This window comes from Hylobates moloch, unplaced genomic scaffold, assembly GCF_009828535.3.
Source record: "Hylobates moloch isolate HMO894 unplaced genomic scaffold, HMol_V3 SCAFFOLD_20, whole genome shotgun sequence".
Lineage (NCBI taxonomy): Eukaryota > Metazoa > Chordata > Mammalia > Primates > Hylobatidae > Hylobates > Hylobates moloch.
This window is the reverse complement of record NW_026652295.1, coordinates 18766646-18893200: the sequence shown is the minus strand read 5'-3', so window position 1 is coordinate 18893200 and position 126555 is coordinate 18766646. Positions and strand designations below refer to the sequence as shown.

The 126555-nt window shown below is 38.7% G+C and overlaps 1 long non-coding RNA gene and 1 pseudogene across 1 annotated transcript; one reads left to right on the top strand and one right to left on the bottom strand.

The window, feature by feature from the left end:
* Positions 1–8255: 8255 nt before the first annotated feature.
* LOC116460022 (keratin, type I cytoskeletal 18-like) lies at positions 8256–9535 on the bottom strand (annotated as a pseudogene).
* A 25498-nt stretch (positions 9536–35033) lies between these two features.
* LOC116460025 (uncharacterized) lies at positions 35034–89067 on the top strand. Its single transcript, XR_004245705.2, has 4 exons — positions 35034–35119; positions 83367–83551; positions 83865–83971; positions 87242–89067. It is a non-coding gene; the product is annotated as an uncharacterized LOC116460025 (long non-coding RNA).
* Positions 89068–126555: the final 37488 nt, after the last annotated feature.

Here is a 126555-nt window from a genome sequence, read left to right as displayed (position 1 = left end):
GGTGACCTGAAGTGTAAGTTGGCCATATTTTAAAACTCTATTCTATATTAGTGACAAATGTTACACACTGATTTATAATTTTTTTAAAATTCTAAATATATGGCCTTTATTTAAAGATAATATAAGGGAGTAAGGACTGGCAGGTATGACCTGAGCATTGATTGAATAATCTTTGAAAGGTTATGTATTCTATATGTAGAAAATATTTGTTCTTACATCCACAGAGCTACAGATAGGTATTGATAACGTCATCATTATCCTCTATTTATTGGCCACCTCTAGGGTTCTCAGTTGGATAGGAAAGTTTTTGGTTCTCCATCGACTGTCTTATAATGTGTTTTCCTTGGGGACTAATTGATGTGACATGCATTTTAAGTTGATTTTCCAATGAAATATTGGCTTGGAGAGACTCCTCCAAACATTTTTGTCTTGTTTGTGGCAAATGGCTGGCCAATGTTTAAGCAAGCAGAATATTATAATGAAGAGCTTTTCTTTCCTTGTAAGGATAATTGCTTACTAATGAATCAAGTCCCTATCTTCTTTTTTTATTTGTACCAATTTATGGAGTAAATGTGATTTTATAATGTGTATATAATGCATAGTAATCAAGTCAGGGTATTGAAGGTGTTCATCACCCATGTACAATATATATATATTTTTTTTTTTTTTGGAGACGGAGTCTTGCTCCCAGGCTGGAGTGCAGTGGCGCGATCTCGGCTCACTGCAAGCTCCGCCTCCTGGGTTCAGGCCATTCTCCTGCCTCAGCCTCCCGAGTAGCTGGGACTACAGGTGCTCACCACCACGCCCTGCTAATTTTTTTTGTATTTTTAGTAGAGATGGGGTTTCACCATGTTAGCCAGGATGGTCTCCATCTCCTGACCTTGTGATCCACCCGCCTCGGCCTCCCAAAGTGTTGTGATTACAAGCATGAGCCACTGCACCTGCCCATACAGTACTTTTTTTTAAGTATAGTCATCCTACTCTGCTATTTAACATTGAATATATTCCTTTTATCTTACGGTATGGTTGTACCCTGTAACACATTTTTCTTCATCCTGCCTCCTATCTGCTCTCCCATTCATGATTCCCAGTCTCTGTTTTCTGCCTTTTCACTCTCTACCTGCATGTGATCAAACTTCTTAGCTTCCACATACAAATGAAAGTGTATGATATTTTTCTTTTGTGCCTGGCTTACTTCATTTAAGACAACCTCCAGTTTCTTCTATGTTGCTACAAATGACATTATTTCATTCTTTTTTAATAGCTAAATGGTATTCCATTATTTCTTTATCCATTCTTCCATTGACAGACACTTAGGTTGATTTTATATCTTTGCTATATTCTGAATAGTACTTCAATAAACATAAAAGCACAGATATTCATTTGATATATTAGTTCTTTTCCCTTGGGTAGATACCCAGTAGTGGGATTGCTGGATTGAATGGTAATTCTATTTTTATATTTTTGAGAAAACTCCATGCTATTTTTCATGCTAGCTGTACTAGTTTACATTCCCACCAACAGTGTATAAGAATTCTCTTTTCTGTGCATCTTCGCCAACATCTGTTATTTTTTGTCTTTTTAATAATAGCCATTCTGAGTGGGTTAAGATTATACCTCATTGTGGTTTTGATTTGTAATTCTCTGATGATTAGTGACAGTGAACATTTTTTCATATACCTGTTGGCCATTTGTATGTCTTCTTTTAAGAAATGTCTATTTCCTCTGTCTACTTTTTAATGACATTATTTGTTTCCTGTTGAGTTGAATTCCTTGTATATTCTTAATATTAGTGTTCTGTTGGATGAATAGTTTGCAAATATTTTGCCCATTCAATAAGAAAGTTGTCTTTTCACTCTGTTGATTATTTCTTCTGTTGTGCAGAAGCTTTTTAGTTTAGTTAAGTACCATTTGTCAATTTTTGTTTTTGTTGCCTGTGCTTTTGAGGGCTCAGCCATAAATTCTTTGTTTAGATCAATGTTCAGGGTAGCTTTTTTCTAGATTTTCTTCTAGTATTTTTATATTTTGGGTCTTTCATTTAAGTCTTTAATTCATTTTGATTAGAATTTTGTATATGGTGCAAGATAGGGGCCCAGTTCCATTCTCTGCATGTGGCTATCCAATTTTCCCAGCAGCGTTTGTTGAAGAGGGTGTCCTTTCCCCAAAGATCTTGGCTTTGTTAAATGTCAGTTGGCTATACATATGTGGCTTTATTTCCGGGTTTTCTATTTTTTTTCCCATTGGTCTACATATGTATATATTTATATACCAGTACCATGCTATTTTGGTTACTGTAGCCTTGTAATATATTTTGAAGTCAGGTAATGTCATACCTCCAGCTTTGTTCTTTTTGCTCTGGATTGCTTTGGCTATTCAGGCTTTTTGTTCCATATACATTTTAGGACTGTTTTCTCTAATTCTGTACAGAATAATGCTGGTAATTTAATAGAGACTGAACTGAATCTGTAGATTGCTTTGGGCAATATGATCATTTTAATGATACTGATTCTTTCAATCCATGAACATGGGGTGTTTTTCCATTTGTTTGTGTCATCTTCAATTTCTGTCATTAGTGTTTTATAATTTTCCTAGTAAAGATCTTTCACCTACTTGGTTAAATTTATTCCTAAGTACTTTTTGGAGCTATTGTAAATCGGATTGTCTTTTTGATTTCTTTCTTGGCTAGATTATTATTGGTTTATAGAAACACTATTGAGATTTGTATGTTGATTTTGTATTTTGCATCTTAATTCATTGATCAAATCTAAGAGCTTTTGGTGAAGTCTTTTTTTTTTTTTCTTTACATACAAGATTATATTATCAGCAAAAAGGAACAATTTGACTTCCTCTCTTCTAGTTTGGATTCTTTTTATTTCTTTCACCTGCCTGATTGCTCTGGCTAGGACTTTCAGTACTATGCTGAGTGGGAGTAGTGAAAGTGGGCATTCTTGTATTGTTCTAGTCCTTAGAGGAAAGGCTTTCAAGTTTTTCCCATTCAGTATGATGTTAGCTGTGGGTTTGTTGAATATGGTCTTTATTATTTTGAAGTGTGTTCCTTCTGTGTCAAATTTATTGAGAGTTTTTGTCATGAAAAAATATTGGATTATTATCAGATGCTTTTTCTACATCATTGAGATGATCATATGGTTTTTGTCCTAAATTATGTTTATGTGATATATCACATTTGTTGACTTGTGTATGCAGAACCCTTCTTGCATCTTTGTTATAAATCCACTTAATTGAGGTATATTATTATTATTTTTTGATGTACTGTTGTATTTGGTTTGCTAGTATTTTATTGAGGGCTTTTGTGTCTACGTTAATCAGAAACATCGGCCTGCTGGGCAGGGTGGCTCACACCTGTAATCCCAGCACTTTGGAGGCCAAGACGGGTGGATCACAATGTCAGGAGTTCGAGACCAGCCTGACCAATATGGTGAAACCCCATCTCTACTAAAAGCACAAAAATTAGCTGAGTGTGGTAGAGCATGCCTGTAGTCCCAGCTACTCAGGAGGCTGAGGCAGGAGAATCACCTGAACCCGGGAGGCATAGGTTGCAGTGAGCCAAGATCACGTCACTGCATCCAGCCTAGGCAACAGAGCAAGACTCCATCTAAAAAAAAAAAAAAAAAAGAAAGAAAGAAGGAAAGAAAACAAAAAGAAACATTGGCCTGTAATTTTTTTTTTTCTTGTTGTGTCCTTCTCTGGTTTTGGCATCAGGGTGATGCAGGCCTCATAGAATTAGTTAGAGAAAATTCCTTCCTCTTTGATTTTTTGGAAGAGTTTCAGGAGGATTAGTGTTAGTTCTTCTTTGCATGATTGGTAGAATTTGATTATTAATACATTCAGTTCTGGGCTTTTCTTTGTCAGAAGACTTTTTATTACTGATTCAATCTTGCTACTCATTACTCGTCTGTTCAGGTTTTCTATTTCTTCCTGATTCAGTCTTGGGAGTGGGATGTTTCTAGGAATCTATCCGTTTTCTCTAGGTTTTCCGTGTTGTCAGCATATAGTTGCTCTTAATAGTCTCTGTATTGTTTTATATTTCTGTGGTATCAGTTTCCATGTCTCCTTTTTCTGACTTTGTTTATTTGGGTCTTCTCTCTTCTTGGTTAGTGTAGCTAGTGGCTTGAAGGAATCAACTTTTTTTTTTTTAATTGATCCTTTGTATTTTTAAGTCTCTATTTCATTTAATTCTACTCTGATTTTTCATTATTTCTTTTCTTTTGCTAATTTTGGGTTTATTTTGTTTTGGCTTTTCTATTTTCTTGAGGTGTGTCATTAGATTTTAATTTGTAGCACTTCTACATTTTGATCTAGGGGTTTATTGTTGCAAATTCCCCTTAGCACTGCTTTTGCTGTATTCCACAGGTTTTGGTATGCTGTTTTTCCATTTTCATTTATTTTAAGAAACTCTTTGATTTTCATTTTAGTTTCTTCATTGACCTCATGGTCATTCATGAGCAAGTTGTTTAATTTCTATGTATTTGTATCTTTCCAAAGTTCCTCTAGGTATTTATTTCCAGTTTTATTCCATTGTAGTCTGAAACGATACTTGATACGGTTTTGATTTTTAAAAATTTGTCGAGACTGTTTTGTGGCTGAACATGGTCTGTCCTAGAAAATGCTTCATATGTTCAGTTGTTGAGCAGAATGTTTTGTAAATGTCTGTCAGTTTCATTTAGTCTAAAATACAGTTTAAATCCAATTTTTCTTTGTTGCTTTTTTTATTTAGATGATTTGTCTAGTGCTGAGAGTGGGGTATTGAAGTACCCTACTAGTTTTGTGAAGTACCTCACTAGCAATATTCACTTTATGAATCTGGGTGCTCTAGTGTTGGGTGCATATATATTCAAATTTTTATATATGCTTTTGCTGGATTAATCCCTTTATCATTATATAGTAACCTTCTTTGTCCTTTTTAAAAAAACTATTCTTGACTTAAAGTCTGTTTTATCTGATATAAGTATAGTGACTCCTCCTCACTTTTAGTTTCCATTTGTGTGAGATTTTTTTTTTAATTCCTTTACGTTTAGGCTATATGTGTCTTTAATGGTAAAGTGAGCTTCTTGTAAACAGCATATAGTTAGGTTGTATTTTTAAAATTCATTCGGGATTTCTATATAAGTGGAGAATTTAATTAATTTATGTTCAAGATTATTATTGATATTGCAGCTTCATTCCTGTCATATTGTTAATTGTTTTCCTGTTGTTTTATATATTGTTTTCCAGTTGTTTTTTATATTCTTTGTTTCTTTTTCTCTTACTGTTTGTCATTGTGGTCTGTTTGATTTCTGTAGTGATACCATTTGAGTCCTTTCTCTTCCTTTTTTGTGTGATCATTTTACCAGTGGGTTTTATATTTTGTGTGTTTTCACGATAGTAAATGTTGTTATTTTGCTTTCAGGTATAGGACTACCATGAATGTTTCTTGTAGGTCTGGTCTAGTGGTAATGAATCTCCTCAGTATTTGCTTTTCTGGGAAAGACAATTATGAATAATAATTTTGCTAAATATTGTATTCTTGGCTGACAGGTTTTTTCTTTATTCCTTTTCACTATATTGTTACATTCCTTCCTGGCCTATAAGAATTCTTCTGAGAAATCTGCTGTTTGTCTGATGGGGCTTCCTTTACAAGTGACTAGGGGCTTTCTCTTGATGTTTTTAGAATTCACTCTGTATCTCTGATGTTAGACAGTCTGACTATAATGTGCTGTGGAGAAAACCTTTTTTTCATTGTATCTGCCTGGGGTTCACTGAGCCTCTTCTATCTGAATGACTAAATCTTTTGCTTAACTTAGGAAGTTTTCATCTGTTATTTCTTTAAATAAGTTTTCTTATTTTTCCTCTGCTTTTTTTTTTTGTTCTTTGGGATACTGATAATCTGTATATTTGGTTATTTTATGTTGTCTCAAATGTCATGAAGCATCTGCTCATTCTGTTTTATTATTTTTTCTTTATTTTTGTCTGAATGGGTTATTTCTTTTATTTTTTCAACATTTATTTTAAGTTCCAGGCTACATGTGCAGGATGTATGGGTTTGTTACACAGGTAAACATGTGTCATGCTGGTTTGCTGCACAGACCAATCTGAATGGGTTATTCCAAAAGACCTGTCTTTAAGTTCTGAGATTCTTTCTTCTGCCTAATCTATTCTATTGTTGAAGCTTTCAAATATATTATGTATTTCCTTCAGTGAATTTTTCATTTCTAAAATTTCTATTTGGTTCTTTTAAAAAATATCTATCTCTTTGGTAAATTTCGCATTTGTTTCCTTAATTAAATTTTTTTTAAAATGTTGTTTTTCAGAGGTCTCTTGTATCTCACTGAGCTTCTTTAAATCAATATTTTGAATTATTTATCTGGCATTTTGAAGATTTCTGTTGATTGAGATCTATTGCTGGAGAATCATTGTGTTTTTTTTTTTTTTGGAGGTGTTGTATTTCCTTGCTTTTTCATGTTTTCTGTGTCCTTATGTGGATATCTACCCATCTTGTGTAATAGTCACTTCTTCCTATTTTTGAATTTATTTTTGTAGGATAGAACTTTTCCTAAAGATATATCTATGGTGTTGGTTGAGTACAGCACTTTAGCTTTGATTCTGGGTGCAACCAGTAGTGTAATCTCTGTGTGATTTCTTTTGCTATAAACAGTGTTAGTGCTTTCTGTTATTTTCTTATGGGGGATAGGGTGCAGTCATTTATGGAGGTTGTGGTGAAGCTGTGGGGGACTGGGAAGCCAGGTGGGCCAATATTCAGGCCCTAGTGGTGGCAGTGGTGGGCTATGCATGCCTGACTTTGAGCCCCAGAGCAGTGCACGCTGGCACCTGCATTGGCAGTTAATGGTGGGTCGATTCTTGGGACTCCAGGTGGTTTGCTCACCTGGTACTGGTAGTGGCAGTGGTGGGCTGGGGGTGATTGAGCAGGTTCTTGGGCATCTGGGTAGCTAGTGTGCTGTGTGCAATGGCAGTAGCAGTGGTGAGATGATCCTTTGGGTCCTGAGTGGTGGTGGCTGTGGTTCATTTACCACCAATAGCCTCAGACACTCTGCTCTCAGGCTCACCTGATTTCTGTAGCAGCAGTACTGTAGTGCCATGTTGCAGGGGGTGAGGGACCTGCCTCACTCATGAGCCAAGGCAAGAAGGCTACTCTGCCAATGGTGTCACAGTTGCCACTTACCACCCAGACAGGTAGTCCTCTGACTCATCTGCCCCAGCGTTTGACAGCAGCAGAAGTGGGTGTGTGGAGGAAGGGTAGAGGTCCTGTTTCCTACTTGAGTGCCCAAGCACAGAGTCCACCCCACCTGTGGGAGTGGATTTTACCCTTTGCTTACAAAGGCAAGCACTGAGTTTGTGCTGCTTCTTGGGGGTGGGGTCACCTGTCACAGTTTTAGACGTGTAGCTCTTGGGCTCTGGAAAGCACATGCTTTGTTTTGCTTTGTTTCAAGGGCTGCCTTTTGGTACACTTGTACCATCTCTTCTCCAGTGAGTAGCACTCCCTGTGGGCTAGAGAACTGAGGACCCTGTAGCACCTCTGGGACCAGCCAGCTCTGTGCTGCTGTAGCCCTCCTAGTAGACACTGGGAAATATCAGTGAGAGCTCCCAGGGTATGGAGATATGGGGGCTGTTGTTCTCAGGGTAAGATGGAGTCCCATGATGGCAGCACTCCCCAAATGGCACCCTCTCACAGCTGTTCAAGTATCGGGGTGGGGAGTAATTGGCCCAGTGTGAGTTTCCTGTCTGGTGCAATGACCTTGCAGGGTCTCCAAACTGCCACTCATGCTTGTATCACTGTACATATGGGTAGAGGAGCTCTCCTGCAGTTCAGATGGCAGGAGTCCATAGCAGGGATGTGGGGCAACAAAGCTCTCTTGCTAACTCTTACCCTGCAATACTGAGGCCCCTGGGACTCCTGGCCAACCTTGGTTGAGTGGTCGCTTGCTTCCTTCCCCTTCAGTGCCTCAGAAGTTTCCTGTGAATTCTTTGTTGAATTCTGGTGTTCTTTACTAGATATTCTATTTGAGGTACAATTGTCTATTCATAATTTTGGTTCTTCTTTCTAGAAAGGGTGGATGTCTGACGTCTCTATTAGCCATCTTGAATTAGAATCTAAGTCCCCATCTTCAATTTCATTTTACTGTACCACCTCTGTATCTATATATATATACATATATATTATATATATATTTATGTATTTATTTACCTCTGAACTTTTTATTGGCCCCCTGGTCCCCAAAGGGTACTCTGCTTCTGCTGGCTTAATGTCTCAAAACTTTGGTGTCGTTGGTCTCAGACACCACTTTGCCATCCACTATCTGGCTGGTGGTGGTCTTTTGGATGGTTTGCATGGGGTTGCTGCTGTCCTGGGTATCACCAAGATTGAAGTCCTTGCCATCTTCCAGCAGGAGGCAGTAGGTGGCGATCTCAGCCTCCAGCTTGCTCTTGATGTTCAGCAGGGCTTTGTACTTCTGGGCTTGGCGAGCTGTCCCTCTGCCCGGGTCTGTCAGCTCTGATTCCAGGTGCAGCAGGATCCCGTTGAGCTGCTCCATCTGCAGGGCATAGCAGGCCTCCACCTCTCTCAGGCTGTTCTCCAAGCTGGCCTTCTGATTTCTCATCAAGTCCAGGTCAGTCTCCAAGGACTGGACTGTACGTCTCAGCTCCATAAGCGGCATCTCAGCAGCTCTAACCTCGGCGGACTTCATGGTGACCACTGTGGTGCTCTCCTCAATCTGCTGAGACCAGTACTTGTCCAGCTCTTCTCGGTTCTTCCGAGCCAGCTCGTCATATCGGGTCAAGATGTCTGCTATGATCTTGGCGAGATCCTGAGATTTGGGGACATCTACCTCCATGGTCAACCCAGAGCTGGCAATCTGGGCTTGTAGGTGTTTTACTTCCTCTCCGTGGTTCTTCTTCATGAAGAACACCTCCTCCTTGAGAGCCTCGATCTCTGTTTCCAGCTGCAGCCATTGATGACGCTGGTGTCATCAGTGACCTTGTGGAGCCCATGGATGTCGCTCTCCACAGACTGGCGCATGGCCAGCTCTGTCTCATACTTGACTCTAAAGTCATCAGCAGCAACACGGGCATTGTCGATCTGCAGAACAACGCGGACATTTTCCACAGTATTTGCGAAGATCTGAGCCCTCAGGTCCTCAATGGTCTTGAAGTAATGGCTCCAGTCTGTGAACTGGGGTACCTTCTTCTCCAAGTGCTCCCGGATTTTACTTTCAAGCTTCCAGTTCTAGGTCTCCAGACTCCTCACTCTGTCCAAATAGGAGGTCAGGCGGTCGTTCAGGCTTTGCATGGTCTCCTTCTTGTTCTGGATGCCTCTTATTCCTGCCAGACCCCTGGCCATCCCCGCACCAGGCCCCCGGACCTTATGCCATCCCGGAGGCTGGTGGAGCGGGACACGGACGTCCGGGAACCAGAGCCCCCGGCACCTGCATAGATGCTGGCTGCGCTGCTAATCGGTGGAGCCTGTAGCTGGGCCAAGGGACCAGTAGTTGGTGGGGAAGGTGGAGCGAGTGGTGAAGCTCATGCAATCCGGGGTTGGGGGAGGGGTGGGTAGAGAGTGAGAGGACAGGACTCAGGCTTTGCCGACGACCGAGTGTGTATATTTATTTATGTATGTTATGTATATCCATTCATCTATCTAATTTGTAGTTATCTATTGACTTTATCCATGTAATATAAGCAACAATTTATGAAACTAAACTATAAATACAGTAGGACAATAAAGATAAACATTAAAAAGAAAAAAATAGATATATCAAAGATCATTTAGAGAAACAGCAGAAATTTGACAGGAACTCATGATTGGTTGGTTGCTATTGCTAAGATTATATTGGGCTCCATGTTTCACAAAGGACAAAGCACAGTATAGTCTTGGCACAAAAACAATATAGGAAATCCAGGGGTTAGGTGCTATTTATTGAATAGTAATTATGGAGGCTACAAGTTATTTTGCGAAGACAATTGCAATAAATTCTGGAAGGGATCTGTCATTTGGATCTTTATGGAATGGACACTGGGTAACATGATAAATGATGTACTAAGTTATTTTGTAAAAGATACACAGTTCTTCCACAAATGGAGGGCAGTGTGTATTGACTATAAAAGTTGAAGTTGTAACATGAAATTGTAACTCATAGAAAGCATTTTTCTAAAATCTGGGATACTAGAGTTCATGATCAACTCTAGTTGATCACATGTTTCTGATAATCAAACTTAATTCAGTGAGTTTCCTCCTGCTGCTTTGGTTCAAAGATGAGAGTTCCTATCACCTTCATTATCAAAGTTAGTTCATGATTAAATTATGTGATCAGACTAAAGGGAGAATATTTTTCATTTTTTGTTAAAAAGAAATTTGTGAGTTTTAGATACCAGACATTCAAATGTTGTAAATTACTTGGATGTCAATTTTAACCTTACCTATGGAGGTAGCCTGTGAGAATAGTTATAAACAAAGCCATTACTATTTTTAAAATGGAGTTTAATCTTTTTATGTGCTTGAGCAAATACTCAGAGAAGATTCTAGCATTCTGGACACATAATATGAAAGGAAGCTTTTTTTTTTAACTCCCCCCCCCAAAAAAAATGCAAACACTGGTATTACCAATTAGACCCTTAGACCATCAAAGAGCCCTATAGGGCAACTGACTTTAGAAGAATGCTGCACCTTTCTTTTGGTTTCATGGACATGAATTGGCTCATGAGAAACAATGTTGTTTAGCCATCAGCCCCATATGTGATTAAGTCAGATAAACCTAAATTCAAATCCCAGCTCCATCATTTATTATCTGTGGGATCTTAGGCAAATTACTCTTTTAATTATAAATTTTCTTATTTATAAAGCATACACAAGGGTGCTACGTAGTTCAGGATGCTATTGTGAGACTGATATGAGGCAATATACTTAGCAAATGCTAAGTATGTGGTAGGTACTTAATACTCTTATTTATAATTATTAAGTGAAAAGTATTCTTCCAGGTATATGGATGAATTGACCTATTTTAAAAAATATTCTCCAACTTGGAAATTTTCATACAATACAATAATTTTATTTTATCATGGATAATGCCAAACTGTTATTTCTGCTAACAATTAGCCTCCAGGTACAGTTATTTCTTAATATTACCCTTAGCTGCTATTTACAAGTCCATTTCATCAGCATAAGAGGGGATCTGATAATTTTATTGTTCTAAGGATTGGCCTGCTTTCAACCAATTTATGTAAGATTTTTTAAATCAAATTACTTAAAATACAAAAAAAGAGGAATAACAGTATAGCCTTTATTCTACTGAATTTAGAAACGCTTTGGATGCCCCAAGGCAGATGATAGAGAGGTGGGAGCTCTGAGGGATCCTGGTAGATGCTGGATGGGACTTGTGGAGCAGTGTGAGGGTCCTGGGTGCATGCGTGCAGAAGGGAGACCAGGGACCATCAAGGGAAAGCTTTGATTGGTGAGAATTTTGCCAGGCACAACATGTCCTGTGGTCACAATGTTGAAGGACAGACGGAGATAGGTTGTAGGCCTGTGCTGCATCCACACAGATGACAGGTAAGCTGTGTTCTTGTCTCCAGCCTGTCACCTCAGTACTACAGAATTCCTTGTCCAGATGTATGTATTTGGTCCTAAGAGAGTGACCAAAACAAGGTAAAGGAGGGAAGGGAGGTGAAGGGCATATCAATGAGAGAGGTCTGCAATGTTGGCAGTGTGGACATTTTTACCTGGGTTCCTGCTAATGACTCTTATTTTAAGTCCTGATATTTCTCCCAGAGCTGCAAACAGCTGTCTGCACTGAAGTGCTCTGACACATTATTGTACTGTACACTGGGTTGCTCATTTAATCAGCCGTGGTGCTGCTCTTCACATAGAACATGTCACATTTGACAGATTTATCAAAAGACTGTGGGCTCTATTTTCCACAGCCCTGTGGAACCCTTTCCCATTAGTGATAGCAGAAGTGATGTTTATGCATGAAGAGAGACTGTTCGATTGGGCAATTGTAGCCCTCCACGGCAGGCAAAAGCACAGCTCCCACTTATCAAGTGGGGCTAATAGGGGATATTCATATGCACTGGAGAATCAATTCTCTGTACATGGACCTCTACTACAAAAATAATTGCTACTCACTGGTGGTAAAGACCTCAGCAATGTCAGAGCCTTAATGGTGAGATTAATGCTCTACCACTCACTGGCTGGGCCATTTCTCTATAACCAGAAAAAAAAATACATATTCCTGGCCTGAGAGCTTGGTGAGATGTTTTTTAGGTGAAATCCAGAGCTGTGCTGATTTGCTATGTTATTGAGTAAACCTTTTCTCTGTAGATAATTTTCTCTTTGTAGACTTTAATTAGGTTGTAGCAACCAATGAACAGCTTGGAGTCCAGTCCCAGATTCTGCTACGTAAATATATACGCTCTTTATGAGCTCAATATTTTCAGCTTTGAAATAATGCAGCTGCATTAGGTGGTTTCTAAGTACTTTGCTCATGTATCTGCTACACAGGTATCATGATATGTTGAAAATAAGTTTGATCTTTGGTTTGTTTCTTCTTCCCTACCAGATTGTGATTGTATTTCTTAATTTATCTCAAGAGACTAGCCCAGTATATATTTATCTCAAGAGCCTAGACTTGGTATACATTATACACACACACTTACATACACACACACACACACACACCCCTCAATATACATAATGTTTTATATATTATATATCACGTATAACTATATGTAATTATTTATATTTATTGAGAGGCTCAATAAATATTTTTACTGAAAAGAAAATTTTATGCTTCAATAACTATAAATCATTTGGACGATGATGCAATTCCTTAGAGCAATATATTTATTGACTCTTCCTTATATCAGCAAAATTTTCAAAAAAATTAATGGAATTGAATTTATTACACTAGTATCACTGATATTATGTTACTCTATTATATTATAAAGTATTCAATAAAGAAAGGCTTGTTGGCAAAAACAGATGGAATTTGATACTTTTCTCCTTAACCAGGAAGGTTGGCTATATACTATCGGCAAGAGTAGTCAGAGAAGAATTCATAGATGAACGTGATTTGATAGATTAGGTAGGACTTAATTTGATCTGTGAAGGATAGTTATGCTTGGTGAATAGGCAGAGAAAAATGGAGAAGTCATTGTGGACTAAAAGAAAATAAAAGCTACACAGCATGAATAGTATAGAGTCTGTAGAAGCTGCAGCTGGGGAATTGAAGGAAATAAGGTTAAGTGTGGTGGCCAGATGATGAGGGTCTCACTTGAGACCCAGGAATAATTTAGACTTATTGCAGCAACCACAAGATAGCCATAGGAATCAATAGTGCTTTCTGAAAAGCAATGTCATAGTGAAAGATGGCTTGGAAACAAGGTACTTTAAAACATTCACCTGATTCAGAAAAACAGACGAAATCTGATACCTTTTTCTTTAACCAGGGAGGTTGACTTCCAACCACTGTAGAATAACTACATTCAAACTGATGCTCTAACTTCTGTTAATGAGTAGTATGTTTAGAAAAATTACATACGTTATGACACCACTTAATCATCCGATTGCATCATCTTTTACTTTTTTCCTGAGTTTTCTGTTTTTTCAAGTGTTTGAGTTTCAGGATGGTTAATTTTATGTGCCAGACTGGCCAGGCTATGGTGCCCAAATGTTTGACCAAACACCAATCTAGATGTTGCAATGAAGGTATTTTAAAAATGTGATTAACTTTTAAATTGGTAGAGTTCAAGTGAAGCAGAGCACTATCCACAATGTGGGTGGGCTTCATCTAACCAGTTGAAGGTCTTAATGGAAATGAGGCTCCCCGAGGAGGAAGAAGTTCTGCCTGGAGACTGCCTTTGGACTCAAGCTGCAACATCAGCTCTTCCCTGGTTCTCCAGCCTGCAGGACTACTCTGCAGATTTTAGATATATCAGTCTCATAATCATATGAGCTAAGTCCTAAAAATCAATCTCTCTCTCTCCATCCCCCTTGTACACACACACACACATACACACACACATACACACACACACACCTTATTCAGTTTCTTGATGCAATATATATATATTTTTGAGACAGAGTCTCGCTCTGTCGCCCAGGCTGGGGTGCAATGGTGCCACCTCGGCTCACTGCAACCTCCACCTCCTGGGTTCAAGCAGCTCTCCTGCCTCAGCCTCCCGAGTAGCCGGGTTTTGATGCAATATTTTAAAAAGGCAGTTGATGAACTTGGAAGTCGCTGTGTCATGTCATGTTTTTTCTGCCTTGGTCCCATTCCCTATGTCTCAACCTTAAACTGCTTGATGAAAGACAGTGTGTATTTCTTCTACATCATTTCTGTTTTTCACTCCTGGCGTCTTGGAGAAAGAAATGTATATTTTGGGGGTCTCTAGTATGACATAGGTTAGAAATACCACTCTCATGAAAGTGACATCCTTTCTCTTTCTTCTTCTTTTAGTTATTATTTTTTGAAAACAGGGTCTTGACTATTCCTACTCTCTCTTGTTGCCTTCTCCCTCTCACCTCCCTCTAGAACTCACTTCATCCAGACACATGAAAGTAAAATGGATACTGTTTTGAAATATTGTTTTATTTGTTCTTTTATTCTGGAGAAACATAGAAAGTTTAATTTCACTGAAATGAGAGTAAAGACACATTCCTAGAATCCACCAGAGAGTAATCTCCTACCTTTTGGAAATAGTGAAAATAGATAGTAAGTGTGCTAAAATAAGAGCTGTTAGGCGGTTTATGCCAGCATTTGTAAACACTAGGCAGCTAGTTCTTCTCTACTTAGGAGAACTATTTTTGCTTCAATCTTCCTGCTCTGCTTTTGACCATATAAACTCATGCCTTGGATTTTGCTTGGAGACATGTGTCTTATTACAGATCAAGAGGAACTGCTGGAAAGTAGGATATACTTTGGGTTTTGGCTTGTCATCTAATTATGCTCTTTTTTTCCTGTGTATATTTTGCAATTTTGAAGTTAATGCATATTCACTGCAAAAAAAGACTCGAAAAATTAAACAGTGCCAGCCATAATTTAACAGCATATAAATAACAATTTTTAAGTTATAGTGTGTTTTCTCTGTGTGCGTGTATGAGAGAGAGAAATTGTGAGAGAGGGAGAAAATAGGTCTAAATTGCTCTTTAGATAAATGTAATCTTGGCCAAGTGCGGTGACTCATGCCTGTAATCCAGGACTTTGGGAGACTGAGGCAGGTGGATCACTTGAGGTCAGGAGTTCAAGAACAGCCTGGCCAACACGGTGAGACCCCGTCTCTACTAAAAATACAAAAATTAGCCAGTCATGGTAGCTCATGCCTGTAATCCCAGCTACTAGGGAGACTGAGGCATGAGAATTGCTTGAACCTGGGAGGCAGAGTTTGCAGTGAGCTGAGATTGCACCACTGCACCCCAGTCTGGGCAACAGAGCGAAACTCTGTCTCAAAAAAAAAAAAAAAGAAAAAAATGTAATGTAATCTAATCCCTCCCTTCCTCCTTCTTTCCTTTCTTTTCCTTTCCTTTCCTTTCCTTTCCTTTCCTTTCCTTTCCTTTCCTTTCCTTTCCTTTCCTTTCCTTTCCTTTCCTTTCCTTTCCTTTCCTTTCCTTTCTCTCTCTCTCTTTCTTCCTCCCTCCCTCCCTCTCTCTCTCTCTTTCTTTCTTTCTCTCTTTCTTTCTTTCTTCTTTCTTTCCTTTCTTCCTTCCTCCCTCCCTCCCTCCCTCCTTCCCTCTCTCTTTCTCTCCTCCCTTCCCTCCTTCCCTCCCTTCCTTCCTTCCTTCCTTCCTTCCTTCCTTCCTTCCTTCCTTCCTTCCTTCTCTTTCCCTCTCTGTTTTCTCGCTCTCTTTTTCTTTTTGACAGAATCTTGCTCTATCACCCAGGCTGGAATGCAGGGGCATACCATGGCTCACTGCAGCCTCAATCTCCCGAGCTCAAGGGATCCTCCCACCTCAGCCTCCCGAGTAGCTGGGACCTCAGGTGAAAGCCACCATACCATACCTGGCTAATTTTTTAATTTTTTGTAGAGACAGGGTCTCATTATGTTGCCTGGGCTGGTCTCAAACTTCTGGGCTCAAGTGATCCTCCTGTTTTGGCCTCTCAAAGTGCTAGGATTACAGGTGCGAGCCACTGCGTCTGGACTTTCACATTTCTTAACATTGGGTACAATCAAATTTCATCTGACTGCGTTCTTGTTTATTATGTTGCAGTTTACTCTTAGTTATTTTTAGTGCCTTCCTCCTCCTTTTTTAGGCTAGAACAGATTGACAGCATTTCTACAATCCAAGAAGTTAGGGTTGGCCTCTGTTCTTTAGTTTATCTAGTGAACTAGAGACTGGTCCTCCCAGTTCCCTTGCCCCATTCCACATGGGGACCTGTTGTGGTTCCCAAATCAACTGAGCTTAGCATTCTGCCGTCAGAGGCCCTCCCATGCACCCCCGTGTGGAGGTCCTGACACCTCCAGCTTGCCTTTCAAGCACTTCTATGGTTTGGTTTGCCCCACCAAGACTCATGTTGAAATTCAATCCCCAGTGTGGTGGTGTTGGGAGGTGGGGACTAAATTCGATCCCCAGTGTGGGGGTGTTGGGAGGTGGGGACTAGTGGCAGGTGTTTGGATCACAGGGGATGGGATGGATTCCTCATGAATGGCTTAGCGTTGTTCTCTTGACAATGAGTTCTTACTCTGTGAAACTAGATTAGTTCTCCTGGGAATAGAGTAGCTCCTGAGACAGTGCATTGTTATAAAGCCAGGATGCCCTTTGGGTATACCTCTTTGAACGTGTTTGCTTCTCTTTGACTGTCTCTGCCATGTTGTGACTCAGCAGGAGAACCCTCACCAGAAGCCAAGATCATGCCCTTGAACTTCCCAGTCTATAGAACCATAAGCTAAATAACCCCTTTTCTTTATAAATTTCCCAGATTTAGGTATTCTTTTCTGGTAACACAAAACAGACTAAGACAAGAACACTTAAACTTGTCATCTAGGCTCTCTCATTGAAGGTATTGGCAATCTTCTTATTCTTTCCTCACATTCCTCAGGAATTCCTCTACTCTTCTAATTGCTGATTTGTTCATCCCAAATCAGGCCACATTCTCCTTCAGCCCTGAGAAATACTCAGCCTTTATTTCCAATTCATTTGAATCATAGTATTTAAAAACTTACCTAAACACCTTTCTCTTTGAAATGGCCAGATTCTAGGCCCTTAGACCCAGCACAGACCATTTAACTTACCAGGAGCTAAGGTGGTTCCAGTCTTGACATATAATACCTGAAAACTCATCCTTCAAGTATGTACAAGAAGCTTCGTCTAAAAGCAGCAGAAGATAACAAATTTGAGTTTTCATATACTATTGCAACAAATGCCCAACACCTGCCAAAAGACAAAATTACAAGTTTAACTTAAAGATCAAATTGGCTTTTATTTGACATCCTAGATCTGAACAGCATTTCATATAAAATAGAATATGTGTTCTGCAGGATATGACAGAAGAGTTGGGTTTTGTAAGATGGGAACAAGGAAACAAAACACTAGAAAAAAGTGGATTGGTTAACATCTCATTACTTCAGTTTACCTATCTTATAAGGGTTAAAGCAGAAGGGACTTCCCTATGACATTGACTCAGATTGACTGGGCCCATTCCAATTGGTGGTTGTGAGCATCCTGTTTTCAGGAAAAAAACTGGTCTCTTTGGTGATCTACCTGCTTTCTTAAAGTTTCAATTTGATTATGTGGCAGGTAGCACAAGTGACTCCATTTTGATTTGGTCTAGTCTGTAGGGGTCTAATGTAGGAGCTCAGCCCAAAACAATGGCTTCCCATAAAATTTGTTTAACATGCTTCAACTTATTACACAGAAGTAAAACATAATTGGGATGATATTATAAATACAAGTTTGTAACTCTGTTTTTTCATTTTTAGCTAAAATTATGACTATTTTCCCAGGAAACTTTTTTCCCTAATTAGCATTGGTTAAAATAAGTGGGCAGGGTGTTAGCTGGTATATGTCCAACTGGCTTGTGTTCTTCACTTAGGCTATCTCAAATGATTTATAAAGAGAGAACATAAATCCCTTCTGTGGAGTACCCAAGTTTTACTAGACAACCAGGAAAAGGCCAGGTTTTCTGTCTCTGAGCTGTGCAGGAATCAATTTAGAATCTTCACGTTGAGCTTTGCTTAACCATTGTTGTAGTGTTGGATTATTCTACTTATTCACAAACAAAAGAAGTTGTCCCAAAGTAGTCTGCATTTGTTTTTCCTTTTCCCCATTCTGTGGTAGATTGAAGATGATTGCATATTCTTGATCACTCCCCTTTGAGAATGAAACTTATTTTCTCAACCCTTGAATCTCACTGGTGATGTGACAGCTTAACCAATAAAATACGGCTAAGCTATACTGTGGCAGTTCTGAGTCTAGCTTTTATGAAGATTAGCAACTTCCATTTCTTCTCCCTTAGAATGCTTGCTCTTGGTCCATCCTCTTGGAACACAGCTCCATGGCTGTGAGATGCTCATGTCTTCCAGGGAGAAGCGTCCTGCAAGACTTCTAGCAGGCTGCCAATCTAAGCTCTCAGCCAACAGCCAGCATCAATTGCCAGCAATGGGAGGGAGTCATCTTTGTGGTTCCAGATCAACTGAGTGCTTGAATAACTGCAAATCAGCCAATATCAGAACTGCCTAGTCAATGTGCAGAATCTCAAATGATAATAAAACTTTGTTTTGTTAACCCAATAGCTTTTGGAGTAGTTTGTTAGAAATTAATTCATTTGATAAGGGAAGTATGTGCTTTTGGTTTCTATTACTATAGGGCGATGGATGTAGTTAATTATCTTTAACCTCACAGCAGTTCCATTATTGGTTTCAATATAGTGGGGCTATCTTCTTAACAAAGACTAGTTCAGCTCTAAATGTATGTATTTTGGGAACTTACTGTGTACCAGGCATAGTGTTAAGTTTTGGGGAGAAGCAAGACAAAGTCCAAGCCAGCAAGAGGCAGGGAGTTGAACCGGGAAAATGTATGTAAGTGAATAATTATGACCAGATCTATTACAGAGAAGATTTTTATTTCACAAATATTTGAGCATCTATTACATGCCTGGTATCATGCAAGGCACTGGGAACAGAGAAAAATAAAATTCTTGTTCTGGAGTAATTTATCAACTAGTTGAGGAGACAGATTAAAAATAGATATTGCTAATATAATGTGGCTTGTGTTAGAACTGAAGCATAAAGTTGTTGGTAATTCAATGATATTATGTGTAAATTACCTAGCATAGATTGTCATATAAAAGATAGTAAAAGCATTTCACATTCAATCCTCTTCCCTTGATGGTTGGCCAAGCTGTATATTCCAAAAATGGCTTCAACAATAACTTCCAACCCATGTACTCTTTGACAATGTGACTTTGCAACTCTATTATCAAGAGGAAGAGTCTCATTGCACCCCCTTTGAAACTGGGCTGCCTTTCAGAATAAGCTTGTAATTAGTGAAATTTGGTGAAAGTGATACTGTATACCTTCTGAGGATGGGCAGGAAAAAAACTAAGTAGTGTCAGCCTTGGTCTTCTAGAAGACTCATTTTCCAGATGCTCCATCTCAGAAGGCTTTTTCCGGAGCTCAGCTACCATGCTGTGAGAAACTCAAGCCACGTGGACAGACTATGTGCAGGCATGCTGACTGACAGTCCAAGTTGGGCTCAGCCTTTGAGTTATCCCAGCTCAGGCACTTCCTAGAATAAACCTAGAATAAAAGACTGTGAGTGAAGAAGCTTCCAGGTGATTCCAGCCCCTGACTGTTGAGTCACCCTCAACCCACTGGAGCCTTCCAAGCTGAGGCCCCAGATGTCCTGGAGCACAAATAAGCCCTCCCCACTGTACTCTGTTCAAAATCACAAGCCACAGAACCTGTGAGCATAATGGTTGCTATTTTATGTCACTGAGTTTGGAGTGGTTTGTTGCGCAGCAATAGATAATTAGAACAGATGGATTTCAAGAGAGAACTGCTTTACAATGAATCATATTATTTTTGAATACTTTCTATGCTGAGGTTCCAATATTCCTGCATGCAGGTCTTTCAGTTAACTTGGAAACTGAGAAAAAATTTACTCTTTAATTAATTTCCGAATTCACATCACAGGGTTTTGGGAGCTCATCCCTGACTAAAATACTTTTCTATCATGTGTAAAATTATGGGTCTACGTGCTTGAGGAATATTTCATTTCTTCAGATAGGAACTAGTTCTCTTTATCTTCAGATTTAGTGGAAATGTAAATGTTGGGAAACTCATTTATTTGATATTCATATCATAAATTTGTGAGACAAAATATTTTTGTAAATGATAAGTGGGAGAGTATACTTTGGCATATGTGAAGACGCTGGCTACCTCAAATATAATGTGTTTTATGGCTTTTATCACTAATTATCATTTATAGGAAGAATTTGTTTATATGAAGAGGAGTTGAGGAAAGATGAGATATTAAACTGTAAAGTTCTCTTCCATTGTAGTCATTAATCCTACCACTTATGAACAATTAAACCATGTACAGTTTCAAGAATGGCAACTTGAAAATTGTCTAAGGAAGATATTCATTTTAATTATGTAAATTGAAAGAGGCACTTTTTTTTGCTATTTTTCTATCTTACAGTAATTGAGAAATCATTAAAAATTGGAATACACTTCCATTAGATTTACAGGGGGAGAAAAGAGACTGTTAATATCCAAAACATTTTCTTTCTTAGACTATTGTCTTGACAGATGAGATAATTAAATCTGAGTCTCTGTAGTGGTAAAATAGGTGACATAGAAGGAAAACAAGGAAGTGTAATATATGGTTAATTAACAGATGCCAATTATATCTTAGAATTGAATGTGTCCTCAGAAAGTGAGAGGACTAGTTAAAAGAGGTGGAGTTGGAGCCTGATGAGAAACCATGCCTGTAAGCTTGCAGGTGCACCCTCTTAATAGCCAGATACTGCTGGGCCTGGACAGGGACAAAACCCAGAAAACCTGCTGGGTACATTGCACACTGGAAATCCAAGATTCTGACAGTGAAAGCCTATTGTCTGTAGAGAAAGCATGCTTCTTAATTTCCCACTTTCCAATTCTTTGCAAACTTCCTAGAATAAAAGGACTTCGTGGACAAGAGGGAAGCACAAAGCCTAGGAAATCTTTCAGGTCTCAGACTTCATAGCATCATTTCTATTGTTTCCTGTCCCAATACGCAGATTTCCCTGTCATTTTCTTTTAGACTCTTCTGCTTGACAAGTATCATTTTTGTAAGAACCTCTCAGATTCTGCCTGAATTGCCTTCTAACATTTTTTTCCCCATAGAGAAAAAAATCAGCCAGGCTGGAGTGCAGTGGTGCAATCATAGCTCACTGCAATCTCGAACTCCTGGGCGCAGTGATCCACCTGCCTCAGCCTTCTGAGTAGCTAGGACTACAGACACTCGCCACCATATCCTGCCAATTTTTATAATTTTTTGTAGAGACGGGGTGTCAGCTTGTTGCTCAGGCTGGTCTCAAACTCCTGGCCCTAAGTGATCCTCTTGCCTCAGCCTCTCAAACTGCTGGGATTACAGGTGTGAACCTAATCACAGAGGTAAGAGCACACTGCAATGTAAAGTTAGTTCCATGACTGTTTCCTCTCTCACCTGTTCAGGTGGTTCATTGCTGAACTGTCTCAGCTCCTTCTAAATGAAGAGATAAATGGAGGGTGTTGCCTGAGGGAAGGAAAGTAAATCAATTTAGAATTAATTCATGCCAAAAGTGAGTAGGAATTGGTTTATACTTTTCTATGTATCTATTCTTTTGGGATATATACATATATTAAAAGTAATTCAAAAATTAAATATCCTGAGGATTTTTTCTAACAAATCAAAGGAGGTTTTCATTTAATGTGGAATTTAGATTATTTTTGAGGAAGTAATACACCTCTAAGTATTGGTATGTGAGAATGCACATTTGCAATATTTTTGGTCCATTAAAATTTTTTTTTTGAGCTAGCTTGCTTGTCAGTTCAGTCACCAAGCTTCATGAAGCTTTGCTAATTTTGTGAAATTTGGAATAGTGTTTTGCCACTTTAGAGATAATCCCCGAAAGCTTCCTTCTTGCAGATGGCAATAAATCATTCTTTCCACTAAAAGCCTCGATGTCATTTGAAATTTATTACACAGAGCGGGTAGTGGACTTAAAAGCCATTTCACATGTCTTATTGCTTCAATCATCTAATTTATGGGTTTCAGCTGAAATTGTAGTTGGAAAAAGTATTTTCCTTTTCCTGATCAATATGAGTCTTGTTTTGCATTCATTCCTCACCAACCTTCCAGGCCTGATTTCATCCACTGCCCCTCCTGGATTTTGTAGGTTCTACAGTCATTCTCCAGTTTCCATCATTCAAGAAAACGCAGGTAGGAAATGGAAAGAAATTGCCAACAAGGCTGATGTAGATTGACTAAGCTTTCCCAGCTCTTAGCTGCACTTGTCAAAAGATATCTCAGTTATTATTAGTTGAGCAATCTTGCCCTAGGGAAGGGGAAGCTGTCAAAAACTCCTGTGTTTCATATGTACATCTCGGGCTTCATGGAGAGAGCATGAAGGAAGCCGATTAAACACAGATGAGCTAAGCCTATGTAACACACACTTAACACAAAGAAGAGTAAGGAATTGGTACACTTTAATGCTATATTAGAGGTGGGATTTTTTTCCTTCACAATGAAAAATGAATCTCTGTTCCCATGTGTCAGTCATTCTCATCACCGTGGTGAAAGATAGTATTAATGGGTTGATAAAGAGAAGAAGAATGTAGGAAAGTAGTAGTCTCTCTCACCTGGGTCTCATGTGAAAAGCATACCTGTGTGGGTATAACGATTGAGCTCCTGCAGTGTCCAGGTCATAGACCCTGTCTCTGACTGCCACCAGGATGGTTGTAAAAGGCACTGCTGCATTCTCTGATTTCAATGTAAAAAATAAGATTTGCACCCAAACACTCCTATCCTGAGTTACCATAATTACGTCTTAGCCCCATCAACCTTATGTTTCAATCTGTTCAACCTCATGGGGCAATTCTAAATTTATTCAAAGCCTATCACATGCAAGATACTAAAAGACAATTCCCTCCTATACTCTCTCCTATACAATTCTTAGTCAATGCTGGGAAGAAAACACTGGTTTGCCTTTTGTACCCACACGCTGTCTTCTTTGCTGCTGTTTTAACCCTCCTGAGTGGGTCTCACCTGGGTATCCCTCCTCCTCTATTCTCCTGCGGCAAAACTCTTGGTTGCCTCCAAAACCGCTATTTCTTTATCTTTTTTCTTGATTGCTGGGAGACCTTTCTCCCTCAACAGATACACTTGCATTCTCGTCTCCCTTGCCCTTATGATATAGGTATGAGATCCAATCCTGGTAAAAGGGACTGGAGGAGATGTCTGCTAGGGGCTCCTGGGGAATATTTTACCTAATAAGACGGACATGTGGAGGGAATCCCTCCCTTTCTCTCTGGATGGGAACATGTCAGCCTGTGACATCTGGGACTGTGTCTTGATAACACACAGAGAATGGCAGAGTGGACCGATGAGAGCCCTGGGTCCTTGGTAGTGAGCTGCTCTATTCCTGGGACATTTTGTAGATTGAAAACAATGCATTTTTACAGACAGTTGGTGTTTAGTAGTTTGGCCAAGTAGTCTGGAATCTCAGGCTCTAAGATGATTATACTCATTTTTAAAATATGACAGATAATATTCCTTCTTGGTGGTCCTTGTTCCCTTTGAGTTAAATCATCTCCTCAGTTTAGGCTGAGAGGTTAAGAGAAAAGCTCCATGATCCAGATCCCAATACAAGTTTGCTTGCTAAAGACAGCTGTGGAAACTAAAGATAAGATTCATACCCGGGCCTGGGCCGGGCACGGTGGCTCACGCCTGTAATCCCAGCACTTTGGGAGGCCAAGGCGGGCAGATCACGAGGTCAGGAGATCGAGACCATCCTGGCTAACACGGTGAAACCCCGTCTGTACTAAAGATACAAAAAATTAGCTGGGCATGGTGGCGAGCGCCTGTAGTCCCAGCTACTCGGGAGGCTGAGGCAGGAGAATGGCGTGAACCCAGGAGGCGGAGCTTGCAGGGAGCCGAGATGGCGCCACTGTACTCCAGCCTGGAAGACAGAGCAAGACTCTGTCTCAAAAAAAAAAAAAAAAAAAAAGATGCATACCTGGCCTGGTGGTGCACTTGTAGTCCCATCTACTCAAAAGGCTGAAGTAAGAAGATGATTTGAACCCGAAAGTTTGAGACTGACCGTCTGTCTCTAAAAAGAATGAGACAATTTTCATATTCTTCAGATGTGAGAAACTTTACTTTTTATTTTTTTCTTAGGTGAATTGTCTCCCCAAATTTAAGCAATAAATGATACCACAACTATTTGATGTGTTGTGAAGCATGAACAAAGTTGTTTTTTTTTTAATAAAAAGAACAGTGAAAACAAAACTTGACATAAATAACATATTGTAATAAAACCATAGGGCAATTTTACTTATGAATAACTGCAAACATAGAAGATAAAATGAGAAGATTGAATCCAGCAACACATTAAGAGAAAAAAAAAACCACGATGCCAGCAATTTTAAAATGGTTCAATATTAGGAAAAATCCTGAAATAATTCTCACATTTTAAACTGGAAGAAAAAAATCATATAAGCTTTCTCACTAATGAAAACCAGCAATATTTTTGATCCATTCTTTAAAAGAGCTCTTCATAAAATAGGAATAATAGATATATCATTAACATGAGTCACATTAGATAGATGGAGATCTGATGCTATATGTGCAGAGTAAATTTACAGCCAGAAGCTGGGTGCAGTGGCTCACGCCTGTAGTCCCAGCACTTTGGGAGGCCAAGGCGGATGGATCACCAGAATTCAGAAGTTCGAGACCAGTCCGGCCAATATGGAGAAACCCCTTCTCTACTAAAAATACAAAAATTAGCCAGGTGTGGTGGCACACACCTGTAATCCCAGCTGCTCGGGAGGCTGAGGCAGGAGAATTGCTTGAACCTGGGAGGTGCAGGTTGCAGTGAGTTGAGATTGTGCCATTGCTCTCCAGCCTGGGCAACAAGAGCGAGACTACGTCTCAAAAAATAAATAAATAAATAAACAAACAAACAAACAAATAAATAAAAGAACTTTCCAGCCAGAAAGCATAGCTTTGCATTTCAATCCCTCCATTTGCAGTCTGTGAAACCTTAGGCGTGTCATTTTACTCTCTTGGTGTCAGTCATTTAACGTCAAAAATGAAGCTAGTAACGATTATCTTAGGAGGATTAAAACGATGCAAAATACATGTAAATGCATTTAACATATTGATTCAACCATTCATAAATGGTTGCTTTTTAATAAAATATCACCTATTCTAAAGATTTACTCACCCAAACATGGAAAAAAACCAGGAAATATCTGAACACATACTTAGCTGAAGTCAATAAATGTTCAACATTTCCTCCAATTAATCAACTAGCATGGACACTTCCTTCTGATGATTCTCCCAGACAAGATCTTCAGTCATAATGAGGTAAAAGGTTCAAAAGCCTTCTGTGGCACATACTGCAACAGAAGATTGACTTTTTTTTTTTTTTGTCAGTCATATCCAGCCAAAAGAAGACACATGTTCTCACGGAATGTTCCCAACAACTGTTGGTTTAGAATCCATGACCTTCTCCAGATCACGGGGCATCATTCACCTTCCTGGAGAAGCTCATCTGTGGAGTCCTCTTCTCCACTCCTCTGTTTCTCTGGCCTCTTGCTTCTCTAATCAAGCACTCATAATTTGTGGAAGGCTGAAGAAGCAGTTAACTTTTTTTTTCTTCTGTAACTCTCTTTGGAAATTGCAAATTAGTTTCCATAACATAGCTCTGCAATTTTCCTAATTCTGTGATTCTATTTATCTCAAGTGCAGCAATGAGAGGAGGGAGAAGAGGACACCAGCTCAATCCCAGCATCCATGTTGAGTGCGAACACCTTCACATCTTTATGAAACCCAATCACATGTTTCTGTTCCTTAATAGCTTCTATTTCATTGTGTCACATCAATGTGTATAGACAGCCTGTCGCATCAATAAGTGTAATCTTTTCTTAAAGGCCAGTAGGGTTCCAAGGAACTGGGCTTCTGTGAATCTGGAGTCTAAAATATGACATTAAAATAAATGCCTTAGATTTCTACTTTAATTCCTTCTAAATATCCCACAAATAGTCAATGGATGATTTATACTTTTTTTCTCTTTGTTCATCACATCATGCAATGAATAGGTCTTACAAAATTGACATAAGCTAATCTCTTGATATAAACTATGAAGTGTAAACTGCCCACCAACCATCACTTTGTACCAGAGTACACTCTTTTTTTCTTTTTGTTGTAAGTGCTCCTTTGTGGCATGTGAAGTTAGCTTTTTCTGTATTTAAATCAAACTTCTTACATTTCTTGCTCATAGGCACTTAAGCCATAGATGCTCTTGTATGCTAAAATTATTTAAAATTATTTCTTGCTAAAAATTTCAAGCATCCCACATCTGGGGGCTATTAGTAGAAACAAATTAGTGGTATCTAAATATATTTTTAAAATTATAAATAGCGGGAAATTTAGGGAGTGCAGAAAAAGTAGAGAGAACCAGATAACAATCATTTGTAGTTCACCATCCAGGGGTAACTACTCTTGACAGCTTGTTTCATTTGCTTCCCATCTTTTTTGCAATGTACATATTTGAGATATATGAATATACTTATGCACCTATACCTGTCTATTTATAGAGAGGAAGATGGGAAGAGGGACTGTGTTGGTTTTTCTCAAACAATAAATCTTAGGTTGCTATTTGCTTCACCTACTCACAAACAGCCTAGCTTGTTTAGTATGCCTTTATTATTTTGTTTTATTCAGTTTGCTAATATTTTATTAGGGGCACAGAAAGCCATAGGAATCTGCCCAATAATCTTCTAAATCTTCTACTGTGTTAATGGACTATTTACCTGACTCTTTTATGAAAATAGAAGTTAAAATGCTTAGAATTACATACTTTCTGCGTAAAGAAGAGAAACATTCCTGATATATAAGAGCAGACAAATGTTTTACCTAATTCCTGAGCATCAAGACCTCACAAACTTAAGAGCCAGTCCTCCAAGATGATCAAGTTTAGCTTTCCCACTTTACAGATAAAATTAGTCCATGAAAAGACTATGCCTAATTCTTATGGTCTAGTGACTACTCTCTGATGATTTTTAGCTCAAATCTAAAACATAAATTACAGTAAAAGAATGGTTGTGAAGTCCTCTATTTTATGGAGTTGAGAGAAATGTACAATGATGTATTAATCAAGAGGTTTATCTGATCTCCAACATACTTTCTTAAGTAACATATTTGTTTCCAACGCCAGTTACCCCTCCCTCCTCTTAGGTTGCCCAACTTCAGTTTATGGGAACACTGAATTAGGAACAGAATAGACAGGAACAGAGACATAGGAGAGAGTTAGTCCTGTAGCTGCCCGTCAAAGAAAGGCCAGCTGGAGTGGTACAAAGGAAAAATCATTTGTCCTGCCTTTTGTCTCTTGGTAGTATGGTAGTATGTTTATACAGTACTCTATAAAGGATACCTTAAGCAGATAACAAAACATTTAATCAAAATTTCCTTAAGGTAAAACCAATTTGGGGAGCTATCACCATTTTGTTTGGAATAAGTTTCAATTAAAAATTTCTTAAGAAAATACAGAATTTTGAGTGCTATCATTTTATTGGCAGTAAGATTTTGTTTTTAATTTTGAAAAATATATGTATTGTCTATGAGAAGAACTAATTAGAACCTTAAATATTCCTCATATTATTAATACAATATTTTAATATTGTGTAACTTATATCTAAGCATTCAAAATATTACCATGTTTTAAAAAGGTGGGTGCAACTCTCAACTTTCTGTAATTTATTGAGCAAAACATGCAAAATAAAGAAACTTTTTGATGATTCTTAATTTAATTCATATTGTGGAGTCTGATAGATGTTCACATGAAATTGTAGATAGAGAAGAGACTCCAGATAGGAGTTAATCAGTCATATTCTATTCTTCATCTTTCCTGTAAAACCATACTAACAGGGCAATAAATTATTATATAATAATTCAAGAATTTCATGAACATATGACTAAAAGAGGAATGTCCCCTCCATTCTCCTCTAATTTTTTTTCTAAAAAAATTATCTATGTTATATGATTGGTCTTATTTCCTTTTAGAATAGCTAGAATGTGTGTTAGGCTGTTTGTGAAATACACTTAAATGTTAGTCTTAATGACGATGCCATTTAAAAATTTTAAATCCACTATTTGGGAATTGATTAAAATTTATATTAAGATTCTGTTCCAAATGGTATGTAGAAAAAGCTTGCTAAGTAAATAAATCTTATAAACAGGTTTTCAACTGGCACGTATTCCCCCCAATAATAGGCCACCTTCTTTCCTCCAAAGCACTTTGTACCTTGACTACATGGTATTTAGGATGGCGTTTTTGTAAATATTTATTTATTTCCTTTTCTCTTGTGCTGAACTGAGCTGCTTGAAGACCTACACAACCTCTTAGTCATCTTTTTGTTCTTATGACCTAGCATAGTGCCTAATACAAAGTAAGCATTCAATATGCATTGATATACTTGAATTAAATGATCATTTTCAAGTACTTTGGAAATAACCATATATAGATACATAAAACACCATAATTCAGTAAGCAGACACCAACTCTCAGAAGCCGGTGCTTTGATATGTTAATATAAACAGTTCCTACCTATTCATCACAAAAGAGAGAGAATTTGATGTCAGACAGATCAGGCATCCATGATGGCATTTATCAGCTGTGTAACTGTGGACAAATTAGCCAGCCACTATGAATCTTAGTTATCTCATATATGAAATATAATTATTAACTGTGCCCTGCAGATCTATAAGGATTAAATGAACAAGTTTACATTTTGTATAATTATAATTATTTACATGAAATATAATCATTCACCCTTTACATGTTCATTTAATATCTGCCACATTACAAGCTCTCAGTAAATGTTAAAAGTTGGACATTCCACTTGCATCTCCAGGTTAAATCTTTAACTCTGTCCTTGTTTTATTTTTTTTTAATACATGTTTTTGGAGAAAGGTTAGTAATTAAAACATTCAAATGTCGTATTAAAAATACTCTTCATATAGACATTCTTCATTTTATATATAAGCTTTACAGACAGATATTATATATGTGTGTATATATGTCGACACACTACATACATATTTCATGTAGGACCATATTATATTTATTATTATATTCGATGTTTTCTCACACAAGACTATACCTCCTGTAGTCTTTTTAAAAGCTGCATAACATTGCATAGACTAGATGTATAACTTTTTTAAAACCACCGCTCTTTAGTGACTATTTTGGTTATTTCTCCACTCCAAGATTATTAAAAATTCCTGTATTTTCTTCTACTTTTTATATTTTGAATTTTTAAAGTACACCTATAAATCCTCAGACATTCACTTTTGTGCATGCTGAAATATCTGGCTAGTAGAAGGACTGTGCATTATTCTATGTCACTCTTGTTCTTGTTTTATAGCTAGTGTGTATGTTTAAGAAACATGGAGAGGCCCATTATCTAGCAGCCACATTGTTCTGGATTAATACCTGCTAGTTTGATTTAGGCCATCAAAGATATTTTTGTTATTAAATGGTGAATTGCCTTTAATTAATTGAAATAAGATTGTCAGAATGATGCCAACATGAACTGTGGAGCCAAATTATAACTTAGAGCAAAAAAATCTTAATAATGTAAACATTTCAGCAAGAACCAAATTAAATTATTTTCCTTAGATATATTTTTTCAGCTGGGCGCAGTGGCTCATGCCTGTAGTCCCAGCACTTTGGAAGGCTGAGGTGGGCGGATCACCTGAGGTCAGGAGTTTGAGACCAGCCTGGCCAACATGGTGAAAACTTGTCTCTACTAAAAATACAAAAAATTAGCTGGGCAGGCTGGTGCGTGCTTGTAATCCCAGCTACCCAGGAGGCTGAGGCAGGAGAATCACTTGAACTCAGGAGGTGGAGGTTGCAGTGAGCTGAGATCTTGCCACTGCACTCCAGCCTGGGCGACAGAGTGAGACTAGTCTTTAAAACAAATTATATATATTAGTGTTTCTTCTATATGAATGTGTATATATATGAACACAAATGAAGCAAATGTTACATTATGTATATTATGTATTGAGGCTTCTAGAGAATTTTTTCTTTAAATACCTACTTTAGAAATTACTTTTATTTTCATACTGCAAACTCTTTGTTATCCCAGAAAACAGAGAACAATTTGATAGAGATTATTGAAAAACCACAGTTTATCAAAGAAACTTGTTTTAACCAATATATTTTATAAGCATTGCTAACAAAGAGGAAAAAGGAGATTTACATTTTTTTTCTTTCTGTAAATGTATGGTCCATAGTATAATGGACAAAATTCTATAGAAAAGTGAAAGTGAAGCTAAGCTCCCAGTCAACTCTTAAACTGGATTCAACCTCTGAGTAACTTCACAGTGGCTGAACCATAGCTTTCAACAAGGAGCTTTATATGGAAAAGGCTGGAAATTTGCTTTGAAATTTATAAAAGCAACCTTCCAAATAGAAAATTAAAGGTAAAGCAGATCTCAGACTTCCTTTGTGTGTGTGTGAGCAAAATAATACATTATTATTGTTATTATTATTTTGAGACGGAGTTTTGCTCTTGTTGCCTAGGCTGGAGTGCAATGGCGTGATCTCAGCTCACTGCAACCTCCACCTCCTGGGTTCAAGCAACTCTCCTGCCTCAGCCTCCCGAGTAGCTGGGATTATAGGAGCCCACCACCACTCCCGGCTAATTTTTTTGTATTTTAGCTGATCTTGAACTCCTGACCTCAGGTGATCTGCCCACCTTGGCCTCCCAATGTGCTGGGATTACAGGCATGAGCCACCGTACCCGGCCAATGATACATTATTTTTCTAGGGACAGAGTGCACTAGGAACTTACGCAATGGATAGGCAACATTCTAAGAATGAGAAATTGTATTTCATAAATCTCTCTAGAGACTACTGCAGAATCATGTGCCCTGAAACAGTCTTTTCATATGTCTTCTGTTTTTCAAGAAAACATATTTCTGGACTCCTACAAAAAGAGGTGACATTTTATGTTCTCCATAAAAGATTCTCTTGGAAAGTTATTTTATAGTTTGTCTCTTAGACCCATTCCAAAGAGATTTTTTTTTTTTTTCTTCAGTCAGGACTCACATCTCTCATAAAAGATGAGAGAAAGTGGACTGGGTTATTCAGGGTTTGGGGAATGAGTAAGAGAGTAATTTAAAGTTTTTCTTTTTATCACCAGAGTTCTCTCTTTATCCCTCTAAAGTACCAGAGCCCAAACTGAAGAATGATTTTTCCATTAGGGGATATGAAATGTATCAATGTCTACTTCCATACTGTCTTATTTCTGCATGTGCTTCTAACTACTCCGTGTATACATATTAGTTGCCAGCTATATTAGTTTCTAGCTCATACTTGTAGTGATAGAAAATGCCTGGCAAGCGTGACATCAACTCTTGACCTGCAAGTCATCATTAATATATCAAACCACTTTTTCTCTCTGAGCTCAAGAGCGTGAATCAAGCAGCTATTACAAATCAATAAGCACTGTCATAGTAGATAAAATCTGATCATCTGAGCCCTTGATTTCAATCAGCCACCATTCTTCTGTCAGGGAACAAAAGGCTAAAAATTTTAATGCAAGAGGGACTTCTGAATCTAGAGGAAAACCTCAGGAGTGATCTTTCTGTCACCTAAAACTTTCTAAGCATCAGTTCCCTCAGGTAATAATAAGTGTTAGTGTATATCCTCTCACACCTCCTTTGCAGCCTACAATTGTACATAAAGGCCAAGACATTAGGCCAAAAAAATATTATCCTTTGTGGATAAGGATAATCATAAGTGACAACCGTAAATGTGCTGTTCAGTAAAACTTTCTGTGATGAAGATAATAATCTGTGCAGTCCATCATAGTAGCTGCTAGCTATTGAGCACTTGAAATATGATTACTACAAAGGCAACTGAGGAAATGCATTTTTAACTTTGTTTAATTTTGAAGAATTTAAATTTAAATAGCCATGTATCATTACAGATTGAGTATCCCTTATCCAAAATGCTTGAGACTAGAAGTATTTCCAGTTTCAACATTTTTCTAATTTTAGAATATTTATACTGTGTTACATTGGGGTTGAGACCCAAGCTGAAACACAAAATTCATTTATGTTTCATATACACCTCATACATGTAAGCTGAAGGCAATTTTATATAATATTTTTAATAATTTTGTGCATGAAACCAAATTTGTGTACATCAGGTCAGGTGTGTAATTTCCCACTTATATTGTCATGTCAGTGCTCAAAAGGTTTTGAATTTTGGAGCATTTCAGATTAACATTCTGAATATTCACATTAAGAATGGTCAACTTCTTTGGGAGGCCGAGGCGGGCGGATGACGAGGTCAGGAGATCGAGACCATCCTGGCTAACACGGTGAAACCCCGTCTCTACTAAAAAGTACAAAAAATTAGCCAGGCGTGGTGGCAGGCTCCTGTAGTCCCAGCTGAGGCAGGAGAATGGCGTGAACCTGGGAGGCGGAGCTTGCAGTGAGCCGAGATCGCACCACTGCACTCCAGCCTGGGCGACAGTGCAAGACTCCATCTCAAAAAAAAAAAAAAACAAAACAGTTCAACTTGTGGTAGCTACAATATTGGACAGAGAAAGTCCATAAAACACTTCCATAGAAAGAATCTATTTTATAGTATGATCGAGAGTTAGTGTTCTGACTAAACTATGTGTTTCCCTGTCTGGTACAAGCTTATTTAAAATGTGTGCTATGAAAGAAATAAATATAAAACTTCCGATGTGGCGTGCTTTAGAAGTGTGTGGAAATACTGGATGATGTATTTTTTAAAATTATGAAATATAGAAACATGGACTGGCCCATAATAAATTCCTCATGTGAACTTATTCACAAAATAGAGACATGATATTTGTTGTAGATATTCTAGTCATTATAAGTGTATATGCAAGAATCTTTTTATAAGCTGTGAGATCCTACTTTTTAAGTGGAAACTATCTTTTGCAGTTTTCTTCTTACATCATTTGGCACACAGTAAATATTAAACAATTTTTGTTTTGTGAAAGAATGAACAGAGCAGCAAGCCACCATGGCACATGTATACCTATGTAACAAACCTGCACGTTCTGCAAATGTACCTCAGAACTTAAAGTATAGTAAAAGAAAATTCAATTACATGTAAAAAAAAAAAAAAAGAATGAACAGAGTTTGTCAGGTTCTAGTACCCATATGAAGCATCTCTCACCTCTGCTGAGAGCAGTGATAAACAGAAAAGGAAAGAAGAGTTCTTTAACAAATCATCACTTTCTTGCTGTAAAATTGCTCTGGGGTAATCAACACAGAGAAAGAAACACAAAAGAAATTATAACACACGGCATTTCTTTAGCACCCTTTTTCCCAAAAGTCATATCAAATTGTAACCACTTAATTGGTACTTGGTTGTTAGGCTATTTCTGTTTTATATGTGTGAGTATAGAAATTCCAAGTGACTCTACTTCTTAACTTAAAATGAACTAAGTATATGTGTTGCCTTCACATTGGGTACTTAGTCTTCAACAGGTGTTGCTGAAAAAAAGTTAATGCCAGATGATTAAACAGAAAATGTTTCTTGTGATTGTTTACATCAGGAAGGATGTCTCTTGCAGGTAATTTTCTTGAGAGGTTATACATTGGTCTAGACGTCCTGTGTTCTGGACCTATAATGACAGTCTTGGAATGCTTAAGTACTGACTCAGAAGTCCTTTTTTTTCTACCTCAATTAACAGTAGCAAAATTATGAAAAATTCTCAGAGTAGGATTTTCTCATAACCCCCCAGCTCTCTATCAGTGGAGACTGTCAAGACTTATAAGTGAATTTGGAAGGACTGACTCTTGTTCTTGATCATAGAGTAACATATGGATCTTTGGCATTCTCTTAACAGGCCACCTTGTAAATTCTTTTGTCTATATCGTCCTTTTTCTTTTCTTTCTTTTTATTTTTTAGAGCCAGAGTCTCGCTATGTTACCCAGGCTGGACTTGAACTCCTGGGATCAAGGGATCCTCCTACCTTAGCCTCCCGAGTAGCTGGGACTATGGGCATGAATCACTGTGCTTGGCTTATATTATCCTTGTATCCTGACCTTAAATTCCAGGACAAGACCCTTCCCATCTAGCTAAAAAATATTCCTGGTTGGTTTCCATGTGATGTCACCAGCACATGTGATATAGAAATCTATAACAATATATTATCTTTTAAAAAAGTCATATTTATGGCAAATAATTCATGTTGACAATAAATGAATAGCTAATGCTAAGTAGCTGAATAGCTTATGATAGCTAAATAGCATGTGAATAGCTTATGATAGGAAGTTTCTTGATCCTCCTAATCTTTCACCTGGTATCAGATGCAAACCAATATGAAATGTCACATGGTAAAATATGTGCCTTTTTATCAACTTGTAGCTGTGTGTTAGAAAGATCTTATACCATCAAAACTTTCCAAGGAAGTTACATAATATAATTGGGCACTAATAATCACAGATGGCTGGGAACCTGAGTATTTTAAATTGCTTTCTCTGATTGGTAAAGGTATCACAGATAACAAAGAAGGTTTCAGCACTGTGTTGTGGTGGTATAATTTAGGGGTCAGACTCACACTTGGACAGAAGTCTTAAAACGGGCTCATGGTCAGTTCAAATTAAATATCACGAATCCTAACATACTCACGAAACTTCTTGTATCCGATTTTTACAGCAGGGATTCCTCAATTTTTGTTTGTCTCTATGTTTTAGATGACACTGTAAGCGGTTGGTGTCCCAGTGCCATCTGGCACATAATAGCAAACACAGATCCACTACCATATGGTGAAACGCCAGTAGAAGGAAGCAGTGGTTTCATTTTATCATAATGTGCTAACACATGGGAGTAAAGATGAGGCTGACATGATGGAAAATGTCTTCGTGTTGGTGAGTTCAATATTGGAAAATGCCTACTCCAAATCATGGGGATAGCCTTGGGAGGATTTGAAGGCTTTCTTTGGTGTGTGTAGAGTAAGGTCATCTTGGCTTTATATTTGCTATTTTGGTTGGTGGTTGTAGTAGGTTTCTATTGCTGCGATACAAATGACCACAGATTTAGTGGCTTAGAACAGCACCTGTTGTTTCTGTTGCTCAGAAGTCTAGATGCAGTATGGCTTAGCTGGTTTCTCTGTTTAGGGTTGCACCAGAGTAAAATCAAGATGGCAGAGCTGCATTATTTTCTGGAGGCACTGTGGAAGGATCCACACTCACGTTCATTCAGGTGGTTGGCAGAATTTGGGTCCTTGTCGTTGTGAGATCCTGGCCCCTGTTTCCTTGCTGGCTGTAGTTCACGGGCAGCCCTCAGCTCCCAAAGATCTCCCTGCCGCCCTTGCGTGTTGTCCCCTGTATCTCAGAATCAGCAATGGATGTGGTGTCAAATGCTGCTCACACTCGGTGTCTCTCTGACCTTCCTTTCTGCTGCATCTCTCTGACTCTAGCCAGGGCGAGCTGTCTTTTAAAGGCTCATGTGATTAGATTGGGCCAACCCAGGCAACTGAGGACAATCTCCCTATTTTAAGATTCTTAACCTCAATTATACCTGCAAAGGCCCTTTTGCTGTGTAGGGTAACTTATCAACAGGTTCCAGGCATTAGGGCTTAACATCTTTGGAGGGGGTGGGCATTATTTTGCCTACCACAGTGACAATCAGGATTAATAGTTTCTTATTCACTATATATTATTATTAATAGCTTTTTATTAACTGTATATTATTATTATTAACTGTACTTTAAGAGAGTTTTAGTTCTTTCTGTATCTCTCTCTCTTTCTCTCTCTCTTTCATTCTCTCTTTCACTTAGATACCTGGAAAACTGAAAGAAAAGAAGAGCTTTCCTTTTACTTCCTATAAGATATTCCCCCTATATTTTCTAATCAAGTACAACTTGGACATTTATTATTATATCTGGAAACTTGAAAAGCATGGTCTCTATGAAGTGAGCATTCCAAGGCAAAGGAAATTATAAATTTAATGTAATTAAGAATGCTGCTGGATGTGAAGGTGATGCCTTTATTATATCAATTGTTATAGTACTTAATTTTTTAAAAAACAGAACAAATTTAGTAAAGGTTTTCATATTTGTAAAAATAACCAGATGCTAACTGCCTGTAGGCACTGGTTATGAAAGCTGCTTAAATTCCTTTTCGTAGTTCATGTTAGTGTCAACAAAGTCTTATCTTAAAAATTAGTACAGTGCACTTTGGGAGGCCCAGGCAGGTGGATGAGGTCAAGAGATTGAGACCATCCTGGCCAACATGGTAAAACACTATCTCTACTAAAAATACAAAAATTAGCTGGGCGTGGTGGCGGGTGTCTGTAGTCCCAGCTACTCGGAAGGCTGAGACAGGAGAATCGCTTGAACCCAGGAGGCAGAGGCTGCAGTGAGCTGAGATCGTGGCACTGCACTCCAGCCTGCGCCACAAGAGCAATACTCCGTCCCCCCCACCCCACCCCCTCAAAAACAGAAATTAGCACAGTAACAAGTGTAAGTAGATAAAACCTGGTTTTATATGATACCAGTAACATTGGAACAGTAGGACACTGGCATTTTTTTTTTAATTCATTCTGTGTGAATTAGTCTATTCAGGCTTTACTACTCCTTGGCAATTTATATTTCTCTAGAAAATTGTCTGTTTCACCGAGGTTTTCAAGTTTATTGGTATTTGAAAAATATAATGGAAAGTATAACTCCATTATATAAATGGATTTTATATAATTATAAAAAATGTGATTAAAATATTTTCACTTGTAGCTACATTTATTACTTGTGTTTTCTTTGTTTTTAACTTGTTATTGTTATTATTTTGTGTTTTTCCTTTTTCTTTTCTTTTTTTTTTTTTTTGAGACAGAGTCTCGCTCTGTTGCCGATACTGGAGTGCAGTGGTGGGATCCCGGCTCACTAAAACCTCCGCCTCCCTAGTTCGAGCAATTCTTGTTCTTCAGCCTCCCAAGTAGCTGGGACTACAGGTGCCTGCTACCATGCCCAGCTAATTTTTGTATATTCCATGGAGACCGGGTTTCACCACCTTGGCCAGGCTGGTCTTGAACTCCTGACCTCAAGTGACCAACCAACCTCAGCCTCCCAAAGTGCTGGGGTGTTTTTTTTCTTTAATATACTCACAGAAGCACTTTATTCCTGTTTGTTTAATCAACTGTTTGTTTAATCAGTTCTGATTTTTTTGTATGCTTATGATTTTGAGGTTTATTTTTTTATTATATTTTAAGTTCTGGGGTACATGTGCAGAACGTGCAGTTTTGTTACATAGGTATACACGTGCCATGGTGGTTTGTTGCACCCATCAACCTGTCACCTACATTCGATATTTCTCCTAGTGCTATCCCTTCCCTACTCCCCATCCCTGGACAGGCCCTGGTGTGTGATATTCCCCTCCCTGTGTCCATGTGTTCTCATTGTTCAACTCCCACTTATGAGTGAGGACATGTGGTGTTTGGTTTTCTGTTCTTGTGTTAGTCTGCTGAGAATGATGGTTTCCAGCTTCATCTATGTGCCTGCAAAGGATATGAACTCATCCTTTTTTATGGCTGCATAGTATTCCATGGTGTATATGTGCCGCATTTTCTTTGTCCAGTCTATCACTGATGGACATCTGGGTTGATTCCAAGTCTTTGCTATTGTGAATAGTGCTGCAATGAACATATGTGTGGATGTGTCTTTATAGTAGGATGAGTTATAACCCTTTGATTATATACCCAGTAATGGGATTTCTGGGTCAAATGGTATTTCTAGTTCTAGATCCTTGAGGAGTCACCACACTGTCTTCCACAATGATTGAAGAGGTTTCTTTATTTTTTCCCTTTGCTTTATTTGGGTTTATTTGTTATTCTTTTTCTAGCACATTCTGTAGAAAAAATAATTTATTTAATTCCTCTTGTTTTTAATAAATAATTGTATTTACTTTAGTAAATAATTTAAAATTTATAAATGCTCTTCTGAGAAACACATTACCTTCATCTCTTTGAAATATAGTATTTTTTTTTCTTCCATTTTTTCCTCCTCTGGTTTAAAAGCTATATATTCAGTTTCTATCCTATGATTACCTATAGATTTTGAACACTTTATTAAACTTAGAATTTTCTAAAACGTCTTGTGTTATTCAGTTACCTTCTTATTCCACTGGAGAAGATAAGAATGTTAGCATATTTTTTATTCTAGGGTTCCACTCACAAGCTGCTCCTCCCCTGCCCCCCAAAATCCCAAGTAACCCATATTATCATCTGGAATTTTAATTTGAAGTAATTGTTCATATATTTTTATTTATTTAGATATCACCAACAGGTTTTTACTACTTATGTTTAACTTTCCATTGAGTTATTTATCAAAATTCTTCCTTTTGGATTTGCTTTTCTTCTTGTTAAAACATTGCCTTTTGAAGTTGACTTCTGGGAGAATCTATAGGTAGTATAATATGCTAACATGTTAACATACCCATATTTTACTTTTACTTTTGAAGAGTCTATTTATTTTTATTCATGAAGTTTTATTGTGCATTGAATTCAAGGGTCAAATTATTTTCTCTCAGGATTTAGAAATATTTTTCCATTGCTTTCTTGCATTCTGTGGTACTGATAAAAGTTCTGATGTCATTCTGATTCTCATTTTTGAAGATGAAACTTTCTTGTTTCTCTGGTAGATTTTATAATTTTCTCTGTTGTTATGTTTGTGTTCATGGTATTTTGAGTAAAGTTATTTTTTTTCCTTCTTGGACTTAGTGAGCACTCTCATTCTTAAGACTCATTTTTTTCTCCCAGTTCTAGAAAATTCTCAGCCATTATTTGTTCTAGTATTGCTTCTCTTTCATTTCTTCTATTATTTGCTTCTAGAAATATCATCAGGGGAGTATCACACTTTTGGGTGTCTATTCCAAATGTTTCAATTTTTATCTTGGCTTTTCATCTTTTTATGCCGCATTTAAAATAATTATTTTGTCCAATCTTCCAAGTGTCTGATTCACTCTTCAGCTATTAAGACCATTTACTGAGATTTTCTATCCTTTCTCCTAGTGATGTGAGATGGCACCTTGATCATATACTAAATTTTCGTAGATATTTGTGTTTATTTCTGCACTTCTATTCAATTCTACTGATTTATTTGCTTATTTATGTGCCAGTGTCATAATATTTTAATTATAGAGTCTTTATAATATGTTTTAATGTTTGGTAGGGCTAGTTCTTTCTTATAGTTGTTTCTTTTGTATTATTTTCTTGAACATTTGTGCATGTTTGCTTTTTTCATACAAACTTTAGTATGAACTTCCCTATCTCCTTAAAATTGCTTTTTGGTATTTTTATTGTGATTGCATTTAATTTACTAATTAATTTAGGAAAAACTGACATCTTTATAATGTTGATTCATCATATCCAAGAGCAGGGGCTGTCTATCTATTTTTTCAGACTTACTTTTGTGTCTTTTAGGGATGATTTAAAATTGTCATCATATAGATTTTGCACATTTCTTGTTAAATGTCATACTAAGTCTTTTTTCTCTTTTGTTGCAAGGGTGAAAGAGCTTCTCTCTACCATGTATATGTCTTCTAACTATTTATTGTTTATGTATATAAAGGCTATTGATTTTATATTTTGATAGATTCCTGAATTCTTTTACAATTTAAATTAGTTTTATCATTGATTCTCTGATATATTCTAGGTATAATATCTTACCATCTGCAAATAGAGATAATTCTATTTCTTCTTTGCCCATTCTTATGTCATAATGACTTTCTCTTGTTTAATCATTTTGGTTTGTAGTCTAGTACAATGCTGAATAGTAGAGATAGTAAAAATCTTAGCCTTGTTCCTCAACTAATGTTTTTCCATTAAATAAGATTCTGGCCTTAGCATTTACATGTCTTTATCTATCTCCATCTCCATCACTATCTCTAAATTTCTATTTCTATCTCTGTCTATCTCTGTCTCTAGATAGATAGAGATTATTATGTTATGAAAGTACCTCTTCATTCCTATTTCTTGAGTGTTTTCTATTAATGAATGAGTGTTAAGTTTGGTCAAAGGTTTTTGTCAGCATTTATGAAGATAATCATGTATTCCCCTTATTACTATGGTGAAATATATTAACGTTGTTTCTAATATTGAGCCAACTTATATTCTGGCAATAAAACCCAGTTGGTCATCCCATATTACTTTCTTAAAGTGGCATTGGATTCTGTTTACTAATATTTTGTTTGGGTATATTTGCATTGATATTTATTAGTGGGATTAGTCTCTGGTTTTCTTCCCTTTATCTGCTGTAGCAATTGATAACATATTTACTTCAAAAAAGGAATTTGAGAGTTTTCTTTCTTTTTCAATACTCTTGAATAATTCATGCAGCATTGGGATTATTTGATGTTTGAAGGTGTCATAGCGTACCACAGTAAAATCATTTGGGTCTGGTGCCTTTTGGTATAGTTTTCTTCAATGCTTCCATGAACATAATCTGTTTAAGTTTTTTAGTATGTTTTGTTTTCTTTCTTGCTTTGCATTTGCTGACTATAAAGTCTTGCAGCTAGCTGGGGGCAGTAGGGGCAAGTATGAGAGACTGCAGATTGGGATTTGGTGAATTTGGCAATTTTGGCATTTTCAGCCTTTAAGTAATGATGTAATGGTTGATTTTATGTGTCAACTTGACTGAACCACAGAATGCCCAGATATTTGGTAAACATTATTGTGGGTATTTATGTGAGGTATATTATGTATTTTGTGATGAATTTAACATTTATATTAATAGACTGAGTAAAGCATAGTGCCCCTCCTAATGAGAGTGGGCCTGATCCAATAGAAAAAAATCAATCCCTCTCACAAAGAAGAGGGAATTTTTCCTTGCTTGACTGTCTTAAGCTGGGGCATCCATTTTTCCTGACTTTGAACTAGAATTGAAACATCGGTTCTTCCTAGGTCTTGGTCTAGAATTATACCCTTGGCTCTCTTAGGCCTCCAGCTTCTCAACTGCAGATCTGGGGACTTGTCAGCCTCCATAATCACATGAGATAATTTCTTATATATAGTTGATCCTTCACAATGTAGGGGTTGGGGTGCCAACTCTCCTGTACAGTCAAAAATCCATGTATAACTTTTGATTTCCCAACAGCTTAACTACTAATGGCCTACTATCAACTGGAAGCCTTACTGTTAACTTATACAGTTGATTAACAATATTTTCTATGTTTTTCCTATTGTATATTTTATCGTTACAATAAAGTAAGCCAAAGGAAAAAAAGTGTTGCTAAGAAAACATAAAGAAGAGAAAATATATTTACCATTCACTAAGTGTAAGTGGATTATTATAAAGGCCTTCATCCTCATCATCTTCACATTGAGTAGGCTGAGGAGGAGAAGGAGGACAATGGGTTAATCTTGCTGTCCCAGGAGTGGCAGAGGTAGAGGAGTTGGAAGGAGAAGCAGGAGAGTCAGACATACTTAGTGTAACTTTAGAGGAATATATCATAATTCCTCTCTAATGTTTTGCTTTTTCATTTCTCTAAAAATGTTTCTACATCATAGATGGGTCCATGTTGTAAAAGAAATAAAAAATAGTGTTGAATAATCAGAATCCTTCTGCCGGATTGTCTAATGTAAATGTGTTTTCTGGCACTGCTTCTTCTACATTTTCTTCATCATCTGGCACAGGTTTGGAAGCACTCATCTCCATCAAGTCATCTTCTGTTAATTCTTCTGGTGTGGCATGTATTAGCTCCTGAATTCTCCAAGATCCATATCTTGAAATCCTTCACATTCTACTTTTTTTTTTTTTTTTCTATCACAACCTCTCATGATTTCCTTGATTGGCTCTTTGTAAATCCTAAGAAGTCATGTATGATATCTGGATACAGTTTTCTCAAGCAGGAATTCATTGTTTCAGGTTTGATGGCTTTTATGGCTTTTTCTATAACGACTATGGCATCTTCAGTGGTGTAACCCTTCCAGACTTTCATAATGTTCTCTCTACAGGGGTTCTCTTCCATAGTGTTGGCAATCCTTTCCATAAAGTACCACGTGTAATGAGCCCTAAAGGTCCTGTGACTCCCTGATCTAGAGGCTGAGTTAGACACATTGTGTTTGGGAGCAAGTAGACCACTTTGCTTGTTGAACTCATAAAGTTCTGAGTGGCCAGGGGCATTGTCCAATATCAAAAGAACTTTAAAAGGCAGTCTTTTACTGGCAAGGTATTTCCTGACTTCAAGGACAAAGCATGGGTGGAACCAGTCCAGAAAAATGATTTTTGTTGTCCAGTCCTTCTTGTGCCATCAGAAGACTGGAAGTAGGTATGTATCTTTTCCCTTCAAGGCTTGGGGGTTAGCAGCTTTATAGATGAGGCATTCCTAATAATAAGTTTGACTGCATTTGCACAGGAAGGTAGAGTTAGCCTATCTCTTTCTACCTTAAATCTTGGTGCTTGTTTCTCCTCCCTACTAATAAATGTCCTTTGTGGATTTTTTTTTTTCCAGAATAGAGCACTTTTGTGTGTATTAAAACCTGTTCAGGCAGATACCCTTTCTCCTCAATGATTTTCTTAATGGCATCTGAGAACTTGTCTGCTGTCTCTGGGCCAGCAGAAGGTGTTTTTCTTGTTATCTTGCGTTTTTTAAAGCCAAACCTCTTTGTAAATTATCAAACCATCCTTTGCTGACATTAAATTCTCCAGCTTTAGATCCTTTACCTTCCTTTTACTTTCATTTGTCATATAATGACTTTGCCTGTTTTCAAATCATTTTAGAGTCTATAGGTGTGCCTTTCTGATAGCAATTCTGCACTCAAATAAAAGCTGTATTTTCAATATGAGATAAAAAGCTATTTTGCAAAAGAAATGCAAGGTTTTCCCACCTGCTGTGGTAGCTGCAGTGATGGCTTTAAGAATTTCCTTTTCTTTTTTTATGACACTCCTTATGCTGGATTAATTTATCTGTGAAATGGTGGGCAACCACAGCTGCACACCTCATCAAGCAAAGCTGCACACATATCAAGCAATTCAACTTTTTCTTGTAATGTCATGACTTTGCTTCCTGGGAGCACTTCCAGCAACACTCATGGCACTTTGTATGGGTCCCATGGTGCTATTCGAGGCTTATGGCATTGCACTAAACATGATGAAAAATGCTCGAGAACTGCAAGAGAACACTTTTTACTGTAATATGCAATTTTCTGAAGAGACAAACTGCTCATGTGGAGATGATTAGTGATTAGTGTCACGTGGCATTTTAAGAGGATACTCCCAACACTTGAGCTCACCACAATAGCAACAGGAAATGGCTACAAAATTATTGCAGTACTACAGTGAGTATTATAGTCAATTTTATGCAGTTATGATTTAATACTGCATCTTTCCATTTGTTTACATTCCTCTTGACTGAAAATAGTGCCATGTGTGGGCTGTGTGTGCATGTTTGACCAAGTATAACTTTTTGTAGTAGATTTATGTATATTTTATTATAGTAAATGATCAAATAGACTAGTATCTACATATATTTTATGCACTCGTGACATCTAAAGTTTTCTCAATTTTCTCAATATTTCTGGGCTACACACTTCATCTGAGTTTTTCAAATTATTGCAAATGTTCAAAAGTTTTTCCAGTGTATTTATTGAAAAAAATCTGCATATAAGTGAACACACACCGTTCAAATACTCTTCAAGAGTCAACAGTATATATGTATATACTATTGTTTCTGTATATATGTATATATATGTATGTGTGTGTATATATATATATACACACACACACAGAAACATATATGTATATATGCTTCTGTTTCTCTGAAGAATCCTGACTAATACAGATTTTAGTACCAGTAAGTGGGATGTTGCTGTAACAATGTGGAAGCAGCCTTAGAGCTGGGTAATGGGCAGAGGCTGGAGGAATTTGAGATCTATGCTAAACCAAGCCTAAATTGCTCTAGAAGACTGTTAGGAGAAATATGAATGTTAAAGGTGATTCTGGTGAGGACTCAAAAAGAAAACAGGAGAGCCTCCATCTTCTTAGAGAATACATAAATAATTATGAATGGAATGTTGTTATAACTATAGGCATTAAAGATCATTCTGTTGAGGTCAAAGGTTGGGGCCTTTTTGTTTTTTTGGGTCGAGGGTGCCATGGTCTAGTGTCTCAGTGGTAGGGCTACCCTCACAGAGCTGTTGGGGTGATGTTACTGAGGCAGGAGGTGAGACTTGACTCCAGAGGTGGGACTCAATCCAAGAGTCGGGGCTCAGGCATTGGACCAAATTGACCACCTCAAACAGGCACGGGGCAGAAGCACTTTCCATAAGATACATCCAACAGAGTGCCATGTCAGTTTGCCATTACCATGGCAACTTCCAGGAGTTACCACCCCTTTTCATGGCAATGACCCCACCTCCTAGACGTTACTACCCTTTCCCTAGAAATTTCTGCATAAACTGCTCTTTAATTTTTATGTAATTAAAAGTGGTTATAAAGATGACTGCAGAACAGCCCTGAGCTACTGCTCTTCACTGCCTATGGGGTAGCCCTGCTCTGCAGGAGCTGTCCCGGAGCTGTAACACTGCCTGAGCTGCAACAATGCTGCAGCTGCAACACTGCTGCTTCAGTAAAGCTGTTTTCTTCTACCACTGGCTTGCCCTTGAATTCTGTCCTGGCAAAGCAAATAACCCTCCTGGGCTAAGCCTCAATTTGGGGCTTAACTGCCCTGCATCACTACCACCCCTGTAAGCCTGGAGGAGAGAGCATTGAACTCAAGAGCATTATTCTGGATCCTTAAGATCTCATAGAATTTGTCTTGCTAGGTTTTAGAATTGTTTAGGACTCATCAGTGTCATTTTTTTCCTCATTTCTTCTTTTTTGAATGAGAATATCCATCCTATGCATGTCACACCACTGTATTTTGAAAACACATAACTTGTACTTAGTTTTACAGGTTCATAGCCAGAAGTGAATTTTGCCTCAGGATAAATCTTTTTTTTCAATTTTTTTATTTTTATTTTTCATTTTTGTTATTATACTTTAAGTTCTAGGGTACATGTGCACAACGTTCAGGTTTGTTACATATGTATGCATGTGCCATGTTGATGTGCTGCACCCATTAACTCGTCATTTACATTAGGCATATCTCCTAATGCTATCCCTCCCCCTCCCCCGACCGCACAACAGGCCCCAGTGTGTGATGTTCCCCATCCTATGTCCAAGTGTTCTCATTGTTCAGTTCCCACCTATGAGTGAGAAAATGTGGTGTTTGGTTTTCTGTCCTTGTGATAGTTTGCTGAGAATGATGGTTTCCAGCTTCATCCATGTTCCTACAAAGGACATGAACTCATCTTTTTTATGGCTGCATAGTATTCCATGGTGTATATGTGCCACATTTTCTTAATCCAGTCTATCATTGATGGACATTTGGGTTGGTTCCAAGTCTTTGCTATTGTGAATAGTGCCGCAATAAACATACGTGTGCATGTGTCTTTATAACAGCATGATTTATAATCCTTTGGGTATATACCCAGTAATGGGATGTCTGGGTCAAATGGTATTTCTAGTTCTAGATCCTTGAGGAATCGCCACACTGTCTTCCACAGTGGTTGAACTAGTTTACAGTCCCACCAACAGTGTAAAAGTGTTCCTATTTCTCCACATCCTCTCCAGCACCTATTGTTTCCTGACTTTTTAATGATCACCATTCTAACTGGTGTGAGATGGTATCTCATTGTGGTTTTGATTTGCATTTCTCTGATGGCCAGTGATGATGAAGATTTTTTCATGTGTCTGTTGGCTGCATGAATGTCTTCTTTTGAGAAGTGTCTGTTCATGTCCTTCGCCCACTTTTTGATGGGGTTGTTTGATTTTTTCTTGTAAATTTGTTTAAGTTCTTTGTAGATTCTGGATATTAGCCCTTTGTCAGATGGGTAGCTTGCAAAAATTTCCTCCCATTCTGTGGGTTGCCTGTTCACTCTGATGGTAGTTTCTTTTGCTGTGCAGAAGCTCTTTAGTTTAATTAGATCCCATTTGTCAATTTTGGCTTTTGTTGCCATTGTTTTTGGTGTTTTAGACATGAAGTCCTTGCCCATGCCTATGTCCTGAATGGTATTGCCTAGATTTTCTTCTAGGGTTTTTATGGTTTTAGGTCTAACATTTAAGTCTTTAATCCATCTTGAATTAATTTTTGTATAAGGTGTAAGGAAGGGATCCAGTTTCAGCTTTCTACATATGGCTAGCCAGTTTTCCTAGCACCATTTACTAAATAGGGAATCCTTCCCTCATTTGTTGTTTTTGTCAGGTTTGTCAAAGATCAGATGGTTGTAGATGTGTGGTATTATTTCACCTCAGGATAAATCTTACCTGCAGACTCATTCATCTGATTTGAGACCATATTTAGATATGGCCTCAGAGTTGATGCTGAAATGAGTTAAGACTTTGGGGGCCGCTAGGATTCGATGAGTATATTTTGAATGTGAGAGAGAATGAATTTTGGGCAACCAGGGGCAAAATGTTATGGACGAAATGTATATGTTTCCCCCATCGCAACCCCAGAGTTCATATGTTGAAGCTCTGGCACCCAGTGTGGCTATATTTGGAGTAAGGAAGTAAGGTTGAAAGAGATTATAGGGATGGGGCCTAGATCCAATAGGCTTAGTGTCTGTCTAAGAAAAGACACCAGACAGCCCACTTTCTCCCTCTTCCTCTATGTGTACTCAGAGTAAAGAGATGTAGGACATAGTAGCTATCTACAAATGGGGAAGAGAGCTTTCACCAGAAATGGAACCCCACCAGACCTTGATTTGGGACTTCCAGGCTCCAAGGAGAAGTAACTTTATTTTGTTTAAGCCACCCCGCCTGTGGTATTTTGTTATGGCAGCCCGAGCAAACTGATATAAATGGCCAGGCCATGTTTTTTGTGTAGGATTTTCCTGGTTACGTAGTTGTTTCATTATATTTTGGTAAGGAAATTTGTGAGAGATTATTACACAACTGCCATTGTCTTTAGCCATGAGGAACTAAATCACATTTACTAAATTCAATGTGATTCAGTTTTTAGAAAACAATTTCTGAGTGCAATCCATTTGGTTAACCTGATTCTTGAAACGTTTTGGACTTTTTCAATTAATTTCTACTTCTGCCATTTTTCTTTCTTTCTTACCATTTTTGGATTGAATAATTTGATTTTTTTGTTATTCAATCTTTTCTCCCACTCAGATGTTCACACTCTATTTTTAATTTCTTATTGATTACCATTGAACTTTTACTTTGTTATATGTTTTAATATAACAAAATCTAAAGTTAAACAATAACTTTGCTTTCATCCTAAACAAGACATGATCTTGTCCTGCCTCTCTAAATGCATGATATTTTTTTCCTTGGTATCTTCTAGTTTCACTAAGATACATCTTAGGGGATTTATTTTGATTCATCCTGTTTAGAACAAGTTGTACTTATTAGATCTGCAGATTCATATTTTTAATCCTTTCTAAAAGATTTAAGTATTGCCTTTCCCCCATCCCCCCATGCTCCCTACATGAGTCTGCAAGTAGACTTATGTTGGTCCTTATCACGCTATCCTCCAAGATCTCTTAAAATCTTTTTCATATTTTCTTATTCCGTTTTTTCCTGTATTGTGGATAGCTTTTGAATATATCTTCCAGTTTACCATTTCTCTCTTTCTTGCCTCAAGCTGTTTAACCCATCCACAGCATTTCTGATTTCTACAAATAGATTTTTCATTCCTAAAAGCCCTTTTTTCCCTAAAATTTTATTTTTATTCCCAATAACTTCTTGCTGAATGCTTTACATTGAATGTTTTACTTTTTAAAACATTTCATATAGCTATGACATATATCCAACAAGTTAAACATCTGCAGTTTTTGTGAGTCTAAATCTGTTATTTCTTATTTATGCATACTGATGCTAATAGCAGTAATTTTGCTAATTTTGTTTGTGAGTTGATTACTTGTTCTTAATCATGGTGAGTCCTTCAGGACTAACATATTTATTAAATCCAATGTGACTCTGTTTTTTCCTAAACCTATGAGTTTAGTCCATTTGGTTATCCTGATTATTGCTTTAGGAGTCTTTTTAAAATTAAGCTATATTTATCCCATGTTTTTTTCCCTTTTTACTATTTTTAGATTGAATATTTTTGTTCTGCTTGATCTACTTAACTTTTTTTTCTCACTCCAATTTATACACTCTCCTTTTAATCTCTTATTACTTACCATTGAACTTTCATCAGGCATAGTTAATATCACAAAATCTAATATTAATACCTTTACATCTTAAACAATACTCAAATTTCAGAACATTTTATCTCTGTCTTTCTGCAGATTTACATAGTATAGATTTCCATTATATTAGTTTCTCTCCAGCTGCCAATGCTATAAGTCTCTTCTGCCCTAGCTCAGCTTCTCAACTCTGTGGCCTTGAGTTGTGCCTACCCTAGCCTACTTTTCCTATGTATTCCTAACCTGATTCCTGAGCTCTCCCATCTCAGATGTTAGTTTCAGAAACCCTAGCTCTGTATTCCTGATTGTACTTATGTTTATTTCTTTGAGAGCTTTTTAGGACAACTCTCCTATCTTTTGTAATATCAACAATATCTCCAAGAGTAAATTTTTTTTCCCCAGGGTCTAGTTATTGTAAGAAGGTGAGTCTCTCAGAGCAATAATGTTTAATGATACATGCTGAATCTCATATTTTTTATTTCAATAATTATTCTACTCATAATTATGTTATCTAATCATTTTTATATAAACCTATTCTTGTTTCACAACCACTACTCTTATTTAATAATTTATTGTATTTTTTAATATATAAACACCAAATTTATTCTTTTGCCTAAAAATTAATTGTTCAATTTTCACTTTGTATAAGAAATTCTTCTAGATGCTGTAGAATATAGCAGTAAATAAAACAGACAAAATTCTCTGCCTTTATAGATTCAATATTGTAGTGAAAGGAAATAGTGGCTAACATTCATAGACTGCTTAATATATGTCAGGCATTGCTGAATGGCAATATTTTCCACATTCTGTAAAAAACAAAAAACTATTTCCATCTTTAGTTATTATCTCCCTGGATAGTGAACATACATATTTTTAAAAACCCTTTTCAGATTATTCCATTATTTCTATTCCTTCAAGTTTAAATGATTCCATACATGGATCTTGTTTTCCCTCCTTCAAGTGTTAGATTTCCAGTTGCTTGATGTCTTGCAGCTCTGTTTTCATTTCCTAAGAAAGAGCTTTTCCTTGTTCATTATGGGTTATGATGATCTCCTTAGGAGACCATCTTGTAGCAGCACCACCTCAAATCTTGACAACTTAAAGTTCAAGTTTTAAATGACCCTTAGGGTGTAAACAACTAGATGGTATATTTCATGGGGTTGCAAATATGCACACTACACACACACACACACACACACACACAGCACACACAGCAGTATAATATTTTTAAACCATTCACCTCTTTTTATCACTTTAGTTTTCTGTTTTTTCTTATTTTGAAATGTGTCTTTCTAATCAACGGAGATATTCTCCTTTGGTTTTCAAGCACAAATATGTATTGATTAGGTTACTCTATTTATTTTCTATAATTTCGTTGAGTTTAGTGAAAAAGGATAAGATTTCATTTCACGCTTTTTCTGCCATCCTAAATGGAAATTCAGTTTAAATTTCACATGTCATTTTCAAACTTCTGATACAAAATATATTCATGTATTATCAATAGTTTTTTAAATTAGAAATTTTCTTTTACCTTTTAGGCATATAGTAACATTGTCTCATCTGGTAAACCCTTTCCTTTGGTAGCTGCAAATAATGATGCACAGTTTAACTAGTAAAGCTATTGAAAGCCTTCATAATTAACTTTATATCCAAAGAGGAATTATAGCTAAGAACATTTCTAGATTGCTGTACTGAGAGAGATGCCACAACTTTGTGGTATAAACATAATTGTCTTTGCTTAGTTGTTGGTTCTGCTTACATTGTTGAAACCCTTGAACACTGACAGTGACATCATTGTAAAATGGACTTTATAAAATAATTCTATGGATGCCTCACTTTTTTTAGTCTTAGATGAATGAGAGGTGGTAAAATATTTTATTACAGCTAACATTTGAGTTCTATTAAATGCCAGAAGTATAGCGCATGATTGCTCAGGGCCTTCTGTACCAATTATTTTTATGGTGGAAAGAAATCCCCTTGGCATGGGATTCCTCTGAAATAGGATGAATACCATCAACTTCTTCAATGGATTCCTAAACACATGTTTTCATTTCCCTCGCACAGATAATGAAAAGTGTACAGATCCCTGTGGAGCATCACTTGTTATTTTCTGTTTCTTCTTTACCTGAAGATGCCTTTCCAAGAATTCACACTCTAAATAGGAACCTCCAGTTCACTAAGTAGCCGCCTCATAGTTGCACGTTATTCCAACTGTGCAAGCAACAGCTGTGAATGAGAGAAATGCATATCATCATAGAGCTTATGGAGCTCAATATGTTAGTTCTGTTTATTCAAAAGACCACCTGTGTTTCTGGGGAAATTGGAGAAGTTCCAAAGGAGAATGAAGACACAGCAGACAGTCATGAAACCTTCAGAGCCGTAAGCGGAAACATCATTGCTTTGGGTTAAACACAATGTGACAGTCCTGCAGGAAACTTGATTTCCAATATCTATAGCACAGCAATTTTGGTTGGAATATTAATTAACAAATAGATAGCTAAAATGTCCAGCTCTCTCTTCTCACATACAGAAAGGGTATGAAATTATGACTATCACTGTGAGGAGAAAATTACATTGCTATGTGAAAGGAAATTCTCCTAGTTGTCCATTTTTTAAAGCTATATTTTTCCTTGTTTACTTTAACATTTGTGGAAGTTTTTTTATTGACCCTAAATCCACAAATATTCTGTTTTCTCTTGAATTGATAATCACCCTGTTTCCTCCTGGTTGTTGAGGGAAATTGAGTTACCTTGGGGCTCCTCGGCAAACCCTTCCCATCAAGAATTTCACGGTTGCCCTGATGGGTCCTGACTTAAAGAGAGAATGTGCGAGAGAAAGGTCGAATAATGAATGAATGAATGATGCATTTTGATGTCTGGTGCTCTCATATTGCAGGCTGCTGAAAAAGAGAAAAGGCAAAATTTGCCTGACAGGATACCTAAATTGAGTGTAGCCTCAGGGTAGGAAAAATGCAAGTAATTCTCTTTTCTCTTTCCTGGTTGTGTCCATGATGAGATTGAATTTGAGATCTGCGCTGCCATAACAACATCAAGTTGCTCTATATGAACAGTGCTGTTGGCGGGGATCTTTCTTTAACTCCCTCCTGCCCCATTAAAGGCTCTCTGGCAGTATCGAAGGCATCGGGTCAGAACTGTGGCATGCGCCCTGACACAGGCATTGGGCTAACTTTTACCAGGCTGCTTCTTTACATATCCACAGAGTGTACCTTAGGATCCCACAAGCAACTCAAGATTACTTTACCTTAGAGAAAACAGCTAATTGAGACAGAGCTGATTTAGAGGTGGCTTTTTTCAAGTGCCTCCAGAACACACTCTTCATTCTGGTTTGCCCAGCTTTGTTATGAAAGCACAGATATATCCTGGGGAAGCAAAACTTTCCACACAATGTCATACACTCTGCCTGAGTTCTTTGATTCTTTGCACAGTGGTGCACATGTATAGCATTTCTTGCAGAATCCAGGGGCTATTCTTTAAAATGAGGTTGGGTAAATGTGTAGACTACGAAAGGAGATATTAGGTATAAATGTTCTCCTCTAAGAGTCCAGGCTACTCCTCTGCCAAAGCCAGCAAAACACCAAGGTAAAAGAAGAAGCCTCAGTGGGATATTGTAATAGAAGGTAGAGGCTGACTGTTCACAAGATTATAGTGTAATGTAGAAATCAAAAGTGTGGAAAAATAATGGTAGCAAGAGATAAAGTTCTTGGTTTTTGAAATGTGTATATTTTTAAATTTTTCCCCTCACCTCCCCCTGAACTTTTAATATGAAATTCTTGATGCTGCCAGAGACGCTATCTACCACACAATGAGTACTTGTGTGGATTGCATTCTGGGCTGGGGTGGCTGAGCAGTCTAGTGTGGCTAGATAATTGGTAGTGAAAAGGAAATGCTTAGACTTGCCTAGGAGAAATTACCCAACTGTTCCCCTTGCTGCTGGTCTACCTGAGAGTGGGTTTATGCGCCAAGCTCTGGTGAGGGGTGGCAGCAGTGGTTAAGAGGTCCTGCCAGCGAAGTCCCCCTCAGAAAAGCATTCCACACCTGTGTTTCAGAGAATAAAATATCCTTTGTTAATTTCTCCCTCTCCTGTCTTTGCTAGTGTAACCGTGTGAGTTATTGAAAAATTAATTAGGGTCCTGTCCTTTTTGCTGCCCTAGACTTCACAGAAAGAATAAAAAAGGTAATTTTTTCTTCCCTTTAAGCAAGAATAACATAAGAAGAGCTACTCAAAGGCTGGTCCAGGAACCAGCAGCAGCAGCATCTCCTAAAGGCATGCTAGAAATGTCAGTTCTTAGGCCCTATCTCAGACCTACTGATTCAGAATCTCTGAGGTGGGGACGAGCAACCTGTGTTTTGATAAATTTTCCAAGTGAGTTTTATGAAGTATAAGTTTGAGAAGGAATGGGGAGGGAGGAGATAATCTTTCTGGTTATACACCATCCAGATTGTCTCAGAGAAGAAGGTAAGAGACAGATAGGGGCCAATGTAAGAAAGAGGGCTGGAGTCCCCAGCACTTGGAAGGTAGAAGGCAATGTGCTGTGTAGGTGGCAAATGGCATCTATTCCCATGGATTTCCTCTGTAGGTAGCAGGTTTCCATTCCATGGGAATGCCTGGAGATCGATCATCACATGTGTGGCCTTGGGAGTGGCAGTGAGGATCCCAGCTGCTGACTTTGACTTGGAGAGCATGGACACTGCTACTAGAGCCATTCCACCTATCTGAGTGCCACGTGAGCTTGGACAACGAGCGTCGCTTGGGGAGACTACCAAGGATGGAAAGCCAGAGGCCCCTCTCCCAGGACTCTTGGACTGTGCCAGCCCAGGGTTTTCAGATAATCCCAGCACAGTAGGGGCCAATCCCTGTAATTGGCCTCATATTGGATTTTCTTCCAATTTTGGCTAGTGGGGAACAAACAAGACAGTACAAATTCAAAAATAAATAAAATAGACACGAGTGTGTTATAGAAACCACTCCTAGTCATATCAGTAGGAAGAAATATTATTCAAGAAGACACATCAAGTATGAGAATATTTGTTCCCCTCTGCCTTTAGTAAAAGTGAAGAATTCTTATGCCTGATATCCTCTGAGAACTGCTTCTTAGAAGATATTTAGTAAATTTATTGGTTAACTACCAGGCAAAGGGAAGACATATCTTTCCCTTGTTTGTCTCTGTGTGAAAAAATTTTTAAAAACACTTAGGGAGAATATAAGAAAAATAAAACGACACAACTGATTGGTTTAAGGTTGAGCTGCAGAAAACCATGTGTGTTGTAGTGGAAAGAAGGCAGGAGTGGGAGCCTCATCTTTGATTCCCACTCTGCCACTTACTGGCTATGTGACTTCAGGGAGGGTGATTTTATTTTTCTATAATTTGGCTTAATTTTCTAAGTCTTCATTTCATTAGCGATTTCTGTAGCTCACTCTTTCTTATCATAGAGGTTCTGCCTAGATATCATTTGCTGAGAGTGTCCTTCCCTTCCTTCTCTATTTAAAATATATTCCCAAATACCACTCCATCCCCCTTTTTTCCCTTAGCTTTTCTTCTTGGCATTTATCAGAAATCGTGTCATTTATTTATAAATTTGCTTGCTTATAGCTATTTTTCCCCCTAGAAAGTAAGCTCCATGAGGACAGGAACTCAGTCCATCTTATTCATACCTTTAAACTGATGTCTAGAGAGTGCTTACCAATGGTAGGACTTCATGCATATTTGTTGAATGACTGAATGAATGAATGAGTGAGTGAATAAATCATCTGTAAGAACTTGGGCTTTGGAGTCAGAGAGACCAGTGTTTGATACATGATTCTGACGCTGACCAGTAACAATAACCTGAGACAGGTTACTTTCTCTCTCTCAGCCTGTAAAACAAACTAATAATTAAATAAAATAATGTAGATAAAAGACAACTGATTGTACAGTACTTGAGAAACAGTAATTGAATGAATGAATGAAGCTTATAAAAGTACTTTGAAAGGGAAAAATCTATAGCAATATAAAAAGTTGACATTGATATAATTAATAATAGTAAGGCTAAAAGATCCTTCTAAGGTGAGATTCTAATGCTTATCTCCTATGAATGAAAAAAACATACCTGGAAGTTTGTGAGAATTGCCCATAGCATGTTTATACCATGAAACAATGAAGAGACACAAACTTTCCCAGCTCCATTTTCTTGTGAAAAGTTTTATTATAACCCATCACACATGGGAGTGAAAAAACCACGTCAAACTCTAGATTGCATGCCAGGCGACTTGTGTTTTAATTCTAGTTCTGTTACTAACAAGCCTGGAGATCAGTGACATGCAATAACCTCTGGGTGCCAGTTTTTTCATCTTCAAAATGTGGACATAGGAAGAGATGATCTTGATAGCGTTTCTCGGTTGTAAATATTCTATGAACATATTTACTTTCTTAGAGCCTTTCTATAAGGACCTTTGATTTTTGATCACTCGAGCCTTGTTTTAACCATGAGTTTGGACTATCAATGTGACATCAGGCATTTATTTAGCCCATCCTATACAAACTCTAGCACATCAAAGGTCTTCATTCCTTATGCCACGACTTTTATTAAGAGGCCTTATTGAAATTGTAGATTTTAAATATTTAAAGTGCCACGGTTCAGTTTTCAATGTTCCTCATATTGGGAGAACATGAATATAGTGACAATTGTTATGAGGAGAATGAGGAATTGTCATTTTTTTCTTTTGCTAAATGAAATTTATCTTTATTCCATGTGAGAAAAATTAAAACAAAATTGTACTGTCGAGAAGTTGTGGGGACTAGGAAGTCAAAGTGAGAGATGCCACCCACATGGGCTTAGAACCAATACTTAAGTTTGTTTCAAATGCTTCTGTACCAAAATCTGAGTATGAATGAAATGAAAACAAAAACAAAAACAAAAAACAACAAAGAGTGTATATAACAAGTTTTATGAAAATCAGTTTCTAAAAAGAAGAAACTTTAAGAGGAAAAACAGATCTCCTTGAGTTGCCATCTGCTTGACTATTCTAAATTCAGAACACAAATCACTCTGCATAAAAAGGTTTCTGGATGACCAGCAGCTCTTCTGGCAATGGCTGGAGAAAGCGTATGGAGACAAAGTCCAGCTGAGGGCATCCCTGGCCTCTGGCCCTCATAAGCTGCAAGTCTTAGCTCTTGGTTTGGCTGATGTACTCTTCTGAGGGCACAAGGTATACTTTTGAGTCCATAACGGTCTGAAGAGCCTCCATGACTTTGAGGCTAGAGATGAGTTATTCTGCTAAATTGATTTTTCCCCTCCTGTCCTTCTGCTGCATGGTTGCCTGAACTATGTAAACTGGCACTTGACTGTACCAGAACAAAATCCCAATATACATACAAAATGTCTGACTTACTATTTAATTGTATAATCTTCCTCTTCCTACCTACTTCAAAATTTCTTATATTTCATTTTGTCTTCCCACTTACATCCAAAATTATGATGTATTTTTTTATCCCCCACCAGTATCTTGAGTTTATGATTATAAGAGGTTGTAGAGAAGGGAAACACTTCAAAAACAGGTTGATGAAGTGATTGAATCTATAAAGAACCAGCATAATGTTCCATACCGCATGGTTACCCAATATTAATGTGTACCAAGGAGCACCAAGGTGACAGAGGTCTCTTTAAAAAATGAGATGAGACTCAGTAGAGCATTTTAATGCAGGCTCATCTCACTCATCCTCAATTATTAGGACTACGTTCACTACTGTTTTTAAAAATGTGCATGCAAATGGAATCATTAGTCTATAATTAATGCCGCTTGTCCCTGGGAGCTCCGCTGTGGCCTCTGGATGATGTGAAGGACGCTGCCTGTGCTGGTGGGCCTGCATTCTCACTACTGTTATTTACTGTGTGTGGTGGGTATGGGCATTACATGGGCTTCTGTTCCCTGCCATGCTTCGATGCTCCCTTCCAATGAGCAGGCAATAAAGTCAAATTTAAAGGAATTCCACTCTTCCAAAGAGGTTAAAACAAGCACTCAGAAAGCATTTTATATTTCTCTTGTGCATATCAGATGCCTTGCTAAGTGCCTTTCTGTGTAGGATTGAATCAGGGCTGTAGTCCATTTGGAGGAAAAAAGTGTCCAACCACAAACAAAGGCGCAAAGTTGTTAGCATATGATTTTGCATATGATTTGCATGTTAATGGTCCAATGTCAAAACATACAGTCATCTACCTGTCCCTGTTCCTTCCCTTCTATTGTCAAGATTGGCTGATTAGTCTTATTAAAATTAACTCTTAGGCTTCTACCAGCCTCAACTGCAACAAAATGAAAAGCTGTTACAATGACACACGATGTAAATTGTTCAGATTCTACTGGAAGATCCCTTATGTTGATGGTAAAAAGCTAAAGTGAAGAAGTCAGTTGCATGAATTAAAATTTCAATTTGTGAGATGAGATACTGATGGTTGTTACTCTTATTCCTCAAGCCCAGAGAACTTTTTCTTCTTCTCATTGCCATAAAGCTCCAAAAAAACTATTCGAATGTTCTGTCAAAATAGACTTATTTTTAAACAAGGAAACAAAAAGTCTAAGGTCATATGCATAAGAGGTACTCACATGTTTCTATAAAATTAAATGTTTTGGATATTTAGGAATGAAAAGAAATGAAATGAAACACGTCAAGTAGAAAATTTTGATGAAAAACATATTTGTCCAAGGATGACATCTTAGATAACATTTTGGTTGGTGGAATGAAGGTGTGTAATGGAAAGTATTTTCCCCAAATTAGTAGCAGAGAGAGACATTAAATTTGGAAACACCTGCTAATAAGGGTAAGATGTTTGATTTCAGAGTCCGGTTAATTCAGAAGTGATTCTAGCTCTCTGGCCTGGTAGATCTGTTATGTACACACACACACACACAACACACACACACACACACACACACACACACACACACATGTTCTTGATAATTTAAATAATTGTATTAGGAATAATGTCAATGTTTTATATTATTGCTAAAAGATGTAAAGTTATTGCCAAGATGATAGATACTATGCAAGAATACAAAGAGACATAATAAAATCTCTCTCCTCAATTCAACTAAGGTCTAGCTGAGAAGACAAGTCAGACTCACATAAAAATGTAGCTAAAATTTTACAGCTCATAAAGGCATAAGAGTCAGAGGAAGTAAGTTATGGTGTCAGAAAAAGTTCTTCACAAATCTCAGGAGATAGCAAAGCCAATTATAGTATCATTCATTTGTGCATTTACTGAGTTAATATTTATTGATGGCCTATATGTTAGGCATTATGTCTGGGGCCAGAAATAAAGTAGTAAGTGGGACACAGTTTCTGTTTCCTGATTCAATAGTAACTAATAAATACTTTAGCTTGTATAGTATGGTGGGATTTGTTAAACTTTTTTTATTTTTTTATTTAATTTTTTAATCAATACAACCTTAAGATGATGGTATTTATTATTGCTATGAAATATTCTCAGGGAGATAAGTGGGTTTTCTAAGTCCCATAAAAATCAGGTGGCTGAGGTTGGACATGAACTCTGTTCTTTCAATTTCAGGTCTACTAGCATCTCCAATACACCAGAACAGATAGAGCAATATAACTGGAGTGAGGGTTACATGTATAGGGGAAAAGAAAAAGCATCTGAAACATTTAGCAAGGCTAAGACTGTGCAAGCTCTTAAAGGCTAGGCTAAGAAGGAACTTAAAACAAATTTACAAGAAAAAACAACCCCATTAAAAAGCATGCAAAGGACATGAACAGACATTTTTCAAAAGAAGACATGTATGCAGCCCACGAACATATGGAAAAAAAAGCTTATCATCACTTATCATTAGAGAAATGCAAATCAAAACCACAATGAGATACCATCTCACACCAGTCAGAATGGCGATTTTTAAAAGGTCAAGAAACAACATATACTGGTGAGGTTGCAAAGAAATAGGAATGTTTTTACACTGGGGGTGTAAATTAGTTCAACCATTGTGGAACACAGTGTGGCGATTCCTCAAAGATTTAGAACCAGAAATACCATTTGACCCAGCAATCCTCCAGATGGTCCTCCAGACCATCTTATTCCCTACTTTAAAATAAGGAATCAACCAGCCTACCTATCTCATGAACACCCCACTGTGGCTGACATCTTACGTGGGGCAGTCTTGTAGGACTGAGCCTTGACCCATGGGGTCTGATACTAACTCAGGGAGTTTTGAATTGAATTGAATTGAATTGAATTGAATTGAACTGAACTGAACTGAACTGAATTGAATTGAATTGAATTGAATTGAATTGCTGGCCACCATGTGGTATGGAATAACCAACAAATTGATTAATGTTGGAAAAGATGCTACTTATTTGGTGTTAGGAGGAAAAATCCTCTCAGTGTTTCTGGAGGATGCTGAGTTGATCTGTAGTATTTATCAGTCCCAGAAACTCACCATTCTCCGCTTTGTCCTGACCATCCCCTAAATCAACTTCCTAAATATGGAAGTGTTTATGGCTCTGGGCCATGAATGCCACTTTTCTGTATCCATAAGTCAGCAATATAAAATTCTGTAGAGAATTATCATAGAATGGTGATTAGGAGGTCACCAATAATCTTTGAAAATAACGTTTCAGTAAAATGTGTGATGGCAGAAACCAATTCTGAGTATAAGGAATGATACTATAGTTTGAGAGCATAGAGGCCAAGTAGACAGACCACTTCGAAAACTGTTGATGGAAAAGAAAGGAGCTAGATGACCAAAACAATCTGCAGGCATCCTTGATGCACCTGACTGTTGTTTGGATATCCTCTGCAGGGAGCCTGTGATGGTTAAGATTGTGAACTTGACTGGGTTAAGATTACCTCAATGGCTGGTGAAGCATTGTTCCTGGGTGTGTCTGTGAGGCTGTTGCCAGAGGAGAACAAAGCAGGTGGAAGAAGGGGGATAAGTAGCTCGCTTGCTGAGCCAGCTCTCTCTGTCTTTCTCATGCTGTGCTGGATACTTGGCTTCCTCTCCTGCCCTTGGACATCAGATTCCAGGTTCTTCAGCCTTTGGACTCTGGAACTTGCACCAGCAGCCTCCCAGGGGCTCTTAGGCCTTTGGACTCAGACTTTGGACTGTTGGCTTTGCTGGTTTTGAGGCTTTTGGACTTGGACTAAGCCACATTACTGGCTTCTCTCTTTCCCCAGATTGCAGACAGCCTATTGTGGGACTTTGGCTTGTAATCGTGTGAGCCAATTCTCTCTGATGAACACACACACACACACACATATATATATGTGTGTGTGTGTGTGTATATTAGTTTAACCCAACCCAGGATGGTCTGGAGGAAAAGGATATATATATATATATATATGTGTGTATGTGTATATATGTATATATGTGTATATGTGTATATGTGTATATATGTCTATATGTGTATATATGTATATATGTGTTTATGTGTATATGTGTGCATATGTGGCTATGTATATATATATGAGTTTATCAGAGATAATACACACATATATATAGCCCTCTTGGTTCTGTCCCTTTGGAGATTTCTGTATTCATCCATTCTCACACTGCTCTAAAGCACTGCCTGAGACTTGGTAATTTATAAAGAAAAGAGGTTTAATTGACTCACAGTTCCACATGGCTAGGGAGACTTCAGGAAACTTACAATCATGGTGGAAGACAAAGGGGAAGCAAGGCACGTCTTACATGGCAGCAGGAGAGAGAAAGCAAGCAAGGGGGCAACTGTCAAAACACTTTTAAACCATCAGATCTTGTGAGAACTCACTCATGATCAAAGAACAGCATGGGGAAACTTCCCCCATGCCAATCACTTCCCATGAGGTTCCTCCCTTGACACATGGGATTACAATTTGAGATGAGATTTAGATGGGGATACAGAGCCAAACCATATCACCTGCCTAATACAAAGCCCTATAATTCCACCTCCAATATGTGGCCAGGAGGTGTATTGTGTATCTGATTGTTTTAAGATAAATGGGCTCAGCATGGGAGACGCAATTAGAGAGTGTAGTAGGCATGGAGAAGACCATCAACATGTGTCAAAGAAGAAAAGAGAAAAGAAAGATTTGTAAGTTTGTAAAATGGCAAACTTGACATTCAACTCCCAAGATTAATGGAGACTTGGGCAGGTCCATAAGGATCACCCAGTTAAACCTGTTCAATTTACATCTGCAAAGGTGAAGTGACTTTTCTGGCTCTTAGGACTAGATAGTAGTAGGACTGAAACTAGAGCTCTGGGACCTCACTCCCCTAAATATTTCCTTCCTTTCATCCCTACTTCCTTCCTGATTTTGTATGTGCCCTTGTGCTTCATGAATACTGTGAATACTGACCATCCCTCATAAGCTTTTTATCTCTGTGCGTTTGATAAAGATATGTCCTTTGCTGGTTCTCCTCTTTTCTCTTACCTCTCTGTGTTAAGTTCTATCTTTCCTTTGAGGTTTATTTAAAATATTATGTCTTCCATGAAGACTTTCCAGAGCACCCTTTCTAGAAGTTTTCTCTCTCACTGAGCTGTGAAAACACATGACTTATTTTTGCATTGTTCTCATGTATGTACTAGTCTGAAGATCTGGCCAGATTATGAATGCCACTAGAAGGAAATATGCCTTATATGTATTTGCTTTCTCCAAGGACCATTGCTTCTTTCCATATGGTCCATATCTTCTCCTTAATGATGGTGAGGGGCATTTATGGTCAAATTGAATTATGTTAGTACCAGCTGACTAGAGTGGCCTCTTTTTCCTTTGTACTGATCTTCTTGAACCATTGTGCACAGAGATCCATAGTACAGAAAGTAAAGTACAGTGGGTAAGGATAATAGGAAGTGAGGAGAAAATACCAATATTTTGGGTGAACTGAGAACTGAAGTTAATTTAAGCCCAATTAGTAGAGTTTTTCTCTAGAGGAAAAAAGTATAGAGGACTATACTTAAGTTAATACACTTCTCAAAACAGTCACTCCTGATGTAGAAAGGCTGTTTCTCATGCAGAACACATTTTATTGACTCCTTTTTTTTTCGAGACAGAGTCTCACTCTGTCATCCAGGCTGAAGTGCAGTGGCATGATCTTCGCTCACTGCAACCTCCACCTCCTGGGTTCAAGCAATTCTCCTGCCTCAGCTTCCTGAGTAGCTGGGACTACAGGGATGTGCCACCATGCCTGGCTAATTTTTTTATATTTTTAGTAGAGATGGAGTTTCACCATGTGGGCCAGGCTGGTCTCGAACTCCTGACCTCAAATGATGCATCGGCCTTGGCCTCCCAAAGTGCTGGGATTACAGGCGTGAGCCACTGCACTGGGCCTATTGGCTCTTTTGTGGGCTGTATTAATACATTTAATAGAGAACTGGATCAGGACTGAAGAAGATCAGTAAGTTTGATTCTCAGGGGTGTGTCCCAAGACTAGAAAAAATCTTTTTCAGAAGAAGAGGTTTAATTTAAAAAAATATATACACATATACACTAATCTGATAAGGTGTCAGGTGGGCAGTGAAATTCCTCTCCCCACTTATCCCGTGTCACCCCCCCAAATTACCTTTTCTCACTTGATTATTAATACTAGAAATAGTATTAAAAAGTCATAATTGTTTCTAAAGGCCTAAATTTTACATATAAAATTTTGGAGGAAGCTTACATTAAATACCCCTAGGAGAGATAATACATTGACTTAAAGTTAGGCCAATTTACAATAGAAGGTAAGAGAAGATGAAAAAGAGCTCTGTGACACTCAGAGGTGGTGAGGGAAGAAGAAGTGGTATGAAAAAAATATAGCATAGGTGGTGGGGATGAAGGCAACTTCATGCAATTGAAAACTTTACCCTTCTTAATGACACATGCCAAGTGTGAAGTAATAATTCTAGGTCACCAACTTTCAGTTTCAGCAAGTTTATTATATAAGGTAAATAAACATGATTCACAGAAATTATCTTTTTGGGAAACCCAGCCTGATTCCTTTGCAACCACTTATTCGCAAGCTCTGAAAGTTTCTCTCCATATATGGGTCAGGTCTTTAAAATATAACTGCATTTCCAACCATGAGTGAAAACATATTTTTCTTTTCTTTTTTGAGACAGAGTCTGGCTCTGTTGCCCAGGCCGAAGTGCAGTGGCATGATCACAGCCCACCGCAGCCTCAACCTTCTGGGCTCAAATGATCCTCCCTCCTCAGCCTCCTGCGTAGCTGGGACCACAGGTACATGCCACCAGGCCTGGCAATATTTTAAATTTTTTGTAGAGAAGGGATCTCCGTATGTCACCCAGGCTGGTCTTGAACTGCTGGGCTTAAGGAAGCCTTTTGCTTCAGCCTCCCAAAATGCTGGGATTACAGGCATGAGTCACTACACTGGCCCAGTTTTCTTTTCTTTGAGTTAATCTCTGAATTTCTTGACTAAGTCATTTAAAATTAATACAATAGGTAAACCCTTAAAGACGGAAGTAAGAAATATTTTCTTTTTCCGGAGTTAATAACGGACTTAAAAAATCTCAATTTAAATCTGAAGACAATGTAGATATTCAAGGGCTCAAAAGGTAAGAAAGACATGTTAGTCTCACATCCTTTACTCCATATTAAATTGTCTTATTAAAATGCCTTGCTAATGTGAACATTATTTCACAGTTCAGCCACCTCCACACACTATGAAGCAGCTGTACGAAGGTCAGGTACAGGAGGGCAATGTGAAAAGAAACAGAAAACCATGCCATAGCTCTTGGAACTTTCAGCCATTCACGATCACAACTTTCATAACATGATGAAATTTCTTGATTGATACTACCCCCAACTTTTTAAAAAACCACCATGAAATGACATCTCTCTGACTTGATAAGCTCGAGCAGTTTTCCAGGAAGATCCCTTATATTAAATGTTTGAGCAACAGTTATTAAAGAAAAAAGATATAAAATAAAAAAACCTTACTCTCAAGAGCAAGCTTCTGTTTTTTCCTAAACTGTTGCTTCAAACTTCTGTTTCTTTTATTTCCTTTTCTTCATGAAAGTATTCTTAGGGACATTTTGAGTTGCTGTTGTATAGTTTTGTTTTTTTTTTAAATTAGAGCCTTCTATTACTTTTTCTGACTGAGCGTTGCATATTTTGTCTGCACCCTTGCAAAGAACTGCTTTGAAGAGCGTAGTCTTGGGACTTCCTCCCCTTCTCTGCCTCCTGCCAGACACATTTGAGTCATTCCATCTTTAAACCTGCCCTCAAACTGAGTCTTCCACGATAGGACTTATTTCCACCTCCGACTTCACATTCCTCTTCAGTAGTTGACTGTGACTGGGAAAATAGGCGTACAAAGCATTTTGCATTCTCTGGATGTACCACACAGTAATTCTGCTGTCTGAAAACTCTGTAATGTCAATAATTGATGCACTTGAGAAGTGGTAATTAAATTAGTTAATTATGCTGGTAAAATTACATGCAATTATGTGACTGCAGGGTATGTTTAGTAAATTAGGCTTTCCCATACTCACTACATATTGTGGTGCCAATTTTGTTCCTTGATGATTAGGTAGCTTTTGATACTTCTTAATTGATTTAATACCTGGATCTTCATTAGCCCTTGATTGCTATGCTATGTATGTCTGACATTTTTTCTCTGATATTTTACTGAGATCGTGCATCAGGGAAAATATATGTACATGTTTGTGAATGATATATACGTCTATGTGAATCAACTCACTTATTTTTTGTTTCAAATATTTAGATGTTAAAATATCACCCCCCCTCCCACATTCTGGGAAATAACTAATCCTAAATGTTGACTCAAATAGAATCCAAGAACTTAACTCTTCTTGGACACTCCAAAAAAGAAAAGTGCCATGTTTATTTTGCTTCTGAAAAATTAATACCAATAGTACTGGCAGTAATTGAAGGAAGCAAAAAATCAAACATTTTAGGAAAGTTAATCATTTCACCGCTTTCAGTAAGAGGCAATAATCTTTAAATATGATCCTTATTGATGAGAGTTAATTACAAGTTTATAAATGACAGAAATTGAAAAGCTGTCATGTTATTCGTGGAGATTTATAGTCCTTTATGGGCTTCTCATGAGCATTAGAAAGCCTTCATGGGTCAATGAGACTGATAGGAGAAACCATTACTCCTATAGGTGGAGCTTGTGGATGGAATTTCTTGGTTCAAGATTTAGAATCCAGAGCTGGAAGGAAGCCTGGGAATTCCTTGGTCTATTCCCTTTATGTAATAGATGAAGAAATGAAGTTCCCATCGAATATTTTATAGATAGATGTTTTCGCAGCAAAGCGGTGACTAGGTTGGGTCTGGAATTTAAATCTTCTGCCCCTGTGGCCAGTAGCAATATACTATACAATATTACGGCTGTTTTCTAGTTTGTCCATTTCCTCTCAGTTACCCACTGTAAACCTCTGAGTGACTTTTACTCATAGAGGGACTAGACATATTTTCAAAAGGCTCATTCTTTGACTCTAAACTGAGTGTCAGGAGGCAACTTGAGTTACTTAGAAGAAGGCGTATCAACCGTAATCATCTGCATTCAAGAACTTGAAACTTAGTCTTGTTTGTTGTTTGTTTCTTGAGAAGCCAGAGCAATAGTCAGCATCTGCAACTTTTGCTATATTGTATATCCCACTTTTTTTTTTTGACACGGAGTCTCACTCTGTCGCCCAGGCTGGAGTGCAGTGGCGCGATCTCGGCTCACTGCAAGCTCCGTCTCCTGGGTTCGTGACATTCTCCTGCCTCTGCCTCCCGAGTAGCTGGGATTACAGGCACCCGCCACCGCACCTGGCTAATTTTTTGTATTTTGTTTAGTTGAGACGGGGTTTCACCGTGTTAGCCAGGATGGTCTCGATTTCCTGACCTCATGATCTGCCCGCCTCGGTCTCCCAAAGTGCTGGGATTACAGGCGTGAGCCACCACGCCCGGCCTGTATATCCCACTCTTAATGTGAACAATGATGCATTCTGGCAAGGAGGAGGTTTCTGGAGAGGAAAATAGCCTTGCCAGTGTTGGGATAAATGGGAGAGGTTGGCCACCATGTGGGGCTCTGTCCTTCCTCTGAAGCCAGGGAAATGGACAACCAGACCCTCTTCTTCCTGCAAAGCTTCTGCTGGGGCTATGATTTCATAATTTTTAGAAAACTACACCTCTGAAATGGATAAGCAAAGAACACTCTGCACATTTATTGCAGGTTTTTCTGTTGGTTTTTATGTTTGTGTTTTGATTCTCAGGTAGATAAAAAAGAATACCAGAGGTAAAATGATAATCATAACGTTCAGTTATGCAATGCTGTACACTTTCCTAAGTATTTTCACATCCTTTATCTTTGTTGGTTTTTACATCCACTCTGTGGTGACAAAGAACAAGAATTATTCCCTTTTCATAGATTCTTTTTTAATCTGACCCAGAAATTTTGCAACATTTGATAGTGAATAGTGCAGAATTATTCAACCTGTTAAGTAAAGACAAGTGATATCTAGTTCTTCTTGTGCCTTATGTATTCAAATTTTTAACAAAAACTCTTTTATCTTCTCCAGGAAGTTTTTTCTAAGTCCCTCTGGGATGGGGTAAGCACTCTCTTAATACCTGTCTATATCCCAATCACTGCATTTGTTCTTTGCTTTATGTTTGTCTGGTCACATAATCACATATGACATTAGATAATGAAATCCTTGATGGGAGATGTTCTGAATGATTTCTTTCCTATTATTGAACATTAGTTCAGTGACTGACATCTGGTAGATGCCCAGTCCCTAGTTGCTGAATGAATGAGTGAGTGTATATTGGCCTAGAAAATCAACACTCTTCTATCATCAGGTAAGATTTAAACTCCAGTTATCTGTATGCTTTCTCCCTAATATAGGTGCGCATATCTATTGTTAGGACTATCCAAAGTGTTTTTGTTGTACTTATTATTACCACGTGCTCTAGACATTTGAGTGAATTTTCTGTTATTTATTTATTTGTTGTTGTTGTTGTTTTTTGAGATGGAGTCTCGCTCTGTCACGCAGGCTGGAGTGCGGTGGCAAGATCTCAGCTCACTGCAACCTCCGCCTCCCGAGTTCAAGTGATTTTCCTGCCTCAGCCTCCCAAGTAGCTGGGATTACAAGCACATGCCACCACGCCCAGCTAATTTTTGTTTTTTTTATTAGAGACGGGGTTTCATCATGTAGGCCAAGCTGGTCTTGAACTCCTGACCTCAGGTGATCCACCCACCTCGGCCTCCCAAAGTGCTGGGATTACAGGTGTGAGCCACCGCGCCTAGCCTATTTTTTTTTTTTTTAAAAAGCTAATACATGATTGAATATGAACTAAAAATGTTCTTGGTCATTAGGTTGAAGATTTTTATTGTATTAATTTCCAATTGATTTTTACTCCTTTGGTTCTATTCTCTGCAGTGGTGTATGACTTTAAATGTAATTAAATGTCTTTTCTCATGTCTCGTAAGAATAACTTATGTGGATAGGTTTTAATATTTTTCATATACATTTGTAAGCAAAGAGCTGGAAAACAAGTCAAAGGAAGACATCTTTGCTAAATCTTATAGATAGTGTAATGACCGAGGAACAGAGGGAGGAATCATGGGGAACAAAGGAGAACACTGGGGAATTAGAGGAAGCTCTAGCAGAGTATTGATGGAAACCCTGCTGCTTCCCGTTAGCCCTGCCAAGAAGCAGGCAATAACACCACCTGTCTGCTTGGCAGCCACAGGTACCTACACATGGTTCATGTTTTTCTCCTCTCCAGATTTCAAGATTTAGATTGGAGACCCAACTAGTTAAATCAACAGGTGAGATAAAATGTTGTGAAGCAGAAAACCACTCTCAGCCTTGGTGTGTGGGGAAAGGGAGAGGCAACCTGGAGCTCTCTACAGGCACTCCTGAGAGTTTTGTAAAGGCTTCTTGTCTAAACCCTTTCCTTGGCCTCTGGGCTTCGGGAAAGCCAGCAAGCTATCCCGTAAGCTGGCGTGATGCCACTGTAACAGATGGCCAGGAGCGTAGGCAGCAAAGAAACCATGTGGGAGCATCACAAGGGAGCGCTGAGGGTGAGAGCTCTAGGCACAAGCCTGGAGTCTGTCTGTCCATTAGCCAATGCTGAGCTCCTGAGCAAAGTGGGCATAGGGAATGTTTCAGCCTGCATCTTTGGCTGTTATGTACTTTAGGCAGAAGTGCCAGCCTTGCCTTGTATGTGTTTTACAATTAGGATTTCCACTCCACCTCTGATGTGTGTGGGTGTGTGGGATATCTCAAGAGGGTGATGACAAAGATAGGAATATCCTAAATAAAACCATTAGTGTTTCTAGTTTGCTCATTCGGTCCCATTCATTCTGCATACTCCTGCTAAATTCATCTTCTAAGGCACAGCTTTGATTCTATCTCCTCTTCCTCTAAACTTCTGATTATCGTGATGATGATGATGATGATGGCATTGATTATGATAGTGGAGTGGCTTCTCTTTGTTAACTACTTATTACGCGTAATTTCTTACTTCATAGACAACCAGAACTCAGAAACCAACTTCCTACAAAGGCCCCATGACTAATCCATGTCAGAACTGAGATGTGAATTTATTATATCTGACTCTAGAAAAAGCCTTAACAAATATGCTCTGTATTTGCCAATATAAGCAAATTTATTTGCCAGAGATTCTTGGTTGTCATCAATAAACAATTTGAAAAAGTAAAATCTTTCAATTTAACTGAAAGTTTAGTCTAACTAAAAGTTTAATATTTTAGTTTTGGGGTGTTTCTCTGTAATTTCTTTCTTTCTTTCTTTCTTTTTTTTTTTTTTAAGACGGAGTTTCACTCCCTGTCATCCAAGCTGGAGTGCAGTGACATGATCCCTGGTAGCTGGGATTACAGACAGGCGCCGCCAAGCCCAGCTAATTTTTGTATCTTTAGTAGAGACGGGCTTTTGCTATGTTGGCCAGGCTGGTCTCAAACTCCTGACCTCAAGTGATCTGCCCACCTCGGCCTCCCAAAGTGCTGGGATAACAGGCATGAGCCACCGCGCCCAGCCTCTCTGTCATTTCTTAAGAGAATATTTGTTCTGAGAAACTAGATTCAAGTTAATGAGGACCAGGAAAAACCATATGTCTTAACAAAAGTACTAGATTGACCCTCTATATCGTAGTAGAGTAGCTCACTGTAAAGGACACATTTTTAATCTATTTTTAGAAACTGGCAGAGTTTCAAATGATATTTCTATTTTTGTAAACTTATCTGTGACTTCATGTCTGAAATCAATACATATGAAGGAACAAAGATCATTTCGTTTGTTCTTTCTAGACGCTTAAGGCTTCAGCATTTGTCTTTCCCACTATTGGAACTCTCATATAAAGGTACTAACAATACTAATCTTTCTTATTTTTAACCTGAATCTTTTCTAGCATTTTCTCTTATCCAGAAAAGAAAGAAAATGTCTTCATATACTTGAAGATAGTTATTCTCTCTGTATCGGTTAGCTACTGCTGCATAACAAATAATCATAAAAATCTCAGTAAGTAAAAAAACATAAGCATTTATTCTTACAGATATGAGGTAGGCTGAGGTTCAACTGACTGCAGCTGTCTAGGCTGGTATAGGTTCACATGAGCGCTCATTCTCCAGCTGGGGTCAGTTGATTACTATTTCCACAAAATTGCAAGTCTCAGCTTTTGCATCTACTCAAAGTCCGTTGTTAAGAGTATTTTGAAGATGGTATTTTCCTCTTCCAGGGCCATGTGATAAAATCCTTTTCCAGGAAGAAATTATCATCACAGAAATTTGCTCATCTCGGTATATAAGGCCCTTCTGTCTAGCTCTCTAGCATCTAAATGCTCTGTGTTCTACCCAGCCATGTATAAAATATGTTCCTTTGATGTGAAGAATAACTTCCTGATTGGGATTGAGCTGAAATGGGGCCCTCCTTTGGGCAGAAACATAAGTGACATCATAATTCCTGCGAAACATTTACATCGTCCCAGGCTGCATCACGTGAAAATTTTGCTTTGTAATCAATTTTATACCCACTGTCATTTGGGCTTGAATTCTTCTTTATTAAGGATTAGATAAGATGTTGGTGAGGGGCTGGGAGGAGAGAGAGAGAGACAGCATGTGCATGAGTCTTTTGTATATGTATGTACCTATGCATGTGTATGATTAAGAAGAACATATTTATTTTATAATTGAGCATAATCTTTATTCCTTTAATGGCAGTGCTATTAAGTGCATCTGATGTCCATCAGCAAGTAAGAAATATTAATTTGTAATATGTTTCATTTGTAAATGACCCCCTCCCACACACACCAATGATCACTACTTAAATTTCATCGACTGTATTTTTAAAATTTCCAATCTGAGGACCTGTGAGAAAAGTTACAATTTAAGATCTTTGCTCACATCTTATTTTCATGTTAACCAGGCAGAACAGGCTGATTCAGATGTTTGGAAGCATCAGAGTACTTAATCTGTTACCGCTGCTTTGCATCCTATCATGTTCTAGACTTCTTAGGAGCAATCTTTATTTATTTTTGGAGCTCACAGATTGCATTTGAACGAGTCAGGAATATTTTCCAGCTTATTTTAGTTAACTTACTCATATTTTGCCCAAGTGGAGAAAAAATACACTGTTTTCCAAAGAGTTAGTATTAGTGCCATTCTAGTGATAGAATATTATTTTACTTGATTACTCGAAAGACAAAAGAAATTCACATACTTGTCTGGTTTCATACATGCACATGAAGGTGTAGACCTGCCCAGATAGCACATTTCTCTTCATCAGATAAATCAAGTCGAAGCTCTCACTGAAATCTGTTTTGATTTTACTTCCCACACCTAAATACTTGGTGTTTTTAGGTAATCCTTCTTCCTTGAGTTCGTGAGTAAACCCACAAGCATTACTTCACCTTTAAGAGGTACTCGAGTGATAAATATCCATGTTTGACTCAAAGCATGCACTCCCAGTGATGATGGGACTAGTTGCCTGGTTATTTGTGGTTATTTTTGTAGCACCTGTGGATTTCAAGATTGGTCATTTGTTTCATCAGAAGTATGTGTCATACATTTTTGTTAATTCACTGAACACAGGTGTTTCCTGATTATCTACTTGATTAAGTGTACGTAGCTAATGACCAAATTAAAACAGAACAAATAGGACCTTCCATGCTTACTTCCCTTCCCATATCCATTTTCATTATCATATAATGTGAAGCTAAATGGCCACTGTCTTGTTTTCATTTAGTAGAACCTAAAATCACTCCAGACTCTTCTCAGTGCCAAGCACAATGCCTGTTGTTTGTTGAATGAATACATGAACGTATGACTGAATGTATGCATATATTTACAAATTCTTTTAACATAAATGGTCACCACTAATGCCAGGACCACGGATAAACAATCCATGGATAAACTTTTATTTTTGCTATTATTTTAATCTTCATTTGCAGATATTATTCTTAAGCATTCAGAGACTGTCGGAAGCAGCATGCAGCAGGGAGGAATAGAGAGAAGGACTCTAACAAGGGCCAAATCTTTCCGCCCATTAATCATACTCATAATTCCCATTAAGACAGGTAAAGCAATGAATAGCGCTAAGTAAAAAATTACTTTATATCATGAGCATATTTAAAAGCTAAAATCAGTGACTGGTGTCCCAGGGCACAGCAGAGATACTTCTAAAAGGCAAAGAAGTTTGAAGACTCTCATTAAGGAGATGTCGCCTGCATGCATAGATAAAACAGGAAAGAAAAATATATCTAAAGTTCCAAGGAAATGTAGCCCATATTCTTCCTCCCACTCTATTTCGCTGAATGATTCTCTAAGTTACAATATGAGTAAAATGGAGCTTGAAATAGACAAAATGGGACTGAAGGTTTTTTTTTCCATGTGATATCTTCATGGAATTCCTACTCCCTACCTTCTGCACAAGATTATTTGGCTTTTCTATATACTTAGGAAGGAAAATTTTAAGTTTGTAGTTAATGTCACTTTCAACAAGTACCACCACTGTGTTTCTAGATACCCCATGTTTAGGGTATTCAGGGGATATATTTATTTGGTCGTGCCTTACCCGTTTAGATTGGGTACCATTTGTACTTGCAAGCTTTAATGGAAATGATAGCTGAAATGTGAATGAATGCCTCCTCTGTGGGTAAAACTAACCCTAGATGCCAACAGCTATAGCAGCTAAATATGCGCCAATTTTCATAAAAAGAGCAGCCATAGGCAATGAAGCCTGGGCTGAATGCACAGAAACAGAAAAAGCCTCCATGAGTTGCCTTCTCTACAGTCTGCATGCCTGCCTAACCCTTTACTAATGCTGTCCTTCACCCCATTAACAGATGCACACACCCCCGTGCACATCCTATGGCAAAAATGAGAGCAGAATTTCTCTTTCTCTCCCTTCCTCCTCTATCAAAAAAAAAAAAAAAAAAAAAAAAAAAAAAGCTCTGTTTTCTTAAAAGCATATTTTTGAAAAATCATGCATCACTATTTGGAATTCTCCGAATGACTGTATTTCAGATTCCAGAGAAGAGTGTTTCCTAGAATGATTTGCACTTTAAGCATGAAGGGTGACAGCCAAATGGCTCATGTGCCCAGTTAGCCATGTTAACTTCTAGTTTTTAAGTCTCCTAAAAGACTTACTTCAAAAACATATGAAGTATGAAGTCTCCTAAAAGTGCAACACATTAAAAACTAAAACTAAGGTCAAACAAAAACAAACAAAAAAAACAGGATTCTCTATCATCTAATGCACAGATTTAAAAGCTTCCTGAACTGTCCCGACTTGGCCATTCTCATGAGGAGATTATGTAAGGTGGGTGGAAGCCCCTTGTGTTTTAGAATTTGCAACTTGATAAGCTTTATCTCTAAGACAATGCAGGGTGACTTCTAAGCAAAATGCAGTCACTCATTTCTTTCATTGGTTCAGTGAGCAAGTGCCAGGTCCTGTGTTGGCTTGTAAAGAGTGCAGAACAAATTAAGACAGAGCCTTGTTCTTCAAGGAGTTCATGGTATAGTGAGGGAAATGGATACAAACATATAAAATTAAAATTATGTATTTATATATAAATACATTATTGAAAATGAGTTGTGGAAAGACAAAAGTAGGGTCAAGTAATTCAACCTGGAGTTGTTGAAAAGGCTTCACAGATGAGCTGAGTCCTGAAGGATAAATGGTGACTTATCCAAGCAAAGAGACGAGTATGTGAAAAGACATATAGTGTGGCTGGCAACAAATTCACTAGGACTGACATATAGGGTAGAGGAGATTAGATTTGCACTGTCCAATAAGGTAGTCAGTACAACATGTGGCTATTTAAATTTAAGCATTGATCACATTTCAAGTGTTCAATAGCTACACGTGGCTAGTGGCTACTGGGTTGGATGGTGAAGATACAGAATTTGTCCACCATAACAGCGAGTTCCATTGCGTGGTGCCAGTGTAAAAATCAGGCAGGAAGTCAGGGTTGGATATAGATCGGGCATAATGAACATAGAGACGTAGTTGAAACTGTGAGTGTGGCTTTATTCAGAGAGCAAAATATGAGGAGAGAAGAGGGAGCCCTCTGGTGTACATCACCATTTAAGAGGATGGGGGAGTAGATGGTATTAACAAATGAGCCCAACAGGAATGGCATGAAGAATGGAAAGCAGAGAAAGTAGCAAGGCAATGTTTGCAGACATCTGCAGTTGTTAATGATGTCCAGTACTGTAGAAAACCTCATGAAAACCAAAGCTTTATAACGAAAAATTAGGAAGACATCAGTGCTATTAGTGAAGATTGGTTAAGTGGCATTGTGCGTGTGTGTTTGTGTGTGTGTGTGTGTTTTGGAGTGGATGTGGCTAGAGGATAGGTCGAAGTATGAAGTGGATTGAATGGTGGCCCCAAAGATACAGCCTTGTGACAACCAATAGAAGTTGACAAGAGGCAAGGAACAATTTTCCCCTTAAACCTCCAAAAGGAGCATGGCCCTAACCAACACCCTGATTTCTGACTTTTGACTTTCAGAACTGTGAGAGAATAAACTTCTCTTGTTTTACGTTGCCCAGTTTGTGCTAATTTTTTGCAGCTACTATGGAAAGCTAATACAAAGGGTATTTAGAGATAACGAGGAGTAAAGAATGGAGAAAGTTTTGACAAATAGTTACAAACTCAAATGTTCTCAAGGGACAGGCAGATAAAGTAAATAGTTGAATATGAAAGTAGGTAGGGTAAAAACTGTGGAGAATTTGAGATTACATGTCCAGCCTACCAGAGCAACACACAGATTGTATTTCCATACTCTAGCCCCCCCCCACCTACTGAACCTGATTTATTGAAATCTTGTTTTACATTTCCATTCTCTCTTGTCTATATAGCTTAGACTTTATGTTTAGCCATCTTAACTAACTTGTCAAGTCATGTTAAAATTCCTCTCATTCCTTTTACCTTATAGTGTAGGTTTCTTGTTTATTTCCTAAACCTGGTTAAATTCTTCTATTTCTCTACCCTTGGGATAATTTCCCGGTAACTATGATCATTTCTCCACTACATACTCAAATTCGCTCAAAACACTTAGGTCCTCCCTACTGAGCAGATTTGTTTTTATTTATCTCTAGTTCCTTCTAATTTCCTCTGCAGTAGCTGTCCCAAAATGTTACCCTTGAGAACATAAAACCCATCTCTTTCATTTGTCGTTAATGAGAAAGTTGGGGTTATCCAACATGCACTTCCTCGATTCTTCTCCTTCAGGGTCACAATTTCTTTATGCGGTTACTACATTCCATTGTCTTTTCTTTTTATCTTTGGGGATGTAGTGTCCTGTCCCATCTTAAGACTAATTTTTCCACTCTCTGAAATAAGACTTCGTTTTTTCTTTCTGAATATATGTGTTCCTCCCCACCCTTTATGTTCCCCTGAAATTTTATTCACAGCCTTCCTCCCCTTGATTTCTTTTCCGTGGTTGATCTCATCCAGCTTCCTGTGGTAATCTCATCCCAATTCTCAACTTCCTTCCTGAGCTCTCACTATTGGCCACCTCCAGGATACACTATAAAATTTCAAACACTGAGCTTAAACTTATACTTATGGCCTTTCCCTCTAAACCCCATTTCACCTCAAGAATGCCCTGTTTTTGCTGATACAGGGGAAATCCTCCCCGATGCATAGATTTGGAACCTGGAAATCAGCTTTAAATGTGCACTTTCCCTCATCCACCTCCCTCCATGGACAATCATTACAGATCATGGTGCCTTCCATATTGTAGATGTTTAAAAGGCATTCACAGTGTCTGATATCGGCACTGGAATAAAGTGGAAAGAACACTGCATTTTGAAACAGGAGATTTGTACTTGAATCCTGGCTTGAACATTAAGTACCTTTGTGATCTCTGGCAAGTCACTGAACTTCTCTTTGTCTCAGTTTCCTGTCTCCAAACAGGCGATAGGAATAATGATCTCAAAGGATTGTTGTGAGGTTACAGAGCCTAATGTCAAAAAAGTTCTTTGTAAATTCTAAAGTGACATGGTTTGATTTAATCTTTGGTATAACCAGGTGTATATTCCCCAAATTGCTCTCATTCTCAGAAAGAAAAGATTTGTAAAAAAACAAGTAGGGTTGGACCAGTTAAGAACCCCCCTTTTGCAATAGGCAAACTGTTCTCAATGGGTCAAGTTCTGTATTAAGTTTGTCAGTTATTAGTTTGCACCCACATGAAATTGCTATCCATGTGGGTCTTTTTTTTTTTTGAGACGGAGTTTCACTCTTGTTACCCAGGCTGAGGTGCAATGGTGCGATCTCGGCTCACCACAGCCTCCGCCTCCCCGATTCAGTGATTCTCCAGCCTCAGCCTCCCGAATAGCTTGGATTACAGGCATGCACCACCACATCTGGCAAATTTTGTATTTTTAGTAGAGATGGGATTTCTCCATGTTGGTCAGGCTGGTCTCGAACTCCCGACCTCAGGTGATCCACCCTCCTCGGCCTCCCAAAGTGCTGGGATTACAGGCATGAGCCACCTTGCCCATGTGGGTCATTTTTAAGGCAGTTGTTGGAAACTGCATATGGTCCAAACTAGCAGTGATCATACCTCCTTTTCACATTTCCTCAGGAGAATCTAGCCATTGGAAGGGCACATGGTTCCACTCGACATTGCACCAGCAAGTCCTTTGTGAATGATATTGGGGTGGAGGCAAAGGTTATGCCAGCTTCTGTCACTGTGCCTTCAGCACCAGAAGTTCTGTCCATTTGGGGGCCATAATTACCTCTGTACATCATAGAATGAATGTGAGGGGTGAAACTGCTGACCCATACACTGTAGTCACTTGGACTCATCAAGGGACAAAACACTTATAAGGTAACACTACTGTTATGATTAGCATTGTTAGGTTCATTATCGACATCAAGGTCTCTGATGTTTTATTAAGATGTGGAAGTCTTTAACTTACTAAATGATGATGGTATTTTGTATGATTTATCACATCTATTCTTTAATCTGCTGCTACTTATTCTAAGTGCTTGGGGCTTGGTGCTGAGGTCTATTGTGGCTCCCTTTCAGCTGACAACTTCATCTTTAAGAAAAATATCCCTTTCTTATGTAGCCTAATAAATATCAACAAAATGAAATAAGATAATATCTTCCTTAACTAAAATATATCTGATAGGAAGATGGGCCTGATAGGATTGCCTTTTGGGGTGGAGCTATCAACCTCAGAATGCAACTCTTTATTTAAATATAAAGCTATAAAAGAGAACCTTGTTTTCATATTGTGTGTCAATGTGTATATATACATATTCAAAAAATAATTTTTTTTCAGAATGGGACACTTTCTACTTAACGAAACATTACAAGTAACCTTGACTATACAATGTAAGGCACGTCACCTCTTCAGATACTGCATCTTCCTGATTCTATACTCAATGAGATACAAACGCAAACTCCAGTTCTGTTGTTCTTATGTAGTGTTTAATTGTACAGATTCCATAAAAAATCACTTAATATAAAGAAAACAAATACTCTTTTTTATTGCTGCACTACTTTTGCCAGCAAATGCTTTGGGGGTGCTTTTTATTTATGGATTTTTCACAATGCCAGAGAGCTTTTGTCTTTTTTAGTGCTTTATATTTATGGTTGCAGGATTATCATTTTCTGGTTGGTTTCACATTGAGCTCTTTCAGAACTAGTTGGAGTACTAATAGTTTCATACTGTTTATACTTTCTCCCCGAGTCCTATGTTAAATCTTTTTCACTCTATCAGTGACACTTCAGTATATTATGCTGTACATTCTTAGGCTATTAACTTCGGGCACTGCTAATGATTTCTTTTATATATATATATATCACATAAAACATGTAAATGTTTCTTATTAAAACAAGAAAACTCAAAACACAATCAACCTTATCAACAAAAGCTGGAGATTTTCTTTCTCCAAGTGAGATTGTAAGCCAGAAACAGGTTTGTAAAATCCCAGTGTTGGGAAACAAAGTAAATTATAAAAGACCCCTAAAGGGAGAGATTTAGTTTTCTTAAAAAACAACTTGCTTGGTATTCCATTCCTACACTGAAAAATTTTAAAAAGTAACACATTTGAAAAATCAACAGTAGCAGCACAGCAGTTTTCTCGACTACAAGAAAATATCTGAGTCTCTGTGAGAAGACTGGAAGCAAGAAAACGTGGAAGAATCTGAGTCACCTGCAATCTCACATCATTGTGCTCAGATCCTTTAAAGGAGCTCTGAGGAGTATCTTATCTTACCTCTGGCAGCTCAGAGCCCGTGAGGATTTAATCTGGAATTAGAATGTGTAAAGTAACTGGAGAACAAGCACTCTTAGGGGCGAAGTTTAACAATGAAAGATTTAAGGGAATAAGGTGATTCAGAAATGACCCCTGAACACAAGAAATGGAACTGATTAGAACAAAAGCAACCAGTATTTGCATCCTTAAATCGAGGATTGCCTACTCATAAAAAGTCTTTGGAAGCCAGTGGGCTCCTGACTGACTTTGCTGTTCGGCTTCCTTTACACTGTGCCTTCTTGAACCAGCAGGGTTTTCACTCGCGTCCGTGTGAAGAGACTACCAAACAGGCTTTGTGTGAGCAATAAAGCTGTTTATTTCACCTGGGTGCAGGCGGGCTGAGTCTGAAAAGAGAGTCAGTGAAGGGAGATGGGGGGGGCATTTTATAGGATTTGGGTAGGTAAAGGAAAAAGGGGGGGTTGTTTTCTGGTGGGCAGGAGTGGGGGGTCACAAGGTGCTCAGTAAGGGAGCTTTTGAGCCAAGACAAGCCAGTAGAAGGAATTTCACAAGATAATGTCATCAGTTAAGGCAAGAACAGGCCATTTTCACTTCTTTTGTGGTGGAATGTCATCAGTTAAGGAACTGGCCATCTGGATGTGTACGTGCAGGTCACAGGGGATATGATGGCTTAGCTTGGGCTCAGAGGCCTGACATTCCTGTCTTCTTATATTAATAAGAAAAATAAAATGAAGTAGTGGTAAAGTGTTGGGACTGAAAATTTTTGGGGGATGGTATGGAGAGATAATGGGCGATGTTTCTCAGGGCTGCTTCGAGCGGGATTAGGGGCGGCATGGGAACCTAGAGTGGGAGAGATTAAGCTGAAGGAAGATTTTGTGGTAAGGGGTGATATTGTGGGGATGTTAGAAGAAACATTTGTCATTTAGAATTATTGGTGATGGCTTGGATATAGTTTTGAATGAATTGAAAAACTAAACGGAATAAGAGAAGGAGAAAAACTGGTATTAAAGGACTAAGAATTGGGAGGACCTAGGACATCTAATTAGAGAGCGCCTAAGGAGGTTCAGCATAGCCTTGCCAGCAAAGATTATTTATTTACTTTAAGAGTTAAGAATGGTGGTTTGGGTACAGCACCAGGAGATATCAGCTGTGATGGCTTGGAGAAACAGTGTAAACTGGCAGTATAAACAAGAGCAGGGCATGTATGAGTAGTTGAGAACAGTGAATAGGAGTATGACTAGACAGAAGATAGTAGGGATGACAAGTTTTTTGGGGCACAGTCCAAGTTGGTCTGGTGTCTGGAATGAGACTGTCACCTAATAAAAAGAAGCGTCTATATAGGAGCTCAAATGGGCTGTACCTTGTAGCATTCCAAGGACAGGCCTGAATTCTGAGAAGGGAAAGTGGTAAAAGCATTGTCCAGTCCTTTTTAAGTTGGTGGCTGAGCTTGGTGAGGTGTGTTTTTAAAAGGCCATTAGTCTGTTCTACTTTTCCTGAAGACTGAGGACTGTAAAGGATATAAAGGTTTCACTGAATACTAAGAGCCTGAAAAAATGCTTGGCTGATTTGACTAATAAAGGCAGGTCTGCTATCGGACTGTATAGAGGTGGGAAGGCCAAACCGAGGAATGATGTCTGACAGAAGGGAAGAAATGACTGCGTGGCCTTCTCAGACCCTGTAGGAAAGGCCTCTACCTATCCAGTGAGTGTCTACCTAGACTAAGAGGTATTTTAGTTTCCTGACTCGGGGCATGTTGAGTAAAGCTAATCTGCCAGTCCTGGGCGGGGGCAAATCTTCGAGCTTGATGTGTAGGGAAGGGAGGGGGCCTGAATAATCCTCGAGGAGTAGTAGAATAGCAGATGGAACACTAAGAAGTTATTTCCTTGAGGGTAGATTTCCACAATGGAAAGGAAATGAGAGGTTCTAAGAGGCGGGCTAGTGGCTTGTACTATAGCATAGCCTGCCTTTGCTGGTGTGTTGCGATTAGGCCTGGTGGAACTGCCATCAATAAACCAAGTGTGATCAGGGTGAGGAATAGGGAAGAAGGAAATGTGGGGAAATGGGGTGAACGTCAGGTGGATCAGAGAGATGAAGTCATGAGGGTCAGGTGTGGTATCAGGAATAATGTGGGAGGCCAGATCGAAGTCCCGCCCAGGAACAATGGTAATTGTGGGAGACTCAACAAAGAGTGAGTACAGCTGAAGGAGCCAGGGAGCAGAAAGTATATGCATCAGGTGTGAGGAAGAAAATAGATTTTGGAAATTATGAGAGCTGTAGAGAATGAGTTGAGCATAGTTTGTGATTTTAAGGGCCTCTAAAAGTATTAGGGCGGCAGCAGCCGCTGCACAGAGACATGATGGCCAGCCTAAAACAGTAAGGTCAAGTTGTTTGGACAAAAAGGCTACAGGACGCGATCCCGGTCCTTGTGTAAGAATTCCGACTGCACAGCCCTGCACTTCGGCTGTGTGTAATGAAAAGGGTTGGGATGAGTCAGGGAGAGCTAGGATGGGGGCAGTCTCTAAAGCTGTCTTCAATGAACGGAAAGAGGAGTGGGGAAAGGATTTAGGATCTATGGGGTCAGCTAGGTTTCCTTTTGTGAGTTTATATAATGGTTTTGTTAGGATGGGAAAACCAGGTATCTAAAGGTGAGAGCATCCAACTATGCCCAGGAAGGAAAGGAGTTGTTGTTTTGTAGAAGGGGTTGGGGTTTGAGAGATTAATCGGACACAATCGGCAGGGAGAGCATGTGTGTTTTTATGAGAATTATGCTGAGATAGGTAACAGATAAGGAAGAAATTTGGGCTTGACAAGTAATGGGGGCTGTCTGTGAAGCCTTGCAGCAGTACAGCCCAGGTAATTTGCTGAGCCTGATGGGTGTCAGCGTCAGTCCAAATGAAAGCAAAGAGAGGCTGGGATGAAGGGTGCAAAGGAATAGTAAAGAAAGCATGTTTGAGATCCAGAACAGAATAATGGATTGTGGAAGGAGGTATTGAGGATAGGAGAGTATATGGTTTTGGCACCATGGGGTGGATAGGCAAAACAATTTGGTTGATAAGGCATAGATCCTGAACTAACTTGTAAGGCTTGTCTGGTTTTAGGACAGGTAAAATGGGGGAATTGTAAGGAGAGTTTATAGGCTTTAAAAGGCCATGCTGTAGCAGACGAGTGATAACAGGCTTTAATCCTTTCAAAGCATGCTGTGGGATGGGATATTGGCATTGGGTGGGGTAAGGGTGATTAGGTTTTAATGAGATGGTAAGGGGTGCATGATCGGTCACCAAGGAGGGAGTAGAGGTATCTTATATTTGTGGGTTAAGTTGGGGGGATACAAGAGGAGGATGCAAAGGAGGCTTTGGATTGGGAAGACGGGCAGCAATGAGATGTAGCTATAGTTCAGGAATAGTCAGGGAAGCAGATAATTTACTTAAAGTGTCTCGGCCTAATAAGGGAACTGAGCAGGTGGGGATAACTAAAAAAGGAGTGCTTAAAAGAGTATTGTCTAAGTTGGCACCAGAGTTGGGGAGTTTTAAGAGGTTCAGAAGCCTGGCTGCCAATACCTACAACAGTTATGGAGGCAAGGGAAACAGGCCCTTGAAAAGAAGGTAATGTGGAGTGGGTAGCCTCTATATTGATTAAGAAGGGGATGGACTTACCTTCCACTGTGAGAGTTACTTAAAGCTCGGTGTCCGTGATGGTCTAGGGGGCTTCCGAGGTGATCCGGCAGCGTCAGTCTTCAGCCGCTAAGCCGAGAAGATCTGGGAAGTAGTCAGTCAGAGAGCCTTGGGCCGGAGTTCCAGGGTCTCTGGGAGTGGCTGCCCACGTGAATTGAACAGTCTGATTTCCAGTGGGGTCCTGCACAGATGGGACAAGGCTTAGGAGGAATCCTGGGCTGTGGGCATTCCTTGGCCTGGTGGCCAGATTTCTGGCACTTGTAGCAAGCTCCTGGGGGAGGCGGTTCTGGAGGAATGCCTGGCCACTGCAGTTTAGTCATTTGGAAGTTCTTGTGTGCTGGACATGTGGCTAGGGTTTGTCTCACAGTGGAGGCAAGGAATTGCAACTCAGAAATATGTTGCTACTTGGCTGCCTCTACTCTATTATTGTACACCTTGAAGGTGAGGTTAATTAAGTCCTGTCGTGGGGTTTGAGAGCCGGAATTTAATTTTTGGAGTTTTATTTAATGTCGGGAACAGACTGGGTAATAAAATGTATATTGAGAATAAGACAGCCTTTTGACCTTTTAGGGTCTAGGGCTGTAAAGCGTCTCAGGGTTGCTGCCAAACGAGTCATGAACTGGGCTGGATTTTTATATTTGATGAAAAAGAGCCTGAATGCTATCTGATTTGGGATAAAGAAAAAGGAGCATTAACCTTGACTATGCCTTTAGCTCCAGCTACCTTTTTAAGAGTAAATTGCTGGGCAGGTTGGGGAGAGCTAGTCATGGAATGAAACTTTAAGCCAAACTGGTTGTGAGGAGGGGAGGTGATAAAAGGATTATAGGGTGGAGGAGCGGAGGCTGAGGAAGAATTGGGACTTAGCTTGGCCTGGCAAGGAGGGGAGAGGTCAGATGGGTCTGTAGAAAAGGAAGATTAGAAAGACTCAGCGACGCTTGGGGTTGGGACTGAGGGGACAGGTGGGAGGGAAAGAAGGAAGATTCGGGATGAGTTGCATTGTGAACAGAGACTAGGGAGGGATGGATGTGTAAAAGAATGCCTGGACATCAGGCACCTTAGACCATTTGCCTATTTTATGACAAGAATTATTTAGATGTTATAGGATGGAAAAATTGAAAGTGCCGTTTTCCGGCTATTTGGAACTACTGTCGAGTTTGTATTGGGGTCAAGCGGCATTGCAGAAGAAAATAAGATGCTTAGATTTTAAGTCAGGTGAGAGTTGAAGAGGTTTTAAGTTCTTAAGAACACAGGCTAAGGGAGAAGAAGGAGGAATGGAACGTGGAAGCTTGCCCATAGGCAAGCCCAGAGAAAAGAGAGTAGAGACACAGAGAAGGGGTGGGGAGTTCTTGCCTTCCAGAAAAGCAGAGAAGGGGTCGGGGCATGGAAATAAGGGGTTGGGGCACAGAGATAAGAGGTCGGGGCATGGAAATAAGGGATCGGGGTGCAGAGATAAGAGGTTGCGGTGTGGAAATAAGGGATTGGGGCACAGAGATAAGAGGTTGGGGTTCCTGCCCTTCCCCCAGAAAAGCAGGACTTGTCATTAAGGGTGAAGGAGAAGGGATTGAGGGGTTCTTCCCCCCCAGAAAAGCGGAGAAGGGGTAGAGACACGGAGAGAAGGGGTTGGGGTTCTTGCCCCTCCCCCAGAAAAGTGGGACTTGCCGCTAAGGGTAAAGGACCAAGGCAGGCATCCCTGTGTGGTCTGACACCTCTGAAACCTGGGTGAATAATCAGAGATGTGTTCCTGCAATGATTAAACACCAAGGGAAGGCTGCCTTCCCAGTCCGTGACCGGTGCCGGAGTTTTGGGTCCACGGATATAACGTGTCTCCTTTGTCTCTACCAGAAAATGAAAGGAACTGAAATTAAGAGAAGGGAGAGATTGAAGTGTGGCGCCAAGATTGAAAGGAGAAAGAAGTTGAGGGATAATGAGGGAGGTTGGAGAAGAGAGTAAAAAGAGGCTGCTTACCAGATTTGAAATTGGTGAGATGTTTCTTGGGCTGGTCGGTCTGAGGACCTGAGGTTGTAGGTGGATCTTTCTCACAGAGCAAAGAGCAGGAGGACAGGGGATTGATCTCCTAAGGGTGATTCAGAAAACGCTTTTTATAGAGGTAGAAACACCTAATTTGGACATTTTCAGGACACACAGTCCATGGGATAAGGTTGGATGGGATGGAAGAGACAGTACAGCAAAAAGTAATGGGTTAAGACAAAAAGTCACATGCAGTGAAAATGAGAGAGGACAGAAACTACTGGGGAACAAATAAAGGCAGAGAAAAGAAGGGATGACTAGAGTAATGTAATAAAGGAAGTTGGATTTCTAATACAACTTAATCTATGCCTACAGCTACAAAGCTAGTGATATGGTACATGCAAAAATGAGGACAGAATTTTTTTTTTTTTCTTAATGCACTAAGGGGGACTAAAGAAACATTTACAAAATATTTATTGGGGTTGCCCCAGCAGCATACAGACAACCACGTTTGGCTGGGTCCTTCCCTGCCCAGACCTACTCCCCTTTGGGCAATGGAAGGAGGAGGCACTGCAGCAGCCTAGTTCTCTGTCCTTACAATTGTTCATCTGCTTCCAGAAAATGGTGCCTGAGATGAGCAAGGTCAGCAGACATGAAGTGAGGTCAACGTCAGGTTTCCTTGCCAGCATTGGGAACTCTGGATACAATGGAGAGTCACAGCTGGTCAAACCCTGAACTGCTTGCTCCTTGAAATGGCCAGAGAGGCCCATCCCAGAGCCATCTCATCATCTCTCCTCAGACAGGTGAACCTCTTCTGGTGGCGATGGGGTGGGGAAGAACAGAGATCAAAGCAAAGCAAAACCAAACAAAACGAAAGCATAATTGTTAACATGTTTTTTTTCTCTTTTTACACACATGCATTATAATTTAACTACTCTGAGTTCTTTCCTTAAATTTCCCAAATTAAGGATTGGCTTTGCTGGCAGATATCTTTTCCCCAAATAAAACTGGGCACTTTCTTAAGAGTTCCATGTTCAAGGTTAATGTTATGGTGTGTAGCTTGGCCTTTTTGAACACTTGATGGAGAAAGCTAATCAGTGGATCTGTTGTCTCTAGGAAACCGAGGAGGAAAACAATCAGCTCTGTTCTCTCTGGGCCGAGGGAGTGAGCTGTAATGAGGGAGCACATGAACGCATTGGGCGCCCTCAGACCTGAACACACAGGTTAGCACCACCTGCCTGGCTGACCTGGCTCACAGGTGCGCGGTTGCCAGGTAACGCTTGGTATCTCAGGGTGCCTTCAGAAGCCCAGCAGTTGGCTTGGGGAGGTGTGGGCACGGCCTGGGGCAATGGTGGGGGCAGGACAGACGGAGTCACTGTCAGGGCAGCTGGCAGCACCACTGCTCCTCACCTCTGTAGCAAGTGGAAACAAGCCGGCTCGCCCTGAAGCCCTGAAGGGCAGATCTTCTTCCTCAGCTGCCTGTGTTGTGAAAGGGCTCTCTGATTAGATATGAGCTTACAGATGCAGAAGGGAGAAAATAAAACGCGTGCTGTGCGTTATATAAAGCCCCCCATTTCTCTCTCCCTCACACACACATATACATGTGTTTTACATAAATATAAATATAAAACACACATCTGTCCTTTATAAAGTTATATTCTAAAAATTCCTCTCAAACTTGGGCAACGTTATAGAGCATGTTTTCACATATGTGAAGGGCAAAATGATGTTTGGGAAGAGCTGCTGACTGGTTGAAAACACCTGGTTTCTAGCCCTAAATTTGCAAGTTTCTTGATTCTCCAGTGTTACTGGGGAGTCACTCCATCATTTTAGATTCACATGAAATCAGCCCAAATCCCTGTGTGTCCTGAAAAACCCAGAATTCCCCTCAGTCTCTTTATGTGCTCTTGAGGGCTTGATTCCCTTGCCCTCTCTCTGGACCCTACTTCCTTCTTGCACAGATGTAATTAATTTCCATCCTTAGTTATCGCATGTCCATTGCATATGTTCTTCACACAGAGTCTGCCATTTCCTAAGCTCTGGCAAATTCATAAATCTGGAACACCTTGTTCCCAAATAATGCCAGATGTATAAGAACTCCTCCCCTAAGCTAATGCTCATTTCTCTTTTGGTGGTAGTACTTGTTCCTGGTCAAGTTGTGTACTCTTATGGATCTTTCTTTCATTCTACTTGATCAAGAAAGCTTTATGTGAGTGGATAGGCACAGTGTCACTGTATAGAGCAGAATAGGTTGTACACTGTGGTGGTCCTGGACTGCAATTAATTTGAAAAGATAGGCTCAATGTGTAAGAGTCAGTGTTTTTAGAATTGGCCTCAGTAGGTGCGTTAGGTCCACAGAAAGATGAATATTGGAAACCAGCTGCCCTCTCCGATCCATGGCCTGTCATTGCAGCTGAGTCATTCCTGTGCAGAGTACTACTTTTTCACCCTAGGATATGCGTATGTTCCTGAATCTGTCTTGGGTGAGGAAAAGATGAGTTATCTAATAAAGTTATGGGAAAGCTAAGAGCTTGAGGTTAAGCAGAGGCAGCCAAGCTGTTTTCTTCCCACCTGGTATCAGGCAGGCTAACGGGGAGATCACACAGGCCAACCTTCCTAGCCCAAGGGCTATCATTCTGCTTTATATGTTTGAGTCATTGTGAGAAGAGAAAGATTTACAGGTGTTCTTTCAACACTTATTCAACAAATATTTATTGAACACCTACTCTATTCTGAGCTCTGCAGTGTGTTCAGAAACCAGGGCTGCAAACAAGTTATTCTTCCTTACTATCCTTGAACACTGCTCTTTTTAACTGCCTCTAGATCTAAGTATCAATCCATGTATTGATTGAATGCGTACATGTATAAAGGCTCTTGCAGGCTGACATTGTCAATATTTGCAACGTCTAAGACTTGCAGACTTGGAGGCAGCTTATTTTCTGTGGGTATGTGCTTTCATGTATCTTAGAGTGCAGCCCAACTTGAGTTTATATTATAAATTTTTTTTTTTTTGAGACAGAGTTTCACTCTTCTTACCCAAGCTGGAGTGCAATGGTGCAATCTCGGCTCACTGCAACCTCCACCTCTCGGGTTCAAACAACGTTCCTGCCTCAGCCTCCCAAGTAGCTGGGATTACAGGCACACACCACCACGCCCGGCTAATTTTTTGTATTTTTAGTAGAAACAGGGTTTCACTGTGTTAGCCAGGCTGATCTCGAACTCCTGACCTCAGGTGATCTGCCTGCCTCTGCCTCCCAAAGTGCTGGGATTACAGTCGTGAGCCACCGCGCCTGGCCACAAATTTTTTTTTTTTTTTTTTAAGTTAAAACCAAATAAGCAGAAAACCTAACTCACACAGACTGAGCCCAAGACTGGGGAAAGGATGCTTTAAGGTACTTTTTCAGAAGCCAAGTCAATCTGCTGCTGCATTGTGGTACTATAGATCTCATTTGAAATGTATTGAATTTTAGATGGAGTTTCATTCTTGTTGCCCAGGCTGGAGTGCAATGGTGTGATCTTGGCTCACTGCAACCTCTGCCTCCTGGGTTCAGACAATTCTGCCTTAGCCTCTCAAGTAGCTGGGATTACAGGCACCTGCCACCATGCCCAGCTAATTTTTTGTATTTTTAGTAGAGATAGGGTTTCTCCATGTTGGCCAGGCTGGTCTTGAACTCCTGACCTCAGGTGATCTGCCTGCCTCGGCCTCCCAAAGTGCTGGGATTGCAGTGAAAATAGGTTTTTTAAAGAAAAATGTAAATACTTGTAGAGTGATGTTAATAGTTCAGTAGATGAAATTTTTCCTATTTGATCATAACTAACTCCAAGGTCCATAATATAGAGAGAGATGCCTAGTTCATTAATGAAATGCCATATTTGGCATGGAATGAGAAAATATGGCTCTTGGTACTAGTCATCACCAGTGATGTTATATCTCTAATGTGTGAATGAGGAAAATACAACCTTTGTAAAGCCTTTGGCACCCATCCAGAGGTTCATTCAGTGCCAGAGACAAGGGCTTGGGAGGAGAGCTCCTCTTTCTGATCATGCCAGCTCTCTTCAGGAGCACTGAAGTGGTACCACATGTCTTCAAGTGCAGCTCACAGAGCTTGGTGGGTTTTCAGAAAGAATTTTGTCATGCTGATTCTAGAATAGTGTTATCCAACCTTTCAAAACTCCTATAATGCTTTCTCATTCTGTCTTCTAGAGAAGCCAAGCCAGCCAGAAATGTGTTGTTCAGCTGTGGAGTCTGTTACAAAGGCACCGGGAATATTAAATATGTTTTATCAAACTGCTTATGTCCCCCTACACAAACCTTTTAGAAACTCTGATGAGATGTTTCCCATAATCCTGTGTGCCTTGGACATTCCCAGTTTACTCTTGTTCTGATGTAAATATTACTGTTGCATGTTCCTCGCACTCTCATACGTGGCTCAGTTTGACTGGCGAGGTATATGGTCGCCTTATCTTTACCCTGGATCCTTCTCTCCCAACAGTTGAGAATAACTCATCCAGGGTTGTTGAATGGTGGAGGATCTTTCAAAATCAGCAGCTAGAAGGTCGAGAACCCTTCATGCCATACTAAGAAGTTTCATGCTAGGCAAAGAAGAGTAACAAGGTATTTCAGCAGGTGAATGATGTGAGTAAATATTTGCTTCAAAAAAGTGTATTGTAATAATCCATGTGAGAAGAAATGGGAACACTAGCAATGACCTTTGAAGAATTATACCTTTGTATCTGGGAAGTCTTGAGCTCAAATGAGAGAGAACTCTTACTATGAGTGAATTGCAATTAGAGTCCTGTCGCCTCTACTTAAATCTCTCAAACGTAAACCATTGGAGTAACCTTTCCTTGCTTCTCATCTTTCAATAAGGCTTGTGTGTGCTATTAACAAAATACCACAGCATCCCAGAGCAGGATGCCTTTCAGTGATGAATCAATTGATTCCCACGTGCTAGTGTATAAATTGTTAACTGCTTCAGGATTCATAGGGATGAAAGATGCTTTATTTATTGTCCTTTGAGATGAAAGATGCATAATTTATGGCACTAGGATTACTATTTTATTTACTCTTGTGATGCTGAAATCACATTCTTTTCTGGTGATGGAATTGGAGAATCTCTTTTAATTTGTGGGCAAGTGCTTATTAAAAGCTTCAGAGTTGGAGGGTTTGGCTACACAAAAGTGGGTGTTGTCTCAAGGAAGCAGTATGGTGCTTTTGTTGCTAACACAAAGACTTTATTCTCCTGCTCACAAGCGTTAGTGAGATGTTAAACATGTGTGCATGATGTAAAGATGTTGGCTCTGATACGTGTTCATGTAGGCTTAAGGTTTAGAATGACATAATTAGGTACATTCTGTAAAAGTATCTTAAAATATCGCAGTTGTAGACTTCGCAGAGTTTTCTCTTCCAGTGGGTCCGGGACGTTTGTATGGCATACTTCTGTGTTCCTAGGCAATCACATGTTTTCCAGCATCCGAAAATATCCACAACTTTGTGTTCAGGAAAATGTCCAGCGTCTTTTGTTGATAGAATCTTTAGAATTTCGTTGCCTGAAAATCTCTTTGTAGCTTTGCTGAAAAGCCTAGTTTAGTTCGTTTGTTTTCTTACTTTTAACTAAAAGTAGTGGCTCACTTCTTGGCAGCAAGGTTTGGGACAATTTCTTTAATTAAAGAAAATATTTGCCTTGTGTCATCCTGCCTCAGAAGGCCTATGGGAGGCTATGTGTGGATTGGGGTGAGGTAGGAATGTTGGATAATTGTTTCTACCTGGTATTTCCACCAATACACTCTGCCTTTGGTGGAATCAATGTCATCTTGACATTTTAGGGATCACAGTAGTAAAAAGTGTGGAAATAAAAGAATAGGGTCAGGCTAGCCAATAGCTTCTTTTTCTTTCTTTTCCCTGACAGAAAAGTGCTTTCCCTTAGACTGATGGCCAAATAGCAATACAGGTTGAGTATTCCTTATCCAAAATGCTTGTGATCAAAAGTGTTTTGGATTTCTGATTTTTTGTTTTGGATTTTGAAATATTTGAAAATGCACAATGAAATATCTTGGGGATGGGACCCAAATCCAAACATGAAATTCACTTATGTTTCTTATATAACTTATGCACATAAGCTGGGGTAATTTTACACAATATTCTAAATAATCTTGTGTATGCAACAAAGTTTGTAGATGAGGTCAGGTGTGCAATTTTCCACCTGTGGAGTTGTATTGGTGCTGAAAGAGATTTGGAGTTCAGAGCATTTCATATGTTGGATTTTCAGATGAAGGATGCTTAATTTGTAGTAGGAAAGGAAAGGGAGCTATAGACAGAGGGTCCCAGACACTGTTGGGTAATGTTGTATGAAGAATCGAGCAACAACTGTACAGAATACTCAAGAAAACAAATAGATCTGAAAATGATGTTACCAATTTGGTTGCATGATTCTACTTTATTGGGATGTAAATTTGCTTTCTTTCTTTTTTTTTTTTTTTTTTTGAGACAGAGTCTCGCTCTATCGCCCAGGCTGGAGTACAGTGTCATGATCTCAGCTCACTGCAACCTCCTCCTCCTGGGTTCAAGCAATTCTTCTGCCTCAGCCTCCTGAGTTGCTGGGATTACAGGAGTGTGCCACCACGCCTGGCTAATTTTTGTATTTTTAGTAGAGACGAGGTTTCACCATGTTGGCCAGACTGGTCTCAAACTCCTGACCTTGTGATCTACCCACCTCAGCCTCCCAAAGTGCTGGGATTACAGGTGTGAGCCACCATGCCCGGCCATAAATTTACTTTCTTAACCAGAGTCAGTTTGGCATTTCTAAGAATGCTCTTTTGGAAATAGAGAAGGCATTACTAGAAACAGCAGTTCCTTTGCCTTCCATCCCCAAAACAGAGAAGTGTGACTTTAAAGAAAAATTCTATTTGACACTAGAAACAAATGAAGGAAAGCGAAAGCGTAACTAATAACTATCTTTATGTGTATGGAAAACTCTGGCTTAAGTTAAGGAGGACTAGCAATTATGTCTTTACTGAGGACAGAAATGGACTTCAACTAAATTGAGGGATTAAAATTAAGTTTAAGAAAGCCCTTTTACTTTGACTCCATCCACTACTGATGTTAGGTTTTATACAGCTTCTTTCTCTGGATATCTGTTGCTTTTGTTGTCATCATCATTGTACTTATAGTTGTTTCAGCAAAGGACAGATCTCTACCTATCTGGAATGACTTTAATAATGTATAATATTTGGCATTCAAACATGTTCCTTTGCAAATAAGGAATTAAGCCTATATTTCCCTCAGGTCACTTGGCTGGTACCAGGACAAGAACTTCAGTTCCTAAGCACTGACACTGAGATGTTTTTTGTGCAGCAGACTCTGGGGTCATTCACAGTAGCAAGAGATCATGCTAAATAATTCTGGAGGCTTCTTCCTACTTTGGATATTTGAATCTAAAAAAAGATTTTACCTTTGCAAAACTTGAAATCATATTTATTAAATTTATAAGTTATCTATTTCTTCAAAATGTGTAAGGTATAAAATTTTTACTTTAGTTTCTCATTGAGGGTTTAAAGAAAATTACCTAGTGTATTAGTAAGGGTTCTCCGAACCAATAGGATATATACAGATAGACAGATAGAGAGATAAGAGCGGATTTATTTGGAGAATTGGCTCAGGTGATTATGGAAAGTGAGAAGTCCCATGGACAGGCCATCTGCAAGCTGGAAACCCTGGGATGCCATTAGAGTGGCTCCGTCTAAGTCTGAAAGCCTCAGAACCAGGGAAGTCAATGGTGTAAGTCAATGGTGCAAGAATCAAGGATGGGGGTTGGGAGGGAGGGCAAGGAGGCACTGGCGCAAGTCCTGGAGTCCAAAGGCCAGGGAACCCGGAGTTCTGATGTCCAAGGGCAGAAGGGCATCTCAGCTTCAGTAGAGAGAGTGAGCAAATTCGCCTTTCCTCTGCTTTTGTCCTATCTGGACCCTCAGCCAATGGAATGGTGCCTGTCCACACTGGGGTGGATCTTCCTTACTCAGTCTACTGATTCAAAGGCCAATCTCATCCAGAAACACCCTCACAGACACACCCAGAAATAATGCTTTACCAGCTGACTGAATATCCCTTAATCCAGTCAACTTGACACCTAAAATCAACCATCATACATAATATCGTTTTCTTTCCTTCTTGTGTGTGTGTGTGTTTGCCTTATAAATGTGCAAAATGTGCCTCTGGAGTATAAAGTGAAAGTGTTTGCTTGTTGCTTTGGAAACTTTATATGGCTGTTCAGAATGGCACCTTGTCATTGCCAGGTCAATAGAGTTGCTTTAAATATAGCCATATGTTATTAAAGCTGTGACAAATACCTTTGTGTTTTAGCACTTGTGATGAATGTTTCATTTCATTGGGATTGATTCTAATTCTGGAAATTAAATGCTTACCCAAGAGAGGCACGGAGCATCTTGAAAAAAAAAATTACTCCATAAGAGAGAAGATCTGCCTAGTCCTGCTTTCGCCAAGACCTAAAGTTATCTCAAGAATAAATAAAAACATTCTTTTTCTTTTCTTTTTGAAAATCTCTGCAGGGTGTAAGAAATAAAACTTACCTTCTTCCTTATACCCTGATTGTCTGAAGGGCTTGGCTTTAGAACAATAGAATGGTGGAACATTAGAACTAGAAGGAATTTTAAGGGACATTAGAACTAGAAGGGACTTAGCCTAGTCCCTTCATTATACAGATGAGAAATACAAGGCCCAGAGAAATAAGGTGACTTGTGTGAGGTCATGTAATTTAATGGAAGTAACAAAACCTGAAACTTATTTCTGGTTTACTTCATTACCATTTTTTACTTATAAAGGGTTTTATTTTTTGTAAGAACATGTTTTACCTGTCCTAGAAAGTAGGAAAAATATTGTTGCCATTGAGATTAAGCAAAGCAGAGACACTGAGAGATCAAGCAATCCAAAGTCAAGGTCAACAGATACTCAGTAACAAAACCTGTAACAGTAATGTATACACAAGGAGAGAAGTCTGCATGTAAATTAAAAGGTACATTTGGGCTACAAGTGTGGGTTTTTAGGAGCAGTACAGATTGAGAAAATTACTAATTGTTGTATTCTCCCCTACATTGTGCTTTTAGCCCTAAAGCCATATTGAAAACTGAAAGTGAGCTATTAATACATAAACCCTAAATGAAATTGAAATAGAGGTGGGTACATGTTTTCTGGCTTGCCTATAGCAAGATCTCCCAAGGACCTGATCATCACCTACAATACCAGAGATAATATTATCCCATATTTTTGGTGAACTGTCCACCTACTTTTTGCTATAATTTTGCAGCATTCACTTGGACCCTCTGACAAAACAAGAGAGAAACAACATAAGATCTGCTCATTTGCAACAGTTGCTCTCCTAGGTCTACTCCACACAGCCATTATAAACAAGGAGCAGGGATGAAGGAAACCATTTGTTGGAAAAAGGGATCTCTTGTGATGTTCAGACCTAAGAACATACAAATTACTTGGTGTTTCTTTCGAACATAAAGATGTGTCTGCCCTGTCTGGCCCTGCGTCTGTGATAACTCCCTTAGGATGACCTCTGTTTGCAATGCAGAGGTCTGCAGTGTTATGTCAGTTGCAGCAGAACCCCCTGGCAGGCAGAAATGGATCAAGAATGTTCTTGTGCAAGTAAATTTCCCCACCCATTCAGCTTCTAAACGTCGTGATTACCCCGTCTTTACTTTCCATTAATGAATATCTGTTAATGGCATAAGACCAAAGTTGGAATTGGGATAGATCCTAGATTATTTTAATTAATTACTTATCAATAATATTTTTTGTGTTGTCTACAATAAACTGGCATTTTACACACACACACACACACACACACACATTTTTAAATTAAAAGCTCACAGTTCTGGAGTAGTTATAGTTCCCATTTAAATGGAAGCTCACAAAGGGAACTTGGCCAAATTCCCATAGCCAGAGTCAAATATATAAGATCACCATTTATCCTAGTTGCCCTGGATAATTATTAGTAGACATCCACTTTACTCTCAATACTAGGTTTGGTCAATACATTGTATAGTCACCCTAGTTAATTAGCACCAGAATTGATTTGAAGCAACATTGTGAAGCAGGAGGAGTCCGTGCGCCTTTCTTGCATCATCTATCAGGTCACCTCCATTCCTCTCTCATGGGGATGTACTTTTGCATCTCCTGGGTCTTTTAACTTCTGTGCTATTTTCACTTATTCTGTCTCAGCTGGTTATCAGTAGGTTGCTGCTGAATGTTGGTGAAACTATATTCCTATTGGCCTTCTTCATCCATAAATCAGTCAAAAGTTCTCAAGCTTTTTGCTCTACAAAACTCAATTTGGCCTTCCCAGAATGATATGAAAGCTTTTGCCTATGAAGCAGTTATTAAGATTATCTCTTGTCATTGGGGCTGTATGTGATTTCTTCTTGGTGCTCCTATACAATTTTATAGATGACATTCCTGCTAGGATTTGTAATACCATATAGCAATTATGTACTTATATCTCTTTATCTCTTTTTAAAACATATATTTACATTTATTTTTAATTGTGTTAAAATATATACAACATAAAATTTGCTATCTTAACCGTTTTTAAGCATACGTTCCAGTGGTATTAAGAAGATAACTTGGGGCTGTGCACAGTGGCTCGTGCCTGTAATCCCACCACTTTGGGAGGCCGAGGTGGGCAGATCACCTGAGGTCAGGAGTTCCAGACCAGCCTGGCCCATATGGTGAAACCCCATCTCTACTAAAAATACAAAAATTAGCCGGTGTGGTGGTGCATGCCTGTAATCCCAGCTACTCGGGAGGCTGAGACAGGAGAATCGCTTGAACCTGGGAGGCAGAGGTTGTAGTGAGCCGAGATGGCGCCACTGCCTCCAGCCTGGGCAATAGAGCAAGACTGAATCTCAAAATAAATAAATAAAAGAATATGATAACTTGGTTGTATTTTTATCTTTCCTACAATATTATAAAACTGTGGAGAGCCAGGATAGTGCTGAATGCATTCTCAGCATAGTAATGTGCCTGAACTGAAATAATTAGTCAATGAAGTCTTCATGAATAAATGGAGGAAATCATGTTTCTCTACTGCTTGCTCTTGTTTCCTCAATTCCTATAACTTTCTTTCTTTCTTTCTTTCTTTCTTTCTTTCTTTCTTTCTTTCTTTCTTTCTTTCTTTCTTTCTTTCTTCCTTCCTTCCTTCCTTCCTTTTTCTTTTTTTCTTTCTCTCTCTCTTTTCTCTCTCCTCCTTTTTTTTCTTTCTTTTTTTTTGAATGATCTCTGTTGCCCAGGTTGCTCACTGCAACCTATGCCTCCCGGGTTTAAGTGATTCTCCTGCCTCAGCCTCCCAAGTAGCTGGGATTATGGGCATGTGCCACCATGCCTGGCTAACTTTTATATTTTCAGTAGAGACGGGATTTCACTATGTTGGTCAGGCTGGTCTCAAACTCCTGACCGAGGTGATCCTCCCACCTCAGCCTCCCAAAGAGCTAGGACTACAGGTGTGAGCCACTGTGCTTGGCCCAATTCCTGTAACTTTCTGATTGCTGACTCTTTGCTACGACTTTTGGTTATCAACTTTGCTTTCCTCTTCAGCTTCTGAGGGTTCCCTGGTTCCCATTATATTTTGGGTCTTCTGTTTTACTGCATTTCCTAGTATTTATATTGTTATGATCCTTGCCTTCCTAGCTTTGAATCCACTGTGTACCCTGACTTTGCAGAAGTTCCAACTGCTTTAATACCCAGACTATCCTGGAGATTAGCACTGCTTACCTGTTTGGCCTGCTTTGACCTCTCATGTCTGTCCAAACTCTAATTACCTTTGTTCTTTTTGCAAGATCTGATCTTGGAGTTAGAAGACACAGGTTTGAATCCAAATTCTGTATCTATCTAGTTTCATAACCAGTAAAATTTAGCCTCTTTGAGCTCACATTCCACATTTGTGAAAAGCAGGTAATAACAATATCCTCTTCCCAGGAATGAATGAAATAATACATGTAGGAGAATTTTGCAAATTAAGCTGCTTCTGCTACATTTAAAATTAATGGCAACAAAAATCAACTTAAGATGGATTAAGGACTTAAATCTAAGACCTGAAACTATAAAAATTCTGGCACAGTGGTTCATGCCTGTAATCCCAGCACTTTAGGAGGCTGAGGTGGGTGGATCATGAGGTCAGAGATCGAGACCAGCCTGGCCAATATGGTGAAACCCCGTCTCTTCTAAAAATACAAAATTAGCTGGCCATGGTGGCAGGCACCTGTAATCCCAGCTACTAAGGAGGCTGAGGCAGGAGAATCGCTTGAACCCAGGAGGCAGAGATCACAGTGAGCCAAGACTGCACCACTGTACTCCAGCCTAGGCGACAGAGTGAGACTCCGTTTCAGAAAAAAAAAAAAAAAAAAATCTGGAAGATAACATTGGAAAAACCCTTCTAGACATTGGCTTAGGCAAGGATTTGGGATCTTGACCAAGATCCCAAAAGCAAATGCAATCAGAACACAGATAAATAGCTGGAACTTAATTAAACTAAAGAGCTTTTGCATGGCAAAAGGAACAGTCAGCAGAGTAAACAGACAACCCACAGAGTGGGAGAATATCTTCACAATCTATACATTTGACAAAGGACTAATATCCAGAATCTACAATGAACTCAAACAAATCAGCAATTAAAAAACAAACAGTTCCATCAAAAGTGGACTAAGGACATGAATAGACAATTCTCAAAAGAAGATATACAAATGGCCAACAAACATATGAAAAATGCTCAGCATCACTAATGATCAGGGAAATGCAAATCAAAAGCACGATGTGATACCACCTTACTCCTGCAAGAATGGCCATAATCAAAAAAATTTAAAAAAACAGTAGATGATGGCATGGATGCAGTGATCAGGGAACACTTCTACACTGCTGGTGGGAATGTAAACTAGTACAATTACTACGGAAAATAATGTGGAGATTCCTCAAAGAATTAAAGTAGAACTACTATTTGATCCAGCAACCCCACTCCTGGGTATCTACCCAGAGGAAAAGAAGTCATTATACGAAAAAGATACTTGCACACGCATGTTTATAGCAGCACAATTTACAATTGCGAAATTGTGGAAGCAACCCAAATACCCGTCAATCAATGAGTGGATAAAGAAACTGTGGTGTGTATGAATATATATATATATATGATGGAATATTACTCAGCCATAAAAAGGAATGAATTAATGGCATTTGCAGCCACTTTGGATGAGAGTGCAGACTATTATTCTAAGTGAAGTAACTCAGGAATGGAAAACCAAACACTGTATGTTCTCACTGATATGTGGGAGCTAAGCTATGAGGACGCAAAGGCATAAGAATGACACAATAGACTTTGAAGACTTGGGGGGAAGTGTGGGGCAGGGTGAGGGATACAAATAGGGTGCAGTGTATACTGCTGAGATGATGGGTGCACCAAAATCTCACAAATCACCAGTAAATAACCTACTCATGTAACTTAACACCACTTGTACCCCAATAACCTATGGAAGAATTAAAACAAATTAACGGGATATCACTGCTTTGCACCAGTCAAAAGGAGATTCTTAAACACAAAAAATCTTCCTTAAACCACAATGACAACACTCTCCTCAAGCAAGGAGTGAAAACATTAGGATTTGGCATATCATCTTAGTTAGATAGCCAGCTCTGAACTAGATCATCTTTGGAACCAGTTAGAACTGCTGTTTTATAGTTTGCTAAATTTAGATATGTAAGATGCATCGAATTAAACCCTGAATGTTCTGTAAACTTAGTGTTTGTAAATTATTTTAAAATCAGTTTCTTAGAATTTTAAGCAATTCTGGGTTGTTGAAGGCTGGCAATATATTTGTTACAACATGTAATGAGTGCAAAAGTTACAAACCAAGGATTGTCTTACCCATAAATATTGGTCTGAAACAGCCTTTAGAAACAGGTTAAAAATGAAGAGAACTTAAGAAAAAGGCAGACGCTGCAGTGCCTATTTTGAGTAAAAAAAAAAAATCTTATTAAAATTTCAGACAAACAGGTCTAAAAACCTGAGGGAAATATGCCAATTGGGATATGAAAATATTTTTCAAATTTTATTTGTTTTGTACACAAAATGGTCCAACTATGTTTTTGTTTTGTAAAATCACACATTTTCCAAGCTCACACCATTGGTATCTTCTATAAAAGAAAAATACTTCTTTTAAGAATGTTATTCTTTTTTACTTTATGGGCAGGTTTTAGAGATTATGGTCAAGGGAGTTGCTTCTAGAAAATATTAAACAATGAGAAAATCTCACACTACCAATTATTATTAGAGATACTAAGATGCTATATTTATACTAAAGAGTTTGAATATTTTCTCTAACTTGTATTTTTTAAAGTACTTTTGAATGTTGATCTCTAGTTGAAAATGTGTTTGAAATGTACTCTAAGCTAAAGTGGTTTAAAAGGTTTTGAAATTTCGGAGCTGATAGCAGTTGTGTTATAAATATCTCATCTAGTACAGATGTGACTAATACCTTTTGCTCTGTTGTACTATTTCATAAATCAAAATTCTACCTCCTGATAACAGTATGTTGCTTCAAGCTTGCTAAGTAATAGCTGAAAATCTTTGAAGAACTTGTCTAAAGGTTGGAAAATGCTCACTGGAGATCTGCAGATTTCTGGAAGCCCTGTGTTCTATTCAAAATGGTCAAAGAGAGTTAGAGAAATCACCAAACTGACTGTGGCACATGCAGCTTTGCGAATACTTCAAATATTTATTTTTAATCCATGATTTTGCTAGTTCCCATGCTATTCATATCCTTTTAGCAGTAAATCAGTTAAGCAAGATTGATGAACAAGAAGCATACAGATTTAAGGAGGCCTATACTGGAAGATGTAATGCTGTAGTCAAGGGTTGGCAAACTTTTTTCTATAAAGGGCCAGATAATAAATATTCTTGGCTTTAAAGATCAGATGATCTCTGTTGCAGCTACTCAATTCTGCTGCAGTTGTGCAAAAGCAGCAGCAGACAATATATGAACACATAAATGTGGCTGTGTTCCAATGAAACTTCATGAGAACAGGCAACAGGGCAGATTTGGCCTGTGGGCTATAATTTACTCACACCTGTTCTGAGCAATAGCTTTGTGATTGCTTTAAAATATTTTACCAAGTTTTCTCCTTAGATAGAGAGAATTCAGTCCAACACAGAAGATCATAGAGATGTTAATCGTCATTAAAACTCAAGATAGGAACTCAGACTGATTGCTGTAGCTAAAAGAGTTGCTTTGGGATATGTAACTGATTCCCTTTCTAATCCCACAGGCTTTATTCAGAGCAAATAAACAGCTGAGGTGAGAAATTAAACTCAGAAGAAAATGTGACCCTTTACTTCTTGGATGAGTCTCAAAGTCTATCTTCTGAGTGTAATTACTGAAGAGTTGACTATATATGGATAGGTTGTCTGTGAACTAAACAGAGACTATGGTCAAAATCCAGGAAAAATGTTGTCAGATTCTGGGATTTGAGGCTTCTCAATGCCAACTAGCTGACAAGTCACTCTGTTAATCTCACCTCCTTTTCCTGTAGTTTGAATTTAACCATTTCTCAGCTTGTTCAGACATCTAGAGAAAGAAAAGAAAGGAGAGAGAACTAAAACAAATAATTAAAGACCACTTTGGAAGAACAGAAAGTGAAGAGGCAGAAATGGTTAAGAAAAAACGAATGATGGGGAAATTGACAATTTGAATTATTATTTTTTTAAAATGCAGTGCTTTAGGTAAAATTTCTAAATAGTTGGAATTATCTTTGGCACCATTACACCCATCTCCTCTCACTCTACCTCATCATTTCTAGCACCCAGGGCATTAGTGCCACTTGTTGGGCCCTGAAAGTTTCTCCTTGCCATAGGCTGGGTTTCCATCTCCCAGTGTCTTATTTCTTTGCCCTCTTTCTTGTCAACAAAACTTTCGGATAATCTTAGCTAGCCTCTAGAGGAAGGAGAATTTGTTTTAACTAATTTTTAGACCAATGTGAAAATGACTGATATTTTCCTATATACATTCATCTATAACTTGTAATACTCAAAGTGTAGGGAGATAATTTTAAGCAGAGAGTAATTCCTTAAATGACACCAAATAAGCCATTACCTGCTCAGTACAGGCATCTGCTGGCAACACTGATTACAAAAACAAAAGCGCAAACGGTGAAACTATTATAGCCCAAGAGTCAGCTGACTTGGTGTCATCAAGTTCTCTAGACTTTGAAGATCACCCTTTAATATCCAAATATGTTGGCACAAGACTCTATCCCTGCCTTAGTTAGCTTGGGCTGCTATAATAAATGTCATAGAGTAGGTGACTTAAACAACAAACATTTATTTCTCACAGTTCTGAAAGACGAAAGTCCAAAATCAGATGACCAGCATGGTCTAGTTTCCGGTGAGGGCCCTTTTCCTGGTTTGCAGACCTCCACCTTCTCCCTGTGTCCTCACATGGTGGAGAGGAGACCATCTCTCTCTTGTCTCTTTCATGTAAGAGCATTAATTCCATTCATCATACCCCAAAGCCCCACCTCCAAATACCATCACATTGAAGATCAAGGCTCCAACATAAGAATTTTGGAGGGTATACAAAATTCCATCTATAGCAACACTGTATAAAGTTTTGAAACTATTCCTGATATTCTTGTGTATTTCAGGGAGATTGATATCTGTTTATTGGACCACACAGTAATTTTCTTCTTAATCATCACTCTCAGTACTTGAAAATTCTTTCTCTTGCTGTCTGACTCTTCCCTATGGTGGACACCACCCTAATTTCTTCATTCTCTTATGAATAGCTACAGTAAAATCCATGTGGACATTAATTTATTATCAGACATTACAGTGTCAAAAATTTGTCAGCCATTGCTGAAAATAGGGCATCAGCTTCCTCTCTTCTTAAGGCCTTTAACTTGGCACTAGGGCTCTTTCTTTACCTAGCTCATCTTCACATTTATCATTATTTATTTATTTATTTTAATTTTATCTCTAGGCTCTTGATGCTCTCTTTCTTCCTGTTTTGTTTTGTTTTTGAGACAGCGTCTCACTCTGTCGCCCAGACTGGAGTGCAGTGGCGTGATCTCGGCTCACTGCAACCTCTGCCTCTCGGTTCAGGTGACTTTCCTGCCTCAGCTTCCTGAGCAGGTGGGATTACAGGCAAATACCACCACGCCCGGCTAATTTTTGTATTTTTAGTAGAGACGGGGTTTCACCATATTGGCGAGGCTGGTCTCGAACTCCTGACCTCAAGTGATCCACCCGCCTCGGCCTCCCAAAGTGCTGGGATTACAGGTGTGAGCCACTGTGCCTGGCCAATCCTTGGTGTTTTTTTTCCACTCTGCTTTGCATAGAAATTAAGTTTTTTGTTTTTAACCCTATTTTAAGGGTAGAAAGTGCCCTTTTTGTTCACACATGCACTCAAAACGATCACTGAAGTACTTTCTTATATGTAGAACCTTTTCCCAAAATGAATACTATCACCATAGAATGAAAAAGCACATGCAGTCAGTTCTTTGTTGTACAGCAATACTTCCCCCATTTCCTGCTATATCTAATTACTGACTATCTAGTAATCTTCAAGCTGCAAATGCATTTGCTTTGAAATCTCTAGCACTTCAAATTGTTTTCTACTCTCTTTCTCTTGAAGTTCCTTTATATTTTCGCTTGGGATAACGTTGCACTTGCTTGATTCTTTTAACTCATTGAGCACTTCTTTTCTCTTTAATTTCTGCGTTCTTTTTCCTTATGCTCATCTTAGTTAACAGAGCTCAAGATGTAGGTTAAAATATGAGTTGTAGTCTGGGAAAGGAAAGTTCATAGGAGGTGGCAGAAAGGGTCCCAGAGCCAGAAGAGAGAGAGATTACCTCTCATTTGTCTCTTTCATATACAACTCATTCATTCAGGGATAAATGAGTTGATTTAGTCATTTTCTGTGACCACTCCCACATTAGTTAAAAATATGCAACTAAATATATTTTTGACTATGTGTTTTACTTTTTAAATAATTGCCTTAATTATCAACTCCTTCTGCTCTTTTTCTCCTTTTCACTTGCCTATTTGCTACTGGTATGAAGCGTTCAATCATTCAAGTTGGAAAAATTGTCATTATTGTAGAAAGTTTTGTCTCCTTTGTGCCATATATGTATACAACAGCCAGGTCCTTATCACATTTTCATTTCTAGCATCTCTCACTTCTATCTTTTCCTTTACATTTCCATTGCCAGCCCCCTAGTCTATTGCTGTATTATTTTCAACTTCTCTAGTTACCCATAGAGACATGAATAAAATGTTTTCTATTCTACCAGTAGTGAATAAATGCAATGGACCCTGGAAACTCAGTGAGAGTAGTGTGTTTCACTGTAAATGTTTTAGTATTACACAGTTGTTCTATTACTTCGAAGCAATTACATCTGATAATGATTTGTAATGGGATACAGGAAAATTTATCTGAACTCCTCTCCCAAGTAATTGGTGGGCCTTGCATTGGGTCCCTGCTGAGCTTCAGGAAGCTGGGTTTTGTGTGGAAGTGGACAGAGATGACTCTTAGCTGCAAGGTGTAGAACAAACTAAAAATAAAAATTTGGGTGAACACAAGCTATGGAACCAATTAAGTCTGAAGGGGCAGGCCAAAAGTCAAAAACCAGCAAGAACCAGATCCTAAGCAACTAGAGTAGTTGAGGATAGAGTAACCAGATTCTGGAGAAATTCCTGGAAATTATTAGTACATGGAGAGAAGGAAACTTTTCCAGGTATTGGGTGCCTCAACTCTATGCAGGTGGAGGGCAGTGTAGTTAAAGATGCTGAGCACATTTAGATGGGAATGGAATGCTTTGGGATCACAGTATTAAAACCTAAAAATAGTTGAGGATAGTTATGAGGGCTTAGAAATAAAAAAGATGCCTCTAGCCCTTATTCCTTCTGTAAGGGCATCTTCAGGATAATCAGCACCTCATTGTATATCTTCAATTAGTCACAACTTTCATTGTCACAGGGAGTTACAATTGGATATTGAAACTCATTATTTGTAATACTATGTACTTTAAGTTACTAATGAATATGTTTGGTTTGAAAAGTAATTTTTTTTGCCATATTTAAAATCTCTCTGCCTTAACAAAGTTCGTAAATTTAAAAAACAAACTTCCCAGTAGACTACCAGCTGTGGTAGAATACAAATTAATGAAATTAGAAAACCAAAAATGTCAGAATATAAACTCAGCCAACTGCAAAAATAAAATGTGATTATAAAAAGCATATTTTCTGTCCTCCAAAAATTGTATGAAATCAAAATCGGTGCAAATTAATTAGAAATCCTATATGACCGGTTATAGAAACATGTGGAGAATCCACAGGGCTGTTTTGGGAATGTGCCCAGTGTGGGAGAAGGCTCCAGTGTGGGGGTGTGGTGGTGGATGACCTGTCGCTCAAAGTCACACAGAGTCTCAAGTGTATGATGGCTTTTGGTTGCAAGGAACAGAAATGAAAATCACTTAAAAAAATGTGAATCTATTTTAAGAATACATGTAACCTGGAACTGAAATCAGAAATCTATCAGATACATGGCAGTATTAGGGTCTCATTATCTTATTATCTTTTTGCTCATGTATTTATTCTATTAGTAATTCATGAATACTAATGCCATTCTCTGTTCTAGTCAATGAAGATGCAACAAAAAATAAGACAAGTAAGGGCCCTTCGTCTCTCATGTACTTTATTCTGGTAGGAGGAGATAATAAAAAAGGAAAAAATCTAATTTAGCAGAAGGGAAGCACAGGCCAATGGGTTAGGGAATGACTAGGAAGGTTCTAATGTAGATTGGCTAGTAAGAGAACAAGTGCCATATAAGCTAAGTTCTGAATAATGAGAAGCAGCCAACCATGCAAGGAGATTTATTCCAGGTAGAAGTTATAACAAGTTATTCAAGACAAGAAAGATAATAACAACAACAAAATCAGAAAACAGTATGATTGGAGTGTAAGGAGCAATGGAGAGAATAGACAGAGATGAGATGTGGGAGACAGACAAATGTCAAGTGTATTGCAGTCTTTTGTCAGAGGAAAGATGCTTGGTTTTCTAAGAAGCTGTGGGAAATCATTGAAGGGTTGTAGAGAAGTAGTACACACTAATTCTTTTACCTCCTTTCATGACTCATAGGGCCCCAGTGATAGCAACAGTGCTTCTTACTGTTCGTCTTCTGTTTCCTTCTTCTTTGAGCATGGCCGTATTCTCTACTCAGAGTTCTAGAGCAATACAAGTAATTGACTAGCTAATGAATTACCTTTAATCAGGCTACCCTATGAGTTGCTGGATGAAATATGGATGGACCTTCCTGGATCCGGTGTTAAGAATTGAGAATTGGTATAATTAGTAGCCATATCTGTGAAGAGGAAAATTAGTTGCTTCTATGAGCTAGAAGCTCAGGACAAGGACATATCAATTAGAGAGGACAGAGGCAGAAACTGGAGACTGATGTACCTGCAGTTCTTCTGTATTCTTAAAATTAAACTACAAACCAATTGGAAGTAATTGAAGTAAAATACATACAATTATTGTGTATGACATTACATAATTATATTATGTATTTAATAATCCCAAATTAAGATCTATATTTTATATAAATTCTATATAATTCTATACAAAATTAATAAATTATATTTTATATAAATTCCATATATTTACTTTTATAGTCTATAGCATATATTTTCTTAGAAAATAGCAATGATGAATTATGTTGAATCAGACCCAGTTCTGTTGGCTCTAGAGGCATGTTTGGCAATATGGCTGGAAGAGCTTAGTTCATGGTTTGTAGTCCTTGATGGAAATGGCTCTGTGCATCTTCTTGGCAGCTCTGAAGATAATCTGCCCATATACATCTGGTATATTGCTGTGAAGCATTGCACTCATAGCTTCTAAAACACCTGTTACTCGTTACATTTCTTGCTGAGAAGCAAATAGTTTAAATTTTATCTTATCCACACATTTTTGACATATTTTAGAGATGTTGGGTCAATCTCCTCTGCTTCAGGTGAATCTAACACTCATGGAATAATAAGATATCCTTAAGTTATGAAGATAGATGGTGGCAAACCCAAGAATAGAACCTGGGCTTTAATTAGCCATTCAGTGATTTATATACCTCATGTCTGGAGATGGGGAAGTGAATGGGAAAAAAATAAATTAATGCAGCATATAGGAAAACAAGTGTAAAAATTACATCATTTGAGAAGAATTGATGCTAAGGATAATTAACAGAAGAATAACACATTGAGAAGAGAGACAAAGGTATGGAAATGCGAAAAGTGAGTGTAATAAAAGGGAAGTATCCAACATTGAAAACTAGGCAATCTGATCTGTAAATCATTTTGAAGTCAATGAAAACCCATTAGGCCTCAAGAGAATTTTTCATATTGCAATGTTTCAACTAGCTTGATTTCTTTGAAGGACTTCTGTCATGAAACTTAGAAGTAATTATATATTACAAATATACTGTGTAAAAACTTACATATATTATATCAAGAATTTTTTTTTGCTGTAGTTCCATATCCAACTTAAATGCCATGGGGTTGATTAATCTATCATTGCTTGAAGGTTTCCAAAATATGATGAGTAAAGAGTAAAGCACATTTATTAACCAGGAGAGCTACACCCTTGAACCAGTTTTTGTCCAAATCCTGTGGGATGATTGAAGCTCAGCATTTACCTGCAAATTCTTCTTTGTTTTTACTGTGTTTTATTCATTTCCTCTTAGGGCAGCAGTCCCCAGCCTTTTTGGTACCAGGGACTGGTTTCATGGAAGGCAATTTTCCATAGCCCGTGGACGAGGGGATGGTTTTGGAATGATTCAAGTGCATTACATTTATTGTGCACTTTATTTCTATTATTATTACATTGTAATATATAATGAAATAATTATACAACTCACCATAATATAGAATCAGTGGGAGCCCTGAGCTTGTTTTCCTGCAGCTAGACACTCTTATCTGGGGGTGATGGGAGACAGTGACTACCCATCAGGCATTAGATTCTCATAAGGAGTGCACAGCCTAGATCCCTCACATGCACAGTTCACAATAGAATTTGTGCTCTTTTGAGAATCTAATGCTACCCCTGATCTGAGAGAAGGTGGAGCTTAGGCAGTAATGTGAGCAATGTTGTATTAGTCTGTTCTCGTGCTGCTAATAAAGACATGCCTGAGACTGGGTAATTTACAAAGAGGTTTAATTGACTCACAGTTCCACATGTCTGTGGAGGTCTCACATTCATGGCGGAAGGTGAATAAGGAGCAAAGTTACATCTTAAATGGCAGCAAGCAAGAGAGCTTGTGCAGGGGAACTCCCATTTATAAAACCAGGGCATCTTGTGAGACTCATTCACTATGATGAGAACAGTATGGGGGAAATTACCCCCAAGATTCAATAATCTCCACATGGGGATTATTACAATACGAGGTGGGATTTGGATGGAGACAAAGCCAAACCTCATCATTCCACTGCTGGCCCCTCCCAAATCTCATGTCCTCACATTTCAAAACCCAATCATGCCTTCCCAACAGTCCCCCAAAGTCTTAACTCATTTCAGAATTAACTAAAAAGTCCACGGTCCAAAGTTTCATCGGAGACAAGGCAAGTGACTTCTGCCTATAAGCCTATAAAATCAAAAGTAAGTCAGTTACTTCCAAAATACAATGGATGTACAGGCATTGGGTAAATGCTCCCATTGCAAAGGGGAGAAATGGGCCAAAACAAAGGGGCTAAAGGCCCCAAGCAAGTCCAAAATCTAGTTGGGCAGCCAAATCTTAAAGCTCTGAAATAATCTCTTTTGACTCCATGTCTCACATCCAGGTCATGCTAATGGAAGAGGTGGGTTCCTATGGTCTTGGGCAGCTCCACCCCTGTGGCTTTTCGGGGTACAGCCTCCCTCCTGACTGCTTTCACAGGCTGGAGTTCAGTGTCTGTGGCTTTTCCAGGTCCATGGTGTAAACTCGTGGTGGATCTACCATTCTGGGGTCTGAAGGATGGTGACCCTCTTTGGACAGCTCCATTAGGCAGTGCACCAGTGGGGACTCTGTGTGGGGGCTCCAACCCCACATTTCCCTTCTGCACTGCCCTAACAGAGGTTCTCCATGAGGGCCCCAACCCTGCAGCAGACTTCTGCCCGGACATCCAGGCATTTCCATGCATCCTCTGAAATCTAGGCAGAGGTTCCCAAATCTCAGTTCTTTAATTCTGCGAACCCAAAGACTCAACACCACATGAAAGATGCCAAGGCTTGGGGCTTGCACCCTCTGAAGCCATCGGCTGAGCTGTACCTTGGCCCCTTTTAGCCATGTCTAGAGTAGCTGAGATGCAGGGCACCAAATTCCTAGGCTGCACAGAGCGGGGGTGGAGGGTCTGGGCCTGGCCCATGAAACCATGTTTTCCTCGTAGGCCTCTGGTCCTGTGATGGGAGAGGCTGTTGCCAAGACCTTCGACATGCCCTGGAGATATTTTCCCCATTGCCTTGGTGATTAACATTTAGCTCCTTGTTACTCATGCAAATTTCTGTATCCAGCTAGAATTTCTCCTCAGAAAATGGGTTTTTCTTTTCTATCGCATTGTCAGCCTGCAAACTTTTCTGCTCTGCTTCCCTTTTAAACATCAGTTCCCATTCTAAACCATATCTTCGTGAATACATAAAACTGAATGCTTTTAACAGCACCCAAGTTACATCTTGAGCACTTTGCTGCTTAGAAATTTCTTCTACCAGATACCCTAAGTCATCTATCTCAAGTTCAAATTTCCACAAATCTCTAGGGCAGGGGCAAAATGCCACCAGTCTCTTTGCATAGCAAGAGTGACATTTACAGCAGTTACAAGTTCCTCATCTCTATCTGAGACCACCGCAGCCTGGACTTTATTGTCCAAATAACTGTCAGCATTTTTGTCAAAGCCATTCAACAAGCCTCTAGGAAGTTCCAAACTTTCCCACATCTTCCTGTCTTCTGATCCCTCCAAGTCTCTAGGAAGTTCCAAACTTTCCTACATTTTCCTATCTTCTTCTGAGGCCTCCAAACTGTTCCAACCTCTGCCTATTACCCAGTTCCAAAGTTACTTCCACATTTTCAGGTATGTTTGCAGCAGCACCCCACTCTACCAGTACAAATGTACTGTATTAGTCTGTTTTCATGCTGCTAATAAAGATAAACCTGAGACTGGGTAATTTATAAAGGAAGGAAATTTAATTGACTCACAGTACCACATGGCTGGGGAGACCTCATAATCATGGTGGAAGGTGTCGAGGAGCAAAGCCACGTCTATATGGTGGCAGGCAAGAGAGCTTGTGCAGGGGAACTCCCATTTATAAAACCATCAGATCTCGTGAGACTTATTCACTGCCATGAGAACAGTACGGGGGAACTGCCCTTGACACATAGGGGTTATTATAACTCAAGGTGAGACATGGGTGGGGACATGGCCAAATCATATAAGATGGTGAGTGGCTGTAAATACAGATGAGGCTTCACTCAGTCACCTGCTGCTCACCTCCTGCTGTGTGGCCTGGTTCCTATCAGACCACAGACTGGTACTGGTCCATGGCCTATGTGTTGGGGACCCCTGTCTTAGGGGATGAAAGAAGCAGAATTCTTATAATAGTTACTCTTTGCAAAAGATACCCTGTCGTTCTGTAGACAAGATACACTCTTCTAGGCAGGGATCAGGGTAATTTTTTTCTGAAAATGGCCAGAATATTTTAGGCTTGTGGGCCATACTTAAAGTTGTGGGCCAATATATCATTGCAATGACACAGTTTGCCAATGTAGCACAAAAGGTACAAAAAGGTTTGCAATACATAAATGAATGGGTGCAGCTGTGTTCTAAGAAAATTTTAATTTACAAAAGCAGGTCATCTATCAAGGAGGTCAAAGTACCAAGTCAAAGGAGCATAAAGAAAACAAAATGAAGAAAAGTGAAGAGCCTAAAAGGCTTAAGGGACATTATCAAGCAATATGAGCGTCCCAGAGGAAAAGCAAGAGGGAAAGAAGTGGATAACTATTTGAAGAAATAATGGCCAAAACCTTCCCAAATCTGAGGAAAGGAATGAACATAGAAATTCAAGGAGCTCAACAAACTCTAACTCAAAAACTCCAAAAGACCCACACGAGGACACATTATAATAAAACCCCCAAAGATCACAAAGATACAATCTTGAAATCAACAAGAGAAAAATGACTATCTTGCACAAAGGAGCTTCTACAAGATTATCAGTGAATTTTTCAGAGGAAACTTTGCAGAAGAAAAGAGGGTAGATTTAAAGTGATGAAAGAAAGAAAGAAAAAACCCTGCCAATGAAGAATACTACATCACACAAAACTTCCTTCAAAAATGAAGAATAAATTAAGACTTTCCCAGATAAACACAAGCTGAGAGAGTTCATCACCAGTAGACCTGGTATGCAATAAATTCTAAAGGGAGTCCTTCAAGTTGAGAGGAAAGGATATAAGATAGCAACACAAGACCACACAAATATAAAGTTCTCTGGTAAAGATAACTATATAGGCAAATATTCACTCATGTAGTATCATAATGTTGGTGCATAAGATACTTTTAATTCTTGTATAAAATTTAGATGACAAGCATAAAATAACTCTAAATTGATGTTAATGAATGCACAGTATGAAAAGATGCAATTTGTGACATTAATAACATAAAGTGTGTAGGGTTGGAAGGCAGAGATGTAAAGTGGAAGAGTACTAGTATGAAGTTAAATTGTTAACAGTTTAAAATGGATTATTATAAACTTAAGATGTTTTATGTAATTCACATGGTTCCCACAAAGAAAATACCTATACAGGATGAACAGATGGAAATAAGAAGGTAATCAAAGCATATCACTACAAAAAAAGTTAGTGAAAACAAAGGAAGGCAATAAGAGAGGAAAAGATGGATGAAATAGCCAAAATATATTTAAAAAATGGCAATAGTAAGTCCTTCCCTATCAGTAATGAGTTGACCCTTGAACAACATGGGGCTTAGGGGAATCAATTTCCCACATAGTTGAAAATATGCATACAACTTTTGACTTCCCTAAACTTAACTACCAATAGCCTGTGATTTACTGGATACCTTAAAAATAGCACAAATAGTCAATTCACACATATTTGTTTGTTATATCTATTATGTACTGTATCCTTACAATAAAGTAAGCTAAATAATAGAAAATGTTAATAAGAACATTCTCTCAGCATTACTATTCAACATAGTACTGGAAATTCAAGCCAGAGGAATCAGGCAAGAGAAAGAAATAAAAGGCATCCAAATAATAAAAGATGAAGTCAAATTATCTCTCTTCACTGACGATATGATTTTATACCTAGAAAATCCTAAAGGCTCTTCCAAAAGGCTCCTTGAGCTGATAAATGGCTTCAGTGAAGTGTAAGGATGTAAAACCAGCATATGTCCTAAAAAAAAAAAAAAAAAAAACAAAGCTGGAGACATCACATTACCCAACTTCAAACTATGCTATACTATAAGGCTACAGTAACCAAACAACATGGTACAAAAAAAGCTAGTGAAAACAAAGGAAGGCAATAAGAGAGGAAAAGACGGATGAAATAGCCAAAAGATATTTAAAAAATGACAATAGTAAGTCCTCCCCTGTTTCTGTGGTACAGAAACAGACACACAAACCAATAGAATAGAATGGAATAGAGAACCAAGGATTAAAGTTACACACCTACAACTATCTGATCTTCAACAAAGTTGACAATAACAAGCAATGGGGAAAGGACTCCCTATTCAATAAACGGTGCTTGGATAGCTGGCTAGCTATATGCAGAATAATGAAACTGGATCCCTGCCTTTCACTATATATAAAAATTAAGATAGACCTCAAACTATAAAGGTCCTAGAAGAAAACCTGTGAAATATCATTCTGGATCTTGGCAAATAATTAATAAATCATAAGAAGCAACTGCAACAAAAACAAAGATTGGCAAGTGGAGACTAGTTAAAGCAAAGGGCTTCTGCACAGCAAAAGAGACTACCAACCAAGTAAACAGACAACCCATGGGAGAAAGTATTTGCAAACTCTGCATCTGACAAAAATCTAATATTCAGCATCTGTAAGGAACTTACACAATTCAACAACAAAAAATAAATAACCTCATTTAAAAGTAGGGAATGGATATGAACAGACACTTCTACAAAGAAAACATGTATGTGGCCAAAAGACATGAGAAGAAATGGTCAAAATCACTCATTATCAGGGAAATGCAAATGAAAACCACCATGAAATACCATCTCACACTAGTCAGAATGGCTATTACTAAAAAGTCAAAAACTAACAGATGCTGATGAGGCTGTGGAAAAAAGGGAACACTTACACACTTTTGGTGGAAATGTTAATTAGTTCAACCACTGTGAAAAGCAATATGGAGACTTCTCAAATAACTTAAAACAGAACAACAATTCTACTCAGCAATCCTAGTACAGGGTATAACCCAAAGGAAAATAAATCATTCTACCAAAAAGACACATGCGCTAGTATGTTAATTACAGCACTATTTATAATGGCAAAGACATGGAATTAACCTGAGTTCCCATCAACAGTGGATTTGATAAAGAAAATGTACATATACACAATGGAATACTATACAGCCATAAAAAATGAAATTATATCCTTTGCAGCAACAAAGATGCAGCTAGAGGCCATCATCCTAGGTGAATTAACACAGGAACAGAAAACCAAATACTGCATATTCTCACTTATAAGTGGGAGCTAATCATCAGGTACATATAATATATATATATAATCTATCTCTCCTATCCCACATCTCTAATTCTGTTTTCCAGGGGCCACTAATGTTAGCAATTTGTTCTGTACTTTTCCAAATGTTTGCTGGCTAATGAAAGTATCAAATTGTACAAATACATTCACTTTTAAATTTTAGAAAGAAAATTCTGAAAAAGAGAAAATACATTTACTATTTTAAGTGGATATGGATGACCACAAGGTTTTTCATCCTCATTGTCTTCACATTGAGTAGGCTGAGAAGGAGTAGGAGGAGAAGGGGTTAGTTTTTCTGTTTCAGGGGTGGCAGTGGTGGAAGAGATGGAAGAGGTGGAAGGGGAGGCAGGAGAGGCAGGCACAGGGTGTAACATTTATTGAAAAAAAAATCCATACCTAAGTGGACTCACACAGTTCAAACACATGTTGTAGAAAGGTCGACTGTATTTTAAATGTAAATGAATTAAACTAATCAAAAGACATAGATTGGCTGAATAGATAAAAAATTAAAAACAACAAAAAACCAAGAGCCATCCATATGCTGTCTACAATAGACTTTAAAGACACACATAAGCTATAAGTGAAAAGATGAAAAATATATCTAAAATATGGATATGCTGCAGAAAGGGATGATTCATGTTCCAAACAGGTTGGAGCAAGATGCTACTCAGAATGATGCACAATTTAAAACTTCTGATTATTGATTTTCAGAATTTTCCACTTAATATTTTCAGACCTCGTTTGACCATGAGTAACTAGAACCACAGAAAGAGAAACCAAGGATAAGAGGGGACTACTGTGGACCAATTGTACCTAACAGACATGTCCAGAACATTTCTCCCAACAACAGGAGGATACACATTCTTCTCAAGCACATGTGGGACAGTCTCCAGGAAAGACTGCATTTTAGGTAACAAAACAAATCTTAACAAATTAAAAAAATTGAAATCATGTAAGGTATCTTTTCCAACTACAATGCAATGCAACTAGAAATTACTAGTTGAAGGAATACTGAAAGTCTACAAATATGAAAAAATTGTAAAACACATTCTTTAAAAACCAGTGGGTCAAAAAAGAAATCACAAGGAAAATTAGGAAATATTGAATACCCCACTACCCCTGTTTTAACCCCACTATCAGCGTAATCAAGTGCACGGTCCCCAACAGGAGCCTCCTGCACCCTGCAGCCATGCTGCCTGCTCCATTGTGATGAATGAACACACAGAGGCAGGCACCCCAGCACTGGCAAGCACTCTGCGGCAGCCAGTGAATATGCACCTCTTCATGCTGCTGCTGCTGCTGGCACATGCAAACAAAGATGTATCCTTCCGCTACTGCACTATGAAATGCTTTGACTGACACCACTCATTGGAGTGTAGTGACCACTGGTCCAGGAGCACCTTGTCAGCAGCCCCTTTCCCCAGCACAGTGGATTCTTAACCTATAGGAGACTGACAACAAAATTGGGGCCTTATACAAGTCCCCCAGGGTCTGAACATGTAGTCCAGGACTTGGGAGCTGAGCACTGGCCCCATAAAATCTTCCAGAAACAAAGCCAGTTGGCTGAATCCACTTTATACCACAATCAAAACTTCAAGTTTATTAAATAGGATAAAATGAAAAAAAATCCATCCAAAGGTTAGCAACTTCAAAGATTAAAGAAACATCAGCCCCAAAACATGAGAAAGAACAAGTGCAAGAACTTTGACAACTCAAAAAGTCAGAATGCCTTCTTTCCCTCAGATGACTGTACCACCTCTTCAGCAAGGGTTCTGAACCAGGCTGAGATGGCTGAGATGGCAGAAATAGAATTCAGAATATGGATAAGAATGGAAATCATTAAGATGCAGGAGTGCCAAACAGTACGAAACAGTGGGTGCAGGACAGTCGGTTTAGCGCACCGTGCGCCAGCCGAGCCGAAGCAGGGTGAGGCATTGTCTCACTTGGGAAGCACAAGGGGTAAGGGAATTACCTTTCCTAGTCAAAGAAAGGGGTGACAGACGGCACCTGGAAAATCGGGTCACTCCCACTCTAATACTGCGCTTTTCCAACGGGCTTGGAAAATGGCACACTGGGAGATTGTGTCCTGCACCTGGCTCAGAGGGTCCTATGCCCACGGAGTCTGGCTGATTGCTAGCACAGCAGTCTGAGATCAAACTGCAAGGCAGCAGCGAGGCTGGGGGAGGGGCGCCCGCCATTGCCCAGGCTTGCTTAGGTAAACAAAGCAGCCAGGAAGATCAAACTGGGTGGAGCCCACCACAGCTCAAGGAGGCCTGCCTGCCTCTGTAGGCTGCATCTCTGGGGGCAGGGCACAGACAAACAAAAAGTCAGCAGTAACCTCTGCAGACTTAAATGTCCCTGCCTGACAGCTTTAAAGAGAGTAGTGGTTCTCCCAGCACGCAGCTGGAGATCTGAGAACGGGCAGACTGCCTCCTAAAGTGGGTCCCTGACCCCCAAGCAGCCTAACTGGGAGGCACCCCCCAGTAGGGACAGACTGACACCTCACTCAGCCGGGTACTCCTCTGAGACAAAAGTTCCAGAGGAACGATCAGACAGCTGAATTTGCGGTCTCACGAAAATCTGCTGTTCTGCAGCCACTGCTGCTGACACCCAGGCAAACAGGGTCTGGAGTGGACCTCTAGCAAACTCCAACAGACCTGCAGGTGAGGGTCCTGTCTGTTAGAAGGAAAACTAACAAACAGAAAGGACACCCACACCAAAAACCCATCTGTACATCACCATCATCAAAGACCAAAAGTAGAGAAAACTACAAAGATGGGGAGAAAACAGAGCAGAAAAACTGGAAACTCTAAAAAGCAGAATGCCTCTCCTCCTCCAAAGGAATGCAGTTCCTCACCAGCAATGGAACAAAGCTGGACGGAGAATGACTTTGACGAGTTGAGAGAAGAAGGCTTCAGACGATCAAACTACTCTGAGCTACAGGAGGAAATTCAAACCAATGGCAAAGAAGTTAAAAACTTTGAAAAAAAATTAGATGAATATATAACTAAAATGACCAATGCAGAGAAGTGCTTAAAGGAGCTGATGGAGCTGAAAGCCAAGTTTCAAGAACTACGTGAAGAATACAGAAGCCTCAGTAGCTGATGCGATCAACTGGAAGAAAGGGTATCAGTGATGGAAGATGAAATGAATGAAATGAAGTGAGAAGGGAAATTTAGAGAAAAAAGAATAAAAGGAAACGAACAAAGCCTGCAGGAAATATGGGACTATGTGAAAAGACCAAACCTACGTCTGATTGGTGTACCTGAAAGTGACGGGGAGAATGGAACCAAGTTGGAAAACACTCTGCAAGATATTATCCAAGAGAACTTCCCCCATCTAGCAAGGCAGGCCAACATTCAGATTCGGGAAATACAGAGAACGCCACAAAGATACTCCTTGAGAAGAGCAACCCTAAGACACAGACTTGTCAGATTCACCAAAGTTGAAATGAAGGAAAAAATGTTAAGGGCGGCCAGAGAGAAAGGTCAGGTTACCCACAAAGGGAAGCCCATCAGACTAACAGCTGATCTCTCGGCAGAAACTCTACAAGCCAGAAGAGAGTGGGGGCCAATATTCAACATTCTTAAAGAAAAGAATTTTCAATCCAGAATTTCATATCCAGCCAAACTAAGCTTCATAAGTGAAGGAGAAATAAAATCCTTTACAGACAAGCAAATGCTGAGAGATTTTGTCACCACCAGGCCTGCCCTAAAAGAGCTCCTGAAGGAAGCACTGAACATGGAAAGGAACAACCAGTACCAGCCACTGCAGAAACATGCCAAATTGTAAAGACCATCAAGGCTAGGAAGAAACTACATCAACTAACGAGCAAAATAACCAGCTAACATCATAATGACAGGATCAAATTCACACATAACAATATGAATTTTAAATGTAAATGGGCTAAATGCTGCAATTGAAAGACACAGACTAGCAAATTGGATGAGTCAAGACCCATCAGTGTGCTGTATTCAGGAAACCCATCTCACATGCAGAGACACACATAGACTCAAAACAAAGGAATGGAGGAAGATCTACCAAGCAAATGGAAAACAAAAAAAGGAAGGGGTTGCAATCCTAGTCTCTGATAAAATAGACTTTAAACCAACAAAGATCAAAAGACACAAAGAAGGCCATTACATAATGGTAAAGGGATCAATTCAACAAGAAGAGCTAACTATCCTAAATAAAAATGCACCCAATACAGGAGCACCCAGATTCATAAAGCAAGTCCTTAGTGACCCACAAAGAGACTTAGACTCCCAAACAATAATAATGGGAGATTTTAACACCCCACTGTCAACGTTAGACAGATCAACGAGACAGAAAGTTAACAAGGATACCCAGGAATTGAACTCAGCTCTGCACCAAGCAGACCTAATAGACATCTACAGAATACTCCACCCCAAATCAACAGAATATACATTTTTTTCAGCACTACACCACACCTATTCCAAAATTGACCACATAGTTGGAAGTAAAGCTGTCCTCAGCAAATGTAAAAGAACAGAAATTATAACAAACTGTCTCTCAGACCACAGTGTAATCAAACTAGAACTCAGGATTAAGAAACTCACTCAAATCCGCTCAACTACATGGAAACTGAAAAACCTGCTCCTGAATGACTACTGGGTACATAATGAAATGAAGGCAGAAATAAAGATGTTCTTTGAAACCAATGACAACAAAGACACAACATACCAGAATCTCTGGGACACATTCAAAGCAGTGTGTAGAGGGAAATTTATAGCACTAAATGCCCACAAGAGAAAGCAGGAAAGATCCAAAATTGACACCCTAACATCACAATTTAAAGAACTAGAAAAGCAAGAGCAAACACATTCAAAAGCTAGCAGAAGGCAAGAAATAACTAAAATCAGAGCCGAACTGAAGGAAACAGAAACACAAAAAACCCTTCGAAAAATTAATGAATCCAGGAGCTGGTTTTTTGAAAAGATCAATAAAATTGATAGACCGCTAGCAAGATTAATAAAGAAGAAAAGAGAGAAGAATCAAATAGATGCAATAAAAAATGATAAAGGGGATATCACCACCGATCCCACAGAAATACAGTCTACCATCAGAGAATACTACAAACACCTCTACGCAAATAAACTACAAAATCTAGAAGAAATGGATAAATTTCTCAACAAATACACCCTCCCAAGACTAAACCAGGAAGAAGTTGAATCTCTGAATAGACCAATAACAGGCTCTGAAATTGTGACAATAATCAATAGCTTAGCAACCAAAAAAGAGTCCAGGACCTGATGGATTCACAGCCGAATTCTACCAGAGGTACAAAGAGGAACTGGTACCATTCCTTCTGAAACTATTCCAATCAATAGAAAAAGAGAGAATCCTCCCTAACACATTATATGAGGCCAGCATCATCCTAATACCAAAGCCTGGCAGAGACGTAACCAAAAAAGAGAGTTTCAGACCAATATGTTTGATGAACATTGCTGCAAAAATCCTCAATAAAATATTGGCAAACTGAATCCAGCAGCACATCAAAAAGCTTATCCACCATGATCAAGTGGGCTTCATCCCTGGAATGCAAGGCAGGTTCAACATACGCAAATCAATAAATGTAATCCAGCATATAAACAGAACCAAAGACAAAAACCACATGATTATCTCAATAGATGCAGAAAAGGCCTTTGACAATATTCAACAACCCTTCATGCTAAAAACTCTCAATAAATTAGGTATTGATGGGACGTATCTCAAAATAATAAGAGCTATCTATGACAAACCCACAGCCAATATCATACTGAATGGGCAAAAACTGGAAGCATTCCCTTTGAAAACTGGCACAAGACAGGGATGCCCTTTCTCACCACTCCTATTCAACATAGTGTTGGAAGTTCTGGCCAGGGCAATCAGGCAGGAGAAGGAAATAAAGGGTATTCAATTAGGAAAAGAGGAAGTCAAATTGTCCCTGTTTGCAGATGACATGATTGTATATCTAGAAAACCCCATTGTCTCAGCCCAGAATCTCCTTAAGCTGATAAGCAACTTCAGCAAAGTCTCAGGATACAAAATCAATGTACAAAAATCACAAGCATTCTTGTACACCAATAACAGACAAACAAAGAGCCAAATCATGAGTGAACTCCCATTCACAATTCCTTCAAAGAGAATAAAATACCTAGGAATCCAACTTACAAGGGATATGAAGGACTTCTTCAAGGAGAACTACAAACCACTGCTCAATGAAATCAAAGAGGATACAAACAAATGGAAGAACATTCCATGCTCATGGGTTGGAAGAATCAATATCGTAAAAATGGCCATACTGCCCAAGGTAGTTTATAGATTCAATGCCATCCCCATCAAGCTACCAATGACTTTCTTTACAGAATTGGAAAAAACTAAAGTTCATATGGAACCAAAAAAGAGCCCGCATCGCCAAGTCAATCCTAAGCCAAAAGAACAAAGCTGGAGGCATCACGCTACCTGACTTCAAACTATACTACAAGGCTACAGTAACCAAAACAGCATGGTACTGGTACCACAAGAGAGACATAGATCAATGGAACAGAACAGAGCCCTCAGAAATAATGCCGCATATCTACAATGATCTGATCTTTGACAAACCTGACAAAAACAAGCAATAGGATAAGGATTCCCTATTTAATAAATGGTGCTGGGAAAACTGGCTAGCCATATGTGGAAAGCTGAAACTGGATCCCTTCCTTACACCTTATACAAAAATTAATTCAAGATGGATTAAAGACTTACATGTCAGACCTAAAACCGTAAAAACCCTAGAAGAAAGCCTAGGCAATACCATTCAGGACATAGGCATGGGCAAGAACTTCATGTCTAAAACACCAAAATCAATGGCAACAAAAGCCAAAATTGACAAATGGGATCTAATTAAACTAAAGAGCTTCTGCACAGCAAAAGAAACTACCATCAGAGTGAACAGGCAACCTACATAATGGGAGAAAATTTTCGCAACCTACTCATCTGACAAAGGGCTAATATCTAGAACCTACAATGAACTCAAACAAATTTACAAGAAAAAATCAAACAACCCCATCAAAAAGTGGGCAAAGGACATGAACAGACACTTCTCAAAAGAAGACATTTATGCAGGCAAAAAACACATGAAAAAATGCTCATCATCACTGGCCATCAGAGAAATGCAAATCAAAACCACAATGAGATACCATCTCACACCAGTTAGAATGGCCATCATTCAAAAGTCAGGAAACAACAGGTGCTAGAGAGGATGTGGAGAAATAGGAACACTTTTACACTGTTGGTGGGACTGTAAACTAGTTCAACCATTGTGGAAGTCAGTGTGGCGATTCCTCGGGGATCTAGAACTAGAAATACCATTTGACCCAGCCATCCCATTACTGGGTATATACCCAAAGGACTATAAATCATGCTGCTATAAAGACACATGAACACGTATGTTTATTGCGGCACTATTCACAATAGCAAAGACTTGGAACCAACCCAAATGTGCAACAGTGATAGACTGGATTAAGAAAATGTGGCACATATACACCATGGAATACTATGCAGCCATAAAAAATGATGAGTTCATGTCCTTTGTAGGGACATGGATGAAACTGGAAACCATCATTCTCAGTAAACTATTGCAAGGACAAAAAACCAAACACTGCATGTTCTCACTCATAGGTGGGAATTGAACAATGAGAACACATGGACACAGGAAGGGGAACATCACACTCCGGCGACTGTTGTGGGGTGGGGTTAGGGAGGCGGGAGAGCATTAGGAGATATACCTAATGCTAAATGACGAGTTAATGGGTGGTGCAGCACACCAACATGGCACATGGATACATATGTAACAAACCTGCACATTGTGCACATGTACCCTAAAACTTAAAGTGTAGTAATAATAAAAAAAAAGTTAAAAAAAAGTAGAATTATCATATAATTCAGCAATCCTGCTTCTGGATATATATCAAAAAGAACTGAAAGCAGGATTTCAGATATTTGTATAGCCATGTGTATTGTAGCATGATTCACAATAGCCAAGAGTGGAAGCAACCCCATTGTCCATGGACAGAAGAGTAAAGAAAATGGGGCATATACACAGAATGGAACATTGTTCATCTTTTAAAAAGAAGGAATCTTGTCACATGCTATAACCTGGGTTAACCTTGAAAATAAGCCAGACACAAGAAGCCAGATATTGTGTATTTCCATTCATACAAGGCATTGAAAGTAGTTAAATTCACAGGAACAGAAAGTAGAATTGTGGTTTCCAGGGGCTGAAGCAATGACAAAATGGGGAGTTATTTAATTGATACAGAGTTTTAGTTTTTCAGGGAGTTGTTTAATGGATGTAGAGTTTCCATTTTGCAAGATGAAGAATACTTAGAAATGTGTTATATATCCTTAATTGTTAAGATGGTAAAATTTATGTTATGTGCTTTCTTAGCTAAATATTTATTGAAAGGAGGTTATTCCCCAGATTTGGCCTGAGAACCATCATTCACTGCCCCCTGCAGAGGATCAACCATTGCTGAAGCAGCAGGAAAAGTTAAAGATGAACAATGGGTGCTTTCTGTGGCTACTAGGGACCATTAAACAAAATACTGGGTTGTCAATTCCTTTAAGTTGTGTTAGGGTGAAAAATGGGGAATTTGATGGACTATTCTGTATCCACATTAGAGGGAAAATATTGTGGAGAGAAAGTACTCTGGGCCTAGTGGCTGGAGGAGGTAATGCCTTACTGTTGGAAGTAGGAAGAATGATTAAATGTGTTTTATGTTCATTAAGTATATTGAAACCTTCATAGTGTGAAGTGACCATAAGCCTTTTAAGAATGAAAAAAATCTTAATAAAAAATACATCCAATTTGATTTTTCCTCTTGCAATGGAATTGTTGATAGAGTCCCATGTATTGTGTCTGACATCAAACAAAATTTATTTCAACTTTTCTGTTGTTTTTGCTTTTTTTTTTCTTTAAATCCTGGGTTTCACAATAAACAAATTGATGTCTATGATTTGATTTTTCATTTTGGGGTAGGGGGAGGTATGGTTTAAACTCTTTTAATGTTTTATTTGTGCATATTAGATGTCAAAATCCTTGGTATGGAAATCAGATCTTTTTATATATTCAGGAAAAAATCTTACATATATAATGCTTTATAGATCATAGTTACCACAAACATAGCTTGAATACAGCAATCAGAGAAGTTGAAAGTAATAGTATAACTAATATTTTAAAGAGACCCATAAAAGAAGCTGATGCTAATTTTAAGATGGTGTTAAAATGTTTGGACTGTCAGAAATGTTCCATTCTCATAGAACTTTAAATAATGTGAAAGCGATACATTTCTTATTTCTTTTTTGAGTTTTTTTTTAATTGCCTGCAGAAATGCTGTATATATATAGGGTGGGCGCTGTGACTTACACCCATAATCCCAGCACTTTGGGAGGCCGAGGTGGGCAGATCACCTAAAGTCAAGAGTTGGAGACCAGTCTGACCAACATGGTGAAACCCTGTCTCTACTAAAAATACAAAATTTACAAAATACAAAAATTACTCAGGTGTGGTAGTGCACACCTGTTTTCTCAGCTACTTGGGAGGCTGAGGCAGGAGAATTGTTTGAGCCCAGGAGGTAGAGGTTGCAGCGAGCTGAGATCATGCCGCTGCACTCCAGCCTGGCCACAGAGTGAGACTCCATCTCAAACAAAAAAAAAGAAGTGTTTTGTATATATGTGTGTATATATATACGTATATATATGTATACACACACACACACACATATATAGTAACACATGCACACACACATATATTTATGTTGATTTATAATGCATAGTATGTATTCATCCAATGGCAACAAACAAATATCCTATTAACATGTAACTTCTAACTATTGATTTTTCCTGGCTATTAGGTAAAAGTAGATGTCTGGAAATTTAGAGGAGAAAAAGTTGTTGCTTTGGTAATTGAAAACCCCAGTGTTCCCTCATTTTTCCCAAATGCAGCATTTGATACATCCTGGTTCATAAGGGCTCTGTCATCTATCAGACTCCCCCTTTGCATAGAAAACACCTCTTTAGGAAGGAAAAGGTACAGGCTCCACCCCACTGAATTTCTGTAATTATAGGAAACTCAGTGTCATGCACATATTAAAATGATCAGCATTCTCATAAAAGAACTGTACATTTTATTACCATAAATATTACTTAAAAGATTTTATGTATTTCCCCAAATACTCCTTGAGACCAAATTCCTGGAAGTACATTTTTTTGTGTGTGCCAAGATGTTTTCGGACATGTTGCCAGCTCCCCTAGAAAGGTTGTGCCAGTCAATACTCTCATCATTGGTGTTTGTGAGTGACTGCTCCTCTGAAAATGTTTCCTCCATTCCTATCACACAACAATTAATCCAGACTAGTTAGTTTTGAGACAATGGCACAGCTCACCAATGAAGCCACATATTTGGTGTTTCATGATGCCTGTAAGTATGCTCATTGAAGCTTTCACAGTGGAAGCAGAGGGACAATTGATGAAATGGTGCCCTCGTGGTCTCAAAGTGTTCTTCTGTTTTAACAAATTGCCGCATTGAATCAGAGAGGCAATTTATTAGATATGCCCTTTGATGAAGGAAGCGTCTTGGAGAGGGTCCATAGATAGAAAACACAGGTTTAAAAAACATTCAATGAATACTGTGGTTCCTTGGTATCCATGGAAGACCGGTTCCAGGACCCCAAAGATAACCAAAATCTATGAATGTTCTAGTCCCTTACATAAAATGGTGTAGTATTTGTAAATAATGTACACATATTCTCTCGTATACTTTAAATCATCTCTAGATTATATACAACATCTAATACAATGAAATTGCTATGTAAATAGTTGTTATACTTTATTGCTTTTATTTGTATTTTTTAAAATATTATATTATTTTTTATTGTCTTTTCCCAAATATTTTCGATCTGCAGTTGGTTGAATCCATGCATGTGGAACCCACAAATACAGAGGGCCATCTGTACTGTTGTCTTAAAAAATATCATGGAATTTGTTTCACGATTAATTTAGAAATTCAGTCAGTATCTAGTGAGCACCACATTGTTCACAACTGTGGTTTGAGCTTAGAGTACAAGGAAGAATAAAGCACTCATATGTGATTTAGAAGCTCATGGTCTAGTGGGAGAATAAGGTGTGAAGGATGATAGCCTGAGGAAGCTCGGGAACTGGGCAGCAGAATCCACACTGCGTATGGGAGGCTCTTTCCTCTACATACAGCGTCCTGGTGGAACCATGCCTCGTGCGCTTCTGAGCACAGAAAGAAAGGGAAATGTCATTTGCCAGAAGTCCATGGTTATCTGTTTATCTTTCTCACTCTTGACCATCAGTTGGAATGACTGGACATAGTTAGCATTTTTTTCCATTTAGAATGCAGACACACATCTCATTTTAGCCTAATGTGTCAAATATTTCTACTGTCAAAAATAAAATCTGATCAAGTTAGAAAATTTTATTGTTTATACAAAAGAGCTGTTTGCCAACTGGGAGACTTTGAAGTGATGATGGTTAGAAGCTCTCCTTCTGGCAGTTACAGCCAGTTTATAAAGCATAAAGGAGGAAGTGTTTTGACCTTTTTTGCAATTGGCTGTTATACATTAACATTCTTTGTAAGGCAAGCAGAGCTGTGTAAGTTGATTTGTCTCTAGCTGATTGGTTTCATTTCACTGAATCATTCTGACAAGGGTGTAAAGCTTACATTTTGTGTTTTGTTTATAATTAGAGCTGGCTTTTCAGGATGACAAGTTTTGCCTATGTGGTTACTGGTTATGGGTGGTTGGACTTGGGGTACGTTTAAACTGTTGCCTCCATTTTAATTTTTTTAACACTGCAGATCCATGAAACGTCATCAAATACCAGAATGTGCATAATCACAAAATCCCTAATAAGAGCAAAGAATGAAGAGTATTTTTTCTTTAGCCAAAAGGCCCATTTGCCTCTTGCAATGCATATTTTCTCTTTGAAAATCAGCGCCATATTTTTTAGGGGCTTTAGTGCATGATTACTGATTTTGGATTGTCAATAAAAGCTAAATTAAAGCAAAAGAAACAATTTCTCCAATTCCTGAGTGGTTTAAAATATTTGGACTTGAACAGAAACTTTTCATGTGGGTGTCAGTTTTTCAGGAGGTTCATTGCTTTAATATCTTTCACCTGAACACTTCTTGTTCGAATGGCATTCTAATGAGAATATTTACAATATGGCACTAAAGTGATAAAACAGGACTCAAAATTACAGTTATGCCATGATTATATCTGTGTTAAAATATGTAATCATGTGAACAAAGACTGGAAAGGAATATCCCCCATGTGAAATTATTTATTATGTTAGATGCAGAAAGTTGACATGATTTATTTTTCACCTTTAAAACCTCTTTAATATTGCTCTCAAAACTTTTCTTCCATTCTGAAAGTTTCATAATCATGTTAATAATAAACACTTTAGTTGAGAGATGGTCAGTGTCATAACTGAGCCTTACAAACTGATTTTGAAATTTCACTGGCCAGTGAAATTATTAATGAAAATATGAGGGGCTGACATTGGGTGGCTAGCTTTTACATTTGCAAGGAATGGGGGAAAGCTGCATCTATCATCTATTATCACCATCATTTTAAGAAGAAAGACCATTTTGACACTGAACAATTATATTTACTAAAGCATCAGAGGTAACCAAGGTGTTAATCATGAACACAGGTCTTCGTGATGTGGCTGAGAGTTCCTGGCTTAGGGACTGTGGTTACTAATCATCAACACTCCCTGGACCTGCAGGGCTGGTAAATTCTACCAATGCCTTTTAAAATCAACACTGTCACCCGGGGGGCGGAGCTTGCAGTGAGCTGAGATTGTGCCACTGCACTCCAGCCTGGGCGTCAGAGCGAGACTCAGTCTCAAAAAAAAAAAAAAAAAAAAAAAACAACACTGTCAGTTGCATACACAATGGCTATTTCTTGCCTTTTTACCATCCTAAATAGGATGTCAATTCTATCTGCACCACTGACCACACTAAGAATAACAAGATCCTAGTGGACTCACAATTTTAAAATATTAACATAACTTAATAATCTCTATGTATTTTAGCTTCCTCAACTATGAATTATTTGGCCTCCCGGTTTTTTTTTTTCCAACTCACAGCATCTCTTTAGCTATGTTTTGAATAGATAATATCACAGGGCTGTTCAAAATAGACAGATGTTCGACAGCATGACTGGAAGATACACTGGGGATATTATTAAACAAAATAAATGTTTCTATTCATTTGTTTGGGATATAAAAGAATATTGACTTTTTAGAAGAATAAATGCGAAAGACTCCCATTATGATTTTTTGCTTGGTAGACAGCAGTGTGTGATTTAAAACTGATAGCTGACTTCAGTACAGATTCTGTCTGATGATGAGGCCCCATCAAATCACTTCACCTTGCTGAATGTCTTTTTCTCTTCTTTTTTTTTTTTTATTATTATACTTTAGGTTTTAGGGTACATGTGCACAATGTGCAGGTTTGTTACATATGTATCCATGTGTCATGTTGGTTTGCTGCACCCATTAACTCGTCATTTAGCATTAGGTATATCTCCTAATGCTGTCCCTCCCCCTCCCCCCACCCCACAACAGTCCCCGGAGTGTGGTGTTCCCCTTCCTGTGTCCATGTGTTCTCATTGTTCAATTCCCACCTATGAGTGAGAACATGTGGTGTTTGGTTTTTTGTCCTTGTGATAGTTTACTGAGAATGATGTTTTCCAGTTTCATCCATGTCCCTACAAAGGACATGAACTCATCATTTTTTATGGCTGCATGGTATTCCATGGTGTATATGTGCCACATTTTCTTAATCCAGTCTATCGTTGTTGGACATTTGGGTTGGTTCCAAGTCTTTGCTATTGTGGATAGTGCCGCAATAAACATACGTGTGCATGTGTCTTTATAGCAGCATGATTTATAGTCCTTTGGGTATATACCCAGTAATGGGATGGCTGGGTCAAATGGTATTTCTAGTTCTAGATCCCCGAGGAATCGCCACACTGACTTCCACAATGGTTGAACTAGTTTACAGTCCCACCAACAGTGTAAAAGTGTTCCTATTTCTCCACATCCTCTCTAGCACCTGTTGTTTCCTGACTTTTGAATGATGGCCATTCTAACTGGTGTGAGATGGTATCTCACTGTGGTTTTGATTTGCATTTCTCTGATGGCCAGTGATGATGAGCATTTTTTCATGTGTTTTTTGGCTACATAAATGTCTTCTTTTGAGAAGTGTCTGTTCATGTCCTTTGCCCACTTTTTGATGGGGTTGTTTGTTTTTTCCTTGTAAATTTGTTGGAGTTCATTGTAGATTCTGGATATTAGCCCTTTGTCAGATAAGTAGATTGCAAAAATTTTCTCCCATTATGTAGGTTGCCTGTTCACTCTGATGGTAGTTTCTTTTGCTGTGCAGAAGCTCTTTAGTTTAATGAGATCCCATTTGTCAATTTTGGCTTTTGTTGCCATTGCTTTTAGTGTTTCAGACATGAAGTCCTTGCCCACGCCTATGTCCTGAATGGTATTGCCTAGGTTTTCTTGTAGGATTTTGATGGTTTTAGGTCTAACATTTAAGTCTTTAATCCATCTTGAATTAATTTTTGTATAAGGTGTAAGGAAGGGATCCAGTTTCAGCTTTCCACATATGGCTAGCCAATTTTCCCAGCACCATTTATTAAATAGGGAATCCTTTCCCCATTTCTTGTTTTTGTCAGGTTTGTCAAAGATCAGATAGTTGTAGAAATGTGGCATCATTTCTGAGGGCTCTGTTCTGTTCCATTGATCTATGTCTCTGTTGTGGTACCAGTACCATGCTGTTTTGGTTACTGTAGCCTTGTAGTATAGTTTGAAGTCAGGTAGCGTGATGCCTCCAGCTTTGTTCTTTTGGCTTAGGATTGACTTGGCGATGCGGGCTCTTTTTTGGTTCCATATGAACTTTAGTTTTTTCCAATTCTGTAAAGAAAGTCATTGGTAGCTTGATGGGGATGGCATTGAATCTATAAATTACCTTGGGCAGTATGGCCATTTTCATGATATTGATTCTTCCAACCCATGAGCATGGAATGTTCTTCCATTTGTTTGTATCCTCTTTTATTTCATTGAGCAGTGGTTTGTAGTTCTCCTTGAAGAGGTCCTTTACATCCCTTGTAAGTTGGATTCCTAGGTATTTTATTCTCTTTGAAGCAATTGTGAATGGGAGTTCACTCATGATTTGGCTCTCTGTTTGTCTGTGATTGGTGTACAAGAATGCTTGTGATTTTTGTACATTGATTTTGTATCCTGAGACTTTGCTGAAGTTGCTAATCAGCTTAAGGAGATTTTGGGCTGAGACAATGGGGTTTTCTCAATATACAATCATGTCATCTGCAAACAGGGACAATTTGACTTCCTCTTTTCCTAATTGAATACCCTTTATTTCCTTCTCCTGCCTGATTGCTCTGGCCAGAACTTCCAGCACTATGTTGAATAGGAGTAGAAATCAGACCATTTCCCAATTCCTTTTCAGAACCAAAGCTCTGCAAACACAATAAGCAACATTCTGCCTTTGGTTTCAAAGCTATTTGAAGCCATGACATTTGTGGCAAGACCAGCAATTTGCCCAGTGAAAGATCCCAGACTCTCCTTCAGATCCTCTAGCTTCAATGCTTGCAGCCAAAACCAGCACAGATATGCATTATTTCAGCCCTGTCCTCCTGAGGACAGAAGGTTTCTCACATCAGCAAAGCCAGTGGTTCCCAGAATTCAGTACGCACCAAATCTCTGTGAGGCTTTTCAAAACACAGATTGCTGGGTTCCACCTCCAGAGTGTCTGATTCCATAGATCTGGGGTGGGGCCTGAGAATTTACATGTATAAGTCCTTAGGTGATTCTGGTGCTGCTGATCCAGGGACCACACTTCTGATCGCAGAAACCTTAATGGTAAACCTCCGGTTCTTCTTCATTGATTGGTTGCT